This window comes from Gouania willdenowi, chromosome 6 (genome assembly GCF_900634775.1).
Source record: "Gouania willdenowi chromosome 6, fGouWil2.1, whole genome shotgun sequence".
NCBI lineage: Eukaryota > Metazoa > Chordata > Actinopteri > Blenniiformes > Gobiesocidae > Gouania > Gouania willdenowi.
Genome location: NC_041049.1, coordinates 54,999,305 through 55,125,618, shown reverse-complemented (window position 1 = coordinate 55,125,618; position 126,314 = coordinate 54,999,305). Strand labels below are relative to the sequence as shown.

The following is a 126,314-nucleotide window of genomic DNA, read 5'->3' as shown; positions in this document are numbered from 1 at the left end:
AATGATAGGCTAATGCTACTGTTAACTAATACTAGCTAACGTTAATGATAGGCTAATGCTAATGTTAACTAATACTAGCTAATGTTAATGATAGGCTAATGCTAATGTTAACTAATACTAGCTAATGTTAATGATAGGCTAATGCTACTGTTAACTAATACTAGCTAATGTTAATGATAGGCTAATGCTACTGTTAACTAATACTAGCTAACGTAAATGATAGGCTAATGCTACTGTTAACTAATACTAGCTAACGTTAATGATGGGCTAATGCTACTGTTAACTAATACTAGCTAACGTTAATGATGGGCTAATGCTAATATTAACTAATACTAGCTAACGTTAATGATAGGCTAATGCTAATGTTAACTAATACTAGCTAACATTATTGATAGGCTAATGCTACTGTTAACTAATACTAGCTAACGTTAATGATAGGCTAATGCTAATGTTAACTAATACTAGCTAATTGTAATGATAGGCTAATGCTACTGTTAACTAATACTAGCTAACGTTAATGATAGGCTAATGCTAATGTTAACTAATACTAGCTAATGTTAATGATAGGCTAATGCTACTGTTAACTAATACTAGCTAATGTTAATGATAGGCTAATACTACTGTTAACTAATACTAGCTAACGTTAATGATAGGCTAATGCTACTGTTAACTGATACTAGCTAACGTTAATGATAGGCTAATGCTACTGTTAACTAATACTAGCTAACGTTAATGATAGGCTAATGCTACTGTTAACTAATACTAGCAAACGTTAATGATAGGCTAATGCTAATGTTAACTAATACTAGCTTACGTTAATGATAGGCTAATGCTACTGTTAACTAATACTAGCTAATTGTAATGATAGGCTAATGCTACTGTTAACTAATACTAGCTAACGTTAATGATAGGCTAATGCTAATGTTAACTAATACTAGCTCATGTTAATGATAGGCTAATGCTAGCCAATGCTAACGGTAATGATAGGCAGCGTTTAATGATGCAGGTCAGCACTTATATCCTCACATGCATTTTTTTCATGCTAATATTCTATTTATATGTTATTCCTCAACAGGATAGTTAAAATTCAGAGACATTTTTCACTGTAGGGCTACATTGTATATGACATTACATTATTGTGTTTTTTAAGAGTGCAGGAGTAGGGGGTTCATGGCTTCAGGTTAAATGTCTGAAGTTTCTGAGAAGTTTTAGACTGTTCTGTGTCTGAGGTTAAACATGTTGTGATGTTCTATTTTCTCCTTTTTTTGGCAAAACAAACAAAAAAAATGTCCAAATATTTGTACAGAAGGTTTGCTTTAGTCGATTATTTACATATTCAAAACATCATGAGCCAACATAAGAGTAGCTAGAGTACGGGTTGTTACTGATGTTTTATTTATTACAACTGATTTGGCCAAAGTGTGAAGTGAGACATATGACGTTTAGTATTAAACCGTCTAACTTTACCTTGAGGTAAAAGGTAAATATAAGTTAACTTAATGTATGATTTTTGTTTTTATCTTAAAGTCTTTTCTCTTATTATCATCACCATCTAATAATCTTTTTCTTGCAGACCTTGAGTAAAAACTAGGCTTTGACTGTATTTACTGTATTTACATAGAAAATGTCTCACAAAGGACACATGTTGTTGTTGTCATGGTATACAGACACTCACTTATAGTTGCTTATGCAACGTCCTTAGCCTCCTTCCTACCAGGACTTTCAATTTACCACATTTTTTTATTTTTTTTTAACAAGAGGTACTAGATCAAACTCTGGTAAAACAGAAAACAAGTAGCATAAGTAACTTAAAACACAAGGACATAACATGACTGTCCTATGTATTCTGGAGGCGTTAACTCTACATTTACGTCCACGGAGGATTTGAACTAATTCATAACCCTCTGCAGTGTGGTATAGATGTAGTTTTAAAGTGTAATAATAATAAAACTAAAGATGTTGAAAGTAAACAATAATTTATTCATTAAACTAATCAATCAGCTGTGGCTTTAACCATCCATCCATCCATCCATCCATCTATCCATCTTCTTCCGCATAGCCGTTTCCGGGTCGCGGGGGCAGCATCCTCAGTAGGGAGGCCCAGACTTCCCTCTCCCCGGCCACTTCCTCCAGCCCTTCCGGGGGGACCCCGAGACGTTCCCAGGCCAGCCGAGAGACATTGTCTCTCCAGCACGTCCTGGGTCTTCCCAGGGGCCTCCTTCCGGAGGGACGTGCCCTGAACGCCTCACTAGGGAGGCGTCCAGGGGGCATCCTAATTAGGTGCCCGAGCCACCTCATCTGGCTCTTCTTGATGTGGAGGAGCAGCGACTCTACTTTGAGCCCCTCCCGAATGACTGAGCTTCTCACCCTATCTCTAAGGGAGAGCCCAGCCACCCTACGGAGGAAACTCATTTAGGCCGCTTGTATCCGCGATCTTGTTCTTTCGGTCATGACCCAAAGCTCATGACCATAGGTGAGGGTTGGAACGTAGACCGACCTGTAAATCGAGAGCTTTGCTTTTTGGCTCAGCTCCCTTTTTACAATGACGGACTGGTGCAGACTCCGCATCGCAGCAGACGCCGCACCAATCCGCCTGTCGATCTCTCGCTCCATTCTTCACTCACTCGTGAACAAGACCCCGAGGTACTTGAACTCCTCCACCTGGGGCAGAACCTCATCTCCAACCCGGAGAAGGCACTCCACCTTTTTCCGGTCGAGAACCATGGACTCGGATTTGGAGGTGCTGATTCTCATTCTGGCCGCTTCACACTCGGCTGCGAACCGATCCAGTGAGAGTTGAAGGTCACGGTATGTTGGAAGCAACAGGACCACATCATCTGCAAAAAGCAGTGATGCAATACTGAGGCCCCCGAACCGGACCCCCTCAATGCCCTGACTGCGCCTAGAAATTCTGTCCATAAAAGTTATGAACAGAATCGGTGACAAAGGGCAGCCCTGGCAGAGTCCAACCCTCACCGGAAACGATTTCGACTTACTGCCGGCAATGTGGACCAGACTCTGACTCCGGTCATACAGGGAACGAACAACTCCTATCAGGAGGTTCGATACCCCATACTCCCGGAGGACCCCCCACAGGAATCCCAGAGGGACACGGTCAAATGCCTTTTCCAGGTCCACAAAACACATGTGGACTGGTTGGGCAAATTCCCATGACCCCTCAAGTACCCTGCTGAGGGTGTAGAGCTGGTCCACAGTTCCACGGCCAGGACGAAAACCACATTGCTCTTCCTGAATCCGAGGTTCAACTATCCGGCGGATCCTCCTCTCCAGTACCCCTGAATAGACCTTACCGGGGAGGCTGAGGAGTGTGATCCCTCTATAATTGGAACACACCCTCCGGTCCCCCTTCTTAAAAAGGGGGACCACTACCATGGTCTGACAATCCAGAGGCACTGCCCCCGATGTCCACGCAATGTTGCAGAGTCGTGTCTGCCATGACAGCCCCACAACATCCAGGGCCTTGAGGAACTCCGGGCGGATCTCATCCACCCCCGGGGCCCTGCCCCCGAGGAGCTTTTTAACCACCTCAGCAACCTCAGCCCCAGAGATAGGAGAGCCCACTCTCGGGTCCCCGGGCCCTGCTTCCTGATTGGAAGGCGTGTCGGTGGGATTGAGGAGGTCTTCGAAGTATTCCCCCCACTGATCCACAACGTCTCGAGTCGAGGTCAGCAGCGCACCATCCACACCATACATAGTGTTGACAGTGCACTGCTTCCCCCTCCTGAGACGCCGGATGGTGATCCAGAATCTCTCCCAAACTCCTCCCATGTCCGGGCTTTTGCCTCGGCGACTGCCGTGGCTGCACTCCGCTTGGCCCGTCGGTACCTGTCTGCTGCCTCCGGAGTCCCACAGGCTTTAACCAAAGAACCATTAAAACTTGGGGAGAGGCCACAGGAGGGGGGTGGTCTGACGTATGACTGGGGTACCCTCACTGATCGGAATAAAAGTGTGGGACAACTTACAGGCCATAATACATATGAAAGATTGATAAATGATAATAATAAAGTATCTCAAACAAACAGAATGACTCCAACAACACACAAAACTATTGCAATATGACTCAACAACAACGAAAATATACTAAATGTCCACAATAAAATGCACAAAATGTCTCCAATATATAAAATCTATTCAGGAGCCACTAAATCAGTGTTTTTAAACCATGGGGTCGGGACCCCATGTGGTCACCTGAAATTTCTGAAAAATTAAAATAGATTTTTGAATTTTTTTAAAATTGTTATTCTTTTTTTTTTTTTTTTTAATTAAAAGAACGCAATGTTAAAGAACTGTATTTCTGTACTTTCACTTTGTGAAACATTAATCGAGTTTAACCAAAATGCAATAAAAAATTAAATAACTTCATCAAAAACTAATTGCCAGAAATTTGATCCAAAAAAGGTTGGGAAACACTGCACTATACTGTTTTTTTTCCACTTATTTACAAAATGAGATTCTTTAAAATATGTTATTACTCATTCATTCCATCATTATGCTTGATAGTTGTTTTTAAATAGTTTTAATGAGCTTATGCACTGAGGAGTTTTTTTCCTAGTCTTACTCTGTGCGCCCCTAAAAAAACATAGGCCACGGTAACATCATATTTTTTGTTTCGGAATTAGTAATTCAAATTTAGTAATTTGGAATTAAGTCATTCGGAATTAAAGTGTTCTGCTTTGTGCTTACATGGAAAGAGTTATTCTGGAATTGAGGTTTACATGGAAAACTGGTTTATTCGGCTTTATTCAACTCCGCTTTTGGTCTGGGGGTTGTGAAGGCTCTGGTTGGACAGAAGGAGCTCCAACATAGTAGACCACACATGAGAACTATTATCACCTTAATTTTGATTGTAGTTTGGAAGCAGCAGTTCGACAAAAACACACGGTTTTGCTTTCACCCGTGGAGCAGAAGGAGAAATATAGAACAGGAGAGGGGAGATAGAAGTCCATATTTTGGTCAATCAAAGCCAGCGGTTAATGCAACAGCTGTTCTACCGCCACTATACAGAACGTTGAGTAAAAAAATAACTTTATATGTTTGCCAATGTCTGTGTGTGTAATAAGTCCATGTGTCCGTGTGAATGTTTATGCCTCCATCCATCCATTCTTTGCATTATGTCCATGACTTTTAAGTCTCTTATTAAATAAATAGGCTCAGCTCATGTCATCACCAGCATATCATCGCGGCAAGTCGCATGCGCAGAACGACCGGAATTTACTTAAAGAGGAATTAAGTGTTTACAAAAAAGAGTAATTATTTAATTCGGAATTAAAATCAGAATAAACCAGCCATAAACCAGGATAGGTATATATAGACACGTGTGTGTATGTATGTATGTTTGTATGTATGCTACATATTGGCTTAGATTTTGGTAAACACTTTTTGGCACGTACTCTCTCACAGGACACTCTCTACCCTCATGTCAACTCACTCGTCTCGAACCCCTCACTCTTTTTTTTGTTTCATACTCACTCAACACCCACAACACCCCCCACCTCCTATACCTCCTATAATTACCCCTTGCTCCTTTTACTCTTTTGATATTGGATGTTGTCGTTGTATGTTTGTGCTTTTCACTAACCTATTCGATCCAGTCCTTTACCCCGTGGTGCTATCGCATGATAAATGTGTCTCCTCTTCTTTCTTTCCTTGCATCCAAGCTTTTTACAACACAGTGCACAAATGCTCACAGATTCTCACTTATGCTCACACCTGTATGGACTAACACTCACCTTATACTATGTATCAGTTTACAGTAGCTTCTTGGAATGTGCGTGGCATTCGCTCGCAGGCTAAAAAGATTAAGATATTTGACTATGTATCAAGATTAAATGCAGACATTGTCTTCTTTCAAGAAACTCACTTACTTAAATCAGAAGAAAAATCCCTGACAGATTCAAATTTTAACAAGATATATAATTCATGTTTCAATTCCAGACAAAGAGGAGTCTCGGTTCTTCTCAACAAAAGGTTACCCGTTAACATAATCAACTCCGTCATAGACCCAGAGGGTAGATATATTATTATCAAAGTAGTAATCTATAACAAATGTTTCACAATTCTAAATATATATGCCCCCAATAATGATGACCCTGATTTTTTCCATAGAATTTTCTCAGAGCTTTCAGACCTTTCTGCAGACTCATCTTTAATCATCGGAGGTGACTTCAATCTGGTGCTCAACACATCATTGGACAGATCTAGTAAGTGCTCAAATACAAAACCATCTCGATCCGCTAAAGTATTAATGGATTACATGGAAGATCTTGGAATAGGTGACGTATGGAGACTGAATAACCCAACTAAAAAAGAATATACCTTCTTCTCCCCCGTGCATAAATCCTTCTCCCGAATTGACTTTTTTCTTTCAAATAATTCCATCGTACATAAGATGTCCTCTAAAATACATCCTATAATTATTAGCGATCATGCCCCAATATCCCTCTCCCTGCAGTGTGACTCTAATCAGAAAGTATCCTCTCTATGGCGCTTTAACACCTCATTACTTAATGACAGTAAATTTGAAAAAATTATAAGAAAAGAATGGGAGGACTTTCTATTGACAAACGACTCCCCGGAAATATCACCGTCCTTACTCTGGGAAACTGGCAAGGCTGTCATTAGAGGGAAGATTATATCATACTCTTCTTTTAAGAAAAAACAGGAACAGATAACAGAAAAAACAACTGAAGAAAAGATCAAAAAACTTACGGAAGAATACGCAGCTAACCCGTCTGAACTTTTATGGGAAAAACTCCAAAATACAAAACTTAATCTGGATATCATTTTATCTAAAAAAACCGACTTCATTTTGCAACAATTAAGATACAAAAACTTTGACTACAATAATAAATCAGGCAAATATTTAGCAAATCAGCTCAAACACAATAAAGAAAATTCCTTTATAGCAGCAATTTCTGATAATGCAGGTCAAACTTTAAACCTACCTCAGGACATTAATAACATTTTTCATGATTATTATCAAAACTTATACTCATCAAATTTAAACCCTGACCCGGAAGATATTAAAACCTTTCTTAATAAACTAAACCTACCACAGCTCACTATAGATCAGAAAACCACCTTAGACTCACCATTAACCTTACAAGAATTACAAAATGCTTTAGACAGCATGTCAACAGGCAAAGCACCAGGTCCAGATGGGTTCCCTGCTGAATTCCTAAAACATTTCTGGTCAATGCTGGCTCCACTATTTTTCAGAGTAGTAACAGAGATCAAAAATAAAGGGCATGTAGGAGGTCACATGAATACAGCGAACATTAAATTGTTACTTAAACCAGACAAAAACCCCATATTACCCTCAAGCTATCGTCCCATCTCACTTATTAACACAGACTTAAAAATTATTTCCAAAGCACTCACATCCAGGTTAGAGAAAGTAGTACAGTCAATTATACACCAAGACCAGACAGGATTTATTAAAAATAGACACTCCACAGACAATGTGAGAAGACTGTTTAATATGATCAACATGGCACAGAACTCTAAAAGGAAAAAAATAATCTTGTCACTCGATGCAGAAAAAGCATTTGATAGAGTCAACTGGTCGTTCCTCCTAGCTGTCCTTGGCAAATTTGGCTTCGGAGAATCATTCATCCAATGGATCTCCACCCTGTACAATAAACCTAAGGCTTCAGTAACCACAAACAAAATAACATCCCAAAGCTTCACACTGCAGAGGGGAACCAGACAAGGCTGCCCACTCTCACCTTTGCTTTTTGCAATATTCGTTGAACCTCTCGCAGCAACTGTACGTCAGAACTCTGTTATTAAAGGAATCCACTCATCCATCTCAGAACACAAAATTAATCTTTACGCGGATGACATCTTACTCTATTTGGAAGAACCACAATCCTCTTTGGAGGAAGTATTTAATCTAATAAACAGCTTCTCTAAATTATCAGACTATTCCATTAACTGGACAAAATCATCAATCCTCCCTTTGACAAAAAATTCATGGAATCCTGCAAACCAAAATCCACAACACCCCTCCACCACAAATACAATTAGATATCTAGGCTTAAATATATCACCAAACTTAAATGAATTAATTAAACTAAATCATGATCCGATGTTGGACAAAGTCACAGAAGATCTGCGGAGATGGAACAATCTCCCCATCTCACTACTTGGCAGGATAGCCTCAGTTAAAATGAAAATCTTACCTAAAATAAACTACCTGTTCTCAATGATACCACTAAAACCACCAAAACAATGGTTTCAAAGATTAGACTCTGCAACTACAAAATTCTATGCTAGAAATAAAAAACCTAAAATAAGCCTTTCAACTCTTCAAAAAAACAAAGACGAGGGTGGTTTAGAAGCCCCTAATTTCATGCATTATTACTTAGCAAACCAAATATTATATTTAACAGAATGGCTAAAACCAAAAGATTACTACAACACCTGGCTAGAAATAGAACAGTTAGACTGCAAACACATTAAACTCTCTGATCTCCCTTTTATCACTGCGACCCTCAAACATCACAACTGCTTTAAAAACCCACTAATTGCCTCCACACTGACTGCATGGTGGAAAGCCCTGGACATCACAAATGTTCAATTAAAAACTAGTATACTGTCTCCAATCTGGCACAACCCCGACTTTAAAAATAAAAAAACACCACTTTATCTGAAGACATGGGAAGAGAGTGGAATCACTCATCTCCAAGACCTCTTTGAAAATGACAAGCTTAGGACATATAATAATCTAACCCAAGCTTTCGGTATAAATAAATGTAACTTTCTACAGTACTTACAAGTAACAGAAACAATAAAGAAAACTACTCCACTAGACTTAACTACTTTACAACCTCCAGAACTGGCTATATATATGAAAAAAATCTCAACAAAATCAAAAAAACTCTCAAAAATATACAGAGCTCTCTCGATCACCAACTGTAATTACTTACCAATCGCTAAGTGGGAGGCCGAACTCTCAATCACCCCGAGCATTGATTTCTGGACAGAAATTTGTCGTAATACTTTTAAGATGACGAAAAACACAAATCTTCAGCTAATTCAATACAAGGTCCTCCACAGATCCCACATTACCCAACAGAAAATGCATAAAATGGGCTTCTCCCCAACAGACATCTGCTCTCAGTGCACCCAGAATACAGCGGATTCCTATTTACATGCCTTATGGCTTTGCTCCCCAGTGCAACACTTTTGGATTCTAATTACTGAAAAACTGTCCTCCATTTTGGACTGCAGAATTCCTTTATCTCTAAATCTTTGTCTGATAGGAGACCTGACAATGCTTCAACTTCCCGCAAACCGATCACAATCAATCCTTGCGGCACTAGCCATAGCAAAAAAAACAATATTACTAAATTGGAAAGACAAAAAATCCTTAAACATAAACCAATGGCAAAATCTCCTCACAGAATTTATCTCCATGGAAAAGATGTCTGCTCTCAGAAAACAAAAAAAAATAATGTGCTTTGAGGAGCGTTGGACTCCTTTTTTAATTGCATTAAATCTAAATTTTTAAAGCCTCATGATCTAGCCTGCAAGCGACTGCCAGCACCACTTTTTACTAACGCACTAGTCCAACTGTAGGCCTGGGCCGCCCTTGGGCCTCTGGGGTAGTCCTGGCCGGGTTGGCTGGGGAGGGTTGCCGGGGTGCCTGGCTGCCTCGGCGCGGGTGTGCATTCCTTCTGGGTGTTCACAGGGTCCCAGGGCTGTTCGATTTGGCGCTGTTGCCCCTTGCATGTGCATCTGGTTGGCCTCTGGGGCTGGGGCCCTGCGTGCTCCTCTGCCGCTCCTTCCCCTTGCTCCCTGTCCCCCTGTCTCGTCCTCCCCCCCCTCCTCCTTTGCTCTTGCGCCCGCCATCCGGTTGGGCTGGGTTTGGGGGGCTCCCGTTTGCCTGGGGGCTGGTGGGGGGGCTGTTGCTCTCGCCTGGGGGGCGGGCGGTGCCGTGCCGGATGGGTTGGCTGGGGGGTGGTCCCGTTGGGGGGCCTGGGGTGGTGGGGTCCGTGGCTCCGGTTCGGGGGGATCCGGGGTGTGGGCGGCTTTGGGGGTGGCTGCTGCCCGGGGTCGGCGATTGCCTCCTGGGTTGCTGGGTGGCGGGGTGTGGCCGTGGGTTGCTCCGTCGGCCCTTGCGGGTCCTCGGCTTGGCTCCCTGGGGCGCGCCTTCGCCAGGGATGTCGCTTGCGTGACGGGCCGGGCGGGGCCCCCCTCCGGTGTGGCCAGTACGGCTGGGGGTGGGGGATGCTATGGGGCCTCCCCGGGGGTCGTGTTGGGTGGGTGTGCGGGGGCGCGGCGCGTGGCTCTTGGCCTGGTGGATCCGCGTCGGGATTGGCTGGTCTGCTGGCTGGGCGCACCGGGCGCCGTGGACGCCATTCCGGGGCTGGGGTGTCCCGGGGGTGGATCCGTGGTCTGGGTGTCCGGGGGCGTGCTCTCCTGTCATCTGCCCGCGGACCGGCCGCGGCTCGTGGCGGCGCTGCGCAGCCTTGGGTGGGGCGGGGCTGGTGGCCTGGGGCCCGCTGTCGTCCGGGGTGCGCTGGCGTCGGGGGGGTGTCTCGTGCCGGTGCGTGGGTCGTCGGGGGTCCCCTCCGTGGGGGGGGGGGGCTCTTCTGGCGCCGTTGGTGTGGGATGGCGGTACCGGGCTGGGGGTGCTTCGGTACTCGGGCTTGCCGGTCCGTGGCTGGCGGGGTGGCCCTGCTTGGCGGTGGATGGTGTCCTCTTTCGTCGGGGGGGCCGGGGCCGCCTTCCGGTGGAGGGTGTTGTGTCGTGGCGCCGGGTGGGCCTGTGCTGGCCCTGGTGCGGGCACGGGCCTCCCCCCTGCTCGGCCGCTCTCCTTGGCGGCGGGGGGGGCGTCGCTCTGGGCCGGCGTGCGGCGGGGGTCGCTCCCTGGGGCACCGGGGGACGGGGTTGGTGCCTGGCTGCGCCCGGGGGTGGGGGGTGCCGCTGTGCTCCGCGGGGCCGTCGCAGTCTGGGGGGTGCCGTGGGGGGGGTCTCCGGCTTTGCTGCTCCGGGGCCCACAGTGCCGCTTGCCCGTCTGCACCATCTACCATCTCGCGTGGCCCGCCACGCGGACGGGCCCGGCTCGCACCGGACAGTCCTCCTACATGTACACTTCACCTCACTCCCAGCTGGTCTGGCCCATTCACAATATGCACCACACACCCATACCCAACCCTTGGGGGGCTGGATGGTGGGACTGGGGGTGGAGGGGGCCGCCACCTGTGTCACTGTGTAGTGGCGTGGGGGCGGCACTCCCACCTCTAGTTACCCTACTAATCCCTCCAATTTTAATCACACCTCAACATGCCACCCCCCGGAGGGTGTACCCTCACTTACACCCTCCGGCCTATTACACCACATACACGTATATCCACAGAGGTAGGATGGGGTGCACCGCTCCCCTCCATCCCCCTTCTTTTAATTACACCCCATACATTCACTGAACACACACACTCACACAGGGGATAGGGAAGTGCCTCTCCATTGGGGAATGGAGAGGCACCATAACAGGGTGGTGGGTTGGCTCACATATTTGGGCCTCTCCGGTGGGGGCCTGGCCCCTCTGTTGGTGGCTGGGCCACTACATAGAGTGAAAATACATCAGGATGGTGTGGTCGGGCGTGGCGGTGGGTCTCGGGGGGGCTTTGCTGGGGTCTCTCCTTGCGGGGTCTTTCCGGGCGGTGTCGGCCTGGTGGAGCGCGGGGACGCTTCCTCCCCTTGGGTGAGGCTTGGTGCTTGTTTCGTCGGCTGGTGGCCTTGGGGGCGGGCCCCGCGGTGTGCGGGCCTGGGGCGGCCTGCCTCGCCGGTTTGGGGGGTGGGTGTGCTGGGGGTGTGCTGGTGTCCTCACCGGGGTTGGGGCGGGGTTGCTAGGTGCCTCGGAGCGATGCTGTTTACTGGGGGGCGGCGCTAGCTGTTCCGGTGGTGGAGGTTGCTGTCGGCCGCCTGGTGGGTCTGTCCTGCCATCTGCGGACTGGTGGGTGGGTCCGGGGCATCTTTGGCTCGGGGCTGCGGTTCCGCACTTGATGTGTGCCTTTGGGGTGCCTCCGTCCCCGCGGTGGGGATCGCCGGTTGCTCGCGGGCCGGTGGGTGGCGCTGCTCCGTGGCTGGCGCTGCCCGGGGGGCGGCGGGCCCTGGGCTGCTGGCCTTGGGCTGTCCGGGGCTGTGCGGTCCTGCTGGGCTGTGGCCGGGTCCTGGGCGGGGGTGGGGGGTGCGTCCCGGGGGGCTTGGCCCGGGGACTTGCCCTTGGGGGGCCCTGGTCCCGGGGGGTGCTCCTGGGGCCCGGGGTGATTGGCTGGCTGGCCGGGCCGGTCCTGGCGGGGGTCTTTCGGGGCGGGTGCCGCGTGCCGCGCCCTTGCATACCTAATGGTACGGCCCCTGCTTGGGCAGTGCCCCATGAGGCAGGGTGCTGGGGATGCACAAGGCGGTCTGGCTTGGCCCTTGGAGGGGGCCCTGGCTTTTAAAAAAAAAAAATAAATAAATAAAAAAACTAAAGCCCGTGGCGCGGGCGACATCAACAATAGGTGATTTGGGGCGCCATGGGGGGCTAGGTTGGGGTGCCTGGGGGCCGACGGGGAGACTCCCGGCGGCCCCCTGGTGCCTTATGCGGCTTGGGGTGTGGTCGTCCTCCCTGGGCGGGCTGCTCCTGGTGCTGCGTTCATTCCGGGTCCCTCTGGCCTGGGGTCGGGTCCCTGCTGGCTCTGGGCCCGGCGGCGGGTGCCCGCCGGCTGCCCGTTCGGCGTGGCTCTGGTCGTCTGCTGGGCGTGGGCTTCGGCTCCTCCGCTGGGGTCTCGGGCGGGGAGCTCTCTGGGCCCTCCCCTCAGGGGGTTGGGCGCGGGGGTGTGGGGGGGTGGGGGGGGATGGGGTGGGGGGTCTGGGGGTTGGGGGTTGGATTGGTGGCGTGGTGCGCTGGGTCCTTGGCTCCTTGGGGCTTTCTCGGGTGTGTATGGGGGGGGCGATGGTTGCCTCTCGGTTTGGGATCTTGGGGGCGTTCGGGGGGCTGCTTGGCCGTGTGGTGGTCGCCGGGGGCCCCCGGGTTGCCCGCTCTTGCTGCTGGCCTGGCTGCTTCCGGGGACCGGGGGCGGCTCGTGGGTTTTGCAGTGGCGGTTCTTGGAAATACATTTGTCATGGATGCACTGGCCTTGCGCTGTGGGATAACACTCATACTGGGCTCAACCACAGACACGTTGTTCCCAAATACCTGTTTTATGGAATTTCCACTCACTTCTTCCTCTGCTCACAGCCACCACCATTATTCCTAAGCCGCACACTGGTCACCAAACTGGCTTGATAACTCAACAATAAGCACAATATACACAACCACAATTTCACATCGCATCACTTGAAATCTATCGACTACTCCCCACCCATTCCATTTCCTATCTTGTATTCCTCTTCCCTGTTAACTTCCCCACCCCTCTCCAACCCCTCACCTTGGTGTAACACTGCCCTCTCTTTTTTTACATCCTCCCTTTAATAAAGTATTTCTTACCCTTCCCTAGGGAGGGCTGGTGATGGTCACAATTATGCAATGAAATAAATAAATTTATTTAATTGCAATAACAAAATATGCATTGCTGTTAAAAGATTGCACTTCTTGTAGTGTTAACCTTCGACAGAATGTGCAGACAAGAGAAAAAAAAAAAAGAAAAAAGAAAAAAAAAAAAAAAAAAAAAAAAAAAAAAAAAAAAAAAAAAAAAAAGAATAAACCAGCCATATAATTTGGATTTAAGTTTAATTCAGAATGAAATTAGCATTAGAAATTAAGTGTTTACAAAGCCAGTTTAAAGAGGAATTAACTTTTATTCTGCTTTAAAGAGAAATTAAAGCCCACATGTAAATGTGGCCATACTAGTGTAGGACCTGCCTTTTCCCCCTCTCCTTTCCTCCTGTTTTTCCATTTTTCATCTAAGGATACGGGGCGCCGCCCCTTGTGGCGACCCACAATTCTCCTGCTCCTGTCCTCCCATGTTATATGTGCTTGTTTTTCTGCTGTCTTTTGTCAGATTGTCATTTCATGTTTCTTGGATGGGATGTAACTGAAATGCTAATTTCCCCTTTGTGGGGCAAATAAAGGATATTTTGTCTCTCATCGCTTAAGCAAAATGTTGTCGTCGAACGAGAGAAGGGAAACAAGAAAACGTTTGAGAACCACTGAGTTAATACATGTGTAATAACAGCAGAGGTTGTGCAGTAGGACCCAGAGCTGCTGCTGCAACATGAAGCTGGTATAGGAGGAAGAGGAAGAGGAGGAAGAGGAAGAGGAGGAAGAGGAGGAGCTTCGAGACAAACCAAACACAGTCACACCCTGCAGTCACTGGGAAGTTTCACTGCATTCCTATCACACTCACACACACGGAAAGACACACTTACATACATAGATATCAGGGAGAAACCCCACACTCAGTCTGGGTAAGTGTGTGTGTGTGTGCAGTGTGTGTATGTGTGTGTGTTTATGGGTGTGTGCTTATAATGGTTTGTTTGATCAGCTCAGATCAGATAATGCAGAGTCTTCATGGTCCAGTGTGTGTGTGTGTGTGTGTGTGTGTTTACATCAGGAGTTTTGGAGAAGGCCTTCACTTATAGCCTGAGATCCTAACCATCAACCACAGGCAGATGTTGTGTTTTCTGACTAATGTGTGTTTCCTTTTCTCTCTGTCACTGTTTAACTGAACAGGAAGCTCCGCCTCTTTCGCTCTCTTCCCCCAAAGTCCCTGACCATCACTGACTCTTTCAGTTCATTTGCAACGCAGTCAAAGCAGTGCTGGTTCATCTTTAGATACACAGTCACATCCACCTAAACTCACTTTCCTTCCCTACATCAACACTAGTGTTAGTTTTAATTTGATAAGTAAATAGAATGACATTAAGACTGATTGGGGATTATTGTTATTATAATGTAATTGCTGCTGTAGGTGCATTAAAAAGCTTGTATGATCTATGTCTGCTGTCTAACATCTGTTAAAGTAGATTTTGGTTTCTTTCAGAATCACTCAAAATAGAATCATGTCTCTAGGGCTGGACGATATAGACCAAAACTCATATCTCAATATTCTTTTCTCAAAACAGCGATATACAATACAATTCTTGATCATTTTAATTCAAATGAAGTGTTACCAGAAAGACAGTTCAGGGTTAAATTCACTGATGCAAAATGCCACACAGGCACGTTTATTAACAAACAGCTGCACAATATGTGCCACTTTGGGGTTTTTCTCCTCTAAGGGACAGCACGTGTGAGTGAGCTCTGTAGTGTGGCTTGTTTAGTATTAGTGGGACACGATTAGAAATCCATCTAACGGTGCTTTTCATGTTGAACTGAGAAGTAGAGAAAGCAGCGACTCCTAAAACAGGTATTTTGATAGAAAATAAGCGATGAATATATATATTTATATAGGCAATATTTTAATTTCAGATATCGCCAAAATAGAAAACTTGATACATCTTGATTCTCGATGTACCACCCAGCTCTACATGCCATGTTATAATGAATGGAAATTTCCCCTCAGTTGTTTTGAGACTATAAATAATACTGAACGTGCTATTTAAAAACATGAATGTAAAATGGATGTATTAACATTGTTGTTGACACATCTGTTGCAACAATGTGAGCTACTCTCTAGGCCTGAGCCTTAGCTATTGCATTTCAGCTGTAATGAGCACAACTATAAGTCATTTATTTATAAAGTGCTTTTTGCAGATAAAATCACAAAGTGCTGTACAGAGCTGTGGTGAAAATATGATCGCAACATCATAATAGAATAATAAAACATGGCTGCATATACATCATAAAAGGATAAAAATTGCCACAACAAATTTACAATTTGTTGTGGCATTTGTAAAAATGTTTTGCTATTTGTAATTTTTTTTTTTTTTTTTAGATAATTATGTAAATTTGTTTTCAAAATTGTATATTTGTTGTGTTTTGCACTTTCCACCATAGTAACATACTAATTTCAGCCTTTTGGCACGAATATAAACCAGTTTATAGATATTTATATAGCATTTTACATGCATATAGATATACTGTATAGCAAAAAGTGTATCACATATAAGATAGATAGTATAATATAATGAATATATACAGTATAATTACCAACCCACCCTGTGAGGATGCTGATAACTATAAAACTGTACATATTGTTGTTATGTTGGGATGCTTAGAGCTTATTCTCGAGCACCAGCAAATGAACCTGGATATGAAGCTTCATCATGTTTGTGTAACCATGTTTTATACCCATTTATCATTGATAAATGTGAATAACTACTCATTATCAGTAGCTAATATTCAGTGTCTGCTGTGCACTGTTCCTACCAGTTTATCATGTCTGCTAATCGTGTGTGAATGGATGTATAGTCTGAGCCAAGACCACATGCATTTGTCTCCAGTCCCACCATGGATAAGGCTGGTGGTGATCAGGGTGGAGCAGAGGTTAAAGCTGGAGGACAGACACTGCTGAGTCGACTCAGTGCCTCCAGTGTGAGACCAGGCTGGACCAAAGTCAGCTGCCCGTGCTGCGTGTCTGAGCGGGTGGAACCACTGGTTCTGGTGAAGCTGGGGGAGAAAGTGGGTCCAGAGACCAAACGCTGGCTTATCAAACTGATCGGAGCTCCTCAGACAGATGGAGGTGAGCACAGTACAGTATAGCTCACATTTATTCACTTTCTCCTGTTTTTCAGTCCAGTCCAGTTATTATACTGTATTTTAAAGTAGACTTTTGCTGGAGGTCCAAAGCTTTCTAATTGACCAATCAGCAGAGGTGAATGTAACAGAATACAAGTATTCATGTTACTGTAATTGATTTGCTTTATTGGGTAAATTTTACTTTTTTGAGTATATTTCTAAATCAGTCATTTTACTGCTTAAGTACATTTTAAAAGAAGTAAAGTAATTCATTACATTTCTACACCCAACCGTTAATGAGTAAATTATTACTTTTTTGTTTTAAAATGATCAACGGACAAAATAAATAAATAAAATGACCAGTCAACAATAAAATGCATCACATCATAGCCGACCAATCAGATTAAACATACTGTATGCACGGCACCAAAACAGCATTTGAATGGAGGTTAATTTCTTAGTTTTAGAGTTCATAAATGTAGCTATACTGGGAGGTTGATCTTTTTTATTATTATTATTTTGAATTGAATTCATTGGTGTTTTATTATTTTAAAAAAGAATTGTACATTTTGACATACTATATGTAAGGGAACCGTGGCAAAATGTATTACCATAAAATGAACGTGGGCAGTGAAATTAACTAGTAACTTTTACTTTGAGGACTATTTATTGAGCTACTTTTTATTTTTACTTGAGTATTTTATGTATGACTTGTACTTGTATTTGAGTACAATTTCAATCAAGTAACAGTACGTCTACTAGAGTAGAATATATCAGTATTCTTTACACCTCTGCCAATCAGTGGCTTTTAAATGAACAAAACAAGTAAATATAAAGGAAATGTAAAGTAAATATCACGATATTACGTTGCGCGCTTCTTGGATCGATTCAAAATGCATCCATATAAACTTATTTATTTATTTATTTATTTATTTTACCTTTATTTAACCAGGAAAAGCATTTTCCACTGCAGGAGACATTGTAACTACATTAAGAAGCACTGAAACCTGGACATGTTGACCAGCTTGTGTTTTTTCAATAAAATCTAAAAAGAAAGTACTAACTTTCTGCATTTATTTGTTGTTCTAGGCATATACAGTACGTACCTCAGTTAAGCTGCACTAAAGTCAAAGTTGGTTAAAAAAACACAGGCAGACTGTATGTTACAATCTGCCTGAATAAAATAAAAAACAATGTTTTTTATTTTAAGTTATTTGCACATGTTTTGAGTGTAAAATATGCCAATAAAATATATTTCATACATAATGTTCTCATGAAGGTGTACACATTTACAGATTAGTTGTTTCTTAAGTCATATATATATATAAAAAAAAAAATCGCAACAATCACCTTGCACTTTAATATCGGGATATATCGTATCGTATTGTGACCTATGTATCGGGATACGAATCGTATCGCCAGATGCCAGGCAATACACACCCCTATTAGATAGTAATTTATGGTATTTAATTACATTTGTTAAAAAAAAAAAAGGCAAAATTTGTCTTTCTGTTTAAAAATATTTGGCATTTTTGTACCAGGATTAACAACAAAGATTAAAAACAAAAACTGCAGTGAAAATCCAGTGTAACCTGTGTGGAAACGAGGGGACTGCCTGTAAAGTAACCTTGAGTGACCCAAAAGGCACTGATTTTCAAATAAAATGCAATATAATTATTAAAGTGTATGGTTATTTTTAATGCAATTATCTCATCTTTTGGCAATGGTTTTATTTAAAATACTGTAGCAACAGTGATTATGAGTATGATATTTGCATTGTGTAGATTGACTATATCTTTGTTCCAGGTGCTGGGTTACTGGCTCATCCTGGCGAGGACGCCAGTGGAGATTTGATCATTGTTTCAGCTCCTCGCTGTACTTTACTGCGAGCTACAGAAGAGCTGGGCTTGTGTAAGCTTTACCGCAGCGGGGACATGGAGGCCTTCTCCTACCAGGACAGAAACAACTTTAAAGACTCAGGTAGAGTGGTGGACTTTATCTGACCAAGGCCAACACGTCTTATTACTACTGAAAAAAGTAAAATAACACCAGAAAGGGACACCATATAAATTATATGACTGTTCAATTAATGGATGTTGAATATTTTCAGTTTAGGAGTCACATAAGACCCAGTTTGATATATTTATATATTTTTTAATCTTTTTATTTTTTTTAAAGGAAAAACATGAATTGTGCTATGAAAAGTATTTACACTTTACAGTCACCAATTCATGGACATTTAATTTAATTTAATTAATATTTTTTACACTTTTTTAATATTCATTCTAATTTTAGGTTATTTTCATTTGATTTAATTTATGTTACATTTTATTTAATTTGAATTCTAATTTAAGTTATATTTATTACTTCTAATTTTAATTTTTACCTTATGTTATTTTAATTTCCTTTAAGTTTTTTATTTAATTAAATATTTTTTTACCAAACAGTGTTTGTAACAAAATGATAATCTCAAACATAAATAGTCTGACTGCTTGTATTTTCACGTGTAAGTATCTATTTTCAAATCCTGCCTTTCACACCCCAGCATCCACAATATTTTATTTTATTTTTTATCCTAATTTTAATTTTAGCCGTATATTATTTTAATTTAATTTACTTTAATCACATTTTTTTTTAAATTTAATATAAAACATTTTTGTAGCACTTTGTAACAAAATGATAAGCTCAAACATAAATAGTCTGACTGCGTCTGTTGTTTTCATGTGTAAATATCAATTTTCAAATTCTGCCTTTCGGACCCCAGCATCCACAATATTGTTGTGTTCAAACCTGTTATTGTGTGTTTATTGTGTGTTCAAACCTGTTATTGTGTGTTCAAACCTCTTATTGTGTGTTTATTGTGTGTTCAAACCTGTTATTTTGTGTTTATTGTGTGTTCAAACCTGTTATTGTGTGTTCAAACCTCTTATTGTGTGTTTATTGTGTGTTCAAACCTGTTATTGTGTGTTCAAACCTCTTATTGTGTGTCACAGACAACATGGAAGAGTTCCTGACGCTGGCTGAGCGACAGTTCATAGTGAAGTATGAGCTGGACGGGCTGCGGGCCCAGAGAGACCTGAGGATCCCCGGACTGCTGGACATCTACACGCTGCAAAGACGAGACAACATCTGTGAGTAACAACAACATGCTCATAGTTTGGTGAATCATTTCCTTTTACAGCTGAAACTTTTTGCTCTCAGTCCAACGTCAGGGGATGCAGACAAAGATCAATAATTATTCCAGTGCAGTGTGTGACTCACTGCACATAATCTGACTCCATTTATCTTTTTTTACAACTTCGTCCTAAGACTTGATTATGATATGTTCTCATTAGGGCTGGGACTTTATCGCATTAATAGAAATTAATTAATTATACAAAAATAATTCATTAAAAATAAATAACTCAACTCAACTTTATTTATATAGCGCAAATTACAACAAAGTCATCTCAGCGCGCTTAACAAAATATATGTTTCATAGTAAGAAAGAAAGAAAAAACCCAACAAGATCCACATGAACAAACATTTAGCATCAGTGGGAAGAAAACAGGAATAAATCTCCAGCAGAACCAGGTTCAGAGATGACAGACATCTGCTTCCACTGGTTGGATTAGTGGACAGAAGGACCAATAGAACGGAGAGAAGGATAGACCATCCCAGTGTTCCAGACTAGTTGAGCCGTGAACCATTGATCAGGAACCGCCAGATCCAACATCAAGACACCTGAAACAGAAAAGAGAGCGGGGAGAAGGCACAGACTGCAGGAAAAACATGATACACTTGTTCCTAGTGGAAAGGTTAATAATAATAATATTAAATGTCTTACGGCCTTCACCATGCGCTGTGTGCAACCATTACAGATGAGATTTTGTCTTGTATTGGGTGCAGGTAGTGATCTCAGTGATCACTACAATAGGGACACGTGCCCACAAGTTATCGCAACTATACGATGTACGCTTTAGTAAATGAGTAGGTTATGATTTTAACTAGGGCTACGTATCGATTGGGCTTTATCCGGTACCGGTGCCTACTTGGTAGTTTTTAAACGGTTCCGGTACTTAAAGGGGTACTTTAAAAAAAAAAAAATGAAACTGCCAACACTTTTTTTCAGTGCCAAATTGAACACAATATTACCTTAAATAATATATATATATATATATATATATATATATATATATATATATATATATATATATACAATATACAATGTTTCTTCTATATATATATATATATATATATATATATATATATATATATATATACAAGAAACATTTGGAAGTAATGTAAACAAAAACATAACATTAAATAATATCAAATGAAGCAATATTGTATTAAACTATATAATACTGGAGATGAATATTGTTATGATTTTATTTGTCAATAATCATAAATAGCTTTTGTAAAAAAATTAAAAAAAAACTAACTCTATTTCAATATTTTTTTAAAGCTATAAGGAGCCGTTGCAAAAGAGTCAAAGAGCCACATGTGTCTTTAGCCATTTTCTCACCGGTCGAATTGGAGATGGTCTTATGACTAAAAATCCCCACTGAGTTTACCTGCTGACAGAATTCCATGCCTGTTTCATCAAACCTACAATACTTTCACCTAAGGCTGGGTGATTTTGCCTAAAAAAAAACATCTCAGATTTTTTAAAGAAAATTTTTGAGTTTCAATGCACTTAAAAAGGACTGCAGACATCAGATATAATGTCAAAAGTGCAACTTTTTTGCTGTGATTGTCCTCAGGAGTTAAAATGCATAGAACAGCAACAGTGTCATTCAACAGCAACTTCACAGTAGCTTAAAATGTATTATAAGAAATCAGATAACTACACAATTTATTACATATAACATTACAATTAAAAAAATAATAAACTCTTCCCTTAGCATCTCAGCATAGTGCGAATAAAACATTAAACATGCCTACTACTCAAAGGGTAAACACATGTAAACAAAGAGGGGCTGGCTCACATCACGCTACGGTAACCCACAAGTACAAAACGCAAAAAAAAAATGTATTTTTTTTTTTTAACTCAAATTTGCAAAATAAAAATCGTTTTTATCTACAAATTAAATTTTTTTTTTTGCCCAACCCTACTTTCACCTATCTGTAGTACTATATTATTTAATGTTCCCAATTTGCTTTTTATAAACAACGTTTGTTTTGAACATCCAACCTGATGCTTTTGTCAGTTTGTTCCCTGTTCTACAGTGTATTGATCACCTCAGATCAGCTGTCATCCTCACCATGAATCCATGAATCATGACTCGGCCACATCAGCGTGTGCATGTACATGAATGCAGTGTTTCAGTGCAGAGGACGTAGAGCTTTCACTGACTGCTTGCTGTTGCAGGGCAGAAGCTCCAATCAGCAGGTGTGACGCTGGACACTTTTCCTCTTCACAACACGAACAAACTGAAGGATCTGAGTGAAGCCTGGTACTCAGGGAACCAGTTGGCTCAGCCACTGGGTGGGTGGAAACACATTAGTGAACATGCATTCACACTGTAAGGCAATAGACTCACAGAATGATGCAAATACAAGCGATGTCTTTCTTTGTGGATCCTATGATGTTTTCTATTTGATGATATTTATTGGTGATTGAACATTTTTGTGTGTTTTCATGCATTCAGATTCAGTCAACAAGTATTTTGGAAGCCCTGTAGCATTTTACTTCAGCTTCCTAGGTTTCTACACCTGGTCTCTTCTCCCACCAGCAATACTGGGTGTGTGCATCACATACTTCTCAGGTTGGTGTGCACGTTCATCATTCATCCTGTAGAATCAATGGTTCCCAGCCAGGGGTACTTGAACACATTGCAGAGGGTACTTGGAAAAATTGATTCATCTATTTCCAACATGCTGAGTCATGTTTAAGCCTATATCAGACACTGTTCATTAGGAGTGTGTCAATATCTTGATACGGCGATATATCGCGATATTTTCCCGCACGACCGATTATCACTTAATCTTTTTTTTTTCTTGTTATGTCATAGATTATCGTAGATTGATTTCTGACCAATATATCGATAATCGCAGTATCGTCATATTGTGAGATAATTGTTATTGTGAGCTTTGTATCGCGTATCGTATCGTGAGGTACCCAGAGGTTCCCACCCCTACTGTTCATGCTCATCCAACATATTTTCCACCTGTTGACAATAAATGGCAATAATGGAATAAACAATATTGTGGCCTTAATATCCTACTAAATTGTTACTGACATGTTATGCACATTACTAAAAATTGAGGTAAATACATTCTCAGATATACAATAATTGTCATGTGCAAAATTGATATTTAGTGTGCGATAAACGTACAGGTTGACATTTTCAAGCTGTAGGAGATTTCAGAGGCTAACATGTTAACATGTAAATAAGACAAGAAAAGTTACTAAAATAGAGTGAGGAAGGGGTTCTCCTAATCTGAAGAGAGGCCTCGGGGGGTACATGAGACAGAAAAGGATCCATTTAGTGCATGACCTTTAATAGTATTCATAGCGTTAAAAGAAAAAGTTCAAACATGTGCAACCTATTAAAGAAATAAAAAGTAATAGCACTATAAAATTGTAATAATAGTATATAAAAAACAATAATTGGAAAATTATTATTTGCCTTCACCAGGTAGAAGGAAAATAGGAAGAGAAGAGAAAGAAAAGAAAGAAAAGAAAAAAAGAAAACAGAGGAAAAGGGAGGAGAAGATACGGAAGAAGATTAGGGCCAAATTTGATGGAGAAAATAATTTTGGGCAAATCAAGAATAAAGTTGAAATTTAGAGAAAAAAGTTAAAATTTAGAGATTAAAGTTGAAATTTCAAAAATAAACTCAAAATACAATATCACGATAAAAGTCAAAGGTTTACTATTAAAGTCAAATCTACAGAAGCTGACTTTTTAATTCACTTGAAGATTATTATTATTATTATTATTATTATTATTATTATTATTATTATTATTATTATTATTATTATTATTATTATTATTATTAACATACATTACATGGCCAATAAAGTTGATTCTATTCATAATAATAATATTAAATAATAATAATAATAATAATAATAATGACAAACATACAGTGTGCAGATATCAACTTGAGTAATCTATCGGTGTTTGTACTGTTATTGTTTCTTTGCAAAATTTTATTAAAAATAATGAATATATCAATAATATGTTACATATATTTATTTTTTTTCACCAAATCATACAGCTACATAATAATTAAAATTATTATTCTGGGAAAGCACAAATCAAAATAAGTAACAAAATAAATAGAAAAGATTGTAAATAGATTTGACACAAGTTGTATTCAAGAAGATTAAGGCCACTTTAAATCTAAAAAATAATCATAAAAAAACAGAGCCAGTAGTGGAAGAAAAAAAATACTCACAAATGTAATTTTTTATTTTTTTAAAGTTAAGTGTAAAAAAAAAAAAAAAAAATGAAGATTATATTTGTGATTTTTTTTTTCTTCTACTACTGGCTCTGTTTTTTCTTTTTCAGTGGCTGTTTTTTGTCAAATCTATTGGGTTGTAAGTGAGTGTAATTCTCCATTAGAAACAAAAATAGGAAACTTTATGGTTGTGGAAGTTCAGGGTTAAATGAACTTGTTTTGTATGGAATGAAAAATAAAGTTTCCTAAACATCACGACTGTTCCTTCTTGTCCCATGATGATGCAGGTGAGGTTCAGAAGGAAGTGGCGGAGTCGGTCTCAGGCTCTCAGGTGATTGGTTCTGAGGATGACTCCGCCCCTGCCATCAGTGGTCACATGCTCCAGGCTGTGTTCAGCATGCTGTGGTCCACCATCTTCATGGAGCTGTGGAAACGTCGAAGTGCGTCCCTTTCGTACCGCTGGGGCACTTTGCATCTCACTGAGCGCTTTGCCGAACCACGCCCAGGTTTCCACGGTAACCTGGGGGTCAACCCTGTCACGGGTCGGGTGGAGCCGCTGTTCCCTGATTGGCAGAGGGAACTGCGTATGGCACTGGTGTCCCTCCCAGTGGTGGGACTCTTTCTAGGTATGCTACAGGAACAGCAGGGTTGGGGTCAATTACATTTTTAAATTGCAATTACATCTTCAATTATCCATGTTGAATTACAACTCAATTACAAATATGTTGACCAGTGTTTATTCCAAATATTATTAAAATTAGAATTTTTATTTTCCCCTGAAATCAATTACCATTACATTCTCAATGACTAAAATGTAATTACAATTAATCACAATTCCTAATCCTTTGATAAATAAGCTATCATATATATAATGTTAGCATCTCTAATGATAAGGAGTTGGTTTTGACCAAAGGAGGACTGCGATAAAAACTTTGTCCTGGCATTTTGTGTCCATGACAACCACTACATTATCACAGGACATCATGTAGAAGTCGTTATTAAGTCAGTGATTCTCAACATGTGGCTCTTTATGTCTTTATTTTAATTATTATTACCCTAGAAAACCTTAAAAGGGGGAAGTTTTTAAACCCTTTTTCCTATATATTTTTTTTGCCAATTTTGAAACTTCCTTTATCCCATTTTCAAAAAAGTTCTGACACTTTTTCCAGACTTTTTTTTCTGTCTATTTTTGCAAGTTCTTTTTCACACTTTTATCCAAATTTTGTCCTTTCTTTAATTTTTTGGGACACTTTTCTATTTAGAATCCAAATAAACTATAGATAAATACAACTTGTTTCCTTTTTTTCTTTTCTTTTTGCCTGTTTTTGTTCCACATTTTTGCCCTTATTCACTATTGTTTGCTACATTTTGCTCATTAAAGCTACCCTTTGCCATTACATACCACCTGGTTCCTCTTTATTGACCCATTTGTTTGGCCACACTGACTGCTTTTGGCCCATTTTACACTTTTCTTGCCATGTTTTGGACCATTTTTTGCCACCTGTTACAATGTCTGCCTCCGCTCGCTGACCGGACCGGCCCACTTCGGGTCGCCGACCCACCGGGTTTTGACCCATGTCTTATATCATCTGTAAAATACACAAAAAATAATATCTATCATCCAATTTCAATTTCTTTTTAATATCTCAGTCACCTTGTTAGGCTTCCTTATCCATCAAAATATTGGCATTAATATTTTTGATGTGGCGTCTTTTTCGTGTCAGTATTGTAATTTTTTTTATTCTCATGAGAAATAACAGGTAAACTGTATATGAAACATATATTAATAGTTATTAACTACATATGTGTGAGCCATATAGAAATGCAACATGGTTTTCCAGTTTTGTATTTAATTAAATTGTAATTGACAGCTTTTATAGAATGTTCATTCCAATTACAATTACAAGGTCAATTATCTGAACTCAATTACAATTCAACCATCATTACAACAGCAACATATTTTTTCAATTCCGATTACAACTATGGTTACATTATAATTGTAATTAATTAGCAATTATGTGATTGTAATTATAATGGAGTGTTGATTGCTTTGGAGAAGCTGCTACAACACTGTTTTTTTCCATCTCTTCCTGTAGGACTGGTGGTACTGGGCATGATGGGTTTCTACTGGGCTGAAGCACTGGTTCAACAGCTGAATGAGGACTGGGACAATATGCTGACTCAGATTCTACTCATTGTGCCTTCTGTGCTGCACATTCTATTCACCAACATGCTGGCAACTGTTTACAAGACAGTGGCTCAGTCCCTGACTGAATATGGTGAGTGAGGCATGAGACGCAGTAAAAACATGAAACAGTTATTGATAGATGGAAAATCAACTCTTTCTGTGTCCTGTCAGAGAACCACAGAGAGGAGTCGGCCTTCCAAAACCATCTGACAGCCAAAGTGTTGGTGGTCAGTCTCTCTTAACCTTCACTGTACAGCACTTTATTTTCTATTATATAAGAATTGCATTAATTACATTACATTTTTACATTTTCAAAAGGGGGTGGGGGGGGGAGCAAAAGTAAAAAATAAATAGTAAAAACCCAGAAAATGTTCCTTGGTTAACATTTTAAAGTTTTTATGAATGTTAAACTCAAAGATGCTCTGGGTTTAATTGAGCATTAGCATTTTTTTTTTTTAAAACATTTTATTTACACATTTTATCTATAATAAGTGCAAAATCAGAATCAGACTCAGAATTCCTATATTAATCCCAGGGGAAAATGGCTATTGTTACAGCCACTTTATAAAAACTAAAATCACAAATAAAAGAATAAAACATTTAACAAAAGACGAAAGAAAGAATAAACGTTAAATAAGTGTATAATTAAGTAAAAGTTTATAAAGGGTAACAGATTTAATTCATGTCCATGTACCAGTTTTCTACAAGTTCTTAAACATGTTAAACTCAAAGCTGATCTGATTAAATAGGACTCAATGTAAACGTTATTAGTTACTTTCACCTCCCAGTCACATTTATTTTATGGTAATAAATCTTGTCACGGTTCCCTTGCATACAGTAAATATCTCTTGTTTGAACCTAAAAAGGACGAGATCAAATCTAATTTATTTTCCACAAAGACATATCTATTTGTACTATATAAAATAAAAGAAAATGGACAATTATTTTTAAATATAAGATAACACTTATGAATTCAAATCAAAATGAAAATGCTGAAATAACCTCCATTAAATGCTGTTTTGGTGCCTTACATTACGTTTAATCTGATTGGTCGGCTATGATGTGATGCATTTGATTCTTGTCATTTTTTTTTTGTAGTTTCACAATGTCCATTGTTATTTTTTAAAATAAAATAAAAAAAAACAATTGTAGAGATGTAACACATTACTTCTTTTAAAGCATATTAAACACAAGTAAAATGACTGATTTAGAAATATACTCTTTGACCTCTGCAAGTCTGTACATTATAAAACACATTATCTGGATCTTTTTGAATTCCTTCATGTTCATACACTGTTTGAGGACCACATCTACACTGTCCCACAGCCTTTCCTCAAACTTTTCCTGTTCGTACAGAATTTTCTAGTTGTGCAGTTAAAAATCTCCCTGAAGTTAAAAGTTCTTTCTTTTATTTAAAGTTTAAAGCTGACTTTCTCGAGGGCTGCAGTCCTGCATGTTTCTTGAATCTGGCCTCACAAGGTTTCTCTTTACAATCAGCTGCTTTAAAACACTAAGAAATGTCATTTCTCTCTCTTTCACCTCTCAGTTTACCTTCATCAATAACTTTGCAGTGCTGTTCCACATCGCCTTCTACAAGCAGGATGTGCCACTGCTGAGAAAGGTCAGTACACAAACTCCCCTCATCTCTACATTCCTTTATTATGGACCAAAATTCACAACTCGATATTTTTCTTCAAAGTGACGATACATGATAAAAATCTTAACAATTTTAACTCAATAAAATCTTAACACATGGTTCCCGTAGATCATTAAAAGGTCTTAAAAGGCATTCAATTCTTGAATTGAAAAATAAGTCCTTGATTGTCATTAAAATGTCTTTAATCAATGTTTCAAAAGTCTTAAATTTCAACACATAATAAGTATGTTTTTATGATTGTTATTAGTCTCACATTTCAAAATAAAGGGTAACATTCATTTAAAAAAAAAAAAAAAAAGTAATAATAAAATATATACAGTATGTACATTGTGGTTATGCTTGTAGCACTTTCAACAATTTTTTTATGCAATTTACAAATGATGTCAAACAAAACCAAACAGAACAGCAGGATATTATAATTACAAAAATTCCCATTCACACTTGGGTCTCATAGATTGTCCATTTCTTCCATTTCTGATCAATATGAGCAGATTCCAGTCTTATGAAGTGAGTGATTTATTCCATTGCATAAAAACTGGGAAAACTGAAATTTAACAAAAATGACGTGTCCAATGAAAATTTTTCTTAAAGGCTTTTCCTAATGGTTTTATTTTGGTATTTTTGTTGTTGCTTCATAGATTTCTGGCTGTTTTGTGTTTTGGTGTGTTTTGAGTGATTTGGATAATTTTAATCTGTTTTTTTTTTTGTGGATTTTACTGCCATTTTGTGTGTTTACTTTGGGGGTCTGCCAGTTGCACATCTGCACTAGTCACTTGAAAAAAATGACCCTAACCCTATGTAATTGATGTGGCATTAATTCAAACCTCTTTAATCAGTCTCTAATCCAGGTGTTTTTACTTCTGCCTTTTGTTCTTGAAGCGTTTAGCGTCGCTGCTGATCTTCACCCAGATCATAAACCAGGTGACAGAGGTGGTCATCCCTTTCCTGGTGGACAGATTCATCAGCGCTCCCCATAGGACCCAGAGAGAGGACGACCCCCAGCAGGACAAGTTCAGAAACCAGAGCTCTTTACCACCTTTTCCTGTGAGTGTGCTCTTTATATAAACACAAATTCAAACCTCAAAGTAAGAAACAATGTCTTGTTTTTGTCGCAGGGCTTGTTTGCAGAATACATTGAGCTCCTGGTGCAGTTTGGGTACTTGAGTCTGTTCTCCTGCGTGTTTCCTCTGACCGCTGTGCTGCTGCTCCTCAACAACCTGACAGAGATCCGCTCTGACGCCTATAAGATCTGCAAACTGTTCAGGAAGCCTTTTTTCCCTCCTGTGGCGAACATGGGTGTGTGGCAGGTCAGCACCGACACCTCTGATCTCACACATGTGGCGACTCAGTCATTACAGCTGATGAGTCAGCAGTGACGTGCCATGAGCACTAGGGTTGGGTAGGCCGTATGTTTCTGCTGGCAAGTGCGAATTCAATTCCATTCAACTTTATTTGAATAGCGCAATTTACAACAAAGTCATCTCAATGCGCTTATCAAAATATAAAATTCTTAATAAGAAAGAAAAAAGCCAACAAGATCCACATGAACAAGCATTTAGCCATCTAACAAAATCAACATCATAAAACACCATTAAAGAAACATAAACAATTATTTAATATAGCCTCCATACTCTCCCAAAAAGATATATCTCATGACATGGCAGCACATCTGTTGTTTGTGTTGGAAACACAGAAACACAGAGAAAATGACAACAACAACAACTCGGAACAGCCTCAGTGAGGAGCATCCACAAAGCCAATCCTTCCTAAAATACGAACAATGTTCTGACCTTACCTTTGCTGAAGGTCTGCTAACTCAGGTGTTGGCCTCCCATCTTTTAAAAGCTGTTGTTTTTCCTCAAAAGAAAGTTTCTTTATCGTCTCCAGCGCTGTCATCCTGACTGTAGTGTTATCCCGCCCACGAGCTAGAGAACGTAGCAGCAGCGGTGACGTGATATCAGTTCACTAGCATAGCGCGGTTACGTCCAAAGGCAGCGTAGAGAGCTGCCTTTTTACGTAATCGGTTTTCATCTTGGGGAACTGACTGCACATGCACAAACACATAAAAACACACTATGGGAACAGAGGCAGAGCATCAATGTGCTTTTGGTAGGGGGCGTGGCCTCCTCCTGCCTTACAGCAGAGTGAGACTGTGCAGCGTCTCTGCCGTACCAGGAAATAGTGGTGTTTAGTCATTTTAGGCTATGAAATGCACAAAATGCTGACGCTTTCAGACTTATAGGTACTGTAGAAATTGAAAAATAAATGTATAATTATATTATAATTAAAACAAATAATCTAAATATGAATTCACCTTGGGTAGACACGGCCTACCTTGCCTACCCTGACTGCACGTCACTGTGAGTCACCATCATTGTTCCTGGGTTTTCTTCAGGTGGCTTTTGAGGTCCTGAGTTTTGTCTCTGTGGTGTCCAACTGTTGGCTGCTGCTGCTGTCGCCACGGTTACAGCAGATGGGTCAGGAGAACGGGATGAGCAGCTCAAACCTTCTGCTGTCGGCCGTCCTAGTGGAGGTACGAACCATGGACAGATTTAGTCAGGGATGGAGTCAGTTATAGTTGTAATTATGGCATATTTATAATGGTAATTATTATTTTAAAAATATGTTACTGTGGTAATCTTAATTAAATTGTAATTGAATTTAGATAATTGACTTTGTAATTGTATTTGCCATGAAAATTCTTTAAAAATTCTCAATTATGATTTACGGCTCTATGTTACAGTTCTACACATATGTAGTTAACAATTATTAGGATATGTTTCTTATTAAGGTTTCCCATAAATTACCATTTTTTAAAAAAAGTGAATCTAGGGGTATACTGACACATAAAAGACTCACATCAAAAATATTAAAACCTATATTTTCATTGATTAGGAAGCCTAACAAGTTAACCAATAGATAGGAATGAAATTAAATGATAGATATTTGTTTTTAGTGTATTTTTCAGCTGATTTATGACACGTCATCATAAGAGATGCTAACAGAAAGCTAACACAAGATGAAGGTTAACTTTTATTTGGTTATTTATTTTAGGCTCAGTAATTGTGATTAATTTTATTCGTTCAGAACATAATTGTAATTGACTTTCTGAGGATAAAAAAAAAAATTGTAATTGGGAAAAAATGCTGATCACTGTAAATGTAATTGAACATGGATAATCGAAAACGTACTTGTAACTGAACAATGTAATTGACCCCAACACTGACGGTTACTGGAATTATTTTAGTGTTTGTTTACTTTGACTTAACTGAACCTAAATGTAAAGCATTCAGCTGATTAGAATGACTTCTAACTAATAACTGTATCTTCACTTCTCACACAGAGATGGTTTCTGATTGGCTGGGCCACGATCATGTCCTTCTAACTAAAAACTGACATGATATAGTTTTGATTATTTTTAGACTTTAAGATCTGTTTTTTTTTTTTTTCTGCTGAAAATATTACTCATTTTAATCCAAGTTGTAGCCGTCCTGCTTTTGTTACCTGCACTAAGTAGGTCATATTTTCACCGTTGATTTTAGGATTACATAAAAAGTACTTCATGAGAATTTTTCAACCAAACATACAGTAGATTCTATTTGATTTAGAAAGTGTTCCGGATCAATAAACTGATTCTGGATCAGTTTGAAAAATCAAAAGACCCCTTCCCTTTCAGCATTGGTGAAATATTAAAAAAATCATTTCTTCGTAATTGACCGATCTTTATGAAATTTGACTCAGTTATGTTAAGTTGGTTCCTCGTTACCCCACTGAGTTTCATCTTGATCAAATCCAGATTGTACATTTCATTGTGATGAAATGGGGCGTACATGCATTTTGACCAACTGTAGTGTTATTAATGGGGAAAAGACATTTCTTAAGTCTTTAAAGTGTGGATGATTATGGACCCATGGTCAGGATCACTGATTCAGATTACTGCATATATATGGAAAAGAGGATATACAGTATGTGGAGCTTAACAGAGCTTTGCTTTGATCAATTTTACCCTTTGAGATTATTTTTTTCCATTTATTCACTTTTTTCTGCTGGAAGAATTCCCTTTTTTAATCCCAGCTGTAGTCATACTGCTTTTGTTGGCATTGGTTTTTAGTCTAATTTTAGTTATGTGAAAAATAAATGATGAATCAGAAAAGTTGACATAATTAAAAGTGGTGGAAATGATTTAATTTGAAATAAATGCGTATATTTGGACTTTAAGGATAATAAACACTGTCTGTGTCCTCTTCTGACGTTGTTTTTTTTATATTTTAATTTTGCAGCATGTGCTGATCATAGTGAAGGTCATCATATCCATCGTGATCCCCGATGAACCCGACTGGATCCGCAAAAAGCGAGAACACATCGAGTTCTCCTCGATGCAGGCGCTAAGACAGCAGGTGACCCCGTCTCTGTTCCTTTCTGTCTTCATTGTTTCTCTGAACATCTTCATCATTTCATCTGTTCTTTCCTTTCCCCCACTAGAAGCTGCAAACAGAAGAGTCCTAACCAGACTGCACTGCACTAAAGAAGTGCATCACGCTTTTAGGGTCCCCATCCACACAGTTGGAGGAAGATATGACCTTCCACCAGGGTCCACGTGGAGCATACCGCTGTGTGCACGTATGCTATTCAAGTGTTTTGCTGCTGCTGCTGCTCTCAGTATTCAACACGGTGCTTTAAATGCAGTTTCCCGCCACATGTGCCGTGTAAGTGCAAATGAAAAAAAGAGCTAAAAAGTGTTATTTTACTGCAGCACAGTAAAGTGAATAGACTGATGTTCTTTAAACAGAACATCTGGATGGCTGTATTATGTACAGATTTTTTTTATTGTAATCTAGTATTTTTTTTTAGTACTGCTCCCTGATTGTAGACCACCGCCAGGTTAAAGGTTTCCTATTTGAAGAACGCTATCATCACTGGTGTCAAATGATGACAAATGGCCCAATTTTAACTGTGGGAGATAGAAATATTTAAAGGTGCAGTATGCAACTCTCAGATCCCCCTCCCCCTCTCCCCCTCCCTCTCCGCTGCTCTCTCGCCCTGCCTCCAAACTTTCCAAAGTCCCTCCCTCAGAGGAGCTAACAAGCTAACGTTAACCCTACAGCAACATCACAGTAATATAACATGCACTGTTAAAAGCCCACATGGCGGCTGCTGTGCGCACATGAACACATGCACCACAGAGTTCTAGTGTAACAATTACAAATCAAACATAATGTAAATCAAGCAGCAGTAATTACCTTTCAAGCAGAAAAATCACCAATTCTATCTTCTACTCCTCTCGACCATACACTGTAAAAAAGATGGTGCTACAGCACGGGAAAGGGGCGGGGCCTGTGAGCAACAGCTGTCAGACAGTCCATCAAACACAATCCTGGCTCTGATTGGTTCTTTTTGCTCAGTTGCGGTGCATTCTGGCAATCTGCCAAAGGCTGCAGGAGCAGCAGGGGGCGGGGCTCAATGAGTCTGGTTTTTTCACACAAACTACTAGTTTGATGTAAAGCTGTCGTTACATAGTGACAGCTTTAGCAAATATGACAAAAAGTCCCTTTTATAAGAGTTGCAGACTGCACCTTTAAGCAGAGGTACAATCACATCTTTACTGATATTAAGTTTGTCGTAAACTTTGTGGTAAAGCAGAAAATGTCGTCAAAATGTGTGTAGTTTGTTTTTATGATGTCAGGTCCAATTCACAATTTATTTATTTGCCACTTACAAACTATTTCTAACAAGCGCTATGCAAAGAAACATACGTGACCAAACTTAAACATCCAGGTCACTGCTCACACACTGGGAATAAGTGAGTTTCCCAGTTTGACAAAAAAGTGCAAAAACTCTATCAGTAAATATATAAATGAAACCTGCACTTTTAAATAGGAGTAAAGGAATTGTAAATTTTTGAAAATGTTTCATGTCCTTGTAAGTCAGTGGTTGCCAAATCCTCCATCGCTAGGGATGTAACGATTCACTCAACTCCCGATACGATTCGATTCACGATACTGGGTTCACGATACAATTCTCTCACGATTTATTTTACAAAATGAAACTGTAGACAAATGATGATTGAAAAATATTCCTTTATTTTTTTGGGGGGAAAAAAACAAAATACTGTACTATTTTCCTTTTATTTTTAATTGTCAAAAGAATCCCTTGATAAACTATTCAAAATAATGCAATTTAACTAAAAATAAATCTTGAATTAAATAAATACAGGAATAATACAAATGAAGAAGAAGCTTATTAATTTAAATTCTGGTTTTATAATAAACAATGCAAAACTGCATAATAGTTGTTTTTCTTTTTAAAAGTGCAACTGAAAATGTATTTTGTGCCTTAACAATTGGACTTTAAAAAAAAAAAGAAGTCATTGCCCTGTATTTACGTCAGATATTTGTTTGGACCAGCAGAGGGCGCTGGTAACACAGTGGTCGGTTGGCATGCAGATATCTTGCAGTGAAGAAGAGATGCTATGCTAGCAGACAGAGCTAATAGAAAAACGTGACTTTTACAGATATTCATGTAATATTACAGATATTCTTTCAGTGCTAAAGGGGTAATGAATAATTTATTAACATATTTAAGAGTAGAAGGCGGCCAGAAAGAAAGTATTAGCAGACTCCGCCCGCCGCCTCTGCTGGTTAAAAAAGTACTGCGATTCAATTTTCAGAAGATCGATATCAATCGTGATACCTATGAATCGATTTTTAACTGCCTTACGATTAATCGTTACATCCCTATCCATCGCAAACAAATTTCAACAAAATAGGCAAAATAATTAAAAAAAATAGTGACTATTGTTCTTTAAAAGCTAATCGAAATTACAAAAAATGTGCAATCACATATTTTAGAACTGTGACAGTAAAGTCATTTTAGTGCAAAAGAAAAAAAAGAGAAAAAACACTGTCGTTGTAAATATGTTTTCAACAATAACTGAATGATAGCAGTGGAAAATGTATTAACGTGACACCATCAACTGCGCCTGCGTAGCATTTACCTAGCATCCATGTTTTTGAATGGATTGCAGGAACAAATATGACAAAAACCTGTACTTGTTATGGGAGAACATGCAAGCTCCACACAGGCAGATCAGCGCCTGAACTCTATATGTTTCAGCTGCACTAAAGGACAGCCAAGAATAACCAAAAAACAGGAAAAATCTATCTGACAATGTTGACGATGGAAACGAGGGTGAGGGTCACAGGTTCAGGTTTTAGTTTTCTATGTAATATTTTAATACATTATGTTGGTGTGGGGTAGAAATGATGCCTAGATGGATGCAAATCTGCATGTAAAAACGATTTATCTTTGATATCAATGGATGAGGAATAACAGTAACACAATCCAGACCATTTTTAACCAAGCATCTAATGTGTTTATTACTTAGTTATCAGCAGAAACACTCACTTTATAAATGTACCACTGATGATAATGTTCTCTCAGATAAAGCCACACTATGTACAGGAAGGTGCATGTATATAGTGAGATAAATAATATGTGATGTTCGTGAGGTTTAATTAAACTAAAATGAACCAATAGGAAACCAAAGAGCCACTGTGTGCTTTAGAATTTAATATGAGTGATTGTGTGGGCTTTTGTTTTCATTTAGCTCTGTGACGATCAATATCAGTGTGACCTGTAGAAGGATGTTACACTAAGAATATCTCAACAGCCATTAAACTAATGTGTAGAATGTGATGCTGCTGTGGATGGAAGTTAATACATTTCTAATTCTAACACACTGTGCAGGGATGTGTTGTTGTTGTTGTTGTCAATGTTTATGCAGTGATTGCTCTGCAGCCACAAGGAGGCGTTGCACATCTTTAGGATGATGCAGCATTTCACCAAAAGAGAAGCTGCAGGACTGATTCAGCAAAAATGCAGGACTGTGGTTGGATTTCACCTTGAGCAGAGATGGGCAACTGGCACAATGTCACTCAAAATATACACCAAATGACTCAAAGATAACACAAAAGGACAAAAAAAATACTATAAAGATAAATTAAATACACAAAATAACAACAAAAAGCCAGAAAATGACTCATATACCAGACACATTTACAATAAGATACACAAATTGACAACAAAAATACACAAAATCACTCATAAGAAACACAGCAACAGCAAAAACTTAAAGAATGACTCTAAAAAACACACAAATAGACAACAAAATATACAAAAGTATTCATAATAATAAAAAACCATGCAAGAAATACACAAAATAATAACAAAAAGCTAGAAAATGACTCATAAATCAGACAAAATTACAATAAAATACACAAATTGACAACAAAAATATACAGAATCACTCATAAGACACACAAAAACAGAAAAAACTTAAAGAATGACTCTGAAAACACACAAATTGACAATAAAAAATACAAAATCACTCATAAGACACACAAACAGCAAAAACATAAAGAATGACTCTAAAAAACACACAAATAGACAACAAAATATACAAAAGTATTCATACTAATAAAAAGCATGCAAGAAATACACAAAATAACAACAAAAAGCTAGAAAATGACTCATATACCTGACAAAATTACAATAAAATACACAAATTGACAACAAAAATACACAAAATCACTCAGACACACAGAAACAGCAAAAACATAAAGAATGACTCTAAAAAACACACAAATTGACAACAAAATATACAAAATTATTCATAATAATAATAAAAAAAAAAACATGCAAAACAACAGAAAAATACACAAAATGACATTCTAAATGCTGTCATGAATGTTGATATTGTGGCCCTCGGATCAGACAAACACATGTTTGTGTCCCCCGCTTTGATAAAAGTTACCCATCACTGGCTGCAGCTGCATGTGAGCACTACACTCCTATTAGTAACCAATGACTCCTCTGTGTGTGTGTGTGTGTGTGTGTGTGTGTGTGTCACTGAGCTTCAACTAGCAGATAAAAGTATGTTCTGGTTGCCTTGCAATAAACTCAAAGAAAACCTCCTCAAAGTGTTTTTATTCTGTCATTATAGGAAAATACCAGTATATATATTTATAGCACTACACTACTGTAGTATTATAAGTTAACTCATAATACTGATGTATTTGAATGAGAGAAAACATAGCACGTAATGCTGTTTGGCAGCCTTAGTGATGAATTATAAATGCAGAAAGTGTTCTGAAGGGCAGTCTGATGTTATAGAGTATATCACTTTATCCATATCTGTTCCTGCTCAGGAGGACAAAACATTCCATCACCTCATCATAACTACAGTCTTCACTGTACGCTGGAATTATCCATTTATTTCAGATATCCACACACGGTCATTTTATACTTTTTACTAAGAGTGGGACGATATGTCATGTGACAGGCTATCACGATTTTAAAACCAGGATTGGGGTCAAATATAATTGTAATCACGTAATTGATAAATAATTACAATTATGGCATAACTATAATTGTCATTGTAATGTTAAAATAAAAGTCTGTTGCTGTCAATCATAATTGCAATTGAGTTCAGATCATTGGCTGTAATTGTAATTGCCATGAAAATTCTATAAAACAATTATAATCTAACACAAAACTGGGGAACCATGTTACAGTTCTACACATACTGTCTGTAGTTTAATCATTATTAAAATATGTTTCATATCAATTGAAATTGAGGGGTATATTGACACAATAAAAGGCTCAGACGCCCACACCAAAAATCATTAAAACCTATATTTTCATTGATTAGAAGCTTAACAAGGAAACCAATAGATAGGAAATAAATTAAATAATAGATATGTGTTTATAATGTATTTTACAGTTGATTTAGGACCCGTTATCATTAGAGATGCTAACAGCAAGCTAACACAAGAGGAAGCTTAACTTTTATTAGGTTATTTATTTCAGGCTCAGTAATTGTGATTCATTGGAATTGAACGTTAGTAATTGAGAATGTATTTGTAATTGACTTTCTGAGAATGGAAAAATAATTATTTAATTGTAATTGGAAAAAATGCTGGTCACTGTAATTGTAATTGAACATGGGTAATTGATAACGTAATTGTAACTGAAAAATGTAATTGACCCCAACCTTGATTAAAACATCACATCTATCATTGATGGTATCATGATATGAAATCTGTGCTGTGTACTGTTCTAGTTCAATGTTTTAAAATCTTTTAATGCAAACTTGATAGGAATATTTGATACATAATTTGGAGTTAATTTTAGACAGACATGAATTATCCGTCTCTATTTTTGCCACAGCTTCTACTGTTACTGTAAATCCAGACACGTGTCTGAAATGGATCTAGTGCTTTAACAAGTACACTCAGACTAATGTTGTGAGTCGTCTTACATCGTGATCACTGCAGCAGTGCAGCGCACAGTTACAGTTTGTTATACAACGGTTACATTAGCATTAGCAAAGACGCATGCCAACCACAGAACGCTGCTCCCAATTTAGCCATGAGAGGGTCAGTGGAGTTTCTTCCCACTGTCGCTAAATGCTTGTTCTTGTGGATCTTGTTGGGTTTTTTCTTTCTTACTATGGACTTTATATGTTGTTCAGCGCTTTGAGATGACTTTGTTGTATTTTGCGCTATATAAATAAAGTCTAATGTGCATGTGTGTGTGTGTAAGAAGCACACAGCTCCTTTTAAATCTTTTTTTTTTTTTTTAATCAATAAATAGAATACAGAAACAAACGAGGCCGCGGCTGCACACACACTTGGTCCTGGTTCCAATGCAGGTCAGTAGACAGTGAGGTTGTTACATACACAAATATATCATTCCATCTCCCGTCAGCTGATGCTTAATACTGACATTTCACACGACCGGAGCTTCCTGTAACCACCACAGTTTTATCCAATTTCTTAAATCCACGAAGGATGATGGTGCTAATTTTACAGTTTCAGCCATTTCTTTATTTCTTACTTTTCTTTTCCTTTTTTTTTTTCTTAAACAAACTGTCTCGACTGCAAACGAGGAAAATCAGAGCACGCAGATCCATTATGTATTTTTAAAAAACCAAAACTTGAACAGCTCCACAATAATAGTTCACCCTGTACCCCTCAGTGTCTGAATACTGCTCACAGAAAGCAATTAGCTACAGTGCTTCATACTGTGTGCAATTCATCAATGGGTTACCTCAAGGTTCTCCGTTACATAACAACCAGGTCCTGTCAGGTCCAAGACACAGAGGTATACGGTGATAAATAGCAGTAATATCATGCACAAAGTTGCACCTCTCTGCAGAGATTTCATTTCTTTGTCGTCATAAATATTAAAGTGAGAAACTGTCTATATACTGTATCCGCACATAAAACCCCAAAAACACATTTAATGATCAAACATGTTGCGCTCTGTACAACAAAGGTTCTGCTTCAAATAAATGGCTGATGATCCTATCTATAAACAAGTTTCCTACATAATGACAGAACAAGCTGTTTGTATTCGTAAGACTTTAAGGAATTCTATATAATTTCAGTACATAATATACAGCGTCACGCCGGCGTACAACATATAACAGTCTTCCTCTATAAGAGCTCATATAAAGCTGTGCAAAAGCCAAACACGTGCTGATCTGCAGCTTTGGAACAGTCCAACCAACACACGTGTCTAATAATAAACAAAGTAAGCAGCGCATTTTCTATGTTTATTGGTCCTGAATCAGACCCCGAAATCAAATCCCAAACATGTTAAACTCAATAACCATCGTTTGTAGGAAACAGTGAATGCTAAACAAACAGTGCAACGAGTGGTTTCAAGTATTAAACTTAAACTCAACTATATACTGTTTTTTAAAAATCAGTGCTAAAAAAAGTGTGGTTAGCTTATTCCTCAAAACTATTCTCAGAAGTCATAGAGTTTAGGTTTTAAAAAAAGAATAATACGTTTTTCTTAACATTTAAACCAAATGAGTTCTCTTGGTAACAGAAAAACTGAACACTGCACTTCATTAAATTGTGTTTTATAGCCTAAAATGGCTTTTACTGAAACGATTTGGGAACATTAATTAAAATGGAAAGTAATTATTAGTTGTATTTTTATTCTCATTCATCTGACGACACACGTGCAGGAACTTCTTTATCACCGAAAGTAAAAACGACACATCGGGAATCCATGTTATCGCCTGAGGCACCAATCGACAAAACAAATATTAGCTTATTTACTAAAAACTCTCAGAGTTATTTCATTGATCTTGCTTGGGTGGTCAGCCACAGCTATCAGTCCAACCCAACATGCTGAACAGGAACCTTCTTCTTTCCTAATAAACGTAGTTGGTGTGAGTCTCACAGCACATGGCAGCAGTTGTACTGGGCCAGGGGCAGAATCTTGGGCTTGTTCTGCGTGGGGATGTTGAAGGCTAAAGCTTTCTCACACAGAGGGAACTGAAAGAGTCTCTGCTTTAAGCTGTGCCGTTTGCCCTGCTCCGCCTTGGGCGTGGCCTCGTCCTGCGTTCCCAGTGCATTGTGGGTCTGAGACCTGTCGGTGGAAGGCTCGTCTCTCTCACAGCCCCCCGTTCTCTTGTCTGACTCATCTTTCTGCTCCTCATTCCCGTTGAGGCTGATTCTGGATGTGAGTGTAGACACTGGAGATGGATTATTGGAGCTGGACTTTGGGAGAGCAGGTTTGTTGGAGTTGTTGTTTGGTTCCACCTCCTCATCCTCATCCTCCTCTCTAGAGTCCATGTGTCCCCGACAGCACGGAACCCCGAAAACAGGCGGATAAGATGGTGTGATGTCAGGAGGACTTGGACTGACGGGCTTGTCTGCTTGACTGACCGGCTGATCTGAAATCACACTAAGTTCCTCTTTGTCCGTTTCTATCTCCATCTGCACATCTTCCTCCTCCATGTCTGCCTGAAGACTGAGATGATCTATCATTAACTCAGTTCCCATCTTTGGCTTTGCCTCAGTAAAAGACACCATGCATTCATCCACTTCTACCACACTGATCTCCCTCTCCTCTTCTTCCTCTTCCTCCTCCTCGTCTTCCTCACAGATCTGCTGGAGGGCTGGGACGTTCTTGAGGACTGGAGGCTCTTCTAGGGGAGGTGGTCGTGGTGTGATGCTGGGGGTGGGCTGGCAGGGCCCAGGAAAAGAATGCTGAGGTGAAGACCTCGCAGCGAGCAGATCTCCGCACTCGGGCGCCCCTGAGCGGGTGGAGCAGGGAGAGAGGGCCCCAGACAGCCAGTGGGGCGGGGCCTCTGGTGTGAGGAGGGCACTGTCTAGTCCATGGAGCCACTTGTGAGCCTCGATCTGCTCCAGCGAGGCCCGGCAAGATGGATCCTTCTGCAGCATCTGAGAGATTAGACTGAAAAGGAAATCACAGTGTTAAAGAGAATATAATGGAAACAACATTTTTCTGTTACAGATTGTGATGTTTTGGTTTTTTTTTCAGCAGGTTTATCTTTATTTATTTTAGCCACAAACAACACAGAGAGAGACAATTACAGGAAAGAAGAAGAAAAAAACAAAGAATGCTGACAGGTTACCATAGAGAGTATTTACAAATCTTACTTATACATTACTGTATAATAATACAGTGTTTGTGTGTGTGTGTGGATGTTTGTGATATTATAATAATTATAATAATGGTATTACGCTATTAGAGGGTGAGGGGAACACACAATTGTTCTGATTTACTGCATTAACCCAAACCGTGTGGGTTCTCTGTAGCTCACTTTGTTTTTTTTAACAGAACTTCCACCTCGTTACAGATGCACAGTCATACAACAAGCGTGAAGTCGGATGTTGCTCCCAATCTGTCAGAGGGCATTAGTTTGGGTGTTTGTTGCTGTTCGGCCTTAGCTGTACAAAAATGAACTGGAAATGATTTGAATGGATTCTGATCAAGGAGCTGGACAAAGGCTGGTTTATGATATTTGATGTTCTTGGCTGTGGTGCTGCTTCTGTCCCAGTAACTTCAAATGGTGGGTTGGCCCCTCCTTAACCTGCAGACTCTGCAGTTCTCCAACAGTGTTTGGTCAGAAGTGCAAAAAATACCTAAAGCTTTTAAATTCCTTATCACTGACATGTAGATCTTTCTGGTACATGTCTCCATCTTTAAATGGATTTCAAAAGTGAAAAACATTGTGAGTCAACAAATCTATCAGCCTTTTAGACAAAAACTGGTCCTCAACTGACCAGGGTTGGGGTCAATTATAATTGTCATCGCATTATGATAATTAATTACAATTATGGTGTAATTATAATTGTAATTTAAAAAAATATGTTGCTGGCGTAATCGTAATTAAAATGTAATTGAGTTTAGATAATTGACTTTGTAATTGTCAACTATATAAAACTGGAAAACTATGTTACAGTTCTATGTATAGTTCTACACATGTGTAGTCAACAATTATTAAAATATGTTTCGTATCAAGCTTTCCCACATTTTACCATTAAAAAAATAATTTAATCCAGGGGTATGCCAACACAAAAAGGCTCAGACGCCCACACCAAAAATATTAAAATCTATATTTTCATTGATTACGAAGCCTAACAAGGTAATCGATCGATACAAAAGAAGTTAGATGATAAATATTTGTTTTTAGTGTATTTTAGTGAGGACCCGTTATCATAAGAGATGCTAACAGAAAGCTAACACAAGAGGAAAGTAAGCTTTTATTAGGTTATTTATTTCAGGCTCAGTAATTGTGATTAATAGTAATTGAACTTTAGTAATTGAGAATGTGTTTGTAATTGACTTTCTGAGGATAAAAGATAATTGTAATTTAATCGTAATTGGAAAAATGCTGCTCACTATAATCGTAATTGAACATGGGCAATTGAAACCTAATTATAATTGAAAAATGTAATTGACCCAAACCGTGTAACCGACCTTCCCTGGTAAAATAAAGGTAAAATTTAAAAAGTATATGTTTATTGCTTCATTGGTCCATTCCTGAAGCTAACACAAACCGACACAACTAAACAAACCTAATCAATAACTGCATTTTCTGTTTGTCTTCAAGTCAGCATCCATTATGTTTGATACACTTTCACTAAATCCACTAAATTTTGAAGGTTATAGTCAGGTACACGATTGGAGATTTGAAGAGAACTGAACAGATGCCGATAAATCCTTTCATATGATGATTGAAAACAGTTCTAAACCCTGTAGGATGCTTTAATTGTCAACATTGTCCATGCATGATGAACATTTCAAAATATACTTGAGTTTGAAGATGTGCTGTTTATGGTCCTTTAAAGAAGAACAAAGTAACTGGGGATCATAGAAACTCTGTTGACTAAAGCATAACCCATGTCGCTGCATGTTCTTTTTCCCCAAGGATGAGCAGCAGCAACAAATACAGTGCTGTCATGGCAACAAGACCTAGACTTAGTTAATACTGTAAATAGCAATTGGGGGCAGCAAAAATAGCATCAGGTGTTCTGGATTGATGAGTTCAACTTTGAAAACTTTGTCCCGAGGACTAAACTTCTTATATAAAGCTGGAGAACACAGAGATTGTTATCCATCGTGTGCCATCAGGGAGACATGTGATTGGCCACAAACTCATTCTGCAACAAAAACCATTAACATCCAGTCAATGTCATCAAGAACTACAGTGGGGCACAAGCTTTTAGATAGACTATATTTGTGTTCCGTTGCATTAAAAATCACTTAAAAAGCTCCAAGGGCAATTTCACTTTTTATATTTAGTAGCTACGGCCATAACGTGGAACAAATGCTTTAACGCTGCACTATAAAAATTGTATTTCAGCAGTTGTTGAAGTACAAATAAACAACGCCCCCTTTTTAAAAAGGTCTCCAAGAGGCTCTTGACATCTGCTCATAGAATATCCATGTCAAAATACAGTCCGAGCATTAACAGAAAAGTAGTAATTTGAAAAATAGGGCCCCCTGGCGCCCCCGTGGCACATATAGAGTAATGGGCCCCAGTCATATACTGTATTGGAATGTGTCAATGATTAGTACTACCAACTGTCGTAATATCTGACTCACTAATGAATAAGAAAACCACTTTAATGGAAATTGCCTAAAAAAGGGGGGTGGGCCGCTCGGGCCCCTAATCAAATTGTGCGAGACTTAATTGTAATCTATGTTGAATTACCTTTGAAATGATATATCACACGACTATGTTCTCATAAAATTGGAATACATATTGGCCCCCTATCCCATTTAAAAAAAAGAGCTCTGAGTGTCTCATCATATTCATTCATAGAGTATTCACCCCCCCCCACGCCCCCGTGAAACGTACGGCGTAATGGGCCCTATTCATATTTGATTCAGTACCACCAACCGTCATAATATTTGACTCGCAAGTAAATGAGAAATCGACTTTCTTTTTTTTTTTTCTTTTGGGGCACTTTAGGCCCAAAATCAAACATTGGGCTCCGAGCGTCGATGCGTACACATCCATAGATTATAACCACCAAATCTCAGCCCGATCCGTTCACGAATAACGGAGGAGTGGCGATTTTAACTAGTGTGAAGAAGAAGAAGAAGAAGAAGAAGAAGAAGAAGAAGAAGAAGAAGAAGAAGAAGAAGAAGAAGAAGAAGAAGAAGAAGAAGAAGAAGAAGAAGAAGAAGAAGAAGAAGAAGAAGAAGAAGAAGAAGAAGAAGAAGAAGAAGAAGAAGAAGAAGAAGAGAAGAGAAGAAGAGAAGAAGAAGAAGAGAGAGAAGAAGAAGAAGAAGAAGAAGAGAGAAGAAGAAGAAGATAGAAGAAGAAGAAGAAGAGAAGAGAAGAGAAGAAGAGAAGAAGAGAAGAAGAAAAGAAGAAGAAGAAGAAGAAGAAGAAGAAGAAGAAGAAGAAGAAGAAGAAGAAGAAGAAAGTGAGTGGCGTTTTGAGTCCGGTACTCTGGTCTAACAGAAAGAAGAGGAAACTTTCTTCAAATATTAAGAATTTGGGATTATGGAGAGACATTAATTTGACACATTGATGGTCAACAAAAATTGTCAGTAGACGCATGGTCAGAGCACGTCTGTAGCCACAACATGAATTTGACTAAATCAAAGTTACATTTGAACTATTATTTAAAAAACTGTGAACATTTCAGTTTGAATTTAAAGGACTTCTTTCTGCTCTTTATATCACATTGTGTACCTATTACCTTTTTGTTATGTCAACAGTAGGAAAGTGAGATATTGACCAAGAAATGTGTTTTCCCCTGATGGTTATGCATTTGTGTGAAGGACATTGTGCGTTTCTGTATGTGGTGTGAGAAGTAAAGGTTAAGTGTGAAGATAGAGAAGATTTTGTGAGACGTATTTTGTTCCAGAGCCTTAGGAATGGAACTCAGGTTAAGGTGGAACACATGTCTGCATTGCCAAAACCAAAAAGCATTACTTGGCTATGTCATATTTGGGATGCTGGCAGTGATGAGATCATCTTACTGTCAGCAGTTCCTTAAAAGCCATCACATCTACTCTGCAGCAGTGGATAATATCTATACTATAAAAACATGTAGAACATTTATAAAGTAGAGAAACTGGCCATGTTAGTACTCACTCTCTGCAGTCATCTGACACGTGGTTGGGGACAGAGTAGCGACAGTCCAGAATCATGACCAGAGTCTCACTGTCGTTGGTTTCTTGGAAGGGAGGGACTCCACACACGAGCATGTACAGGATGACCCCCAGAGACCAGATATCTGGAACACACACACACACACACACACACACACACAAAGACTATTACAAAAATTCCTCAAACAGAACTTTGCTTCCCCGTCTTAAAATAGCTTCCAATCCGTCTGCTCTCTGGTCATATTTGGATTGTGGGTTGTTCAGATGAGGACACGCATTGAAAACTTTAAGCAGACAATAGTGGAAATAAAATATTTAACATGCCATGCGATTTAGGATTTAGGATTGATCACCAACAATAACAAATTCAGTCATTCTCCAATGGGGGCTACTTAAATGTTGAAGTAAAAATGTCCTTTCACAAAGCTCCTTTAACAATAAATAGAATAGAATATTCATTAAACACAAGGTAGAATGAAATAAAGAGACAACTCTAGTGGTGTAAGATACAGTGAAAATAACCAGAAAGATAGATAAGAGTATTTAGAAGGAAATCAATAAGACTTAAACAGTAAGAACAACAAGAATTAATATTTTGCACAATTACAAATTGTGGTACAAAATGTGGTACGGAGATTTGAACTTTATTTTAATATAAAAAACAAACAAACACACCGACCCCATAAAACACAGTTATTATGAGGATTAAGGATGTTTCACTGCATTTTAGCATCGAGGTGTGATTTTTCTAGTGTCATCAGTTGAAACCAAAATCAACAAAGATGAATTGGTCTGAACAAAAGCAGTAAACCTATAAATAAAATAAAATGTACAGCCTGTCACTGTTAAGCTGCACAGATTGCACATATTTCAGTTCAACTACTGACAAAACACTAGAGGGAATTAGCAAATGCTCATGTGAAGTAGCATTCATTAATACACTGAAGATTCATTTATGATAAGCAATTATACTCTTGTTTTTTTTATGGTGCAACGATGGATGTGAAGATGAATTGTGAGGCAGGTAAAAATCGATTCAAAGGTGTCACGGTTCACATCGATACTTTTTTTATTTAGTTTTTTTTAACAGCAAAGGGTGCTATCTATTTAGAATTTGAAATTCAGGAGGCACCACCGTGTTTTAAATCAGAAGTGTGGAAGCATTTTGGCTTCTGCAAGACAAAATGAAAGAAGTGAGGAAGAAAGAACATGTGAAATCCAAGGTAAGAGGAGCACAGAGAGGAAAGGGAGAAACAAGAGAGAGAGAATAAAAGTCAGTTTGTTTATTTATATTATTTTTTTGATGTGAGATTTGTTTTAATGTTCAATTGTTAAGGCACAAAATACATTTTCAGTTGCACTTTTAAAAAGAACTATTATGCAGTTTTGCATAGTTTACTGTAGAGCCAGAATTTAAATGAATAGGCTCCTTCTTCATTTTTCTATATTTATTTCATTCAGGATTTATTTTTAATTAAATTGCATTGTTTTGCATAGTTTATCAAGGGATTCTTTTGACAATGAAAAATGAGAGAAAATAATACAATATTTTTTTTTTCAAAGAAAAACAGAAGAATATTTTTTAGTCATCATTTGTCTACAGTCTGATTTTGTGAAATAAATCGTGAGAGAATCGTATCATGAACCCAGTATCGTGAATCAAATCATCATCGTAACATACCTAGTTGCAACACAAAAATATTGTTTAAAAAACAAAAAAAAAAAAACTAAACTTCAACAATGATGCTCAAAATTTGGCATTTTGACCAAACAAGCGTCCACACACCGTCCACCGTGTTGAAGAGTTAAAACTGTTGGAGGAAACAGTGCCAGTAGCAGCTGGATGTCCGCTTTTTTAAGTGTCAGCGTGTCTTGGAGCAATTGACCCCCTTGACTTGAAAAGCTGCCACACACAGCTATACTGGTGCAGATGACAGCTATGCTGACTGAGTGCTACGCTACCCACCCCTCCCTTTCCTTCCCCTTTCCTTTTCTGAGAGCTTCCACTAACATCCCCCCTCCACCTCCTCCACGCAGTGTGAAAAGGCCAATGCAGATCCAGAACAGCCTGATCCGAGAACACAGGGGCTGGTTCACAAGAACACACACACACACACACACAAGCAGAGGAGAGAGCTGAGGGCTGAGGGCTGAAGGCTATAACAAACAAACACAGGGCTTGTTGAGATGTTGGACTATATTCAGAATGATGTCTATTCTTGCTTTTTTCTCATGCTCCATCCCAAACACTGTGAAAAAAAAAAACATTGCACAATGTGCAGACATTGTGGAAGCTCACGGTTTTAAAAAGAGAATTATCTTCAATTTGACAGAAAATGCTTCCCCTGCAGACAACTTTTAATGTGATTAGAAGAATTAAAGCTTTCACTTCACAGGGAGTACTGTTTTCACTACACTATGCACTGTGTTCAGCAAAGGTTTATACATATAGGTTTATAAGTATATACGGGTATCCTACTCAAGTAGAAGTACTAGATTGAAATTGTACTAAGTACAAGTAAGTCATACATAAAATACTCAAGTACAAGTAAAAAGTAGCTCAAAGTTACTTTCACCCCCCATGTTTACTTTGGGTAATAAATCTTGCCACAGTTCCCTTGCATACAGTAAACATCTCATGTATAATCTTTAAAAGGAAGAGACCAAAAATTGCACAATTGGAATTTAATTTATTTTCCACAAAAGCATCTGTATAAAATAAAAAGGTTAATCTAAATGTAAAATTACTTTTTATATAAAATATCACAAATGAAATCAATTCAAAATAAATCATGAACTCTAAAACCTAGAAAATAACCAGCATTTAATGCTGTTTTGGTGTCGTACATTATGTTTATTCTGATTGGTCAGGTATGATTTGATGCATTTGATTGTTGTCTGGTCATTTAATTTTTTGGAGTTTCACAATGTGCGTTAATCATTTTAAAACAAAAAATGATAATTTAGTCCAGCGATTCTCAACTGGTGGGTCAGGACCCAAAAGTGGGTCGCGGAACTGTACTGAACGGGTCGCGTACAGCTGATAAAAAAATAAATAATTTGTGTCTCTCAAATTGTCTTTTATTTTGAAAGAAACTTTTCTTTTGACACATTTATTCCTTTTCCTTATTCCACATTTTGCAAAAAGTCAGCTTTAAACGGGCAAGTTGGATTTTGCCCACGTTGGCAGATGACGTCACCTAACACGCCTCCTAGAATGTGAGCTCCTCCCTCTCCAACTATCTAACAGCTAAAACAAACACTGTGGTTTAATATAGAATATATTGTTCTTTATTGCTATATATGTAAATGCAAACTGCATTACTTGACTCCCAAACTGCACTACTTTTTCTGCTGCCGATCGTGTTGGGAGTCACTGCTTGGAGCCACAGACCCATTGTTTACACACAACAGCTGTTAGCACTCCGTGCTAATGCTACACCAGTCTATGCAGCGAGACCTGGTGTAGTGTAAGGAAGAAACGATGGGGATGTTTACGGATTCGTGGCTCACAGCGCTAACAACAGACTCGGTTGTGGAATTGGACGGTTTACGCAGTGACGGACGACGGAGAGCGGCAAGGAGAGAGTCTGGCTGTGTTTGTGTGTGGAAAGGAGGAGCTGCTGCTGTGCCCCTGCAGCAACGCGCACACACTTTTCCCGACTCAAAATCACTGCACGTTGTTTGATTGTGTCATTGCGTCACATGCTACTATTCGGCCTTGCTTTTAACTCACTAAACCGAATGTTGCTTTTTTTGCAATATTCGGCCGAATATATTCTATGGCCGAACATTCGGTGCATCCCTAGTTGGATGTAGAAATGTAAACTTGTAATCCATTACTTTCACCTCTGGTGTCCAGTATGTTGCTTTAGTTTTAAACACAACTTCTGATGATAAATTATGACATGGACATCACACAACATTCTAACAGGAGGAGCTGAAAGTGAATAGGTTGTGTCAAGAACTCCAAGAACAACTGACATGCATGTGCTTTTGGATCATACTGTCCACTCAACTGCTTGGGCTACATCTGTTACATCAATTATATCCGCTGCCTTGTAAACATTTGTGGGAAAAAAACCTCTGAAAACATGGATGGTTCCTTTTAATATGTAACGAGGAGGAAAAATAACAATAGGTCATAAACCTTAACTTCCACCATAACAATTACTTTTCTGAATAATTAATGAAATAATTCACGGCACACAGGGTGCAGATAAATTATGTATCAGAGTAACAGTTTACGCTAAACTGAGACGGTAAATGTGGGAAACACATCATTGAATCACAAGTTGATGTTTGTACTTGTATCAGAGCAAAACACAAGCTGATTTTTACAACCAACATGTATGTGATTTGGTTTGTAATACCTGTTGAAGTTTATTCAAAAAGAAACTGGAGCCCAAAACTAGGAATGTCCCGATACAACTTTTTCACTTCCGATTTGATACCGATATTGCAGCCTTGCATACTGACCGATACCAATATCGATCCGATGTGATATCCGCACGAATCATACATACTTTTATTACTTATTTTGTAGTGTGGAATGTTAGAAAAGGCTTGATCAAGTGATGTTACTCAAACAGAGAACAATAGTCAACAAGTCAAGTTCACTTTAGTTATTTTTTACTGTCAGTATATGTGGGAACAAAAACAACAAACACTTATCGAAGTGCTTATATCATAGATTGTAGACGCAATCCGATAAAATACGATATTCGTTTTCTGGATGATATCAGACCGATATCCGATATCGGATTGGGACACCTCTACCCAAACGTATTTGTGTATGAAGTTGTATTGTTGATTGATTGTTGTCCAACTCTAGACATCTTGGACAAAGTAATTCAATGTGTTGTATTTTGTTGTTGAAACCCAGCTATTACAATCAAATTTTTCTTGTACATTATCACTGCATCGTAAAACATCTGTAACCCAATAAGATATCTGCTTTTGCCACTAAACTACAGTTGCACTCTATAAATGGGATCAAATTGGATCAGATATACATCTAATTATTGATATAACTACATAATATATGGCGTACTATTGTGTTCTGTACAGATACTCCCTCTTTATTCCATGATCCTCTGCAGACCCACATCGTCCTCATGAGGGTCAAAACAACAGCCCTCACTCTTCGTAATATAATGTACCCTGATGTGCACGTTCACAGACACGCTCGACTCCATCTAGAGATGTATTATGCAATTGAGAAGAAGCTGCTGAGTCCTGTGACTGTACTGTCCACCACTTGCATGGGAATAGAACACATTCTCAGTAAACGAGTGTCCTGCTGAGAGTACAAACTGACACACATACACACAAAAGACTGAATGTTAGAGGAAATTAACCTGAACCTAATGTGGGTTGATAAGAATCAGTTCTACCTCCAACAAAGCTTAACAGCCAAGGGAGATATGAAAGGACGCTGAAAAAAAACGCCCATAAATGCACTTTTAAATAATGAGAAAATTGGAGCATTACACCAGAGTGTACCTATTTCTTAAAAAAATAAATAAATAAATAGTAGATTCAAGTCATTTATCTGACATTAAGCATTCACCAATGAAGTCCATCTCCTTATGGTCTTATCATGCCTCGTTAGATGATCTTCTGATTCTTATGTAATAAACCACTGGGGAGCAGATGATCTCAGTGAGTGTTCGCTGTGCACACAGATGAATGCGTTTTCCTTTAGGCGTCATTTTAATGACTGTGTTGAGACTACAATCTGACATTGCACTTTCTCTTAATAATCCATTAGTATGTGCTAACGGAATCATGTATATTTGTTTTAACAGCAAAAAATTGATTTCCATCTTCTTAACTCATTAGCTGATAAACACGTCTAAAGATGTTAATTGTTTTTCTGGGGTTGATAGGAGACAGTGTGAGGAAGCTCTCCTGTGAATATCAAGCTTGTACCATGATGTAGTGACCAATTGGTGACATGTAGGGGGCAGCAGTGCACCTTTGGATGAGAGATCACTCGCAATGGGCAGAGCTCAGAGGGAGAGGAAAGGAGTTTACGAGACAGAAAATGGCGCTACGAGAGTTGATGCTGAAGCTCCCAGCAGCTCACACTCGATGTGTATATATGTCTATTGAGATTGTCGTGATGGTGAGGAAAAACAATCAAAAAACGGTGCAAGCGGTGAGACTCGGCATGTCCAGGATGAGGAAGAAGTTAGAAGTGTGTGGAGACTGACGGGGAGAGATTTGGAGAAAGGCCAAAATACAGTAAGAAAACCATTCAATTCTCACCTAGATAACAAAACAATAATAATGTTGCCATCTCAGTGTTCTCAGTGTTGCTTTTGTAGTTTTACAGTAGGAAACTAATGCTGAGGTGTCACTAAAGCAGAAAAAAATTAGCTTCAGTCACTAAAAGATTTTTTCAGAAAAAGACGTTTTTCTCAGCTTTTGTCATAAAGTAGCAATTTGTGTGAAACTTGCCTCTATTCAACTGCTGATTATGGAAGAACAAAACAAGCTAGAAACAAAATAATATTTTCTGATGAAATTAGAAAGTCTAACCTTTCAGATTCCAGATTGTCATAGTACAAAATATTCTGTGGGTCTTAAAATATCAGTGAAAATTATCTAAAACGCCTGGCAATATGGGGTGGCTGCCCTGATAAGGGCTGGCAGCGAATGAGTTATTGATCAGGCATATGTATACAGTATATGTGGTTATTCAACATTAATAGTTGCACAGTCTTGCTGTTGACAATTTTTTGGGGGATTAAAAACACGACATACTAAAAAAAATACAAAGATTTACCAAACTTTTAACTGTCAAAGACAAAGTACAAAATACAAGAGAATAACTAAAAATAATCTACACACTAGGACATAAAACAGTTTAAGAAAATTAAAAATCTGAATAGACAAAACTGGTCAGAATTAATTAATGCAGAGAACTATATTGAGTAGATAATATGCTGTACTGTAGATTTACTGTTTGAGGCAATGCTTCACTTCTTGACAGATAAGAACTTAATCCACTTGAAAAACTCATTTGTTCTGAGTGTTATGCAATGCGACCTAAAAATAAAGTGTCTGTTGGAATTTGTTGCCAAGAGAGATGAATTTTAATATTTGTTCACTATATAATTTTCAGTATTCAGCTGTATTTGTGCTGATCAGGCTTTGAAATGGTGGCTTAGCAGCACTGTGTTTTCATAGCCGTTATGAAAACATAAACATGGAATTTTTTGTAGCAAATAACATAGGTGTTTCCCACTTTTTGTTCATCTGTGTGGAATATTTAACTTATTTCAATCCCAGACTGCAACAGTGTATTGAATTGGGAATTTAAAAGTGGAACATAAACAAATCTATCAATGAAGATGAGCAGTAATTTACTGCATCCTTTCATTTGAATCCTTCTTTTGTTTTAGGAAATTTGTTGCAAAGGCACACTTCTCAACCATAACTCAGCCCAGTGACACCACACTGGCTAATGACCTCATTTATTCATGACAAACAAGCGATTTTCAACTGACTGGGATGTAATTTGAGAAAGCTGAAACAAGCATCATTACCTGCAGTGGATGAGTTACTAATGGGGGCTGATTTACAAAATAAAAAATGGGGAAAGAGCATCAATTTAAGCAAAAACCATCAACTGAAAAAGGTACTATTAAACAAATAAAGTACAACAGTGCTGTGCATTCATTTCCCCTAATTATTACACTAAAACTACATATAAATAGCAGTGATCGATAATTATCACTATTCACTGAAAATATATACAGGGTTTTTCTCTGACACAAGGTTACACCACTCACTCTTTTTCTCTCCTCTTGTCTTAAACAAACTGTGCCCACAGTGACCCTCTAGTCCACTTGTGTGTCACCCCAAGCTGTGTAGACAGAGTTTTTTTTTAGTCTTGTCAGATACAGATTTAACATTTTGATTAACAAGCAACACTGAACTATGGCCCAGGATGCTCAACTTTCAGGTCCAGCCAAAGTAGGAAGCACAAGTGTACAATGCAAGAATGGATGAGTTGTTGTGAATACAGTTTAAAAGGGAAATGCAGCGCTCCTTTTCCTTAATTTGGCTCCAAAGTAGGAAAACAACAACACATTCCTGTTAAACTTATAATTCCTGTTGCTCTTCTGACCCAATTATCAGGGTCAGCTGTGGCCTTCCTCCAGTTTTTTTGTTCTCTATTACAGGGTTCCTACAGCTTCAGTCAAATGAAATTCAACACTTTTTAAGACTTTTTAAATTAAATTTAAGACCAACTTCACAATAAACAAAATTGAGGAAAAAGAAAGGCACATCAATTACATAGGGTTAGGGTCCATTTTTTCCAGTGTCTAGTGCAGATGTGCAACTGGTAGCCCCCCAAAGTGTAAACACAAAAATACACAAAATGACAGTAAAATACACTAAAATAATCAAAATGACTCAAAACACACAAGATGACCATAAAAATAGCCAGAAATCTATGAAACAACACAAAACAAAACTATCAACAAATATCTTTGTTGGACAGGCAATTTTTGTTAAATTTACATTTTTGTTTAAAGTTGCTACAAGAATGACACGCATCTGCAACCACGTCACTGTTTTGTAGTTTGTTCAGCTGTTGCGATTGTGCAATGTTTCTGTAAATTATATATATTTTTTAAAAAACTAATGTTTTGGGTATTCTGTGAGTTGCCTTGTGTTTTCTTTTTTGTTTTCTTGCTCTTTATCTGAGCTGTAATGACACTGCGGGATCAATAAAGTTATTCTATCTTACTATTCATTTTGAAAAGTGAGACTAATTACAATTATCATCATACAATCATAAAATTTTACATGGGTGTTCAAATTTAAGACTTTTGAAACAATGATTTAAGATATTTTAATGACAATTAAGGCCTTATTTTTAGATTAATTTATTTAAAGCCATTTGAGACTTTTACAGGAACCCTGTAGTAGTAGCAAACCTACGGTGGCTGGGAAGTGTCAGGTGAATGCATTTACAGAAACGAACACAAATGCAAACAGGTCACGACACGAATGCAAACCGGCCACAACGGAAGTGTTTCCGACGGACCGGTATTACAGTCGGACGGGTATTATGATATGATAGCCTGATGTGAAAACTTATCTGTTCGGGTGGGTTAAAAACATCCGCCAGAAACGTGTCCGTCTGTAACATCGGTCCGTCGGAAACACTTCCGTTGCGGAAACCCGGTGGCCGGGAAGTGTCAGGTGAATGCATTTAAAGAAATGAACACAAATGCAAAAAGGTCACAACACAAATGCAAAATGGCCACAACGGAAGTGTTTCCGACGGATGTTTTTAACCCACCAGAACAGAGAAGAAGAAGAAGAAGACTTTGAAACGCGTATGAAAGTAAGCGAAAGTTGATTAGGATACTCTTATATTTTTCATATCAGGCTATCATATCATAATACCCGTCCGACTGTAATACCGGACTGTCGGAAACACGTCCGTTGTGGCCGGTTTGCGTTCGTGTTGTGACCTGTTTGCATTTGTGTTTGTTTCTGTAAATGCATTCACCTGACACTTCCCAGCCACCGTACAAACCAAATCGTATCGCAACATTATCTTCAGGACCTACGGAGTCGTCTAATTTCTGTTTTGGGACATAATATGAGGGGAACTGAAGTATGTTGATAATAACTTAAAATAACTAAACCCCTGGTTTTGGCTGAGGAAATTAAAAAAACAGCCTTGATAATGGGCGGGGCTCCTGAAACATATTCAGCAGGAAAAAAAAGGGTTTTGAGCTTTCGTTACTTTTTAAGTTGACAAGCATCAATTTCTCCTTAACACAGTAATACATTGCACAATTACAGATGCTGCAAGATTGAACACACTTCATGGAAACCATTGTTGGGTAATTTCCAGCATTGCCTCATCAAAATTTGAGTGACAACGTTTGGTTCACATGCTAAGCTTGGCATCATTAAATTGACATGTGATTATATCACAATTTCTCCTCCTGCAGACATCTACGGCTGTTCCTGTCTGACAACGCCTCATTCTGAGGACAGCACAGATGGGTGTGGAGAGAATTAGTTGTTTGAACAGTGCAGACAATGGGTGAAAAATAAATATCCTCATCTATCAGCTCTTGGAACTGACTGGCATCATAAGTGTGATAAGAGTCCTTAGAAAGTGTACACACACACACACACGGATCATGAATGCAGCAATGGGCAGATATTATATAACTGCAATGCAGACAGTGTTTATCTTTGTCAAAGGCAGAAGGCCCGGTGAACATTCCCGTCCTTTCTTTACATCACATGACTATCATCAAACGCACAGAAACACACACGTAGAGTCACCTTCAACAGAACCCCATGGATACCAGAGAAACCACAGTGAGATAAAACAAAACCTGTTTATGAGAGACAGATCAATCTAAAGGACACAGGGATCTGAGTTTTGCTTGTTTGTTTGTGTGTGTGTGTGTGTGTGTGTGTGTTTATGAGTCACCATATTAAGTCGAGATCACTAAGCATCGCTTTCTCTGTGCAAGCTCAAGATTATAGCACATAAACACCCCCTAATAGACACACACACGCAAACCCAAATACACGTGTATGCATTTAAAGATTTGTGTGCGCATCCCTGTGTGTGTGTGTGTGTGTGTGTGTGTGTGTGTGTGTGTGTGTGTGTGTGTGTGTGTGTGTGTGTGTGTGTACATGTCATTAAAGTAATAGATTATTAAGATATCTACGATTACGTGAAAACACAAAAGTGCACTTTAGCTGAGGCGGCGCAGGAATCTCCCGTAAAAAGGTGTTTATCATAAATGGACTGAGATGGACGACCCATGTGTGGACATATTTAGAAACAGGAAGATCTTTTTTTAACAAAAAGGGAAGTGTTGCCTTTTGAATCCATGTGAACAGAGATGCTTCATCATCACTTTTTATTGCTATGAATGTATACTAGTAAACCCTACTGGTATCTCTTATCCTTCATATAAAGTCAATATGTATTATACTTTTGTTATGTTGATCTAATGTCACACCACCCTACCACTGCCATCTATAAACATACTGGGTCAAACAACACCAATGCTCAAAACCAGACTGATGATTTATATAAGCACAAATTATCCAAATTGCTGCTTTTGTTTTAAAGAGGAACTAAACCCTGAGGTTTTGGCTGATTCGTTTCTAGGCTGGCAGTTAAAAACAAAACAAACTTCATTATGGGCGGAGCTCCTGAAGCAGTTAGGACATGCCCAGTCTACATAATAAAATCTCTGAAAAACAATCTATACTAACTCCCTACTCTATACTCACTATTCACAATCGATCCAACCTACTCGCCACAAATTGCAGTCCACAGGTACTAGTTTTTATAGGAGGACCACCAACAGTGGTGGTTTGTGATGTAAGCTGCACCCAAAACGTCATCGGCTTCAATCTCAGCCAATAGTAAAATTGAATTGTAATATACAGGTTTAAACCAATAGAAGGCAGTCACTCTTAAGGCTCAACCATACTCGGGCGTACATCACTCCACTGCGTGTGAGTGCGCTGGGCCAATTATCGGCAAAGCTCAAATTTGACTGGTGTCACGCAAAACACTGCTCGGCATCTATCGACCCGCGTTAAATGTAACACCGACCTGTATTTGAAGTGAAGATGGGGTGAATGCAGCTGGCATTCCCCCTATGTATACACTCCTTTCATGGCTTGACTGCTTCGTGAAATGCTGGGAGACAGAGTGTAATGTTCCCAGTACGGAAAATCCAACAATGTTTGTAATTTGTGTGTTACCTGTATGTACGGCCATTTAGTGATACACAAAGTAAACATTAGGGCTGAACAATTAATTGCATTTGCAATATTATCGCGATTTCATAAAATGAGATTTTCTAACTCCGTTAAGTTCACAGCGTGTTTAAGAAGTGCAGTCTCACATGTTTACATGTTTCATGTAACGTGAAGTTAGTAAGATATGTTGAAGAGGTAAAGCCAATGATTTGTTTTGCTTTATTGTTGTAATCGGTGCTTTAAAATTTATATTTTATATTTATTTAAAGTTTAAATAAATCTGAAATTGTTTATTATGAAACAGATTGATTTATTGCTTGTGTTCATTGAAAAATACATGACAAGAGACCCTTGAAAAAATAATCGCATATTAAATCGCAATAATGAGATAAAAAATTACAATTAGATCATTTTCCAAAATCGTTCAGCCCTAGTAAACATTAGATGGACAGGGATTGAACTGCACGTCAAAAATGCACAAAAACTACTTCATGATGAGCCTGTGATTGATTGACGTCCGGGTTGCTGACGTAACGTAAAAACACGCTATTAGTTTGTTTTTTGTTAGTCGCCAAAAAGCTAACTTTGATTGTCAGAGCATGATTTATCCTACACAAATATGTTTCACATTTAATTACTCATTGTGATTTACGAATGGATGGGAAACATATCCGAATATGTTTCCTATCCAAGGCACCTGATAAATGAGATTACATAGAATTGTTAGCAAGTGATGGATGAAAAAAAAAAAGTTGGGTATTGATAGATATGTATACATAGTTATAACTAGATAAACAAAAAGAAAGTCATCAACATCCCCCGTCAGATTGGTTGTCATTATAACTCACAACCTTTTCCGAAATGTTCTAAATCTAAGAATTTAGATGTATACATAAGAAATGTTATCACATCAGAATATCAAATTACCATCTTACTATCTTAAACGGATGGACGGAGCTCAAACCTATATCCCCCTTTCCTCTTTGTGGCGGGGGATATTAATAACAAATCTAAAAAGTTAGGATAATCCCAAAGTCGCCAAAAGTCACGAGCAATGACTGTCCACTGATGTCCAGAGCCACATACATTATTCAGGCTGCATAGTAAATCCTTGAGTAAGACGACATTAACAATTGACAATAAACAAACTAACAAATTCAGCAAACAGAAATATAGAAACTATTAGAAATGAATTAGTTTATTTTCAATTTCCCCAACATTTGATAAATAAAGCAATATTGAATTGAATAAATCAACGGAAATAAAATATAGTCAAGAATTACTTAAAAGTTTCTTCTCATGTGCCTCAGATTGTCATATTTCAACATGTTCTGATCTATTGGAGCTGATTCACTTTTGTCATGGTCGGGTTGACCCTTACTTTATACAATTGCCATAAAGGAAATAATTGATGATTCTTCCCCACATGTTTCTAACTAAGCGCGAGGGGACAAATAATAGGTTATTCATAACCAATTTGTTGTGATGAATCATTTTCATTCAGCAGGATATGAGGGAGACAAACAGACAAACAATGAACATTATCTGAGGGTTAACCTTGATCCCACTGAGGTGATGACAAAACTGTACCTAACCTGCCCACAGCACATCATAAAATCTAAATCAGGCCAACATATTAGTGAAATATTTTCCATTACCCACCTCGGAGACTATTTTCTTGCACCCTCGTCCATACTTTGCATGTCCTTCACTAACATGGCGTACTCCCCTTCCTCGTCTCTTGAAGCATTTAATGGACGTACATTCCACCGCCTCTTAATTTGTCTCTTTTGTAAAGCAAGCAACAAGAACAGCTCCTCTTCCTTGTCGTCAGTGTAGGACGCCATGACTGAAAATGTAAACAGCGCGCAAAGGATTGTCGGAACTGTAGGATTGTCGGAAAACGATTCTGGGAAATGTAGGATTTTAAGGAAATTTGACAGGAAATCACTATTGTGACGTTCCGCTCCAAGTCTACCTGAGTATGTTTGAGCCTTTACACTTTTACAACAAAATACAACAAAGGGAAATACTTTGAGAAATGTGAAGAGTTGGACAAGAACCAAACAACAACACTACTTCATACCCAAATACATTTGTTTTCAGCAAAAAAAGTGGTTTCAGGGTTTAGTTAATCTTTAAGCAAGGATGAAGCTAAAGTAAGTGACGGAGATAAATAAGCCTACTCTCATGTCTTCACCATGTCTGAACCTGACGAGTCATGACTAGACACAACTTGGATTCATCCATGGATAGTTGGAGTCATGGCAATTGGTGATTCTATGGTAAACGGTCATACCTGTCAGAAATATGCAAATGAACACATGGTGACTTCTAATGTATACCTGCACCTTAAAGAGCTAAACCTAGCACATTACACAGAACATGGTCATAGACGATGTTTGTAATTAACCTGTGAGTTTTTTAAATTAAAATAGCATTTCTTGTACTCTTTGAGTTATGTGCAAAAAAAAGGTTGGATTGATGGTAAGGTGTAGTATGAAGGGACATTACAGATGGTGTGTTTGGAAAACGTTTTCTTAGCATAAAAACAAAACAGTCTGGTGCCCCTGTTGACCCCTCTTGTAGGTGCGCAGTGCTACAGTCGTTTGAAATGCTGCATTTGTCTTTTAAAGCTCACATTCCAATTGCATTGTTACCCATCAAGGTTTCCTGCACACACAGGACAACTTAACCGCACTTGGCAAGCACTCTTACTTCTTCTTACATAAATGGAAGCACCTCTACAAAAGCCAAGGCTGACTGCAGTTGGGATGAATTTGTATTCAGAGCAGATATATTTGTAAGCACAGGAATAAAAAAAAAGAAAAAAGAAAGCAGCCAAAATCCAGCTTAGCAGAAAAGACCACACGTCTCATTGAAACGCACACACTGCCCCAGGGAAAAGTAGGCCGCTATCTCTTAGCTCTCCTTCTGTCCATGAATCACACAATCAATCCCCCTCACTGTGATCAACCATCACATAGATCTCAGACTGACCTCTTCTTTTATATCAACCAAATTGTATCACTCTGCATCCCCCCAGCTTTGTTACACATACACACACGTAACAGTAACAGTAATGCTTGCTATGCAGTGTGAGAGCAAAAAAAGAGAGAGAGAGAGAGAGAGCTGCAGCGATTGGTTTCACTGCAGAACGTGCCCACTTGGCCTGTGATGGGACGCTTCAACTGACCCAGATACACACTAATCCTTACTAGACATCCCAGCTCACATCCATATTCATAGACACAGGTACACACTGTGTGGAGAAGCCAGAGGTCAAGGGGACAGAAATGACTACACAACCCGTTCAAAAAGGAAATTGATTGTGATTGACATTCACAACAATGCATTAGCTTCCAGTGCTGGTTTGAGAGTGACATCAATGTCCTAAAGAAAAAACAGTTGCCCTCATCTAGAGCCTGACCGATGTGGGATTTTTGGGGTCAATGCCGATACGGATATTAGAGGTTTTAAAAAGCAAATATCCAATGTATTGGCTTGTTAGTAATATATAAAATATGAACATTGATATACTGAGGATTCACACATTCAAGTAATGATCTTTCCAATGCGGATCAAGTACAGTAACAATGAAGTCCAGAGGATCTGAATAGTATCCTGACACCGCACAGTGACAGTGGTGTTGTCGCGTCATCGCAACATCCTAATTTGGCCACATTGTTTTGGGGAAAAAAGTGTTTTGGCTGAAAACTGAAAATGCACTTTTGGGCCATTTTCAGTGGCCAAATTTTTGGTGCATCACTAATATATACTGTACACAAAAAATTAAGTCTACACAATATATCGTTTGAGCGTAGTCATCGCTGGGTACATGTGCGCAACTGTCTACCCCTTTTTTGATTTTTCAAACTGATCCAGAATCACTATATTGATCCGGATCCCCTCCAAAATTTTATGAAATATTTCCATGTTCAAAATATTACCTCCTTGGCAGAGGTAATTCATTGATTAATCAGACGGGCTATTGACCGTGATAGCTATAATCAACCGCACTGATTAATCGGTTTATTGTTGATTATTGCCCCTGCTCTAATATCATAAGTGTTAGCCTAAAAAAAGTCTATCAAAAGTATTTCTGTCCATTTGTTCAAAGGAAATGAAAAACAGTGTGTGTGTGACTTTATGAATCCTAAAGCAGCACTGAGCCCAACTAAAAGTAACTTCAGATGAGAAATAAATCTCTGCCTCTTACCCACAGCTGGAGCATCGTACTCCTCTCCCAGCAGAATCTCTGGAGCTGAATATGCCAGCGACCCACAGCTGGTGGCCAACATGGTCCCGGGCTGGAACAAGTTGCTAAAGCCGAAGTCTGTGAGCTTTACTGCTCCCTGCTGCGGGAAAAACACCACGTTCTCAGGTTTCAGGTCCCGGTGCACCACGTGGAGCTGGTGGCAGTACGCTACGGCCCGTGCGATCTGAGTGAAATGACGCTTGGCAGTTCCCTCAGCCACGCCTCCGTCGTGCCTCAGGATGTAATCGTAGAGGTCGCCCCCGTCGGCCAGCTCCATGACCAAGTAGAGAGTGGTGGGCGTGTCGATGACCTCATGGAGGCGAACCACGTTAGGATGCTGCACGCGTCTCATGCACCTAAAAATGATTACAAAATATCGTGCATTTGTTATTATTCCAAGTAAAGGAAGTAAACTTTAAAACTACAAATTTCCACGTCAAAATCATCTAATTTTTTTTATTAAACCTTACCTAACTTCTTGTAATAAATGACTTGATGCCATCACGTCAAGTTTCGTCTTGTCAATTATCTTGACAGCCACCAACTGCCCTGTGTCCACATGACGGGCCAGTTTAACCACCGCATAGTGGCCCCTGCCCAGTGTTCTCCCCAGTTGGTACAGTCCACTGAGGTCAGAGCGACTGGGGCTGCTTCTGGGCTCCAGGTGTCCACACTGGGCTGATGTTATATCTCCAACACAGTCCATCTTTGAGGAGGAAAAATAGAAATCGATGGAAACAAAAGTTGTGTATGGGAAGTTTCCAGAAAGCAGAGGTGGGGGGGGGAAGATGAAGGAAGTTCTTCACTGTTGGAGAGTCACCTGGTAGGGCAAAGAAAGGAGAAAACAATGAAAGAATGTTGTGTTGGTCCAAAATGGATAAGGTCTGGTGCACAAATGAGTTGTAATCATTTTGGATTAATGAAGATGCAAACCTGTTCTATATGTTAAGGTTTTCTTTATTCAGACAAGGTTTTTCAGGAAATGTTAAGTCTTGACATGTTTCAACTGTCAACTGCCAGTCTGAGAGTTCTCCCAGACTGACCACGCCCCCCTGTCGCCCGATGGCCTCTGGAGAAAACAGTCCCAGCAGGTGTGAGAGAGAAAGAATGTTCCCTCATCCCCCGTCATGGACTGGGACAACGCAACAATAATTAAGACAGAAGAACACAAACGGAGGCCATCGCGATCAGAAGGCGGAGCTTTAACATCGAATGGGATGAGGAAGACTGGGAGTCAAAAAATGAAGTCAGGAGATAAAATTTCCTGAAAAACCTTGTCTGAATAAACAAAACCGTAACATATGTTTCGAAAAAAAAAGACAAAATGAACTTGCTGGAATTAGCGAACCTGTTCAGATGAAGTCTGGAAGACCTGATTACAATCGAGAGTTATCAGAGAACAACAGCAGTTGCAGAGGGTGAGGTCTATGTGATGATCTGTGCTGTAGGGGATTGCATTCGCCTCCTTCTCAAATAACACCATCAAGCACAAAAGGCACTCGGGATCAATACGGTAACAGGAAACCATAATGTATGTCAGCACGCGCGTGCAAGGGAGAGTGTGTTTGCGTGTCATTATTTTGGTTAAGAGGGTCAGAGGTGGCATTAGAGCTGATGATGTCATCACCAAAGCATCCCCAGGGCAACAAGTTCAGCATCTTTCACTGTCTGTATCATCATCATCTTCAACATCATCAACCCAACTGTCCATCTTTTCTCACTCTCCATCACTGTCCTTTGTATCATGTTTATTTACAGTGTTAATAAAGTACATCCACTCAGCTTAATTAGTTCCAGTCCATTTGAAGTCATTCTGCTAACTAATGTGCTTTTCCTTTGTCGCCATTGTATGTTACCTACGCCACCAGGAGGCAATACTTTAGTGGTGTTTATTTATTTAGTCTTTTAGCAGGATTACATCAAAAGCATTTAACACATTTTGACAAAAGTTTAAACCAATGATAGACCTTACATTTTGAAAGGGGATCCGGATCAATATACTGATTTTGGATCAGTTTCAAAAATTAAAAAATCCCCATCTCCCATCAATCTGTGTACCCTTTGTTTTTTGGTTTTCTCCATTCCAAACCAAATCAAAAATAACAAATAAACAGTGTGGTTATTTTGTTTTACTAACTTAAAACCAAAACAGAAATACAGAAACATCAAAAACCAGAAAAGCAGCGTTTTTCAGTTCTTTTTTTTCATTTCTTTAAAAAATAAAATATTGTTCTGTTTGTGAGATAGGCTATTTGGATATTTACGGGGAAATTAGAGCGAGAGCTGAAGTCTACTGCACATTGTTTTCCTCCACAGGTCCTGGACCAGATCTCCACACACACACACACACACAATAGGACTGTTTTAGGATTTATTTCAAACAGCTTTCTGGTCTGCTCCTGTTTTCATGCAGTCTGTGGATGTTTTCAGCTCGTAAAAAGTAGTTTTGTTTGTGAAGAACAATAGCGATTTGACACTTTTGCAAAACAATAACACAGCTTTTTTGAGGACAGTAAAAATGATTTTCTTTAATAAAAAAAAATACTTATTTTGTAGTGTGAAATGTTTGAAAAGGCTTGATCAAGTGATGTTACTCAAACAGAAAACAATAGTCAGCAACAGTAGGTATGAGAAACACTGACCCATTTATTATTGTATGTAACCAATTGGTTACATACATGTTAACATAATATCTACAATATTCTACAACTGAATAAAATAAATAAAAAATTAATTGGGAAAAAATAAAAAAAATAATAAAAAAATATCGGAGAATCCGGAAATTTGAATCCAATATTCGTTTTCAGGCTAATATCGGACCAATATCCAATCAGGACACCCCTAGTAAAAATGTATTTAGCATGTTTAATACCGCTAGCCACTAACAGCAGCCATCAAGAAACAGAAGCTGATCACAAGAAATGAGGAGCACCAGTAGATTCATTACACCACCTCTGTTTTCTTTCAATCACATATCATGTGCATGTTTCACGTAACATCCATTTTTTGTTTTGATTCATTAATGTATAAATAACGTTTCAATTCACCAGTTCATCAGTAATGTGACTTATTTCTCCTTTTTCACCCAGGAGTATAAGACTGTCAGTGGGACCACTAACTCTTTGGTGAGATTAATACATTAAGCCCTCCTCATAGTTTCTCATAAATATCCAAATATCTCACAAACAGAACAAGATTTCATTTTAAAACAGAAAAAAATGCTGCTCATTTGGTTTTTCTGTATTTCTGTTTTGAACAAAACTTCAAAATGAATTGAAATACTTGTATTCATTTTTTTTTTTTTTTTTTTTTTTTTTAGCCTTTCTGTAACTTTAGTTATTGCACATTTTCCTTTTTTTTTTCTTTTTTTTTTTTAAGGTTTTGGAAAATATTCTCTGTCCCTTGGTTTAATAAAAAGGTCAACACTGTATGTTAATAGTGTAAAAAAAAAAACAAAACCCATAATATGTCATTGTCTCTCGTTTTTATTTTCTAATTATCCATTTTGAATTATTTTGTTTCAAATGAGCTAAAGTGCCAGAATAGGAATCCTCTAACATTTTATCACCTTATTATAGTGAATATAGTGAACAATGACAAAACAGTTTTTGTAGTCATTTCATTTAGTCTTTACACTCATGTTTTCTCTTGTGGCTGCTTTGTGTTTAGGGATGAGTTGCAAACAACTTATTGAGACATTTAAAAGCAAATATTCTTTTGTCAACAGCTCACATCATCATCATCATCATCATCATCACCACCATCATCATCCTCCTTTTTCACAGCATGTTTAAAGTCCCAGTCATTGAACAGACACAGGCCTGTGTGCGTTTGTTTATCCACGGACTGACTTATTAGCTGCAGGAGTAACATTAAAAACTACCAATAACACAATCCCAGCTTTAGCTTTGCTGCTGTAAATCGAGGCCAGCTGGTCTTCACTGGGTCTGAACTGCAGTCCTGAGTTTGGACCATGAAGTGTTTCCTGGCTGGAGCTCAACATAGACAGATACTAATGGAGCTGAAACACCCTCTAACAACACAGGCTACAGGAACGCTAGGAACGCTACAAACGGACCCGGACGGACACCGCGTACTCACCGTCGTTGTTACGGACATTATTCCGGCTTCGTGGCTTCGGCTCAGGCGCTGGAAGCGTCGCTTCCCCCGGCTCCTCTCCGGCCGTATCGCTCCATGTTTGCGGGACACGCTGCGTCGCGTTCAACGCACCGAGTGTTGAGCTGCGCGAGACCGCTGCAGGATAGAGGCTACACAACGCGGAGTGCGCGCGCCCGACATCCTTCTGACGTCACTACATTCCGACTCGCTCTCGCGCCTGGAGGAGCGACAGCGGCGGGCGCGAGCGGAGGAGGAAGAAATGAATGAAATTACATAACCCAGCAACGTGTAATGAGCTTTAGCACAGTCACTGACGTCCTCTATGGTCCCCTATCTTTGAGGACATATGGTGGTCATGTACATCTCAGGCTACAACAGCTTTGGGTCATTGCATGTCATTTCCAGAGGGGAAAGTAATGGATTACAGTACTCACGTTACTGTAATTTAGTTGCTTTTATGGGCACTGAGTATGTTTCTTAACCCGTAAATTTACTTGTATTTATAAATACGTTTTAAAAGAAGTAAATTAATTTGTTACACACACCCGACTTTTACTGAGTAAATTATTAGTTTCAGTTTTAAAATGATGGACAAACATTGTGAAACTACAAAAAAAAAAAAAAAAGAAATGATCAAACAACAATGAAACGCATCAGAATCAGAATCAGAATCAACTTTATTGACCAAGAGTGTATGAATACACACGAGGAATTTGTCTTGGTGACCTGTGCTCTCTCAGATAGTGTAACATTAAATAATAACAATCAACTAGAATAAAGAAAAATAAATCAAAAAAGAAGTACAAACATAAATATAAGAGTAGTTAGACTAATATGTGCAAACTAAATAAAATAACAAGATAATAATAATAATAATAATAATAATAATAATAACGAAATAAAATAAAAAATACAATAATAATAAGATAATAGTGCAGTAGTGCATTGATGAGTAGTGCAGGTGAACATTTAAATGAAAATATTATATCCATGAACATTTCGCAGTGACAGGTTGATCCAGGGTTGTTATGTTTAGTTCCATGTTTATGTTTATCATAGCCAACCAATCAGATTAAACCACGCTAAACATCATTGAATGGCGGTCATTTTCTCAGCTTTAGAGTTTTTATTTTGAATTGAATTCATTGGTGCTATTTTATTTTAAAAAGAATTGTACATTTTGACAAATATTTTACTCTATACCAATGGCTTTGTGGAAAATAAATTAATTTCCAATTGTGCAAGATTTGGTTTCTTCCTTTTAATGTTTCTACATGAGATGTGATGGAACTGTGTCAAGATTTATTATCAAAAATAAACATGGGGGGGGGGGGGGGGGGGTTGAAAGTAACTAGTAACTTTTACTTTTGAGTACTATTTATAATTGAGCTACTTTTACTTGTACTTGAGTATTTTATGTATGACTACTTGTACTTGTATTTGAGTACAATTTCAATCAAGTAACAGTACTTCTAATTATAGAGTAGGATAAATATATATCAGTACTCTTTACACCTCTTGTCATTTAAACAAATGGTCCACGCACTTCAGTTTAAAAAAACATTTAATTACTGTTATGACAATGGGGATAAATCTATATATATATATATATATATATATATATATATATATATATATATAATATATATATAGTATATATAAATGTATGAAGAAAAACACCTCAAAAAAGAGAAAATTTAGAGCATAAGAAATTCGTTTATAATAAATATAATGGCTTTAAAAAAAAAGTTTTTTTTTATTAGTATATTTTTAATGTCACTCCTGAAAAACTAATAAACAACAAATGATTATAAGACACAGAGGCATTTTCAATATTTGCTAGCGGTGAAATAACCAAAAGTTGGGGTCCAAAATAAAAATGAAGAAGTCGCATGAAGAAAAAATGTTTACGTCCCAAGAAAGAGGAACCTTTATACTATAAATTAGAAAAGACACACATTACATTCCCACATGCAGTTATGGGCCAATAAAAATCTGTGTCAAAAGTATTTTTACAGATTTCAAGAGACTGTCACCCATAATTCAATGCATATATTTATGACCACCGGTAATCATTAGTAATTTGAACAGTCTAGTGTGTTCATAGCTCAAAGCTGATGAAATGACAGGGAGCTGAGGCGTATGCAAAGTTGTTTACTGAAGGCCCAAACATGTTCCAGCCCCAAACCCTGACAAACTTATTTCCAAATTTGAAGGGCCGGCACGTCCACCAGATAGGATGTATAGATATATTTATATATTCTGAGAGAGTAGGTGGAGCTCTATTACTGTACCAAATTTGAGATAGTATGGAAGCTGAAAATGGAAGAAAAATAAGAAAATAGACACATCCCCCCCCCCCTCACTAAAAGTTGGCCATGTCTCAAAAAGTATTAATCTGATCAAATTTAAAAAGTATAAGTTTAACACTGTGATTCTCTATAAGAGCAGGGATGGGAAACTTTTAGTGGGGGCCACAAAAATGTGACTGTCTGATCCGAGGGCCACATTTTTCACTGACATCAGCATTTGAAAGAAATGACATATCTGGACAAAAATACAGAAAAGAACAATGTTTTTTGTTTTGTTTATGTCTTGTATATAATTCCATCATTTTAGTACATTTTGTTGCCATTTTCTGTGCTCTTGTTGTCATTTTTCGTGTTTTTTTAGTCATTTTTTTTTGTCACATGGCCCTTGGTCTATTAAAAAGGTCAACGCTATTTGTTAGTAGTAGTAGTTGTCTCTCGTTTCTGTTTGCTAAATATCCATTTTGAAATGATTTAGTTTCATATGAGCTAACGTGTCGAATATGGCATCCTCTAATTACGTTATTATAGCCAGTCTTTTTAGACGACTTGGGTCTTTTGTAATCTTTTCACTTTATCTTTAAACTCATTGTTTTATTACAGCACAACAATAACCTCCTCATCGTCTCACCTTTATTGTCCTTAATATAAGAATTTATTGTAAAAATGTGTTTGTAAAATTTTGAGAAAATTGACACTGAAAATAAAGGATATCATGTGGTCCATGATTCTCACATACAGTATCATGTTGGGCATTACATTTATGAGTGTATTGATAATGATTTACTGACATTTATGAATTCTGATTTTTAGATTCTGTAATACTGCATCCATGATAAATATCATTTAGTCTCAGCTCACGGCCCAGCAGCCATGAGGACATCTAGTGGTTACCATCATCCACCACAAACCTGAACTTTTAAAATAGTGTTTTTTTGGATGCACTTGAAGCATCTCGACTGCATCACATGGTCTGTTTTTACATTCCTATTTGGTTGCTGATCCTTTGTGAAGCACACACAGTTGTTGGTTAGTCATAGACTTGTTCATATTTAGTCCTTTTTGCCTCTGACTTGATCTGATCTGGTGCGTTGAACACAATAAAAGAACTAACATGACCTTTACAAGTCGACAAGGTTAAAAAAGAATTGCGACTACAGTTTTTTGAAATCAGAAATTTTATTAACAGATTAATCATTTGATTTTCTTTCCTAAAAATTCTCTTACAGGCCAGGGAAGTAAACAGTGTTTGATTAACACACTTTGAATCAGAATCAACTGTAAAATCCTCATAAAGGGGAAGCAAATATACCATTCTGACATTGGACGGTTTCAGAGCATTTCCCAAACCATTCATTTAGGAAAACACAAAGACACAAAACCCTCTTGTTTTTAATAACAAAAGCAAATTATTGTGCAAGAAAACCCATTTCATCATCCATTTTCTGATCCATTTGCTCCTTTTCCACAAACACTCCACACAGAACCCAGTGACCCATTGAACCCAAGACCTTGTTGCTGTGAAGCGGACGCACTAACCACCAAGAAAAACCCAAAGATAGGTTTTAAGGCATTTCAATGATTCACTGCTGTATAGCGTTGACTCAATGTCTGAGGTTTTTTTTTTTCCACCAACATGTTCATCATCGTGCTTCCATGTCCTTCAGCTCCATCATCACACTGCATGCAAAAAAAAAAAAACATTTCACAAGATTTTCTTCTTTTTTTTTTTCAACTAGCTTATATTCGCAAATGAATAGGCTGGTGGTCAACTTTTATAGAGAGAATTGCATAAAATTTCATACAAACAAAAAATGGATTTGAAAACAAAAAATAATGGATTTATAATAATAAAAAGATTTGCAAACAAAACTAATGTAACTAATTCAGGTGGACAAATTAATAATGTGGTCTCGTGAAACTATACATTTTGTTTACGTTTTTTGAATTTTTGTTTGCTTTTCCTGAAGTTTTGATTGCGGTTGAACTTCAGCTTGTGGGCGGGGCCTCCTCCAGATGATGTTAGAAGTCTTTTGTCTAATGCTTGTTAGACGTCTGATTACGCTATCTGTAACTGTTCGACAAAAGCGCTGGATATAACTAAACATGCCAATTTCTCCAGGTTTGTGGTACCTCCTTTGGCTCTTCTTCTGATAATTTGTCCCACCATCGTTGGAAACTGACCCAATAAAAAGACTTCAAAAAATGTAAACAAAATGTGTAATTTCATGAAAACACATTTTTTTAATTTGTCAACATAACCAGCATTTTATTTTTTAAATTAGTTATGTTATTTTTGTTTGTAAATCTATTTTCTCTCCGCAAACTCTCTGACATTTAATGACAGCTACATTAACATGAAGCCAGGTTATATTTCCTGATGAGTTTTAATTTGACGTGGCAGCATTGAGGCCTCCTCTGAGTGTGGACCACACCACAGCAACCCCCTGACTCAGCAGAGCATAGGCACACAGCCACCATCTTTTCAGCTTTAAAAACAGATCTGGGATTGAAGTGAGTGTGTGCACAGGTGAGTCGAGGACCAGCTCGGATGATGAGTGCGGTGCGGGTGAAAACGTACTGCAGCTGTTATCCACATCTTCCTCTTCTTCACTTTGGGTGATCCTCTCCTCGGATGAGTCCCCTGAGAAGCCTCGGTCTGTTTTCAGAGCTACTGTTAACCTCTGCTGCATGATCTCTCTGCTGGAGTATAACGGGAGCCTCAGCAAACTGTAGCACGTGTCGGCTTCTGGAAATCGTTGATCGTGGGAGTCGCTCATGATTTGAGTCTTTAACTGAATCTGATCCATTCCAAGTATAGGCACACGCCTGCAACCAGTGACAAACCCTGAGGAACACCAAAGAGCGGATAAATAATCTAAATTTGATATTAGTTTACAAACTGATGTACTCATTTAAAAGCAGAGACAATCCAAATCAAAACAAGCTCAAGTGAGTTACAAAGTTGCAGTTAAGCTTACAGAGAAAGTCTTTCTTCTGCTCTTCAGTTAGTTCATCAAAAACATCCCAAAACCTCTCTATGTTGGGGTGAAAAGGGTGATACGGCCAACAATATAATGCATTCTGAAAACAAAGAGACAAACAGTACCTGTGATTTTCATGCACAGCTAAAAAAAAACAACACACAAGGCCTCTGTGTGTACCTGCTTGAGCTTCACCCAGTCGTAAACATCTTGACCAACCATAAGTCTCTGTAACTCCTGTGGTTGAAACAGCTTCAGTAGATGCTTGTTGCAAACCTGGAAAAGGCCACGTTCAAACTCCTGGAACAAACTCTGCACTGAGGTGTTAAAGGCATGGTTCACATAGGCGTCCACAAACTCCTTCCTGTTTAACAGGTTAACAGTTTATTATCAACAATCAGCCGGTTGGAAATTTAAAGGCTTTGTTTTCCTTTCTTACTTATTTTGGCTCGTCACTTGTTTTCCTGGATTTTGAGGATCGAGTTCAACATTTTCCCCATCCCAGTTGATCTGTTAAATGGTAAATGGACTTGATTTATATAGCGCTTTATCACCACACTGAAGCAGTCTCAAAGCGCTTTACATATCAGCTCATTCACCCAATCACTCTCACATTCACACACCAGTGGGACAGGACTGCCATGCAAGGCGCTAGTCGACCACTGGGAGCAACTTAGGGTTCAGTGTCTTGCCCAAGGACACTTCGACACATAGTCAGGTACTGGGATCGAACCCCCAACCTCTCGATCAGAAGACAACCCTCTACCACCTGAGCCACGGTCGCCCATGTTGATTTGTTGTTGAAGTCAGTAAAATTGCAATAAAATAAATTGAAGAAACTGAATCCAAAACTAACCTCAAAGTCCATGTACAAATCGTTCAGGCACTCCTCGTAGCCCAACGTATCCCGCAGACACCTCAAAACAGAGTAAATTACAATCAGCCATAAGAGCCTGACACTGACAGGTTAAATACATCACATGAGTTATCTCTTCATTAGTCAGTCTATATCATCCTTATCCAATAGGAGAGTAGGTGAGACTGATAGTAGACAATACTACTTAAGCTCTGGAGATCATAAAGGGCCTCTGAAGAACTGGAATTCACGTTCGAAATTGAAAAATCGTGATGACACTGAAAAATAATGCTGCGGTATGTACGTTTTTTTGACATCATTTGGTCAAAAATCCATAATCATCTTTGAGCATAATGTAATCCAAAGTGTTCTAAATAGACTGAATCTCTTCTCCTTCTCCTGGGCCTGTAAATTAAGTTTATAAATCCAATAAATCCAGGAGCGTGATGCTGGATGTCAGCCAATCAGAGATCTTTTTACAAACACGTGCGCACCATGAGCTGGTCAGAGCGTTACCATTGGCTGCTCGACTGAAGTCAGGCGCGTTCACAGTAATGACATACTCCTCGGGAGGAACGAACCGCTTTGTGTCCTCGCAGATCTCTGTGACTGCACAGGGTCCGCCCCACACACACACTGGTTTCAGCGGGAGTGTGAGAACAGATGGGATCAATCGGGTGTAAACCCAAAAGAAGCTTATTTAAGGTAAATTCATTTTACAGTTTGGATGGTTGTCACTCTGCCCTGAGCAGCTGGTGCAGCTGAGATCACAGCAACCTCTGTGTGCTTGTGGCGGGAATGAGCTGTCATCAGCAGCCACTGTTCAGGACAGTAACTGGAGTGATACGTGCATTCACGTCAGAGTCTCTAAAACGTTGGAAAAATTTCCAATGACACAAAATAAATTCCATACATTTGTCACTAGTCTCTATTGAGAAAAGCAGCTAAGAGCGTTCACAAAGACACCAGTAAGGGAGGCTAAGTTTCGGTTTTGGTTCCAAAATGAAGTGGAGAGGATTCTATAAACTGCAGCTTTAAACCCCAAGATGGTGAAACAGAAAAGTGTAACGTGAAACGGAAAATCAATGCTTACTGTCCGACAGTTGGGCTGAACTCCATCATGTCCTCCAGTGTTGGCTTGATGTCGAGGAGTTTCTTGAACAGGACTAGAGGGAACGGTACGTGTATGATGCTCTTGTTGTACAAGGCAAGTCCACACACAATGCCAAAAAGGTAGTAGAAGTCCCCATTGTTCTCTTCTGTTTTCTGTTTTGATGAAAGAAACAAGTAAATCCCCAAATAATCTGTGTACCCTTTGTTCTTTGTTGGTTATTTTATTTAAAACCAAATCAAAATAACAAATAAACAGTGTGGTTATTTTGTTTTACTGACTTAAAACCAAAACAGAAATACAGAAAAATCAAAAACCAGATGAGCAGCGTTTTTCTATTTTAAAATTAACGTTTGTTCTGTTTGTGAGATATTTGGATATTTACAGGAAACTATGATGTGAGATTCATGTTTTTATCTCACCACACAGAGAGGACCCTCAGATGGACTTTTACTCGTGGACAAAAAAGGAGCAATAAGTCACATTACTGGTTAATTGAAATGTTAAATAAACTATAAAATCAAAACAATAAAATTGATGTTACAACTTCCGTGTGTGTTGACGGCTGCCGTTAGTGGCTAGCGGTAAATTAACATGCAAAATATTTTCATTTTACTGCCATGTAAAAAGCAGACTAAGTGTTTTTGCGAAAGTGTTGAATTGTAGAAGTTGTAATATCTATTGTTCTTCACACCAGCCTCACAGTCGATAGTCAGCCACCAGTTTATTTGGATACTATTTGGACCATAACACCATAAAACAAAACTCCAGCGTGAACAGCTTTTTACGAGCTGAAACATCCACAGACTGCAGGAAAACAGGAGCAGGACCAGAAAATGGATGAATTAAATCCTAAACAGTCCGATTGTGTGTGGAGATCGATTTGGTGCAGGACTTGTAGAGGGAACAGAGGTGCAGTGGACTTCAGCCCTGGCTTTAATTTCCCCCGTAAATACCCAAATATCTCACAAACAGAACAAGGTTTTTTAAAAAAACCAAAAAAAAACCAAACTGAAAACGCTGCTTATCTGGTTTTTCATGTTTCTGTATTTCTGTTTTGGTTGTAATTCAGTTAAACAAAATATCCACACCATTTATTTGTTATTTTGATTTGGTTTTAAAATGGAATAACCAAAGAATGATGGGTACACGGATTCACACACTGGAATAAAGCAAAGAGTAGTGGGAGTTTCTTCTCATATGAACCTAAACTCTTACCTTGGAGGGAAACCATGCCAGAGTTTTGAAGTCATTGAACATGAACATCCCAGAATGGTTGGAAATCAAGTGACGAAAGAAATGATGAAAAAAATCTGATTTGTAGACTTTTGATATTTTTGGATCCTCATCAAACTGAACCTGAGGAAATCATAGGAGTCATATTTGATATTCTGGCTCTACTTTAACACTCCAATCCATATTCTTACCACCAGTGGTTTTCGAAGGTCGTGCACATATGTAGCAGCCAGCTGTTGGAAGGCGTCCTCCACAAACGATGCTCTTTTCAGCCACAGTTGTATGCAAAATTGGGAGTCGCCCTGTAAAGAGGGGAACAAACTGTGTACTTTAATCTACAACACAATTAATAAGATAAATTAATTTATTTGCAAATTTAAAGGTATGATTGAAGACATATCTCTATGTCTCTATGAAGACATGGTTGCTGCCATCAACTAATGGATGGTTCTGAGTGTAACTCCGTTTTTCACATTAATAACACATCTTCATTCAAGTTCCTTTGTTACCCTTTCATATTTAATGCTGAAGTCAAGAAGCATCTGCTTTGATTTTAGGTCCAAAACAAAATTGAACGTGCCGAGAATAAGTGGCGCACATGTTGTGTCCTGCAAAAAAAAACACAAAAAAAAACATGTGTATTTGGCTAGTAATAAAACCATGGTTGATTATTTTGTACTTCTTCATAATAAGCAAATAATTACTGTACCGGCTCCTCTAAAGACATTTGCCAACGCTGCCAGTCTTGTCTGAGAAACTGTTCACTCAGCTCAGTAGAAAAAGTTGCTTCAGGGATTTTCTTTAGCTGCGTGTTAGAAGAATAGACACGTTAAGAAACGTTAAAGATGACAGTTGTTGCCGATATTCTCGCCTTGATTAGTCGATACCGATATCAATCCAATATCAACGCAAATCATAGATACTTTAATGACTTATTTTGTAGCGTGGAAAATTAGAACAGTTATATTACCTAAACAGACAATAGTCAGCAACAGTAGGTATGAGAAAGACTGACCAATTTATTATTCACCAATGGGTTACATACATTTTAACATCAAACAAAAGAATATTCTACAATTGAATAAATTAAATATAAAGTATTTAATTAAAAGACCCAGAAAAAAAATACCTCAATAAATCCAATAGTAATGAATCCTGAGTACTGTACACAGTGTATGTATATATATATATATATATATATTATATATATATATTATAATATATATATAGTTTTAACTTAAACATAAGAATGTTCTTCAATTGAATAGAATAAATAAAAAGTAATTTAGAAGAACCTGTAAAATATCCTCAAAACCAATGAAACCAACAAAGAATGAGCTTAAATGAGCTGCTTGTAGCGCAGATTTTAGATACAGGTCGATATTTTCCAATCTGATTTTGTTTGCTGATACCGGACCAATTTCTGATATTAATATCGGATAAGGAAACCATTAGATAGAATAAAAACAATGGTAAACATTTGGTTTGCCTATGACACTTACATTGTACATGGTTTGTAGGATTAGGAGTATATTATTGGCTGAGTTTAGAGGAAAAGGACAAAACCAAAGCATCTCTGAGAGAGCCATTTTCCACACTTTGACATGTCTAGTAAGGGTGGAGGGTGAGAGGGCGGACCACCAGTCCTCTGCAGAGAAATAGAAGTAAATGGCATCGTCATATCATTGTCATTATAAGAAACAAACTCATCAGGAGCACGTGAACAACCTGTGTTTACCTAAGATCTGACGGCTGTGGGCGGAGAGACTTTGTAACGTGGCAGCAAGAGTCTCTGCCAGCTCCATGGCTTGTTGTCTTTGTGTTTCTGGTCCGTTGTCTTTCAGGAGGACGTGTAACAGCTCGACGAGGATCAGGAAAACTCTCAAACCTTCCACTTCCAATGGTGTCTTCTCGATAGTGGGAAGCAGCTGCAGAACAGCAGCTGTGAACTGTAGAAGAAATAATCCATAGACACTGATGAACTGTGAACACAGAGGCAAGAAAAGCACACAAGTATTTCAGACTCACACCTCAGACTGAAGTCCCATCTCTGTGAGTTTTTGGAAGCCACGAATTGCACTTTTCAGGTCCAAGCCGGAGTATTTTGCTGAAGTCTGAAAATGCCTGTCTTTGCTGGGAGGACAAAATGACACTTTAACATAAAAATACAATGGTCAGTGATCTGAATACTGAGGGAAGCACTGAGATTACCTGTGATCAAGAAAGCTTTGATTCAAGCATGAGCTGTGACCATAGGAAAAAAAACAAACAGATATAAAGTACATATGATAGTTCCATCAATGCCCCAAAATCTGTGTCACACTTACAGGTTTATGTTGAGTTGAGATTTATCCCATTTATCGCTCATGACATCAATAGAGTTCTGAGGCTTCTTGTTCTGTTCGATGCAGCTTGATGGAGCGAGAACCTCCTGGCACAGAAACGTGAAAAAATTGGAGAAGCATGAGTTTTTATTCTTCATAGGAATGTTTTAATCCACCAATCATTAACACCAGAGGAGTGCCCGTACCTTTTCAGGTGTGCATATTGCAAAGGAGGAGTCTCCTCCTGCATAGATGTTCTGAATGATACGAGTAGAAGTTGAGTCTACAATGACACAAGAGTTTTTACATTACTGTGAGGAACATTCTGAAGTATTTGTTTTCTCTCCACTTAAAGTTGATATCCGGAGTTCCTGAGAAACGTCTCGATGCCCCGCCCTCAACAGCTCCACTTCTTCCTACTACCTCTCCCAATCTACCAGAAGCCACGCCTCTACTTTTCTGCACGCGCATCGCAGAACATAACAAGGTCGTATCGGGTCACATTGACATAGGTCTATGGGTCAGGATTCAAAATCATATTTAGCTCATATTTAAATCCGAGCCTCTAGATATTAATGGCTCCATTCACTTGATATGATTTGTGACTTAAACAAAATGCTTGATAAAAGACTTTCTTCATGCTTCAGCTCTGTTTTACCGTGTGGCAGCTGAACAGGAAGTGGCACAGATGGCTGAGTCTCCTTTCCACGTCCCAGCTGTCCTTGTTCATCGCAGCCAAAGGAATAAACTCTGTTAGAGTCTGTCAGCACCAGTGTGTGATGTCTACGGGAAGAGGACAGCGAAAAAGAAGTTCAATGATTCTGTGAAACAATTCGGGATACACGAATACCACTTTTCCCCCAAACTGATACAATGCTGATACAGTACCAATACCGGTACTTATACAACAAACATAATTAAAAAAAGACTATAACGCTGACATTTCAAGTGGGAAAAAATAATTTTCTATCAAAACGGGTTCCCCTGGTGGCCAAACCCAAAAAATACTAGGCTACCATTCAAAGCTGTTTCTGGTATTGGTGAACTTTAACAAGTCCAAATACAAGAGTATATTGGTGCAGTATCGGCCTGATAACCGATACCAGTATTGCTGCATCACTAAAAGCAATCCTTATGGTAAACGTAAAGGCTAATATATATTTTATTTTAAGGTTTTACTATATAAGTAATTATGTGGTTCTGAACAAGCAACACAGTTTATGCTAAATTACAAACACATCCATAATAAAGGGGAGCGTCGTCAGTGAAGAAGTCTTCTTAGTATCACAAGAAAACCAAACAATCCAGGGACTCATACCCAAATACATATTATTGTGCAGTGTTTCTCAAAAATAACAAATGAAAGCATTAAAAACATGGGCTTTTTTAATTTGAATTTTTAGTTAAAAACTATAATCATACTAAACATTACCGCGCTGCAAAACAACAACAAAAACTCACAAAATAAGAAAAAAATATATACTGGATAATAAAAAGAACAGACAAACAACAACAAAATACACAAAATGACACCAAAAACTAAGAGAGAAAAAACACAAGATCACTACAGAGACCAAAAGAGAGAAACAGTAAAGACACACAAAACACACGCCGCACAGAGAAGTGAATTGAGAAATGTTCAACATAATCTGTGTCCACACAACAAGAGAAAATATACGATGAAAGAAAAAGAACAGACAACAACAACAAAGACACAAATGATGGTAAAACTATTTTAATTGGGAGGAACTGAATTCCTGGTACACCTGGAGGGAGATGACAGAAAATATAAAACTATAAAAACAATCTGGTCAGGAGGCACTAAATACGCGTTCATTAATTTGTTTACAAATGGGATTAATAAAATGTGTGTTATACACTTTCTTCATCATTATGCTCTGAATTGTGAAGAAACACGTAGTACATGTAGGAATAAATCTACCTTCCACACGCAATCTTGGTGACCTTTGCCCCCCTGGAGCTCTGCCCCATCCGAGACGCACTTCATCTCGTGACGAGTTGTGCCCGAGCTGTCCGTCCTACCACAGCCAAACGTGAACACAGCGCCGTCCTAAGAAAAACACCTTTTTATTTTGGCAGTCTTCAGAAGAACTAAACAAACAAACACTCAACTGTCTATTCTTCAGTCAAAGGGTGTCGGTTGAACCCATCACAACAAAACAAAACAAGTTTCTCTAGATTCACTTATATTAAATTTTTACAATATATTTCTGCACAAGTTTATATATAGTTTATACATGCACATCAAACATATGTATAACGTACACACATGTACATCATACACACACACAATATTAATAATATACTATTCATATCTATGGAACAAATTTCATCAATTAAATTTAGAGTGACAATATATACATTAATAAAAACCTTCTATTATGTTTATAAGTATTAATATATTTTAATGATTGGACCCTCAGAAATTATAATATGGTGTTTTGAAGCTCTTTTTTGTCTTTTTCTTGAACGTACTCATGAGTTAAAAACATTTTGTCGATCATCTAAGATTAAGTCACAACTTCTTGTGTCGTGTTGTTCTTTTTTTTTGTTTTTTGTAAAAACTGCTGCTTCCAAACCTTAGTCATGATGGCAGTGTGTTCATCCCACAGGACACTCTATACTTTCTCTTCATTTCAGATCTGCCACAGAGTCGGTGTATGTCGATCTATTTGGAAAAATGAAAATGTGAATATAAATATGAAAAAAAATAATAATAAAAAACAGGGGGGGGGGGGGGGGGGGGGGGCCCTAACATACCAGTCGTGTCTCCCAGTCCGAGCTGTCCACAGTGGTTTTCTGCCCCAGCTAAAACACCTCCAGACACTGAGAGGGCGACGCTGTGCTCTCCTCCTGCAGCGACCTGAACCACAGGGATCCGTGACAGAGATCTGAGGCATGTGGGTGAAGGAACAGCAGACTGATGTTTACCCAGACCCAGCTGACCCCTGAGTCCCTGGCCCCATGTAAACACATCACCATCTGCAGTGAAACATCAAGAACATAATCAAACACACTTTATTTTATCTATTTTTCAGGCAATCCTCTCTTATGGGGTTGTATTTCACATTTTCCCTCCAAACATACAAGCACAAACAATGAGATGCAAAATCAATGTCAGACCAAATTTAAATGTACATTTTAAATATGTTACATTACTAAACATGATTTATCACCACTTGAGTATATTTGGCTCACCAAATATAATGTTTACATCTATAATGACATAATTATAATCCGAGATGGATGTTGTTTTGAAGGGAAATTTAGATTTTTCTTTGGTTTCTTTTCATTTGGTAAAAAAAAAAAAAAAAAAAAAAAATCAAAGTTATCTATACTGTATGCGGCGCGACTGTAAAGTTGCACATGCTAAAATAAACAGCAACTTTGTGCAACATTTAGAACAAACCACGTTTAAAAAAGGTATGTGAAATTTTTTTACGTATATATATTTGAGAAATTTGTGATATTTACTTTTCTTGTAAAAATTACATCAAAAATATTAAAAGTCAAATCTAAATAATAAATTGAAATGTTAAATGTTAAATCAAAATGTCACGGGTGAAACTAAATAATTAGCTAGTATGTAAATTCACCGGAAGTACCAAAATAAAACCTCATATATTCAAACTAGCGCAGTCTATTCAGACCACATTTAGATTTAACATTTAACATTTAGATTTAGATTTACATACAAAATTTAGATTTAGATTTACATTTAACATTTAGATTTACATTAAACAATAAATTTAACATTCAATATTTAGATATAATATTTAACATTTAGATTTAACATTGACATTATATTTTTATGAGAAAGGTAAGTATCACAACTTTCTCAAACATTGCTGTAAATCTGATCAAAAGTAACATAAAAAAATTTACATACGTTTTTTAAACGTATTTTGTTGCTAAATGTTGCAAAAAGTTGTTGTTTATTTTAGCATGTGCAGCTTTACGATCAGCGCCCCATAATACTGCACTAGGTTATATATATATATATATACTGTATATATATATCTATATATTAGGATGTAACGATTCACTCAACTCCCGATACGATTTGATTCACGATACTGGGTTCACAATATGATTCTCTCACAATTTATTTTACAAAATGGGACTGTACACAAATGACTGAAAAATATTCTTTTTTTTTTTTTTGGGAAAATACTGTACTATTTTCCTTTTATTTTTCATTGTCAAAATAATCCCTTGATAAACTCTTCAAAACAATGCAATTTAACTCAAAATTAATCTTGAATGAAAAAAATAAAGGAATAATAAAATGAAGAAGAAGCCTATTAATTTAAATTCTGGTTCTATAGTAAACAATGCAAAACTGCATAACAGTTCTTTTTCTTTTTGAAAAGTGCAACTGAAAATGTATTTTGTGACTTAACAATTGGACTTTAAAAAAAAAAGAAAAAAAGAAAGTCTTTTCACTGTATTTACGTCAGATATTTGTTTGGACCAGCAGAGGGCGCTGGTATCCCAGTGGTCGGTTGGCATGCAGAAATTCTTGCAGTCAAGAAGAGATGCTATGCTAGCAGACAGAGCTAATAGAAAAATGTGACTCTTGCAGATATTCACGTAATATTACAGATATTCTTTCGGTGCTAAAGGGGTAAAGAATCATTTATTAACATGTTTAAGAGTAGAAGGCGGCCAGAAAGAAAGCAGTAGCAGATTCCGCCCGCCGCCAACACTTCTGGACAAGAGAAGGATATATAAAAAAAGTACTGCGACCGTGATACCTATGAATCAAATTTTAACTGCCTTACGATTAATCGTTACATCCCTAATATATATATATATATATATATATATATATATCAAAACAGTATGGTTATATGTTTATTATTATTTTGCAGTTGTTGTTTCATCCCATTGTAGCACTACCTCTTGTCAGGACGATAGTGTGCTGTCTCCCACATGCAATCTGACGCACAGGGATGTTACACAGAGCCTCAGGAGTGCTGCAAACAAACAAACAAACAAACAAACAAACAAACAAACAAACAAACAGGAAAATAACAGTTTTAAAACTAAACACAGTAGTGAGAGTGTAACACAGATTTAAACTCATCCCAAAGTAACACATGTGCTCACCTCCAGGAGAAAGGCGTGTGAGTGGCGTCCACACACAGCAAAGTGCCAGCCTGAGTGATCAGTGTGACGTCACCATCAGAACAACAAACAGCCTCTATGTTTGCGTGCACAAACTCTGCACACACACACACACACACACACACAGCAACACAACAACAACAGGTGTGACCAGCTGTAGAAACACAGACACTATAGCAGGGACCACCAACCCCCATGGACCACGTCAGGTTCCCCAAGGCCTGTTCTAATGTAGTCACCAATTCACAATTCATTTAGGATTACAGTAACCAGCATTTTTTTTTCCAATTACTATTAAATCACAATATTTTTTTATCCTCAGAAAGTCAATTACAACTAGAACTACGCGCTGTTATGAAAGGGGGCCAAGCCTTCCCGTGCGCCTCGGCCCCCAGGTTTTGTGGAGCCCATGGACGCCCTATGAACTACACCCCCTCTATGAATGTGAACCTGAAACTGAACTTGTCTCCATGGAGACAATGGTAGAATCCACAGCTTTTTGTTAGCATCTCTTATGATAACGGGTTCTAAATCAGCTGTAAATAGACTAAAAATAAATATCTATCATCTAATTTATTTCCTACCTATTGATTACCTTGTTATGTTTCCTAATCAATAAAAACATAGGTTTTAATATTTTTGGTGTGGGTGTCTGAGCATTTTTTAAGCATCAGTATGTCCCTGAATTTTTTTTAAATGGTAAAATGTGGTGAAGCTTGATATGAAACATATTTTAATAATTACCTACATAGGTGTAGAACTGTACATAGAACTGTAACATGGTTCCCCGGTTCACCGTTAAATAATAATTGACAATTTGTATAGAATTTTCATGGCAATTACAATTACAAAGTGAATTATCTGAACTCAATTACAATTTAATTACGATAACGACAGCAACAGATTTTTTAAAATTACAATTATAATTGCGCCATAATTGTAATTAAATATCAATTATGCGATTACAGTTATAATTGACCCCAACCCTAACCCTAACCCTAACCACTAGATCCCTATACCTGACCCTAAAAATGCCAACATAGCTCCACTTAATGACACCTTATTCATGCTAATGACAGATCATGTCAGCGTTATGTACAAAACCTAAATAAAGTGTTACAGAATTATTATTATTTTTTCAAATATGCTGCAGTTTTGGTGTTTGGATTTAGAATAAATAAATACATAAATACATCAATTTAAAACACAAGTGTGTGTGTGTTTTTTTTTTAATAAAATCCTACTTAATGTTTGTAAAAACATGTGGTTATTTTACGGTTGGTTAAAAGTGGCTAATAAAATATGAATATGAGGATTTTTTATGAAAAGGTTCAGAAGTGATCATTTGAAAATGAAAATAATTGCATATATGAAGGAGAAATGAAGAGATTCATATTAAAAGTGAATTATTTTCCAACATGTTAAACAATCATCATAATGAAGATAAAACTGTAAAATGTGTGAATAACTCACTCTGTTTGCTCCTCACTCTCCTGTCCTCCTCTCCTTCACTGGTCCTGATGATGAACGCGTCTCCATTGGCTTTAATGAAGGTCAGCAACCTGTGGTTCACAGACAGGTCTGTGATGGTGAAGCTGGGTCTAGACAGGTGAACCCTTGAATCACCCACGGTTTGGGTTCCACGTTTGAGGCGGAACCCCGACATCCAGTCCTCTCCCCACGAATACATGGCGCCCAGTGCTCACAGCTGGTGGATGGAATGAACGAAAGAAAAACGAAAGTTAAACTGCAGCAGAAACGAAACAAGAGTGAAGCGTTGAGTGAGTCAGAGTCAGAGGGAGTTAGAGACAGAGAAAGGAAAGTGAAACTCAAATAACAGTTTCACGTTTTTAATGTTGGGAGCATTTATCTACAAAGATATGAAACTATCGGTAGCAAACTTACAGTCTGAGTCTATACAGCAGTGTTTCTCAAAAGGGGGGACGTGTACCCAGACATTATAACACGTAGTCACCGCATCGACTGCTGCCACCCACTAGAGCGGTGCGTCAACAGGGCGGCCATCTTGGACCAGTGTCACTCACTCCTACAGTAATTACATCTATAGAGGAATGATGTGTTTACATTATTAAAGTTATCATTTATCAATCAATTCTCACTGGGTTTGTTTGTAACAATAGTCAGACATGATAGATATAGATAGATAGATAGATGATAGATAGATAGATAGATAGATAGATAGATGATAGATAGATAGATAGATAGATAGATAGATAGATAGATAGATAGATGATAGATAGATAGATAGATAGATAGATAGATGATAGATAGATAGATAGATAGATAGATAGATAGAAGATAGATTAGATAGATAGATAGATAGATAGACAGATAGATAGATAGATATATGGTAGATAGATAGATAGATAGATAGATAGATAGATAGAGATAGATAGATAGATAGATAGATAGATTATAGATAGATAGATAGATAGATAGATAGATAGATAGATAGATATAGATATAAATATAATTATAGATAGATAGATAGATAGATAGATAGATATAGATATAAATATAATTATAGATAGATAGATAGATAGATAGTATGATAGATAGATAGATAGATAGATATGATGATAGATAGATAGATAGATAGATAGATAGATAGATAGATAGATAGATATAGATATAGATTATAGATAGATAGATAGATAGATAGATATAGCTATAGGTAGGATAGATATCGATAGATATAGATAGATGTAGATAGATAGATAGATAGATAGATATAGATATAATTATAGATAGATAGATAGATAGATAGATAAATAGATAGATAGATGATAGATTGATAGATGTGCTAAGGTTTTTACTATTATTATTATTATTATTATTGATACGCCTTAATGACAATAAACAAAAGCTGTGTAAAACAATCTGTGACCACTAGAGGGCAGGAGACTCACACTGCACAAACCTGAGAGGAAACAAAGTGATTTGTGTCCTCAGTGCAGGGAAATAGCTGTATAAATATAGATACATATACTCTGGTGAGCTGTATGAAAATGATCAATTATTATATAGAGTCCATTGAAACCTTTTCACAGTTAACTGCAATTTGTAGTTTGATTATTTTTAGTTAAAAAGTGTTTTAACGTCCTCCATCTATAGCAGTAAATAGCAGAATAATAGTAACACATTTATTTGATGGTTTGACCAGTGCAGGAAGTAAACTGATACTACACATTAAGCTAAGATAACAGAATAGAATAGAATCATTTTATTGCCATTGTACAAGTACAGTATAAATTATACATGGCCCTCCCATCAACATTCAACTACGCTTCAATGATTCAAGCCAAACAGACAAAATCATAAAAAACAACATAAGGTACAGTTAAAAGTCTGTCAGAATGAAAAGTTCATCAGTATAATAGTGCATTTGTATACAACGTTCTATAATAATAAATTGCGTGGCTCCTCTGACTGTTGATATATCACTTATTCTTTCAATACTCATCTTTTATTTCATGTATTCATTGTTTTACTCATTACTTGGGTAAAGTAAATGCTATAATAAATACACTTCTACTTACTTTCATGACTTCTTCACATGTGAATCAATCCAGTGTCACAGAGGCTGATGGGAAATGATGTCACATGGGGTGTTGGGGTACTTGAGCACAGCAGACATTTTTAAAGAAAATACCTCAAGTCTTGCCTTTAGGGCACTTTGGATATGATATAGTTTTATATTCTTCAAAATAAATAGATAAATATAGTAAAACAAAAAACTATATTTTGCTGCAAAGGTATAGTAGGGATGTCCCCCATACATCTTTGTGACTTCCAATACGATGCTGATATTGACATTGCTGCATTGAGAATTGGCCGACACAGATATTGATGCAATATCAGCACAAATCATATATATTTTATATAATAAAAAATAATAATAAAGAGAAAACAATTAGAAAACCCTGAAAAACCCTCAATAAATCCAATAAAAAAAAAATTTAAATTTTTTTTTTAAAGTGAAAAGTAACCACTAGTTTCATTTAAACATAAGCATATTCTACATTAGAATATAATATACCAGTGGTTCTCAAACCTTTTAGGCTCAAGTACATAATTTCTCTCATTTCTGAATGTTACTTATAAAACTATTTAAAACAACTATAAAGCACAATGATAGAATGAACGAGTGATAATTACACACATTTTAAACAATCTCATTTTGTAAATAACTGGTAAAAAAACAGTATTTAGTGCAGAATTTATGGTGACCCCCAAAGACTTTTTTTTTCTAGAATTAGTTTTTGATCATGTTTGAGATGATATATATATATATACACATATACATATATAGGGTTAGGGTTATATACATTTATATATATATATATATATATTTATATATATATATATATATATATATATATACATTTATTTATTTTATTTTTTTTTCTTGATTTTTTTCAGTCTTGATTTCTTTTTTCCCCTTTTTATGGTCTTAAATTTTTTTCCAGTCCTGTTTTTTTATATTTTTTATTTTTTATTCCAGTGGCCATGATCCTCTTCCGTAAATACTAGATTGTGTGTTATTTTAATGAGGAAAAAACAAAAAAACAAAAAGAATAATAACTTTAACAAATTAAAAAGAAATGAAAAAAAAAAAAAATCTATTTTAATTTTTATGAAATTCAGGCGACCCCATTTAAACTCCATGCGACCCCACATGGGGTTCCGACCCCAAGGTTGAAAAGGCACCTAAATAGATTTATTTCTTTAGTTCTTTTTTTTTTTTTTTTTTTTTTAAATCATGTGCGTACCCCCATTTGAGAAACACTGGAATAGAAGACCCTAAACATTTTTTTATTTAACAAAAGCAAATATGTATAAGACTGATTGTATTAGAGATCTCAGATGTAGTCAATTTTCTGATATCAGACCGATATTAATATTGGATCAGGGTAACTCTAGTAAGGAGATCATTAAGGCCTGTCAATCAAACATATACATTTACTCATACGCAGGTGATAAACCATTTGGCATAAAATGACACGCTGCTCAGCTTTAACTCCACCGTTATACTAGGAAAGTTTACGTTAAATATGTCTATTTCTGTGTTTGAACAATAAAGACTGTAATAAAGAGGCCATTTTCCCCACTGGATGTGGTGGTCATTGGGACCCCTGAGGGTGGGGTGGTGGTGGTGCTGGGGGGGGGGGGACTGGTTAAAATGACCAGCTATCTCACTTCAAAGGGTGTCCACACACACACACACACACACACACACACACAGACAGCTGAGATATAGCACAAGGGCACTGGGGATTTTCAGGGGATTTCCACGGAGAGAATCGGACACGTCTGATTTACACTAACACTTTGGCTAAACTTACGATAAAGGTTTACTGAAGAAACATGGACCTATTTGTCTTTATCCATCTCTACAGCCGTCTGCCTCAGTTCGAGTTCCTCCTCCTTTTTTTTTTTTTTTTTTTGCTCTGGAACACTTTAAATCACTCCTTCCCCATCATGGCCCTCTTTTTTTCCTAAATACATTTTTATAATTTAAGACACGTTCATTAAAATAATCCCAAAAGGTAACAGGCGACATGGAAATAACACAAAAAACATAAAGATATCTTGAGAAGCAGAGACATATTATTTATTTATTTTTTTAAATCATTATCTAGTCTTACTGCATATTTTCCATTGAGGAGAGCCAAGGAATGCAATGAGGAATCTGGTGAGATAAAGAGAGCACAACAGTGGATGGTACTGTTCGGTCTTATTTTCTCTTTGTCTGTGTGTTTTTTTTAAAAAAAAATGTATATTTTTAGTTTAAGTAAAATGTTTCCCTCACTGCAGCTGAAGAATAGATGTAGCGTACTTGTTCATAAAGTAAACCTTACATCTGGTCAGAGGTGAAATATGTGTGTAACCCAAACTCTACCTACTTGTTATGTTCTAGTGGTGTTGGGTAGAAATCCAGATTTAAATCTTCATCACAGTGCCAGATTTTACAGATTTGAGTTGGAATATGAGCAATTTCAACATTAATTTCCCCAAGTTCACTTTGCACTTACACCTATATATATATATATATATATATAACTGATAAATACAGTATAAGGCTCTACAATATTAAAGCAGATATCAGTGCTGGATCTTCTTTTCAAAATACCTTGGTTTTGTCATAAAAAAAAGACTGGAGAACTCTTTTAACAATTGCAATTAGATTCCCATTAAAATGACTACAGTTATGTGATAAAAGCACAGAAAAATAACAGTTTTACTGAGTTTGAAGGGAATAAATATGTAGAATCCAAATTATTTGGTAATTTCAGAGGTGATAAGTAACAAAGTAAAAATACTTAAGTAGTTTTTTCTAGTATCTACGGAGCACCAAACATGACATGGTACTTTTACTTTTTTAAGCAAATATCTGTACTTTCTACTACTTACATTTTAAAAATGAGTTTGTTACATTTAAGACCTTTGAAGATGGCGTAAAAAGACGCAAATATTTTCAAGTCAAAGTTGCTCAGGTTTATGAGCATTTCTACTTTTTTTGTTCTTGGACACCTTTTATTTATTATGAGTGCTAAATTTCAATTCAAAAGTAACAGATTTAACTTTTTTCCATGTACCAGTTTTTTTTAAAAAATAAATAAAATATATGGAGATTGCTGGTTTAAAAACCCTGTCTCATTCTGGAAGGGACATTTATTCATTTTTTTACATAATAAAATTTTTATTACCAGGTACTTTTACTCAAGTAAGGGAGCAACATCAATACTTTTATCAGAGTAATTTTATATTCAAGTATGTATACTTTTACTGGAGTACTGAAGACTGGTACTTTTGCCACCTTTGGGTAATTTAAACAAAGATTCATGTTTTCTCACTGCGGGCCACAGTGGAAGCTCTAAAGGGACGAATTTGGACCCCGGGTCTTGAGTTTGACACATAGGTTAGAGCGGTGAATCTCAACTGGTGGGTCGGGACCCAAAAGAGCGTTGCGGACCTATACTGAGTGGGTCGTGGAGAGCTGGTCAAAAATAAGTAATAGCCTGCTTAATGTCTCTCATGTAGGACTTGTCTTTTATTTGAAAGAAACTTTTCTTTTGACAGGCATGCTGTGAAATGCGTGTTCCACATGAAAATATATAAATTTATGTTTTAAAAAAGAATATATATACATGTTTTTCAACAGCTATTTTTGAAAAACTAAATTTGGTTGAATTCTAAAAAAAAAAAGGGGGCCGCGATTTAATTAACGTGGCAAAATGTGGGACCCAGGGTGAGACCAGTTGAGAACCCCTGGGTTAAAGCTTGAACTTGCTGTGCTACATCAGGGAATCCCACAGAAAATGTAAATACTTGCTTTCTCAAGGCTCTGGGCATTGTGTAGGAAGGAAATAATGAATCTGTGTTTGTGATAATGTGTTTACTGTGTGTGTAAGGTTGACAGTGTATTACAGCGCTGACGATACAAACAATGAACCCATGCTCTGAAAATGAACAAATAAAGACCACAAAGACAAGTTGTATGAAAACAGTCACTAGACATTTAAACAGAGAAACATTTCCATGATGTTCATGTTATCTCACACTTCAGACAAAAAAAGCTTTTATTTTACTGACACCTCATGTCATCAAAGTCAGAAAACTAAAGTATAGACATCCAGTTAAAGAGAGAAGTTTAATATACTTCATAAGTTACATGTGTTCAGCTAAAAGAAAGAGTTGACTTCCCTTTAGCGGTTGATGATTATTTACATCCTGACCTTGATATTCCCCCCCCGCCCCCCGACACAGAGCGACATGTGACCCAGCAGACATAGTTCAGAGCTGAAAAATAATCCTCACATTAAAACTTACAGCGTTTCAAACACAGTGGAGAACTTTAATTCACGCTGCACAGACCAAACGTGTCATTGTTGACGTGTTACAAATAATAACAGCATTTGTTCATGTATCAAAACTATACACCGACACATCCCGCCTCATAAAATCATTCCAGTGAGAGCATTTTAAAATAAATAAGCCTTCTCCAAGTAAATCAGCATCACAGATATTTACAAAAGATGATTTAGAGGAAAAATGGATTGTACATGCGATGGTCCGTACACATTTAAAAACAATCTTTATTAACATGATTTTTAATGAAGTTGTGTTGTCAGCTTTTAAATGACCCGTTAAGGACAAACATCAGGTTAAGTCAGAGTCCTGTTTCAAAGATTTCTCTATAATTTATGACATACTAAGGTACAGCCACCTAGTAGGAAAAGTTTGCTCAGTATTTTGACAGTAGATTTAAAAATATTGTTGTTTGGAGGCTTGAAAGTGGAATTTCTATGAGGTTGGACTTGAAATGTGGAAGCTAAAGGCGAAACAACTGGAATAATTTGTATATATATATATAAAACCTGTCTTATTATTGAAGGGACAAAAATATTATATATATATATATAATATTATATAAACATAATAAATCAGCAGAAGTTACCAGATGAAATAGAATTTGTTTGTCAAAAGGGTTTTAGGTCTTTTTCTCATTGGTTTCAAAGTGAAATGAAGTAACATATTTATGTGTATTGTGCACTTGTATTAAAGGCACCTGTAGTAAATTCTGATTGTAAAATCTATCAAAAGATCAAATAGAATACTAGAGCAGGGCTTTCCAACCTTTTTTGGGTCGTGACCCCATTTTGATATCACAAATGTCCAGCGACTGCAGACACATTATTTTTTCTAGAATTGAGTTTTCTGATCATGTTTATTACAGTGTGTTACAATTACAGAGTAACCACGATTAGTGCACAAAGCGACAAGTGCACCACCTCAGATATTTTCTATTTATTTGAACTAAATGTATACGTATATGATACAGTTATTTGATATTTATTGTGTGTGATGTGTATTTGAAAAATAATGGTAAATTTGAAAAAAATAAAATAGAATTTTAATCGGTTTTAACCATTTACTAGACGTTGAAAGGTTGAAAAACACTGTACTAGAGGTGTAGCCGTACAAATAATTAAATAGTGAGGAGGTTGTTGTGTTTAACTTGCATTGATTCACACACTGTCCGCTGTTTTCATCCAAAATAAAATTCATCTTTTAATTTAAAATCTGCTCCTTTAAATAAAGATGAAAAGTTATAATTCCAGAAAGTTCTTTTTGAATAATACATTAAGGTTTCATTTATTTAGACAACTGTTTTTTCAGGAAATATTCTTTGATCTCTTCACATGTTTCGACTGTCAACTGCCAGTCTTCTTCAGAGGCATCTGCTGATCGCTTGACTTCTGCATAATAATTCCAGCAAGTTCTTTTTGAATAATACACTAGTATAATAATTAATACAATAAAAACAGTTGTCTGAATGAAACCTTAACATATTATTCAAAAAGAAGACGAAAAAATTTGCTGGAATTATTTTGCGCAAGTCAAGGACACATCAAAGCAATAGGCAGACGCCTCTGAAGAAGACTGGCAGTTGATCAAAGTACATTTTCTAAAAAAACAGTTGTCTGAATAAATGAAACCTTAACATATTTGAATAAAGTTGTTAATTATGATAAAATCATGATGACTTTAACTTATTGTGGAGTTTTTTTTCTTCTTGTTCTTGCGTGTTTCACACAGCCCTACAGTGTACATATGCTTGTTTAAACTAAATACTAATTACATGCAATTTAATACAGTATTTAAATTACTGTGTTGAGCCTCACAGACAGCAGAATGTTGGATCAGGACTCAGACAAGGTGGTAGGGCCATTAGTTCATAATTTAGAGTGAGATGAGGGATGGAGAACAACTCAAATGGAAAGCTGCAGTTTGGAGAGGTTCCTCTGGTGCATGTTGTGGTGCCGCACCAACTCGTCACTTCGTGCAAACTTCTTCTGACAGTTGGGCCACCGACAGTTGAACGGCTTCTCACCTGGAGGAGCAGAGCGGGAAGTGACAGAACACAGAGCGCAGTTAGCCCAGGAAACGTCACACACCAATATAATGATCGTATATTGAATATTCTGAATGAAACTACATTTGGTAATAGGTGCGCTACTTTAAAAATCGTGAACATTTATTGGATGGAGAAGAAATGGAAAAATAAAAAGTTTACGCACTTGTTTTACCTGTATGAGTCCGTGTGTGTGTCTTAAGGTGGTCAGACCGTGAGAACTTTCTCTGACACGTCTCGCATTGGAACGGTTTAACTCCTAAACACATGTACAGTTAGCATGCACACAGTCAACACACAAATGAGCCAAAGAAATACACACACACACACACACACACACACACACACACACACACACAGAAAGAGATAGAAAGTAGAGCAGAGGCTTGCATAGAAGCCATGCTGAAGCAATATTTCACACAGTGTACGTACACATATGGCAGTCTTTGAAAGCATAGCAGTCATGCACACAGTAAAGTAGGAAGGCAGTAAACAGGAAGTGGGAGGTAAAGCAGGCCGACCTGTGTGCCTCCGCTGGTGTCGCTTCAACTGGTCAGAGCGAGAGAATCTCCGACCACAGTCTGTGAAGTCGCACTGGTACGGTTTCTCTCCTGAATGGAGAAACAAGTGTAGGATAAGCCTTGTGATATCAACCATAGTTAAGCTCTACTAGTGCTCACATCTGGAGAACATGTACATTTTCATTTACTAGAAGGCCAATGAAGCAAAAAGTGTCACTAGTACTACTAGTTAGGGCTGGACCATATATCGAGATTCAAGATATATGGAATTTTCTATTTTGCCAATATAGAACATTATAATATCAATATATACAGTATATATTTATACTGTTTATAAACACTTGTTTTAGGAGTCGCTGCTTTTGCTACTTCTCAGAACATAATGAAAAGCTTAGATGGATTACTGAGTGCGCCCTAACCCAGACCTAACCCTTAAAGCTGATATTCAGAGTTTCTGAGAAATCTGTTTATGTATGATTCTTTTGAAATACGAAAAAATACCTAACTAGTCTTTTACTATGGTCTACTGCAGGTGGTCATTCATGTGCATTAATGTATATAAGTCCCTCCTTCTTCTATAGACCCCTATGCACCTAGTGCGCCGAGCCAATAGGCTTTGACTTCCTGTTTTTGAGACTGTCAATCAAAGTGAATGGGGAACTGTGCACGGAAACAAGGCCGCGTGTCACAACAGCAAACAGGTAAGTATGATTTTGGTTCTTACCTGACCCATAGACCTATATCAATGTGACCCGATGCAACCTTGTTATGTTCCGCGATGTGCGTGCAGAAAAGTAGAGGCGTGGCTTCTGGTAGATTGGCAGAAGCAGTGTGAGGAAGTGAGGCTGTTTAGGGCGGGACATCGAGACGTTTCTCAGAAACTCCGGATATCAGCTTTAACAAGCCGCACTACAGAACTCACTCACACGTGCTGTCCTTTAAAGGAGAAAAAGCCAGAAGTGGCACATATTGTGCTGCTGTTTGTTAATAAATGTGTGGCATTTTGCATCAGCAAATTTAACCCTGATTTGTCTTTCTTGTCAGACTTGATTTGAATTAAAAGTATCGAGATTTATATCGTATATCGCCAGTGGGAGAAAAAAATATTGGGATATGAGTTTTGGTCCATATCACCCAGCCCTACTACTAGTAAAATAAAATAGCTAACTAGAAAGCCTTATATGCAAATAAGGGGGCGGAGAAAAGAAAATTCAGGCATGTCATTGCTTTTAAAAACATTACACCCAATCAGGATGTTGGATTTGATTATAATCTCTCCTACCTCATTTGCATTAGGTCAACGAGTGCAGTGGTTCTCAAAATGGTTTTGCCCAAGTACCCCCACTCTTTTATTTCCAAATAGAAGTACCCCCTTTGTCTGACTACAGCTCAGAATACTATAAAAAAACATCTATAGAGCATAATGATGGAATGAATGAGTGATAACACACATTTTAAAGAATCTAACTTTGTAAAAAAGTGTAATGAAACAGTATTTAGTGCTTCATAAATAGGTGTATTTCTATAGTTTTTATAATTTCCGCTCATCACCTGCCTGGTGGTATTTTCAGTTCAAGTTCTATTCAATCATTTTCATTTTCATCATCATTATGATTTTATATTTTATCCAAAAAATGCACATTTTAAAATCCTCATATTTTTCATGCTTTTATTTGTTAATTTTCCACTCTTTCAACAAGTACCTCCTTTAGTGACATCATGCAAGCACATTTGAGAAACACTTCACAAGTCAATCCTTTGGCTTAACTAGTATTACTAGTGGAGTAAAAACTGTCTATACTAGTAGGTTTGGAGTGCACTAGCAGTACTAGTAAACACAATTTTAGTTTTACTAGTAAAGGTTTTTTGGCGCAGTAGTAGTCGTTAATAGTAAAGCAAACATGTCTAATAGTAGAACTAGTAGACTTAAAATATGTTACTACAGTAATAAAAACACAAAGCTTTACTAGTGCTACAAATATACTGTATCTATTTAAAATCATCAAAACTTTAGTGAAAATAAAATGAACTTCACCTATAGTTAACATATTTCTTCATATATATGTAAATACATTATACATCATTACATAAACTGTAGTTTTAGAAAAAAGGTAATTTATTCATCCCAACAACAGATTGCATAAATCTATAGGACCGAATGGAACATTACTTGCAAAACGGGGCTTTGGTAAATACAGACCTTGCATTTGTCAGTATGTGCAACAACACACTCACAATGTCTTGTGACTGAAATTAATTCATTAGCAAAAGACATAAATCCTCTCCAAGCGCTTTCTGGAAAGCTGTTTCACAAGACAGGAAGTGTTTCCTGGCAGTAACAGCTGAGATGGGGCCAATGCTAAGTTGAGCAGACCAGTTTCATCATCTTTAACATCACAAACCCTTTAAGGGAAGTAGAAACATGTGTGTGACACTAACTGTCCCGGGGGGGATGTGTGTCTGTGTATGATGGGGCCACTTTATGATTGTAGTGGATTTCACCTGTGTGTTTGCGGCCATGCATCTGCAGGTGTGACAGCTTGAAGTAGCGCTTGTTGCATCCCGGGTAGGCACACATGAACGGCCGCTTCTCGCTGCTCTCTGAGCGAACAATGGCAGGAGCGATGCTGGGCACCCGCCGCACATCCTGCACAGACACACACACACGCACGCACGCACACACACACAGTAAATGTGAGATCATGATATAAAATTGTCACATCTTCACTAGCTTGGATATTAGCAGTAAAATGACCTCAGACCGTGTCGAAAGGAAAAAAACAAGAGGTAGGAAAAACAAGAAGATAGTCATCAACATCCCCCACCAGATTGGTTGTCATTATAACTCACAACCTTTCCCCAAATGTCGTAAAATGTATACATAAGAACATATGATCACATCAGAATATAAAAAAATCTATCTTAAACAGTTTCTGAAAAAAGCTGTCCCCTTTGAAGATACCTCAAACAGAGTAAAAAAACGGAACAAGGACAATAACGCAGGAAAAAATAATTGTGTGCTTCTCCTTTTCGAACTCCATCAAGGTATTGATACCCTGAAGCCACACACCGAATTTGGTTATCTCATCTTAAACGGTTTCTGAGAAAAGCTGTCCACTTTAACGCAGACTGACGGACGCAGTGATGGACAGACGGAGCTCAAACCTATATCCCTCTTCCACACTTTGTGGCAGGGATAAAAATGTATTTATTTACATTTGAAACAAATACACAAAAAAAACCCCTGAATAATCTGCTGTACTGTTCATGTCCAACATTTGACATGATGTGTCTTCTTCAGAGGTGACTTTCTCCTTTCTATCTCTATTTCCATTGAGGTGTCACTTCCAATGTTCCTCCTCCTCCTCCTCCGCTGCAGCATTTGCTCTTCATTTGAGCTCATTTTAAAATGTCAAGGTAAAGTTAACATTTCATGCGGTTATATCACCAACAATGTTTTACATTTAAGATCTAATAAAAAAGATAATAACAATAATTACATAAATAAATAATATTTAGCCACTGATGCTAAGCAAAATGACTCCCATCCAAATAATAAAAACAAAAAACTGTTAATAGTAGGGGTGGGACAATACGCTGACTTCACGTTATAATACAATAGTTGATAATGGGCTTGTGATAAACACACCATACAATGGTTTTGGAAAGAAAAAAGACAACAGTTGGAATAAAATCATGCTTTTATTTGACTTTAACGTTGACATACTTACTCTGGTTATGACCTTTTCAACTCAATAGGAATATTGAAAACAACAAAAATAAAACATAACAATCTTGTGTGTAGCAGATAGTGTGGATTTTTTTAAATTTTTTTGAAACTTTGCTGCTGTTTTGTTTGACACAGTCTCTATTAAAACAGGAAGAATCATCTTTCTTGCCAAACTGTGTTGATGCAAAACTTTATTTTTTGATGATAAAGTTTTTTTTAAACAAAAAACATAATGTAAAAATAATCTAGCTGCCTTTAAGAGGTATTAGGTGAATAAAATATAGCATTAATGTATTTTTAAGTCAGAGCAAAGATTCAGTTTCATCACACATATTTAAAATGCGTACTGATAAGTAACGAGGTATGAAATTCCCCAACTGTTGGCCTCATTTCTTTTGGCAGGGATTTAGTGAAATCTAAATGATGGAAATATAAATAAACACACCTTTACAGACCCTAAATTTTACTTTAAAGAGTATGAAAGAGATATTCATTTGTACAGTGCTTAAAAAAAAAAAAAAAAGGAGAGCAACCGCACCCAGCCTTTCAGCGCTTGAAAAAGAGAGTTGTGAAAAAGTCCTGTTGTGGACTAAGTGCAGGCCTGGAGAATCTCCTACTTCTTGTCCTATAGAGTTGCTGACAGACAGTAATTAAATCCTAATGATTTATTAAAGTGCTGATCCTGGTATGGAAAGCATATCTTTACCCAGTGTAACCCTGTGTCTGTGTGTACGCTCTGCTAATGGACTTGTGGAAAAAGATTTATCCTGACCTTTAAAAGCTGCTCTATGAAAGTCTTTGTCTGGATGCATGTGCTGCGCGCATCTGTATTCTAACACATCATTCATTTCGTCCTCTTCACGTTGCCAGATCTCTAAAAATGAGGATATTTATCGTCCCGGCTGACCGTTTTCTTGTCTCGTGTTTGTTATGTTAACCTCGCAGTCTCGTATCCCAAATGGATATTGACGGAATGCATGACCTTGTGATGACTTCTGGAAAGCAAAGAAAGCAGAAGAAACAATGTGTAAAAGCGGAGATCCTACCTGTATGCCCCTGAACACACCGTGCGTGTGTATGCGATATTGTGTGGCGCAGCTGTACACCATCGGGGTGCTGGGGTCACTGTCGTAGCCGGTTGCATGGCTGCCCACATGACACAGAAACAAGATAATACAAGTCAATCTTCTCTCATTTTCCATCAAGAAATATCTTTTTTCCACAGCTGAAAAACATTATATATATAAAGAAAATATTTTAGAAACATTTCACTAATAATCTGTAAAATAGAACAATCCTCCATGTGGACAGCTGCCCTTTAGCTTGAACATTAAGAAGAGACGCATCAGACAACAAGATGCAGGAACGTAACTCAGTGCTGTAAATCTGTATAGTGCAATGCACACCGGCAGATCTGTGACTGTTTGAGTACATCAAGGTCAGGTCAGTAACATTAGTCAACCATGTTCACGACATCACATGTAATGTAAAACACAGACAGTTCATGTTAGACGTAACTCGTGTGGATACACGAGGAGGTTTTTCTTTGTCCTCTCGTTCCCTTTAAGAAGAGCATAAATCTGTTTCTGAGGGTACCTCTGATACGGTATATTGGGGGGTTTACTGCAAAAATAATTCAGTTTGGAACCTTAAATTAAAACTAAGGTCTTGAATTACAAATTACCCTAAATCATACGCAGTGTGAATGGAATATCTGAGAAGAGAGTACACAGAGTTATCGCTTCCTAGTAATCTCTTAATATCTGACGTAGTTTTAGTTTGATTTAGAAATAATTTATTGTCTAGAGAAGGCTTCTCTTTAAATTTGATTTAGATTTTGTGTAATTATTATGGGCCAGGCAGCCTAGGATCCTATTGTTATCCTGCACGTTCTTAATTCTTTCTTTCTTCCTTCTTCTACAGAGGAAATCGTAGCTCACATGCGTAAACAATCACCAAGTTTTGCACAAGGGGCCAGTCCCGGGCCAGGTTGCCTCAGCTGCAAAAACAAGCCACTAGTCCTAAAATTAATGCTACAGCAAGCCTCGAGAGTTCAACATTTTGAAAATTTACAACAAATGTACAGATTGGCCACTGTCACTAAAATGCAGTTCCAATATTAAAGAAACTTTTGCACAAATATAGCAAATGGTGAAGCCCATCTCTCTGTTTAAACCTACGTCCTCCTTCAGTCTTTGCTCAATTGACACCAAAAGTGCACGTCTTTAGATGGTACCACACAAACGTTCCATACAGATTTTAAACTGATCAAAAATATTGAGCCTACAGTCAAATGTTTTGATTGTAAACGTACAATTTCTTGCTAAACACATTTCCAATGTTGATATAAAAAAAAATGTTAACATTTTAACATTGACGTGTGGGAAAATATCAGAATAATAAAAAGCATTTTGAATTTTGCTGTCATACATTTTTGCTGTTCAATTTCACAGCATTTTTTTTAACATCAATTATTCACTTATGGAGCCAATAAATCATTGTTAAACACCAATGGCTAACATTTCCATGCTGTCTAGATGCTGTCTTGAAATCTGCTTTTAAACGCTAACAGCTGCTACCATTGTTTATATTTTTATTGATTTTGTTCCCAGGGGAGTATTGCACAAAACCAGGATAGGGGATAAAGCCTGCACAAATCGGCTATCCTGGATAAACTTATCCCCAAGTAGGTTGAACGAAAGCCGGCCAAGTTAATCCAGGAGAAGTAACCATGGTGATTCAGCCTCTACAGCTAACCTGTAACCATGGTGATTTAGCCTCTAGAGCTAACCTGTAACCATGGTGATTTAGCCTCTATAGCTAACCTGCTGCAGAGCAGGTTAACAACCAGGATAAAGTTATCCCTGCTGGAAATAAGTGTTTTACACAATGTCCATGGTACATGTTTCTTCACCCAAATATTACAAACAGTCATTTCATTTGTCTGTTGACCTTTGGTTTTAATATTTTTTTATTATCATAGTTTATAAATAAAGACGAAAAGAACATATAAAAAGACAAGATTTGAGCAATAAAAGTGAGAAGGCAGACGGTTTATTAGGAATATTTTTCTTATTAACTCATTGAGTGCCATTCACGTCTATAGACGTGAATTATGTTTTTCAGCTAGGGTTGCTAGGAGACAGTGTGACGAAGCTCTCCGGTGAATTACTAACTTGTACAATGATGTAGTGACCAACTGGTGCCATGTAGGTGGTAGCAGTGCACCTTTGGATGAGAGGACATCCTTTATGGGCAGAGCCCAGAGGGAGAGGAAAAGAGTTTACGAGACAGAAAATGCCACTACGAGAGTTGATGCTGAAGTTCCCAGCAGCTCACAGCAGCGCACACTCGACCAGAGCATGTGTAGAACTAAGTGGACTATTGAGAGTGTGGCGATGGGAGATAAAACAATCAAAAAAACGGGGCACACTCAGCATGTCAAGGGAAGGAAGTTGTGTGTGTGGAGAATGACGGGGGAGAGACTTGGAGGAAGGCCAAAATACAGTAAGAAATCCATTCAGCTCTGACATAGATAACAAAATAATAATAATGTTGCCATCAAAAGCCCAGTCTCAGTGCTGTTTTTGTAGTTTTATAGAAGGAAACCAATGTTGAGGTGTTCCTAAAGCTAAAAAATCATTGATTCAAAGTCACTAATAGGTTTTTTCAGAAAAAGTTGTTTTTCTCAGCTTTTTGTCACAAACTGGCGATTTGTGTGAAACTTGCCTCTATTCAACTGCTGATTACGAAAGAACAAAACAAGCTAGATGAAATTAAAGACTGGTGTTAGAATTCAGATTGTCATAGTACAAACTATTGTGTGGGTCTTTAAAAATGAGTCAAAATGCTCTAAAACAGCTGGCACTGAGGGGGGTAGAAATTTTGAAAATGGGTGGCACTGAATTAGTTAATAAAACACCAACACTGAAAAGTTAGAACAGATACAAAATAATCCGACTTTACTTATTATGACTGCAATGTAACTAATAGAAGATATTTTTTTCAAGTGTGTCCTAAAAAAACTAAATATATACTGTACTGTTGGATCTGAAGGGTTTCACATTATTCTGACTTCACTTTTTAACGTTACAATAACTCTATTCATTACATTTATTTTTCTGTCAGGCCTCTGGTTATTTTGTAATACTAATAAATCCTGCTTGTGAAATTTCTGTCAGGTTTGATTTAAACTGTATATTGGAGTTATGTTTTTTTTTGTTAAATTGTAGATGACAAATCCTTTCTTGAAACTTAGTTATACGTATATGTAACATAGTCTCGGTGAGAAATCTAAAACTGAGCTAGTGGGACGCTGTGGCAGGATCCTGCATATTACTCTCTGTCAGCCTCTCTCTCTCCTTTTTTAGCAGTGCTGCTCTACCTTTTTTCCATATCACGTCTTTTATTTCTTCATCCTGCTGCAGAAGCAGCAGTTGTTCAGCAGGTGTAAACAAAGCTGTGTGTCCGTGATCCCGACTTAAATCGGTGGTTCTGTGATCAAATTTCTTTTTAAGAAAGCCGTGACCGCCGACTTATCTCAAACATATAGCCAGCTTGACTAAGCCTCGTCTCTTTATCCTGACTCGGCAAACGTGCAACCAATTTATCCAAGATAGCACTGACCAGACTTTATCTAACCACGCATTCCCCTTTATCCTGTATGTATTTATCTGACATTTGTGCAATGCCCCCCCCGTTCTGTCTAGTTTGGTAGTGAATCCAGCCTGTGTGTATTTGTTAGTGTGTTCCTGGATCCCTACACAGGTGAGTTTCATCCTCCCTGATTAGCTCCATCACTTATAACAGCCCTGTGTGTTTATTGGGTCAGTCTCACTGTTTCCCTGCTCATTTTCTGTGGCGTCTTTCCTCTTCCTGGTCAGTTTAGTCAAGTCAGGTTTTGTGTCCTTGTAATATATACAGTATATATACTATATTAGTAATAATTATGGACTGGTTTTATGAGCCCTATTCCTCCCGTTAGCCTGCTTCCTACTCTGCATTGTGTTTCTCCACCTCCAAACCACCCCATGAACACCACTGCATGAATAATTCCACAAAAAAAAAAAAAAAAAAAACTCTTGCTCCTCAATACCTTGTGAAATCATCATTGATCAAATGTGTTGGATTCCAGTACAGACTAATAATATAGCGCGTTTAGTCCTATGGAAAATTGTTCACCTCTTGTATATGTTTTTGGACACTTAACTGTTAACATGTAACCTTTACTCAAAAAAAAAAGAAACAAAGAATAATAATACAATAATGCATAAATAGAATATAATAAAATTCATCAAAGGAGCAGTTATGAGAATGTAAAGTCTGGTGACACTGTAGGAACTGAAATTCCTCAAAATGAACAAAAATGATATGGTAATGCTTCTGAATCTTATATATTGTTATCTTTTCTTTAAATTGGTCAGTTTGTGACCAACATCCAGTCCTGCTGAGAAAATGCTGGTCAGTGTCAGAGAAGCTACAAAGCATTGTTGACACAAGTGCATTTATTTCCCCTACTATTATATTGTTGATGTAGTACTATAGTCTTTCTACTGCTGTACATAGTTTGATATCAAAGGGGAACAATTTTTACATTTATTAAAAAAGACGGAGCTCTCGATGTCTGACAGATTAAACTAGCACAGAGGGTGAATAAATTACTTGAATGAAATCAAAAAAGGGATAGAACTGATACTTTACTGACTATTATTACTGAGTGCAAAATGTTTCTTTAAGGAGGTTTTTTTCTACTTTGAGTCTAAGTCAGATTTTATTAAAAATAAGTTACCTTAAATAAATGAAACACATTTTGATGATCAAAAGGAGTTGTGGTTAATGAACCGTTTCAACGCTGCTGTAATACTTATATGTAACTTATCACTTAAAGCAAGGAATAAACTCTTCTTTGTTTGAAACAGCTGCCAGTGTCGTCTCTCCTATCTCCTTATGATAACACGCAGAGAAACAGAAAGCTCTTGTCTATGAAATGTGTAATATTTCAGTGTGTCTCGCCCAAACGAGGAGGATGGGAGTGTGTATCCTGTACTGCGACAGCAGTGGGAATAAAGCAAGTACAGCCGGCGCTCATAAGGTGCTCTTTGTGTGCCTGGATATTCCCAAGGACAGGAGGACAGACGCTCAAACGGAGCGTGAATTATATGCCTGCTCCGTGTGTAATAATTATGCTTATATCACACCGGTATTAAGTCTTAAGTCAGTTCATAAACCCATTCAAAAGCACAAAATAAGAAATGTAATGGATGGAGAATCAAGTGTGTGAAAGCAGGAGTTAATTTAGTGACACAAGACTTTTATAAACAATAGAGCAAATATCAAAAACAAACTAAAGAATCTGAATAGTGAAGAGTAAATACAAGCTCAAAGAGACAAATAACTTACTGTATATACAGGCGACACAGCAATAACCATCTTCCTCCCATGACTCATACTACATGTGCAATCACAAATCTATGTATGTGCATTAATTCACATTAAAGTGCAATCCACTATCTGTGCCACATTTATTTATCTCACCAACATGTCAGTTTACATGTTCATTACGTGTTATGGTAATGTATACAGTGTAGTGTACTGGGTATTATATATTTATATTTATTTTTCCAATATTTTATTTAAGTGTGTGTTATATGTCATTCCTCATTCTTGGAGAGCACCTTAATTTCGTTGTACATGTTGTACAATGACAATAAAAAGGGTCTATTCTATTCTATTCCGTAAATCCATCTAAAATCTGTTTAAGAAGACTCAAGGAGTTATTTTGATGTATTTATTATAAGCCTGAATTTTTACAAGGTCCATGAAACACATTTCATCAACATTTTAGGTGCTTATTGTTCTAATGAAGACAAGTAAAACAAATTTTTTTAATCTGATTAAAGACAAACCACGGACAATGTACATGTGGGCTCATTAATGTAGAAATTCACTCATAAAAGCAAAGTTTCTATAGTGGATTTCCTGCATATTAATTTATCACTGAGAGGATGGAGAAACACAGTTAGTTTGAGAAGCTTGTGCTTTGACAGTAAATGCATTTGATGGGGCAGTTTTACGCAGAAAAAGTCACAACTAAAACTATTCAAAGGTTCAAGTTGCAGTAAAGTATCAGTAAACCTTCAACAAGAAAGATAAAGAAGTATTAATGGGTATGCAAATGCTCCACGCTGCTCTTAACCAGTCTTGGAAAGACCATCCTGCCAACAAAGAACTATACGACAACATTCCTCCCATTACCACCTCAATACGACTGCAGTTTACCAGACACTGCTGGCGTAATAGAAACAAACTGGCTGCAGACGTCATCTTGTGGAGGCCATCCCATGGAAAGATATCACAAGGGCGGCTGAAAGAAGTCCTACCAACTCACTGATGATACGGGATATAGGGCTGACAAACTGGCTATCGCTATGAGTGACAGGGATGGATGGATAGAAAGGGTCATCATAAGCCGACGCAGCTCCACCTGATAAGGTGGTAAGGTAATGGAGTTCCCCCTGGAATTAATAATAAAGGAATTCTGATTAACGGCACAGTCCTTCTCTGAGTGAAATTCCTGTTACACTCATGGAAAAAACTCAGGAAGAACTGATCTTGGTTTAACATGATTTTCACTGATCCTTTGACTTTGTCTCATGCTTTGAGTTTGTCACATCTGACAAGTTCCGACTCTGAGATTCCACCTCCTACAACAAAATGTTGCATCGTCCTGCTGAGCAGTAAATAGCAGAGAACCTGTCCTGCCCCACAAATCATAAAAATATGTCCCCATTCTTTTAATCTCACATTCTTCAACAACATAGAACTAATGACACGGAAAGAAAATCATTGCAGCTTATAGCCCCCCATCATGATGTCACACGGCGGCGCTACAAAGGCCTCATGGAACCTTGAGCATATTAAAAATAGAAAAATATTTAATTCTGTGCACTCAAAGAACTTTATTACGGTTCTAGAAAATGTGATTGTACATTTTATGTTATTTATATGAAATTTTAAAGAAGAATATTCACAATATTTACCTAATTCAATAAAGCTTGCATTTTTTTTACCCATTTTGTTGAAGTTTTATTGCGATGAGGAATTTATTTATTCTTCAAAGTGGGCATAACAGAAAAAGTTTGGGAATCACCAAACCGACTGGATTGAAACATCATTTTGTCCCAGTTTGACCACTGACTGACAACAAAAAACATTATTCTTGTTCTTAAAGAACAACAACAAAGGCTAAGGTCAGCTCACCAAGACTACTGTCAATGTTTTTATTGTTGTATACTATTATATATAGTTGTAATTTACACACCCTTACTGCAACGTAAGGGTGTGGAAATTAAACTGTGCATCTTTTAAAAAATCACAATTGTTGTTATCAGCGATGCTATCTGACCCCAGGCCTAATGCACCTAACAGCATGACTTCTGAATGCTGAATTCCACTGATCAATAATTCAGCCAATAACAACTATTTTACGAGATTGTCTTGATGAGGTTCTGTTAAAATCAGTCACTTTTGTATTAGGAGAACAGCATCCAACATTTCTATATCTGTAGAATCTGGAAATCAATTCTGCTCTTGCTCTCTACTTCCTCCTCTTCTATATCTGCTGACTCCCTCCATCCACTCCTCTTTTTCTTCCTCATCTTCTTCAAACCATCCTCACACCTCTCCTACAGAGTGCTGAGCAAATATATAAAGAAATCCATGAACTAACAAAGTCATTTGACAGTCATTAACATCCCTCGCCAGATTGGTTGTCATTATAACTCACAACCTTTACCTAAATGCCATAAATCTAAGAACTTAGATGTATACAAAAGAACATATTATCACATCAGAATATAAAATTACTAACTATCTTAAACGGTTTCTGAGAACAGCTGTCCCCTTTGAAGATACCTCAAACAGACTAAAAAAAAATGACACAAGGGGCTAAAACTCCGGAAAAAATATTCGCACACTTCTCATTTTCAAACTCCATCGAGGTATTTATACTCTGAATAAACACACCGAATTTGGTTATCCTATTTTAAACAGTTTTGAGAAAAGCTGTCCCATTTGAAGATACCTCGAACAGAGTCCAAAAAGCGTAACAAGTTCAATAACTCCGGAAAAAATTATTGCGCGCTTCTCTTTTTCAAACTCTATCAAGGTATTGATACCCTGAAGCTACACACCAAATTTGGTTATCCTATCTTAAACAGTTTCTGAGGAAAGCTGTCCCCTTTAACTCAGACGCACAGACGGAGCTCAAACCTATGTCCCCTTCCACACTTTGTGGCGGGGGATAATAACCAGTTAAGAGTTAAATCTGGGAAACATAACTATTTAAAAAGATTCATTAACACAGATACCACACACACACACACACACACACACACACACACACACACACACACACACACACACACACACACACACATCAGTTAAGGATGATGAACGCCTGTTGGCGGGGAGTAAAGAGGTATTTGTGAGCCGACACAGACGCTGAGCAGCGTTCAGCCACACAGGTCACAGTGACATACAGCACAGAATGAAAGCATCAAAGTTTATCAGAGCAAACAGAGGAAGTTGGTGCCGCTGTGATTTTTCTCCATCTGGTGTTTTGGTGTTAAAAAAAAAACAAATTTCTTTAAGAGTTCCTCAAGGTACCAAAAATTGTAACATAACTTTCTTTCTTATTTATTTATTTTTTTTAAAAAAAGGGCAATATACAATATATGAAAGCATTACAGACAAAAGCTATGGCCCAGCTGTAATCAGTGGTTTAATGCTCATCTGTCTATCAGAACAGGGCTGGTGAAGCATACATAATTTGTCCTTCAGGTCATAATGACCCGTCTTCACCAAACTTATACGGATATGGTTGCTGCAAATTTCCTGACCTTCTATCTTCATCATACTATTACTATTTTTATTTATGAGATGTATTAGAGTTATCATTTGGACTACAGATGAAAAATAGGCTCCTGGCTAATTCTGGCTTTTTTAGCCATGTTTGTTCATGGGTTATATGAAATTGCACTGTCCCCTTTCAAATAAACCAATATCACTGTGCAATTATTATCGAGTTTTCTCCTGTATTTCTATATTATTTCAACCCGATGTGCTGCTTTTCTTTCTGTAATGCTACTGGAATTGTAATTTCCATGACGGAACCTTCCCAAGGGATTAATAAAGTCTATCTAATCTAATCCATATTAATAACAGTGCCAACAAGAGCACACGGAAAACGCAAACCTTCCGCAAAATGCTAAATCTCCTCTTTGCCAGATATTGGCAGTTATCTGGATCAGTGATCCTCATGGTTCTATGATCATTCACACTTGAAAAGCTTGTAAGAAATGTTATAAAGATACAGTAGGTTGAAAGTATGAGAATCCTCAAAAAATGGCAATGAAATGCACAATCTAGATTTGATCCAGATTAAACTTGGTAGGATAACTGAGGTACCAACCCAAAATATCTGAGTCAAATTTCATAAAATCGGTCAAATTCATTTGTTCAGTTTTTAAAACTGATCCAGAATCAGTATTTTGATCCGGATCCCCTCCAAAATGTAATGGAATCTTGGCATATGGTCTATCTTTGGCTAATATTTTGTTCAAATCCGTTAAGTAGGTTTGATGTAATCCTGCTAACAGACAAACAAACAATCAAATAAAAGAAAATATTACCACCTTGGCAGAGGTTGGTGTGATGATACTAAATACATTGTCTGTGATAGTAAAGCCATACAAATGTAGCACATTCTCACACACACTAGCAACAGCAAAGTTTTTTTTTTGCTCAAAATAAAGTTTTACATTCCAACAGGTTGGCATTCTATATTTGCAAAGATATAGCCTAGGGTTAAACCAACAACATCCTGGAAAAAAAAAAAAACAGTTAAATTGTCTATTAAGTCAGACTCAGGCTTCTGATAACAGTCAGGATCTGGAATATTATTGGTTGATGTAGCTAACACTTCACTGTGCCGCATCACGATCAAGACCTTTCCATTCAACTCCAAACGTAGCGAGAGTTTTACATGAAGTGAAGCAACCACTGGTGCTCCAAAACCACCAAACCATTACGATCTTCTAGTTGAGCAGAGCGATGGATGAGTTCCTACCTCTTTATGGTGGATGCCAGTGTATTGACAGGGTTCCATGCCACACACTCCAACTGTGAGGTCATTTGATATAAATTTTCACCACTGTGGGGGAAAAACAAAACGTAGAAAAAAAGCTCATGAGCTGTGCAGTGGAGCGTCATTTAGTATAGGATAGGCTTGAGTGTGTGTGTGTGTGTGTGTGTCCTACTGTGTATACACAGATAAATGAAGCTATGATAAAAAAGAGCCTAAGATACAATTCTTCCAACATTTTTCACTGTCATAACTCAGACATGCCACATGATTAAACACACACACACACACACACTGCTTGCCTATGGATTTACAGCATAACATCCCCGTCCTTCTCCACCACACCACCTGGTTGGTGCCTGGTACGCTGCTCATTACACAGCTATTATTTTACAGTGCACTGTGGGCAAGCAGCCAGAGGAGCTGAAATATATTTCTGCTGAAACAAGATGCTCTGTAATGTCTTAATGAACTCAATTTAAAATATCCAGGATAAAGATATCCAGAAAAACAGAAAGAAATATCCCTAAAAAAAAACATTTTTTTTCTGCTGGTGCACCTGGGACTTGTCTTTGTGAGGTTTGCATGTTCTCCCTGTGCTTGCTGAGTTTTTTTCCAGGTACTTCCTCCCACAATGCAATGCGAGAAACCTTTCTGACAATGTCAATAAGAGTGTCTACAGTGGAGTTCAATGCAAACTTTGAAGCGGAAATTCCTTCATTTTAAGTGATTTAATCGAGCAAATGAGCTTTAATTTATTGATCTATGAAGCCTGCACTGTGGCTGTGTTCAAAAATCACATACAAACGTACTACTCGTACTAAGTGTGACGTTAAAATTGGGTTCCAATTCGATAATATGGAAAGATTAAGTACGCAATAAATACCCAGATGTATACGATATCGAATGCATAGAGGGTACACTAGTCATACTTAACCGCCCCATGATGCATTGCGAGCAGAACATAAAATCGCCAGCTTCAAGATGAAAGTCAAACATCCCTGTTTCAAAACAAAAGCATCTCTTCTTGTTTTCCATTTGTGTTGAACTCTTTTATAAATAGGGCTCTTGTTTTGAAGTTAACCAGAAGTTTTGTCAGCAGCACAATGGCTGGTCTCTGAAAAGTCTGCATGAAATGTGTTTCCGTGAGTTTTATGGATCAAATGACCAAATGTTAATATTCTACTTGGTCACTTTCTCGCTTAAAATGCTTTCAGAACTTTCAAATGTGGCAAATCAACGGAGATGTTTAGCCTCAGTGTGCTCAAGGTTTTTGTCATTGTAGGTTCTAAATGTAGTTGTTCTGATCCCAGTGTTCCATTTACATGAAAAGTTACTGTATTTTATGATCCCTATGTTCTTTGTCCTGTATGTAATTCTTTTGTATATTGTTTTGTGTCTCGCCATGTCTCATTGTTAAGTGTAACATTTTATTACATCAGCCTGTCTTGGGACAACAGATGGAAATTAGCCGTTGGCTACAATCTGGCATATTTACATTTTTTTGAATGTTCATTAATATGTACTGTCCCTAGTTAAATAAAGAAAGAAATATAAAAATAAATAAATAAAAATGCATTTTGGGAAACTTGGAAGTATACTTCAGTGGGAGTGGTCATCGTCCTAATCATCCTAACTGTACTTATAGTACATAGTTAATAGGGGTGTCCCGATCTGATATCAATATCGGTCCGATAATAGACTGAAAACAAATATCGGATATTGGATTCAAATTTCTGGATTCTCCGTTTTGTTTTACATTTTTATCCCCCTAATTCATTTTTTATTTATTTTATTCAATAGCAGAATATTGTAGATATTATGTTGAAGGTTAAAATGTCTGTAATCATTGGGTTAATAATAAATGGGTCAGTTTTTCTCATACCTAATGTTGCTGACTATTGTTCTCTGTTTGAGTGACATCACTTGATCAAGCCTTTTCTAACATTCCACACTACAAAATAAGTTATTATCATTATTTTATAAAAGGAAAAAAAAGTATGTATGATTCATGCAGATATCGGATCAATATATCGGTATCGGCCGATAAGCAAGGCTGCGATATCGGTATCATATCGGAAATGAAAAAGTAGTACATCGGACATCCCTAAAAGTAGACGGTATATACTCATTAAGTGTGTAGTGTGTTAGTATGTGATTTCAAACACAGCCTATGTCTTTATCTGATATACTATAAATAGTCTTAAGCAGCTTTCAATAAAATAAACATTATTCTAAAGACAATCATTCTTGTCCGTTCAGTTGTTGAAAACCACTGGTCTATTGGTCCATAACATTATTATCACGCACTCATCCAGGAATTAGAACAGTAAACCATCTCAATGATCAAGGTGTGCGAGAAGGGGATTTCCACCCAGTTCAGACCAGTGACCCTGGCTCTGCTCAGTGTGGCTGAGCTTTGTGGGATGAAAGGATTGTCCACTTAATGTGTATGAGCAACATACCAGCCATTGACTTGCTTGGCATCCAACAACCTTCCAGGTCAACATTGCCCAGCAGCACAAGTCAGATAACAAAGTTATAGTTGAAGGACTGTGAGCCAAATCTGATATTGATAGAAACATCTGGAACTGACTGTCTCTGGTAATTCCCCAATGACTGATTGTTTAAATTAACATAGAACATAGTGTAAGTTCAGGCTTCTTTTACTGTTTTGTGATTTGATAAAAACCCTCAGTGTTGCTTTCTTTTTCTCCATCTCTTGCTTGAGCTTTCCGTATGGATTATTAAGATCTCCACATGTTTTCATTTCAACTTGTTCCAGCAGCTGCAGAATAAATACAGGCCTGTTAGTACCAGGCTGCAAGATTAGACAACTGACTCAACTCTGTATGTGTGTGTGTGTGTGTGCATACACCACTGGTTATCAGTTATGTTTATGATAGAGACGACCCTCAGACTGAGAGTTTCAGGGCAGAACAGGCTCTGCTTCTTTCCTTTCTCCTGCTTTGTTTCACATCCCTGTTGTGGTTTTTACATTCATTTACTGATGTATTTATTCTCTGATTCTGGTCGTTGAAAAACTCCTGTATCAGTGAAATGAGAGAAATGTTTCATATTGACATAAAAGCAAGAAAACAGCCATATGTTCTATTAAAATTGTTTAATTATCAAAGTGATAGTCCTTTATGTTCTTTTTAAAGGAATACAAAGCAAACATATTTTCCTAAAGGAGTTCACCGGTGGTTGTTCACCTGTCAGCTTTGGGGAAGTTTGTAGCGAGGCTGTTTAAAAAGTGGCAAATACTGCAGTAAAATTTGTGTTCATTGTCGTTTCCTTATTTCAGGAAGCTATTTGACAGTAAGTTAATTTTAAGTAGGGATAGGTAATATTATTGGCCAATATTAGTCATAAAATGTAATATCGGTCTATATCAGTATCGGTTATTCCACATTTATTAAAAACCAATTTGTGCTGTTGTTTGAGACAACATAATAAAAAAAACTATGACACTTTTTCCATTACTAATGTTGAATCATTTTTGTTATTTTGCACTGATGTTTATTTGTGGAATACAATGGGGCATCACATTAAAAGTAGCCATAACCTGCTATATCCATGGACATATATATTATGAGACCTAAAATTAGGTGTGGGGAAAGAGAGTCTAATAATTTTTCATATTGAAAATGTAGTGTTGGACAACATAGGGTATTGTCAAAAAGCCAAAACCAAACATCCTGAATTATAAGGATGGCATTACATATTCATTATTATTTTTATCATTGTTTATTTTTACAAACTAAGCAATATTTCATAAAAATCTTTCAGTTCTCTTTTGTGCAAAGAACGTAACTTAAGTTTCCTCATCATTTTTCAAACAATGCTGCATTAAAGGGATAGTTCGCCTATTTAAGACATGACGTTGTATGCAATCCTCACCATCACTATAGTGCATACACATTGTTTCACTCAGTGGTCACCTCCCTGGTCCGAGTTCTGGCCGTTTGAAGTTGGTCAAGAAAGTAGTCCCGGTTAGTTTCCGGGGCCACAAAACTGTGCGTTTTTAATAGAAAAAAAGATATGCGTTTGAAAGCTTGATTCATTTACGTCACAAAACCACCCACAAAAAAAAATTCATACCTCCAGTTTTAATCGGCACTATTTTCTCTTCCGTTTCCATCAATCCGCGCTGCCGTCAACGTCATCGGTGCGCCTAATCCCATCAGCTGTTGATAGCGCGACTCGCGGACAACATGTCTGACTCCGCCGATGGCAACCCTCTGGCCATGTCTTAAATAGGCGAACTATCCCTTTAAAAACCTTTCAGCACTTTATTAGTTGCAAATGCAAATACTGCGGATAAAAATACAAATGACAAACATTAAAAAATCTGCCATTTGATACTTGACTGTAAAGACTTATAACAAATATACAGTAGCTGAGTAAAAATATCGATTTAATCGATTTTGGATTGGTTTCAATAACATCTATAAAAATCGATGCAAAGGTGCTGAAATCAATATGCATTTCATTTTAATTTTTACTTAAAGGTAGGGAAGGTGATTTTCAAAAGCTAGCATGATTTTGAATGTATCCTCCCCAACGGCTCCACCTTTACCCCCCTCCCCCCTCCCCTCTGTGCTCCGTCTCACTCACATGCATGCGCACAGCTGCTGCTGAACAAACTCAAAATTCTAAGAGAATACAGTGGAGGCTTCAGGCATGACCTCAAACATCAAAGAAGTAAAAATATTTAAATGATCTGTCTCCATAGTTAGCTTTTTACCACCTGCATGCTCTTCCATGTCGGACTACAGCAGACTCCCACAACAACAATGTACAGGACAGCCAAATAATGAATGAAAAATTAAAATCAAAGGGGTTTTTGTTTGATATACTCACACAAAGGACAAATTGACATCTGATATGTGTGATTGTTTTTTATGATTTCAATTTGTAGCCTTTACCAGATCTTGTATAGTTGACTCTGTATTGGCCACGTTTATATGGGAGCTTTAATTTGCTTGGAATTAAATAATTCCTTTTTCTTGTAAACAGTTAACACTTAATTCCGCTTTAAGTTAATTCCAGTTGTTTTGCGCATGTACAACTTGCAGTCATGACGTGCTGGGTGATGACATAATCCAACATGACGGCCCGGAAGAGTGCCGAAACTATCTAATAAGAGCCTGAAAAAATGGGATGGACGGAGGCATAAACGTGCGGACATTAACACGGAGAGAGATCAGTAAACGAAGCAGGCTTCATTGGACGGGTGATACTAAGACCCGGAGACGGAGTATATACATCCCCATACTGCTGCACAGGCTGTAATATCACCAAGATAATCATTGTAACGGTTGTTAGAGCTGCTATCTTTACCAGGGAGCAAACATTTATTCCTGGTGATTGTTTTCTGGAGTTTTACTGGGATTTATTTACTGGTGATTAGTTCATATCTCTCTTCCGCTCCACGGACCAAAGTGTGTTATTGTTGAGCTGTTGATTCAAAACTAAAATCAAAATAAAGGTGAAAACAGTTCTCATGTGTGGTCTTCTGTGTTACAGCCGACAATAAAAAGGTTTGTTGTGTGTTTTTCCCGAAAGACGTGATCGACATGATACGTCATGTTCGCCCCCTGTCCATTCAGAGCCTTCCCAACCCCCAGACCTAAAGCGGAATGAACTAAAGCCGAATAAACCGTTTTTCCAAGTAAACCTCAGTTCAGGAATTACTATTACCATGTAAACATGAAGCAGAACACTTTAAATTTGAATGATTTAATTCAGAATAACTAATTCCGAATTAAAAAACATCATGTAACCGTGACCATTGTTGCACAGTTGGTTTGCAATCTAATGAACTTCCAAATGGATTATATTTTCCAAACCTGACACACACAATAAACACTATTATCCATGCTACAGAAGTCTGATAAACACTAAACAATATAAGTAAAGCAGCAGAACATGTATGAATCACATCTATCAGTGGAGTTCACTTCATGACTCAGTGAAATGTTTGACAGAGGACTGAATAGCGGATATGGATGCTATCAGCAGACAGTCATTTGTTAAAAGGAAATATTTCCTAAGGTTCCAGTTGTTCATCTGCAGCTGTGAATCACGGCGTTCTCAGGAAAAATAACCATATGCTGCCCAAAAGTTTATGAACCAGCCTTCTAACAATGCAATGTTATTATAATTTATTAATAATAGTGTTGGTCCCCATAAAAGTTCTCAAAAACAATGCAAAATCCAATAGAAAACATTATTTCTAAATAAAAAACATGAGATAAATCGACTTTTAGTTGTTTGGTGTCAGCTGACCTTTAGCTATCTTGTGTGTTAAGTGTGTGACTTCTTTATAAAACTATTCGTGCGTTCTCAGCTAAGATGCATCAGGGAATGAGCAGATAATGGAGTTTGAGACATTGAAAAAGAGTTACAGTAGGTTTAGTATGAATAATCATCGTGATTATTGTTATTTTTGTACAGTAATTCATTGGGCTGGGAGTGTGGGGTCAAAAGATGTGCAAATTTATCCCACAAACAAAGTACTTCTCTGACCAAAAAAACCCTATGTTATTAATTTATTTCTTTACTTATTATTATGACATTTATAACTAAAGCTTTTTAAGTTTTATCAAAAAATTAAATACTGTAAACGATAACATAAGAGCAAAAACTTGAGAACCAGATTGACAATTCATGCCAGTGTGAAACTACAAACACAAAGCTTATTATGATGATCACCACCATGACTTCCGAATAAGCAGTATAATAAGTTTAAAATGTAAGATATCTTCGACAGTTCATAATAATAGTTAATAATAAACTACCGTATTTTTCGGACTATAAGGCGCACTTAAAATCCTTTAATTTTCTCAAAAATCGACAGTGCGCCTTATAATCAGGTGCGCCTTATGTATGAAATTAATATGTCAAAATGTTTTAGTACAACTTTAGTAAACTATGAAGCTGCACTGCTTGATGGATTTTTGGCGCTTCAGGGCTACCGTAGTCAGACGTCTCGCGGAGTGATATGTACCTGTACTGTGCTTCAACATACTGAACTGAAAAAGTGAGTGTAATGTTCTGTATTTTATGTGTTAAACCTGAACAATGTTGAGAGTTATTGTTAATGAGTTGAATAAAGTTTGACTTATCTAACTATTTTGTTTCGCTTAACGCGTCTTAATAATAATAATAGTAACAAACCGGTGCGCCTTATAAGCCGGTGCGCCTTATAGTCCGAAAAATACGGTACATAAAGTTGTCAAATCACTGCGTTAGGTTTATGAGGAGCAATCGCACACTGGACACAGCTGACGTGACACACACACACACACACACACGCGCGCGCGCGGGGAGAGAGAGAGCGCTGAAACACAGCAGGTAAAGTAAAAATCAGCTGGTTAATGACAGAAAGAAACAATAAACAAAATCAATCAGCGTAATCGCTGCTGAGGCAATGATGCACAGGGAGCGGACGGAGCGCTGTATCAATCTGCTTCCATTAAAAAAGTGACCATAAAACGCTATGAATGGACTGATATGCAGACGCAGTGCAGTGAGAAGGAGACTTCTCCGTTAACATGAGTACTGTAGCCCGTCTACCTGCCAATTCTGATTGGCTGAGTAGTTTGAAGGGCACCCTCATCAGAGAAAAGGGTGCGGCCTTTCCATTACTTTTTCTTGGAAAACTGTTAAATTATTGGAATGCGGCCAATACAGTAATGCGTTCAATTGCCCGGAAAATACGGTAAATACACAAAATGACAGAAAAACTGTGCAAATCCTTTGTTCTATCCTTTGTTAATGCTCAGATTGGTCATTATTCTAAATGTTGACCTCGATGTTGATAATGTGACCCTCGGAGCTGACCACACATTTGTGGTCCTCGCTGTGATAAAACAGATTGTTGGTCTATAGTTTATCAACAATCAACCATAGACTGTTGGACCATGTGTGTGTAGAGGCTGATGGTACACTTCCTTTGCTGACCTGTGGGGGCAGCAACAGGCCTCTATTGCCCACCGAGGTATGCAAGAAAAAGAAGAAGAACAATGGGCTAGAGAGAGTCCACATATTGGAATCTGAGGGGAAAACAACACCCTTTTTAAAAGTTAAAGCTTTATTGAACTTATGTGGTTGGGAAAATCCCTTTAGGAATACAAATCATTATTCAGGGGCGTTCTCCACTGTTTTGTGCTCCATTAGCGGCACATTGTACGTAACTCATTCTTTGGTTTGTTTCCAATTAGTAAATCAGGCCCTGTTTCTACTTCCGGCCACTGTTTTTGACTTCCGTCGGTGGCAAGTTAACTTTAGGAAGTGTTTTTGAATTCAAAAAGTTACTAAGAATGAAAAATGAAGAAGGAAGCCCCCAGTGGCAGACAGACCTGTCCTCAAGGTGAACATCCTGTTCACAACAGCATCCTGCCACCTTTCACTGATATACTGCCCTTTGAAACAATCAAACAATGGTTTCTGAAGCAGTTCCAGCTTTAATAGTTGCCGTTTGCGTCGTCCAGGAATAGATTTTGTCACAGGTTTATTACGTGTATGTGTGCGTGTCTGTGTCACCTGTTGTACGGGTTCCTGAGGAGCAGAGCCTGGCTGTCTGAGGGTGTGTGGCATCCATAGACAGGAGGCGGTACAGGATACTGCTGCTCACCTGCAGTCACACACAAAGTAAATACACTGGTAAAGAACTGGGTGAATACTTTTCAGTAGCCTTCTGTAGCCGTGGTGATCAAAACTAAAAGACTTGAAAGTCCCTCCCACGTCTTTTCTCACAGTTTTTAAAATGCAGAAATTGACAAAGTTGACTCACATTTCAATATCTAATAATAACATTTGCCGAAAATGGATCAAAGAGACGCGTGGGTGGATGAAAGGAGGGATGAGAGGAGGAGACGATGGGAGAGTGTGAGTCAGGATGTGGGTGATTAATAAATCCTACAGACAAGGTCATGACTGAGATGTCAAACTAAAGGGACAAAACACTGTAGAGGTGAGTGTGCATAGCACAGCTGTGCACTCATACAGCTGTGCATTCAAATGTTCCTCTTTCTATAAATGAAGGAGAAGCTGCACCAACAGTGATTAAAAATGGTCTGCAATGACAGTCCGTAACAACACTTTTTTGGGGTCCAGGCTGTTTCGTCAGATGATTGAGACCAGTAATGAGTGAAGTGAACAAATCTACTGTAATTAGTAGTAGTTCTTTATGATGGCACCTGATGGTCATCATCTACGTCATCTTTTCAGGTTAAGGATTGTGAGCAGATCTTGTGAGTGCATTGGACAGTCCTTCAGGAGCGCTCCCAGGAGTTTGAGGTCAATCAAAATTGGTCCAAAGAAGAACTTTGGTGAATTTGTGACAAACTCAAAGGAAAAGGAAAATCTGACACAAGTGGTTTATTTTTACTGAAATACTTAAAAGTGGTTCTGAGAGAAAGGTACAAATAGCACTCATTAACTCAGACACGAAATATGAGTGAAATGATCACAATGTTGTGGCTACGGTGCAATTTTTAGTAATTTTATCTAAAAATAATAATAAAACAATATCACTAGAGAAATGAATTATATTCATAATTAAAAATTCTACAGATTTGAAATAGGATTAACAGGAAAAAAAGAGAAAGTACAAAAATGTATGATATTGTTGGCAGGGGAAAAATAAACAGACAAACTAAAAATCACTCTGAGTTATGGAAAAATCTCTTCTTTAAGCTATAAAAGGTTAGTATACCATAGGTATCACGTTTCCTTTAGAAAATAATAAAATAACAAATGTAGGAAATGCTGACTCAAGACAGACTGTGGAGATGTGCAGAGTTACATCTTTGGACAAGGTTAGAAAGATGTAAAAAAATTAAATAAAATATGTCAAGTATATACAATTAAAAATTATTTTCTTCTATCCATTTTTATTTCTTTACTTAATAACTACATTTAAAAAAGGAGCAAAGTAATCAATTCCAAATCATTCAGTCACATTGTTTGCTTTACTTATCAAAGGTTATCATTGAAAGGCACAAATACTAAAAAACTACTATGGCCTGAAAATAGTTTTAATCATGTGTAGACTAAATAGAATATAATTTTTAGGGACATAATTGAGTGCATTGTTACATATTTTGGGGTTGAATATTAACTTATTAAAATAGTTTGAATAGAAATGTCTCATTTATTACAGATGCATGTGTCTGAAGGGAAAAAAAGTAAATTAAATAAGTTTTGTGGATATAATAAAGTGTGACAAGAGAAAATTCTTCCTTTTGAGTGCGCTGAGACTCAAAGTGTCCTTACTCATAGCGCTCTGCTGAGGAAAGGCGTCCTCGTGTTTGAAGGAGTGATTGGAGAACTGGGAGCTGTGGTGTGTGGGAGTGTGACCGTAGTTACCGGCGCCGTCAAAGGCAACTGTGCCGTAACCTGCAAGACACACAACAGCAAACAGTCAGTGCATGGATGTTCTCACATATACAAGACATAAAAACAACGCATGTCTTTTAATAATGCTTTTTATTTCACTGGACAACTGTGATCATCTGAAGCTCCTTTTATTCATTTAATCCTATTTTTTTAATAAGTGAACAAAAAAGTGATCATTGTATTTTGGTGCAAAATCACTGCTGCTGCAGAAGATAAGTCATGCATTCATTTTATTTAATAAAGCCTGACTAATCTGCTAAACATTACCTTCATGCTTTCACAGACAAAAAAAATGAAACAGAAAGGTTTGGGAAAATAAATACTTTAATTTATTTTTCTAATTAAATTCTAAAAATTTAAAATTTTAAAAATTTTAAAATTCTAATGGTTTTAATTGTATATATATATATATATATATATTTTTTTTTACATTTATAAATAAATAATTACATGTATGATTTCATTATTTCGTACAAAAAAGTAGCAAAAACAGAACTCGCACGCATTGTAGACTAGGCCGGAATCATGACATGAACTGACCTTAAAGGGCACAGCATGCTACCATTAATCACTACACACACACACACACACACACCACACAAACACACGCTTCATTAATTAAAAAACACTTTCACTGACTTCACTATGGGACGGGTGAGATGGGAGGGAAGGGGTGAGAGAAAAAAAACCTCATTAAATGTCTTCATTTATCTTCCACTCACCCTGTCACACTACTCTCTCCATCTCTCTCTCTTTCTCTCTCAATTCAATTCATAACAGCTTTATTGGCATGAGAAAACAGGTTTACATCGCCAAAGCAAGTGTGAGAACCATGTACACATGAAAAGATTAAATGTTGTAATTTACAATGAAGTTATAAATGTTATAAAAGGGGAGGTTAAGTACAGGATTTTACATATATTAATACACACACACATGCGTACGGTTGAACAAGTATATATATATATATATATATATATATATATATATATATATCGTCGATTTGATTCACAAAGGCTTGATTTGATTTGATTCATGAATCAGTTTGATTTTATATTCGGTTAAAAATATTGCCGTCAAGTTTACTTAAATATGGAAGAGATTCTCAGAGATTTAATGCTGTAAAAATAGTACAAAGTACGGTAAATCTAACTTGGTGCAGTATTTGAAATATTCATGTTTACATTAAGAATTGAGCCAACAGCACTGCATTACACACGCCATAAAAGACAATAAATGATCGATATGGAACCAGTCAAAGAAAAATGTATTCAAATCGATTAATGTTTTTTTTTTTACCCTAGCCCTATGTGGAATTAACTTTTTTTGTTTCTTCCTGAAAGCTTTATTAAAGGCAGAGCAATGTAAAATAGTTCTAAAGATGAAGAAATCACATTTTAATTAACGTAATAAGATATAAAGGAAGTCGATAATCGAAGGCCAAAAAGCCTTTTTGTGTGTGAGTGATAGAAACAGCTCTCACACACACACCTACAAACACACACACACACACACACACACACAGACGCGCTGGTCTCTGTGTGACCCTGCTGTGCTATCAGCTCTACTGTGTGACCCCAGTCCTGCCGTGACTTTGTTTGCATGTGCTCGTCCAGCCTCGGTAGGCAGCAGATAAAACGGGGTGAGAGGTCGGCTCGGCTCTTTGATTTCCATGTTATTCCTGAATTATCTGCTTGATAAGCATGTTATTGCTAATTAATCTGTTTACTGACCACTAACAGTTTTTCTACTCGGCTTGAAAAAGAGCAGGAATGAAAAGAAAATTACCTTGGTGATTTAGATCTTTGATAAAAAAAAAAGGGGGTTAAATACAGACAAAGCATCAATCACTCTGACAAATAATACAAATTAAAGTGAATGATTTTACCTGTTTAGGCAATTGTTTGCACTGTACATTTCATTTAACACAACCTCTGTTCAACTCAATGGATTTTTATACTTTTATACATAAATCAATTACTCTGACATTATTTCAGAATAATTTTTTACTAAAAAAACAATAATACACTGTATCAAACCATTTTAAAACAACAATACAGGAAACCCAAACACATCTAATAAGGCAGCTACAAAAAATCTATTCAACCAACATTTATATTGTAAATCTCTTTACAACAACCAATAAGGTAAAATAAAATATTTGCTTTACAGTCAGAGAATGACAAGAAGTAATAAACATATTAGAATAACGTTAAAATCTACAAACATTGCATCATTTAGGTGAAAAAGGCCAGTAAGCAGAGGCGAATAACACAGAATTTGACTTTCTATAAAACAGATGTCAACAATGGAGGGAACCGAGAACGTTTCCCCTCGTGTTTGTGTCTAGACCCTGAAACATTCAGGAAAGAAGAGGATTTAAATGATTTGTTATGTTCACAATCTTTTTAAAAGTCTTAACATTTAAAGGAATGCGATGAAGAGGCTGAAAAACAAGCAATAAAAGCTAATAAAACCATTCCATAGGGACTGGAGGATTCCAGTCATCAGCTGAGCAGCTGCACTTTACACCAGCTGAAGGAGGATCGGTGAATATTTAAAGATAAACAGGCTTACAGTGTAGTGTGGAGCTAATAAATGCATTGACTGTGTTTTATAAGGTGGATGATTAAAAAATATGAATATTATGTTTATTGACGATTCATTCTACAAACACAGAGTGACTCACAGATAATGATGAAAAAAAAAACACTTTTGATGGAGTAAAACATTCTTCTTTCAACTAAAAAAGATTTTATTTGTTTTTATTAAAGTTATGTAACTTCTTCTTTATAGTTTTACAAAGGCCTCCTAACTAAATAATAATAATAAAAAAAACTTGATCTGTTGCTGAAGTACTTTATAACTAATGGGTAATGCTCAGACCAAGTATGAGATCAAAAAATCTATAATCAATTCATTGCTATTTTATTATTGACGATTATGAGCCAATTCCTAAATTTCTGATGATCGATAATTTTTTTTAAATACACTATACAATAATGAAGGTGCTGTGAGTTGAAAGATCAAAAATCAGCAACAATGGAAAATCGAATGATCAATAATTAAATAAAAGTACAGTACGTAAAAATCAGTAATGGTTAATAATTGAAAATCAGTCGAACAGGGACTTCAATAACTGGAATGGAATCAGGAAATTGGGCTCTGATTATTAATTTCTCAGCTAATCTCTTGTGGATATTTAAAGCAGATGACAAACTCACAGGCACGCACCAGCCTGAGTTTATTTAAATTAATTTGAAACAACAAATGTGTACAGTAACGTGGGTACTTGTAATCCTCTACCTACGGGTCATTCATTTATAGCTTTTAAAATGACAAATGTGCAGAGGCAGAAACAAAGCCAGGGTGAAAATAAACCTATCCCAACACAAATATTTACTAAAGTTGAACTTCACATAACTGAACTTGACACATTAAGAAATACATTTTATATGAAAGACTGAATGATGCATTTTAAACCACATTATAATAACTCTTTTACATAGGGCTCCTTACAATATATATATATATTTTTGATTGGATACATTTCAAAAACAATAATATTTCCAACTTTAACAAATTGTTTTTAACTTGCAAAAAGGTGATCTTAACAACAAGGATAAGGATACAAGCACACATTGAGAAGTGGTGTCAAACAACATAAATAAAAGCAGGAACTAATCATTTTACAGGCATTTTTGCTTTAATTTTAGTATTTTCATAAAATCTAATTCTAACTAACTAATTGAAATTGATTAATGCCTGCAAATGGATTTAAATGCAGTCAATTTTCTGAGAAATAATTTATATAGAAAGAGTTACAGCTGCACATTCACAAGGGAGGGATTTTTAGGGGAAAAATATGAAATATGCTAAATTAAAAAACAGGAAAGTGGAATTTTTACTGCATGTTTTCAAACTTCTAGAATGACGGAAATCTTGTGTGTGAAGTGGATTCAATGTCTGCAACACACACACACACACACACACACACACACACACACACACACACACACACAGCTATCCTCCTCCAGCCCTACCTGTCTGGTTGCGGGCCACCTGCTGTGTGTCCACACAGTTGGTCAGGTATGGGGTGTTGCTGAACATCCTGCTGGGGGGCTGGTGGTGGTGTCCTGCAGTCACAGGCGCCGGCTGGGTGGGGGCTGCTGTCGGAGGTGGAGGAGCACCGAACGCCGCCCCGTACCTGCAGGCCCCGGTGCCCGTGAACTGGCCCGAAAAGTGGACGGTGAAAGCGCTGAGGCCACAGTGAGGGTCTGCGTCATGGTGATGAGGGTCGCTGGTGGCCCCCCAGCTGGGCTCCTGTTTGATGAAGGAATGACCCCCCAGGGATGTGTGAGGTGCGCCCAGGGAGGAATAAGGGGAGGGAGCGGTGTGGAAATCCAGGACAGGAGCCCACTGAGGGGCTGTGCTGACAGGTAGAGCCGGGCAGCTGGGATTGGGGCCCGTTGGAACCGGGGCCAGCAGGGAGTTTAGATCTCGGACCTCTGAACCCATTGTGGTCCAGGGGAGAAAGCTGGGGTATAGGGACGCTATTTTAAATGTTGATCCGTCTCTCCACTCTGTCTTTGGTTGTACTTGAACGCAGCGCCTTAATCCTCTAGAGCTGAGAGTCTTTATAGTCGTTCACCTTTACGGGTCCTGTCTGCAGATCACAACACCCCCACAACCGCTCTGCAAGATCCTCAAGTCCAACTAAAGTTCATGGTGAATGTCAAAAAAACCAGTGTCAAATTTTAGTTTGGAAGCACAAAGTTACAGAGGACGACGAGATGAGACATCAAGTTCAGAATGTGTCCTATTGGAGAAGAAGAAGTGTTGGTCTCCTCAGCGATGGATTAAGTCCATTGAAGCAGGACAGGAGGCAGGTCTGCTTAGAGCTGTGTGTGTGTGTGTGTGTGTGTGCGTGTGCATGTGTGTGAATGTGTGTATGTGTGAATGGAGCCAGAGGAGTGAGGAGGAGTGACCCTCTTTTCCCTCCACTCACAGCAGCCTGTGTGTGTGTGTGTGTGTGTGTGAGGGTGTTGGAGCAGGAGGAGTTTAGGAGGTGATGAGGGACAGGACCATCTGACTTCATTTATTGACTGTATATTGGAACCCACACACACACACACACACACAAGATCAGATGGGCATCTTCTATCAAAGCAGGGGCCACAAAAACGTGATTGTCTGAGGGCCACATTATCAATATTCATGTTAGCATTTGGAAGAAAAGAGCAATCTGAGAACTGACACAGGAAAGAACAAAGAGTTTTGCCTTTGTAGTCTTTTTGTGTGAGTTTTCTTGGTGTTTTTGAGTTTTTAGACATTTTGTGTGTTTTTAAATTCATTTTGTCTATTTTCTTGTTAATGAGGCACATTTTTGTTGCTTTTTTGTGTGTTTTTGATACATTTTTGTGTTATCGTTGTCATTTTTTTCTGTCATTTAGTGCAGATTCGTTGGCATTTTGTGTTATCAAAGTCCATTTGTACGTGTTGTTGTTTTTGTAGTCGTTTTGTGTTCAAGTGGTTATTTAGTGTTTCTTTGTTATCATTCCATGTACGTTTTTTGACATGTTGCTGTCGTCTTTGTTTCTAGCGTTTTCTGTGCTACGTTGGGCTTCATATAACTTCCAACTTCAGGAATTACAATTTTGCTTTGGGGGCCGCTCAAAATTAAATCGTGGGCCGCATGTGGCCCCCGGGCCACCAGTTGCCTATACCTGGACTAGATAATGAATATATTAAAAACCAATATCAACAACAACAACAATAATAGTAATAATTGTGGAATTTCTAATCAAACTCTAAAAATAAATATATATTTTAAAACATTGTTGGTGATTCTTCATATATTTTAATGTATATAGGTTACCTTTGGAAAACATCTACTACCAGCTGGGAAATATTACGCTAATTAATTCAAAGCGTAATTATCTCGTATTAACTGAATTGGTTTTAATTCCTGACCTAAAACCCCAACACAAGGAACATAAAGGTCTAAACTGTCTTAAAAAGAACATAAAAGACAGTTTTCGTTGTGTTGAAATCTCTGAAAACAGAAAATTAAAATAAATCCACTTACCGCCATGACGGGTGCAGAAATGAGTCCCGGTTCCTCCCGGAAAACGTTCACTAATTAAATCTCAAATAAAAAAAACACCCTCCGCCCAGATTGTACATTTAAATAAAAGAAGCATTAGCTAAGTAAGGCTCTACTAAATTTCAAATCAAGCCTAAACATCGTTACATATTTAATTTTGAGGGAAAAATAAAACGTGGAAACGACAATTTAATTAAAATCGTTGACAGATTAATGCTCGGTTACGCACCGGAGGCCTGTTCGTAGGCCACATCAATCATGTCGGGTTGAGCTTTAAGGCCTAACGTTCCGGTTGTTTATTTATTTATTTTACCTCATTTAATGAACTGCTCAAATACGTTCAATATGCTGTGAAATCACGTAAAATTCACCAAAAAAAAAAAAAAAAAAAAAAAAAGCTCCTGCTATTCAGTAATAATGAGCGGGTGACGGAGGGACAGATCACAGGTGGGACTATTTTACTGCGCAATAAGCAAAACTAAAGGTAATTAAACCAAAATAGAACGTTTATGTTTAAATAGGAGTCCTTTTAAAAACGTGTATGACGGTATTTAGTGTTAAACTACTTACATTATCCTCAAAAGGTATCATGTTGACATGAATCACAGTTCTAGTTGAAACGCTCTTTTCTGTCTATCAAAGCGGTTGCCAGGTTCAAGGGAAGGATATCCGTCAATATAACACAAATATTATCTTCAATAATTAAAACCAAATAATGAGCACAGATTTCTTAATGTAATTAATTTATCATATTAAACAAATTGAAATAAAAAAATACTAAAAGAACAATGAGCAAATAAATTACATGTTTATTTCAAAAAGAAAGAAAGAAAGAAAAAAAACTGATTAAAAAAATTGTAGTCAATATAAAAAGCAATTTGTTTGGAGAATGTTTGCTTTTAAAATGATTTTACACATTCCTCATAAATTTCATTTACATTACTTTGTTTAGGTTTACAGTTTCATTATTAACAATGTTACTAAAATATCGTTAACTTTTCCTCCCCTTCCAAATATAAATAAAAGTACCTTTTCCTGTACTGACAGAAGTGGCCCACAGACCTACCTGTGACCCCTCAGCTGTAGCTCAGACTGAGCGACAGACATACAGACAGAAATGAATCCACAGCTGGGATGAAAAGTCTGATTATTGCAACAGAAAAGCATTCTTTAGAAACTTTCCCCAAAGATAGGAATATGTCTATTTTTGTCTGATGAGTTATTCTACAGATGTTTCGGAGCTCCTTTATTCATTTTTGTTTTTTCAACTTTTCCTCCTTAAACACAATTTTTGGAATGAAACTACTGTAAGTCAGATAACTGATCAACACAGTGAAACATATTCTGTGGTACTGTAGATCTGCATCTTGTAAATATGACACCATGATGATTGCTTAAATCATAAATATTTAATTCCGAAAGGGTGATAGTTGTGGATCTATGTGTTTTCTCTCCGTGTCCTACTACTCCGCTTTGACCCATAACTAAAACATTGCATTGTGGGAACGTTGATTCCGCTTGTCCAAAATGTGGCAGCACGCTTTGTAATAATGGCTCAGGTTCAGTTTTATGCATTATAAACTTTCCTTTACATTTTACAGAGGAAAAGCTTGGGCTCGGCCTAACGTCTCATGTGAACGCAAGGTCAGAAAACCTGCGAGGACTATATATGGATATATGAAGCTAGCTCAGATTCAAATCAGTCATTAATATCATAAAACACAATAATCCTGATCATGTCAGCAAAAAGATTAAAACAACTAGTCTTCAGCAAATATGTTGAAGTATGGGTGCTCGTAAACATCATTAAGAGGAGTCGACTTCTAAAGTTGTAAGAAAACTTTTCATTGGATCAATAAATAAAGCAGAGGAATAATGTTGTATTTCAGGCCGTTTGCTGTGCTGTTAGATGGCAGGCTTCTGTGTTTTAGTCACCTCCCTTTAATTAAGTCTTCCACCACAGTTTATATCACTTCAGTAGGAAATAAATCCAAGCAAGACTTAGCATGATGATCTGTTTTTGGATGACGATAAAATGTCTTTCTCTTTTTTTTTTTTTTTTTTTTGCTGTTGGAAGTTTTAGTCAAAGACATGTGAAAACCTGAATTATTACTTAGTGGCTGTGGAAGCGAACTGCAGCTTTACTTGTTGCAGCAGAGGAAACGGAACCTCTGCCCTCCAATTACTTTGTGCTATCAAGTTACAGGTAAATGTCCGCCACACACACTGATGTAAATCAAGTATCCATATTTCAACAAGCATTTTCAGCTAAAGTTTAGGATGACTTTCAAGGTTTCCGTCAAAAGATAATTATTTGTTCATCGGTGTCCTTGCTATGAAACAGACACAAGAAATAAAACTGGTATATTAAAAAAAAAAATGATTAAAAAAGAGTCCTGATAAAAAAGATCTTGAAGCCATTTGCTTCAAAGTGAAGAAGATCCTGCTTCACCGTGACAGTAGGATCAAAAAATATTTTTTGGGTTTTTATTATTTACTTTAAAGCTGATTTCTGAGAAATCTATGTTTATGTATCATTGTTTTGAAATGCGGAAAACATACCTAACTAGTCTTTTACTATGGCCTACTGCCGGTGGTCGTTCATATACGTCAATGTATATAAGTCCCGCCTTCGTCCTATAGACCCCTATACAAATAGAAAATCGCACTGCGATTGCCCAGCCAATAGGCTTCGACTTCCTTTTTTTGAGACTGTCAATCAAAGTGAATGCGGAACTGTGTACGGAAACAAGGCCGTGCGTCACAAGAGCAAGCAGGTAAGATTTTGGCTCTTACCTCAGAAATATTCATCGCCAAAAGAATAACAATGACCCATAGACCTATATCAATGTGACCCGATGCAACCTTGTTATGCACAAAAAATAGAGGCGTGGCTTCTGGTAGATTGGCAGAGGCAGGGGGAGGAAGTGGAGCAGTTTAGGGAGGGACTTTGAGACGTTCGCTTTTATTTATTTATTTTTATTTATTCATTTATTTGAAGTGTGAACAATC

At 37.6% G+C, this 126,314-nt stretch overlaps 3 protein-coding genes and 1 pseudogene across 9 annotated transcripts; 1 reads left to right on the top strand and 3 right to left on the bottom strand.

Annotated features, from left to right (window-relative positions):
- The first annotated feature begins 14,269 nt into the window (after positions 1-14,269).
- Positions 14,270-32,957, top strand: ano10b (anoctamin 10b). Its single transcript, XM_028449450.1, has 15 exons — positions 14,270-14,418; positions 16,396-16,634; positions 18,437-18,610; positions 19,624-19,761; positions 21,984-22,100; positions 22,264-22,380; positions 24,309-24,647; positions 26,118-26,300; positions 26,381-26,436; positions 27,756-27,830; positions 28,746-28,910; positions 28,982-29,173; positions 30,262-30,399; positions 32,147-32,263; positions 32,349-32,957. Exons 2-15 carry the CDS (start codon positions 16,403-16,405, stop codon positions 32,370-32,372), a joined length of 2,067 nt encoding a protein of 688 aa, XP_028305251.1. The 5' UTR covers positions 14,270-14,418; positions 16,396-16,402; the 3' UTR covers positions 32,373-32,957.
- Positions 32,958-38,698: 5,741 nt separating this feature from the next.
- On the bottom strand, positions 38,699-65,667 carry snrkb (SNF related kinase b). Its single transcript, XM_028449452.1, has 5 exons — positions 65,464-65,667; positions 61,833-62,182; positions 61,324-61,718; positions 45,310-45,451; positions 38,699-41,144 (listed from the first exon to the last, which is right to left on the bottom strand). The coding sequence occupies exons 2-5, from the start codon at positions 62,066-62,068 to the stop codon at positions 40,121-40,123; spliced, it is 1,797 nt and encodes a 598-aa protein (XP_028305253.1). The 5' UTR covers positions 62,069-62,182; positions 65,464-65,667; the 3' UTR covers positions 38,699-40,120.
- Positions 65,668-69,088: 3,421 nt separating this feature from the next.
- On the bottom strand, positions 69,089-83,479 carry LOC114465328 (probable E3 ubiquitin-protein ligase HERC3; annotated as a pseudogene).
- A 7,490-nt stretch (positions 83,480-90,969) lies between these two features.
- Positions 90,970-123,955, bottom strand: wt1a (WT1 transcription factor a). 7 transcript variants are annotated; one of them, XM_028450263.1, is made up of 10 exons: positions 123,873-123,936; positions 121,240-121,912; positions 117,074-117,196; positions 115,340-115,430; positions 106,772-106,855; positions 96,690-96,789; positions 94,416-94,560; positions 91,914-92,003; positions 91,559-91,651; positions 90,970-91,371 (listed from the first exon to the last, which is right to left on the bottom strand). In XM_028450263.1, the coding sequence occupies exons 2-10, from the start codon at positions 121,712-121,714 to the stop codon at positions 91,250-91,252; spliced, it is 1,323 nt and encodes a 440-aa protein (XP_028306064.1). In that variant the 5' UTR covers positions 121,715-121,912; positions 123,873-123,936; the 3' UTR covers positions 90,970-91,249. The 7 variants fall into 7 exon arrangements, with proteins under 7 accessions (XP_028306064.1, XP_028306062.1, XP_028306065.1 ...); XM_028450261.1 differs by having other exon boundaries at positions 121,240-122,301; positions 123,873-123,934; XM_028450264.1 differs by having other exon boundaries at positions 91,568-91,651; positions 121,240-122,301; positions 123,873-123,934.
- Positions 123,956-126,314: the final 2,359 nt, after the last annotated feature.

Excerpts from the sequence above, each read along its gene's own strand:
- ano10b (XM_028449450.1), top strand. The coding sequence starts at position 16,403 with ATGGATAAGGCTGGTGGTGATCAGGGTGGAGCAGAGGTTAAAGCTGGA. Across the intron at positions 19,762-21,983 it reads GCAAAGACGAGACAACATCT|GGCAGAAGCTCCAATCAGCA; the intron begins GTGAGTAACAAC and ends TTGCTGTTGCAG. Across the intron at positions 22,381-24,308 it reads GTGCATCACATACTTCTCAG|GTGAGGTTCAGAAGGAAGTG; the intron begins GTTGGTGTGCAC and ends ATGATGATGCAG.
- snrkb (XM_028449452.1), bottom strand. The coding sequence starts at position 62,068 with ATGGACTGTGTTGGAGATATAACATCAGCCCAGTGTGGACACCTGGAG. Across the intron at positions 61,719-61,832 it reads CATTTATTACAAGAAGTTAG|GTGCATGAGACGCGTGCAGC; the intron begins GTAAGGTTTAAT and ends AATCATTTTTAG. Across the intron at positions 45,452-61,323 it reads GTACGATGCTCCAGCTGTGG|ATATCTGGTCTCTGGGGGTC; the intron begins GTAAGAGGCAGA and ends TGTGTGTTCCAG.
- wt1a (XM_028450263.1), bottom strand. The coding sequence starts at position 121,714 with ATGGGTTCAGAGGTCCGAGATCTAAACTCCCTGCTGGCCCCGGTTCCA. Across the intron at positions 115,431-117,073 it reads TCCTCAGCAGAGCGCTATGA|GTGAGCAGCAGTATCCTGTA; the intron begins GTAAGGACACTT and ends GTGTGACTGCAG. Across the intron at positions 94,561-96,689 it reads GTGTGTTCAGGGGCATACAG|GATGTGCGGCGGGTGCCCAG; the intron begins GTAGGATCTCCG and ends GTGTCTGTGCAG.